The sequence below is a fragment of the Python bivittatus genome, unplaced genomic scaffold, assembly GCF_059951505.1.
Source record: "Python bivittatus isolate LINGU-HERP-01145 unplaced genomic scaffold, Pbiv_v1 ctg000970_np1212, whole genome shotgun sequence".
NCBI classification, from domain to species: domain Eukaryota; kingdom Metazoa; phylum Chordata; class Lepidosauria; order Squamata; family Pythonidae; genus Python; species Python bivittatus.
Genome location: NW_028277121.1, coordinates 3,033,334 through 3,177,512, shown reverse-complemented (window position 1 = coordinate 3,177,512; position 144,179 = coordinate 3,033,334). Strand labels below are relative to the sequence as shown.

Genomic DNA, 144,179 nt, shown 5'->3' with positions numbered 1-144,179 from the left:
ACAAGATATGGCTTGCCATTCCCTTCCTCCTAGGGCTGAGAGAGAGTGACTGGCCCAAGGTCACCCAGCTGGCTTTGTGCCTAAGATGGGATTGCAACTCATGGTCTCCCTGGTGGTTTCTAGCCTGGTGCCTTAGCCACTAGACCAAACTGGCTCTATTACTGGCAGCCTTACTAGGAACATGACCAGGTGAGCTAATTCTACTTCATTGTAAGGTTATATTAACAGAATCTGAAAGCACATCTCTCCTCCCCACATCCCCTTTACGGCCCAAGAAACGAGGGAGGGCCCTTCTGAGCCTCTTGCCCCGTCCACCTTCCTGCTGGGGGCTCAGCTGCCTTTTCTCTGACCGTTGTTCCCTTGGCTGCCTCTCGCTGCCCTGTCTCCCAGGGTCATTCCCACATCCCGTTACAATTATAGACAAAACAAGATAAAATACACAACGCAACGTAATCATGTTATATGCATTGTAACATTATCAATATACAGTGTCTGTTACAAATCTTTTCCCTGACTTTAGGCTGATAAACTGCATGTTTTCAAGACAATATATAGTCACGAGTATGGAGTACATCATAGTAGTTTCTGTAATACCCAATTAGCTATGAAATGTATTGCTTTGTAGAAAAGCCCTTACTGTGTAAAGCAGGATGGATTGGTGGGCCAAGTTAAAATTTCCTAAAACTGACCTCCCAAACCTGTTTTCAGTTGAAGTTACAATAAGTTGTTTTCTCTCTCCAGGACAAACATACTAATAATATGTGCCTTTTGCACAGTAATGCTGTGTTTGAACACTTCCCTTTGTTCCTCCCACCCCAAAGGCCCCGAACATTAAAAAATTAGTTTTCTTTTTTCTTTTTTGGTCTTTCTATTGTTTTATTGTATTACTATAAAACACAATTAGTACATTATATTATTTGGGTATGGTGTTATTTATCCTGTACAGTGTTGACTGGAGATTATTAACACTCTGATGTTTAGATAACTTAAACCTTTAAAGATATAGAAAAAAGAAGTTTATATCGATATTAACCATGATTTCTGAAATGTTACCGTTGATATGCATAAGGCAGTTTAAATTTTGCATCTAAACCAAATGTGGCAATATTTAATAAGCAACTGCAGAATACATTAAATTATTTGTTGTATAATAAAGGTTTCTCTCTTAAGCTTAATACGAAGGCCTCCACTGTATTGTTACTCATTATTGTTTGTGCATATTAAAGAAAAAAGAATCAAAAAGAAAATAAACACAAACAACAGAAAGAAAAAATTAAAAAAAAGCTGTTTGGTTGTTAACTTGCCCCTTTTTGTGCCTCTACCAATTTGTGGTGTTTACGAGCACTGAGTCCCCCTTAGAAGCCATACTGTGTTTATACTGCCAGGCTGCATAATATATTATATATATATGGGAACCATCCTAGCTTGAATTTAGTTAAACTTCTGTTGTGAATATATGCTGTTAATTTTGCCATTGCTGCATTTTCTCCAAGTTTAAGTTCCCAATCAGATATCGTCAGAATTGTATCTTTCTTCCAATGTTAGGCAAAATTTATTCCCGCTGCCATGAGCACGTATGTCAGTAAATTATGATATTTCATGTTGATATATTCTGAGATGATACCTAGTGAAAAAGTTGTGATTTCATTCCAAATTTAATTTCCAAAATTTTCTGCATTGTACTAAGTATATCTTTCCAGTACTTTGGGGTTTTTTTTTATGTGTCTACTACACATTCCTTCTGTTTCATGGCATTTCCAACATTTATTACAGTATGATTTATCTATCTTGGAAATTATTGATGGAGTTCTATACCATCTGTAAAACATTTTGTGCCGATTTTCTTTTAGGTAGCTTGGAGTAAATTTTATGGATTTGGTCCACAATTCTTCCCATTATAGTGTTGTGACTGTTTCTTTAAAATGTTGCATCCATTTTATCATACAGTTTTTTATTTGTTCTGTTTCTGTGTCATAAAAGTTTAGTTTCTGTGCTACATTAGTTTTATCCATGTAAGATGTATATATCTGAAATGTTAAACACAGATAGTCCTTACTTACCGACCACAATTGGGGCCGGCAACTCTGTTGCCAACTTGGTCATAAATTGAAAAATCACATGTCCGCGCCAACTTACGAAGGCAGTTCCAGCAGTTCTGGTTATGGTTGTTAAGTGAATCTTGTGCGGTCGTTAAGCTTGATGTCATGTGACTGCAGCCTGTGACTTCCTGCTGGCTTCCCCACTGACTTTGCTTTTTGGGAGCCAGCAGTGAAGGTCACAAATGGTGATCATGTGACCATGGGATGCTGAGACCATCATAATTGCATGCTGGCGGCCAAGCACCCGAATCACAATCACATGACCACAGGGATGCTGTCATGGCCACAACTTCGAGGACTGGTCATAAGTCCCCTCATTCAGCACCATCGTAACTTTGAACAGTTGCTGAATGAATGGTCGCTAAGCGAGGACTACGTGTAATGGCTCACTAGCAATCATTAGTTCACCCAGTGAATTTCCTGCATTGGCGAAAGTTGGACTAAGTGACCTTGATGTACCTTTCAGCCCTTTGATTGTATGATTCATTCAAACATTCAGTTTCATTCTACTTCCCCACTACAGGGCACTCTCCAAGAAGAACTCTGTCCTACTTCTTGGTCCTGGGTGGGAAGGACGGAATTCTGTTGTGATGTCTGATTTATAAAAAGTTAAAACTTAACTTAAAGTGTTCAAAATTCTCTATAAAACATTTTGAGAAGTTTATGGAAACAGGGAAACTGATATCTTTAAAAAATAACAAAACGAAATAAACAAATGCCTCCTCCAAGATAAATGTGCTTTATTTATGCACTCAGTGACAAGTTGCTAATCATTTATAGAGTCATGTAGGAGAGTTGGCTGCAAAAAACAAGATAAAGCTTGATGTCTTTTGCTTTCAGGCTTTACCTTGGAACAGATTTATTTAATAATACATAATACACAATTCAGAGTTTATTCCAGCCCCTTAGGGTATCTCCCAGCAGAATACTTCTTACGATATTTTCACAGAACTATATCTGAGCAGGTTCCGCATGATAAATCCAGCATTTGTAAGATGCTCAACAGCTCCAAGTTACCGTGCAAGTTTAACATAATTGTTTTAATCCACACATCCATCAATTAGGCAAGCACCATTTTTCTGATTTCTACTCTGACTTCTTGGGCATCCTTGGAAAACTGCTGGGACTCAGCTGAATATACTTTGAGCTCCTCTGTTGTTTTTCTCCAGCCTGGTACTCCAAGCAAATCTATCAAGCATTTACATTTTCTGCAATGGCTTGGAGTGCTGCATTGTGGGAAATTTAAATGGAAGCTAAATGCAGCTCCCGGTCTCATTGCCCTGGCTAAGGATGGACAACATGGCCCACTGTAAGCCACTTGGGTTTGAGGCTCCCTCCAACCTGCAGCTGGCTTAGAATTTCAGAATCTAAAATGACTAGAACAACAATTCTGGGACCAACTCCCAGAATTCCCCAGCCAGCCATGCTGGCTGGGGAATTCTGGAAGTTGAAGTCCACATATCTTCAAGTGGCCACGGTTGAGAAACACTGGACTAGAAGATGCAAAGGGAGCTGGTTTTAAGCATCTTAGAGGATTTACTTTACATTGTGTCCAGTGATGGCTTTACACCATAAAAAGCATTTCTCCCTGTGTGCGGCAAGACATTCAACTGTTATCAGTCCCCTTCAACTACTACGACTTGATTGATTGATTGAATTTGTATCCTGTCACAATCTCACAAATGTTAACAGTATGTAAGATATGCAAAGAAAAAGATTAAAACATCTGCAGTAAGATTGAAACAAAAACAAACTAAAAAAGAAAATCATAAAAGTGACAACCACATACCGTAACATTAAAAAATAAGAAATAAAAGATTTATTTATTTATTAGACAAATTTATATAGCTGACCATCTACCAAAAGGAACTCTGGGCAGTGAACCAAATAAAGGCACAGTACAATAAAGCAACCGTTTAAAACAATAAACCATATTTAGGCCTTGATAAAAACCCACCAACCACCCTATGCCAGCTCTATGAACATACTGGCCCCAGTGGCTGGGGGAAGAGCCAGGTCTTCACCACTTTCCTGAAGGCCAACAGGGTTGGAGCATTAGATAAGCATCATTGGAGCCCTCTCTGGAAAAGCCCAGTTTTTAACAACCTTCTGAAGGCCAACAAGGAGAGGGCTAGTCTTATCTCTGAGAAGGCCACTTCACTTGACTTCACTGACACTTTGCCATATCCTATGCTTTTTCAGGTAACTCTTTGCTGCAGTGGGTAAGGGCAAAAATTGAATGTCTTGTCCTGGAGATTTTGTCATAATGTTGATTTTGGTATGGAAACTCATTTTGGCCGGTAGGAATTGGTGGATGCATTTTCCATTTTGCAAAACATTTTATGTTTAATATTCATACCTATCTCCCCTCAGAAGAGAGTTGGATTTGTAATCCATAATCTGACCTATGATAATCCAAACACTCATGTTCTCTACCTCCTCTACCATGCCTTCCTTCAAAAAGTATGTTCACATGTTCTGGCCTGTTCTTAGTTGAGGTGGGATCCAACATATCTGGCTAACATCACCAGAATCTTCTGCAGTGTTTCATGAAAACAGCGCAGAGATCCCTCTGCAGACAAGTTCATGTGTGGGCATGAAAACCCCCATAATAAAAGGGGCCCTGTAAGAAAACTGCTTTGCAACATGCTAGCTTTCCAATTATGTTTCTAATTAGAAGCATCAGATGTGATGGAGCCCTGAGTCTGATGGACACCAGAGGAGACGTCCACAGACACACTGCCTGAATAATTGCGCCACACTGGAGACCCAGGACTTAGCTTTATACTTAATGCGTCCTTAATTCTCAGGTCCTGCAAGATTTGAGGGGGCGGGAGGGGGGAAAGCTTTTGTCTTTCTAGCACCATCATCCAATGCCTGCAGTTTTTCTAGGCATGGTGGTCCGAATGAGTCAGCCCCTTTATGTGTCACATTTCTAACTCTATGTGGAGATGGTAGCCTGGGGTCTAATTTATTAACCACAGCCCAATTACTGAAGACGGCTTAATTCGTCTTTAATCTGTTTTAGCTCCATGACAGAGCATTTTGGTTCTGAAAGCTTTGCTGGAAATTGTGAACACATTGGAAGATCTGCTCAGACCCGTGCTATATCATTACTTTATGCAACGTTAAATTAACAGCCTGGTGCTTCTTAATTGCATCGGCATGTTATTGGCTTTCTTGGTACACTAAAGATGAAGATGCTCCTTAGGGAATCACAGCTGATTAATGAGAGTGCGCCGAAACTTGTCAAAAACCAGCAATTGAAGTATGTTTCCCCTTTGGGTGAGGGTGATAATGAGCAAGATATGAAAAGATGTGGAGAACAACTTCCATCCTTACTGAAACCTGTTTATTTGAAGGATCTTCCACTAAGCTTAATAGAACTTGTTATCAACAAGAGGTGCATAGTCAGTCCCAAGTCCACTTAGCTGACAGTTCATGCAAATATTCAGGCCAAAGCAGCATTTCTGGGCAAAGATTATTGTGAAAAGATGGCTCTGTTAGATATTGCTGGACGAGTAGCAAGAAAGAGAAGCCAGGTTTTGGGATCACCTAAGATCACAGCCCATGGCACTGGCCACTCCTAAGATCATGAGATCATTGTCACGCATGTCTTAATCTCATTTGGACTATGGCAATGTGCACTACATGGGGCTGCCCTTGAAGACCACCCAAAGGTTTAGCTGGTTTAGTTTGAAGTGGCTCAAACAGGTATAGACACCAATCAGTTTTCCCATGCAATACCACTTCTTTGAGAGCTGCACTGGTTATCAGTTTGCTTCCAGGTACAATTCAACATCCTGGTTGTACCCTCTAAAGGTCTACCTGTGCATCTTTTGGATTGCCTGCTATGGCATCTGTCCATCCCTTAACTTCTGAAGGAGAAGGTTTCCTCTGGTCCTGACCCCTACAGAGTGTCATTCGCAGGGACCATGGAGTCAGGTGTTCCCGGTCATTGCCACCCTTCTCTAGAACAGCATTTCTTTGGAGAATCTTCCCCAACTCCCTTGGCCTCTCAAACAGAGGTGAAGATGTCACACTTGTTTTAAAGAGTTTGGAAGTTGTGTGGAAGCGTTAATTGGTGTTTTAACAGACCCTTCAAATTTGTGATTCCTGCTCCTTATGACTTTTTTTAAGCCAGTTAACTTTTTTAAAGCAAGAGGTAGGATAGCAGCTGGATAACAGATGAGCCAACAGAACCACTTGGTTAAATGTTTGTTTTCAGAATTAAAGTGTGAGACAATGGAGGGTTTCTGCATTTGCAACCCTGACGCCTGTCCCTTTTTCATTTTTTTTTCAGAGGTAGACTCACTGCTACCACTCTCACATGATTTACAACTATTAATGAACCTCACCCTGAATGCATGGAAATCCAGGGCTAAGAGTTGTAGAAAAGGACAGTCCCCTCTCCTTCTCCTTCTCCTTCTCCTTCTCCTTCTCCTTCTCCTTCTCCTTCTCCTTCTCCTTCTCCTTCTCCTTCTCCTTCTCCTTCTCCTTCTCCTCCAGAATCACAATCACAATCAGGAAAGGCTGTACCCCGAACAGATGGTATCCACCACATGAAAAGAACATTGCCCAGTTTAAGCAACCCTCCCTGAATCAACACCAGTTTCTAAAGCAATACAAAACAAATCCCTTTATTTTGATGAATAAGCTGATCACACATACATACTGTAGATGTGTGCTGGCTTAAATTAGCATAAAATTACCCCCAAGCTAAATCAATTTACCTCTGATACACACTTAAAAAGAAAGAAGCTGTCTTATGCCAATTCTTCCCTAATCCTAAACGCAGCTACACCACATTTGGACATTTTTATATGCCTCGCTAGATCCAAACTGGCAAGCAAAAAAAGTGGATCATGACACAAGGCTGGGAAACTATAAAATCAGCATGATGCAAAAACAGAGTATACTTTTTAAATACACAGCTTAACAGGACATGCTCTATTGATTCAATAGATCATCTGCTGGCTTCAGGGAACGGTTGAGTCTATCCAAATTAAAGTGACTGGGAAACAGTGACACATCCAGCTGGTCATCCATATCCCTTATTCTGAACTGAACAATGGGTCTGGCACTCGCTAACCCTACGGTCAAGAGTGCCTCTGGAGAAAAACCATTCAGTAGGAGCCTAACCTCCAAAAGAAAACATCAAGAATATTGATGAGACTCTACGATATTAATATAAGGGAACTCAAACCCAAGGAGATTACATTTAATTTAGCCAACAGTTAAAAATTGTGATCCATATCCTCACCTCTACTTTTTAAAATTCAGCCTAGAGTGCCAAAATGACACTGAAAATACAATTAAGAACTTGAATATTGACTTTAAGAATTTAGCATGGATTAGTTCCTGAAGGTATAAATTGGGGTGTGATCCAAATTGAGTTCCACATAAGATTTGTGTTACTCTTTTGTCTAAAAGTTTAAAACTGCTGGAATAAACTGAGTAACTCTACCCCGTACAATGGAAAATAATCCTCAGGTATGAGGCTTTGGACCTGTAGAATGTTGACTCTGTTAATGGACCAACAAATGTTTTTTGTGGCTCCTGTTTTTGGAAAGACCAAGACTTCTGCTTGCTGGTAATTAATGCTCCATTTGTCAAATGCCTGCAGTGCTTATCTCAGATTATTTGTCCTGGCAGGTAGTGGCTGTAGCTAGCAAATTGTTCAACTAAGTCATTACTGTGGAGATTAATCAGTAATAGGGCCAAAACACACTCTTGTTTTATGCTTCTTGATGGTGGCAAAGGGATGGACTGATCTTATTCTGAGAGAGACGTTGTGATGACGCCGTTTGCTTCCTGCAATCACACAATAGTCAATAGACAAGTTTCCCAATATTTAGGCCTCGGAACTGAATTAAAGGTGGATTTAAAATCAATCACTGCTGCATAAAGGGTGCTTCTGGGGATATTCTATATGACTGTAATAGATGGCAGAGGATTATACAATGATCTACAGTCGGTCTTGGAATCCTAACTATTCTTCAGTGACTAGTTTTTCATTTTCAGACCAGGCCTGCAGTTCTTGTACATCCCATTAGCAGGATAATCCTCTGCCTTCAATCAGGGGTTCCTGGCACAGCGGAATACCAGTTTAGAACCTGAAACGTGGCCCTTCCAACAGCTTGAGCTTTACCAAGATAGCAACGGGGTAGCGCTTTTTCTGGGCTCCTCTCTCTTGCCATCTTGTTTCGTTTGTATATTTTTTCGATCTAGTTTTTCCTGATATCTTGGGCTGTCTAAGCAAGGAGGTGGATGACAGGACAGTTTTACAGGGGGCTGTTTAAGTTTTCTCTAAATAGCTCTCCTGTCTAACAGCCTAGGCAGCAAAAATGAAAATAAATAAAGACACCCAGAACAAGTCCAGAACAAGCTTCTGTCAACTGATCAAAACAGCCAAAAATTGACAAGCCACTATCACTCAAGCACAGCCCAAGTGAAACACAGCTGCTGACTATGTCAATTAATCTGCAATATTTGATACTGACACTAAGAAAAGCTCAGTCAGAGGGAAGATGCAGCTTTGGGAATCAGGACATTAGTACTTGATTTGCTGGATTCTACAATGCTGGAGAAGGAAGATAATTGTGAATCATTTACAAGAAATTCCAAATCTGTTAAAGGAATTACATAAAGAGAGATCTGAGAGCAGGTATCAGACTATATATACTGTAGCTAAGAAGTGATTGCTGAGGGACCCAGATGGTAATATAACTTTAGCCAACCGCTAGCAATCTCCAATAAATTAGATGATCTTCACAAACAAAGTGTTCGAACTGTTCATGCACAGCTATCAGGAGAAGCTGTCAGAGGTTCTCCCCATAGAGTAGGTTAATGGGGGAAGCAAGAAAGAAGATAAAACAAAGGTGGTATTTTCTATTATGGAAGGAGTTAAGCCATAGTATCCCACCATGGGAAGTCCCCAAAAGTCTAACCATCATGTGTACTGATCCATACCTTGAGCACAGAGGTAGTACCACACACGTCAAATTTGCTTACTAAACCAACTTGAGTCCCCCATTGGGGGGAGATGGGCGGGGGAGAAATTTAATAAATAAATAAATAAATTTCTCAGATTCCATATTTATCACACTTGTTGAGAAGAAGTAACCTAGCTATCCAATTTTAAGGGTTTAAGATAATTATTCTAACATTTTGACACAATTCCTTGAATATTAAGTAGCATTAAAAGATCTCTTCTTAAATTCCAAACAATGCCATTATGGGCTTTCAAGGACAATCAAACCCACTCTTTTTTGCAAAGTGCCACATAATAACTTATATAAACAATAGTCCCACTCCTGGCAGAGGAATTAACACAGATAATGTCTATAAAAATACAGAGAGTCCAACCTCTCCTACTGTGTCTCTAAGCTATTCATCTGGCAAACAGAAAGTTGACATCCATTAAAAAAAGTTTCAGAAAAGGAGTGGGAGGAGAGTCTGATAAATTATTATAAATCCCAGACTATTGAAAGCTCAAGCAGAAATTATCTCTGAACTAGAGAAATTGAAATATTTGCTATCAGTAATCTGTACTGCAGCAGTCTAATTTAAACCAACGGTGCCCTCGGCCAAACCAATTAGCGAATTCCCACAGAAGGATATTTTAGTCCCAACGCTGATTAGAGCATTTGATAAGAAAAACAAAATTATTATGTCAGTCCCCCAGACTAACCAAAGAGAAGATTATAGTGGTGTGGTTCCAGTAAGTACAGAAGAACATGTTCAAATTCATGTAAACAAAGAAAACTCAGTGGAAGACGATACTATCATTAAGAGAAATATTCAAACAAAGTGGCCTCATCTGGAACAGAACTTTGTTAATTTTCAGTAAGGCATGACACCAATTATTATCTCACAGTTCCAACAGGTAACTGAAGGCCAACAGGGGTAAACATTTTCATCACTCCCTGATCACAACCCAAGTTTATCAAACGACTGAAATCCATAGTTAGTTGGGGAAATTCACAACTTTACAAGCATGTAACTATTCACAATCCAGGGGAAATTTCTCCAACTGACATAAATGAGGGCCTCCTGGAGAAGATATGCATCTGAGCCAAAGAAATATTGCATGATACAAGCTCCAGACAGAATCCAGTAACATGGCAGACTGACTCTCAACATGTAGTATTTCAGTTTTAAGCTTCAACACTGTGGATTGGCAGGCAAAATACAAGACCTTTCTATTGTTGATTATGTTTCCAGTGTTAATACAGTTATTCTATAGGAAATGTGGCTTCTGGATGGGCCTCAGCAGAAGAGCTTTTGATTTGACAACCTGAGGTGCCAGAGGAATGAGAACTTGTTGAATGCAAGTTTATGTCACTTAAATTACATGTAATTATTGCTAAGCGAGACCCTTTGACCTCTGCATCAATAGCTTTGTTGCTAAAGTTTTTCTTTCTTTCTGCAATATTGGTTAATGTGCATCTACACTCTCAGTGACAATTTAAGTAAAAGTGGAAGTCTTTAGAGCACAGACCTTGTTTTGGGCAACAACCTAAACGCGTGTCTAGGAAAAGAGAACAGGTCTTTAATTGAGGGGTTCTCCTTAGAATACGGTCTCATACTTCTCTATTATCACACTCCTGTAAGGATCAAAACCCAATTTTGGTGACTATTCTACTGTAAGCAGACCGATTTTTAGTTTTCACATTGTAAATGGACAACGTTAAATGATTACCCAGCTGAACTTACCCTTTGGGGTGGAGTTATTTCCTCTGTCATGGATTACATTATTATGTCTTGAAGTTTCCTAGAATAAGGGATTTGAAGGTTGACCTATGGATAGCGACTCTCCTGTGGTCTTGTTACTTCTAATCTATTCGTGGTGGCACTAGAACGGTTGCCTCTCCTATTAAGCCAAGCCCAAATGCTGCCCAGCTCAGGGTCAGACGGAGCGTCACGATGCAGCAAACTATAGAAAAGTTCATCTGTTTGGATCCTGTTTTGCGTTTATTGTCTTTCTTCTGCCAGCTGAAACTTCAACAGTTTTCTAGAGTAGTATCAATTATTCGTTAATAAATCACAGAATGACAAGGATGAAGATGACAAAGGCAACCCATCGTTCCGTCTTCTAGATCTTTGTTGGAGAATTCAGTAGTACATTTATTTTTTAAAAATCCAGCAGAATGATTAAGAGAAGTCCGTTTTTGTTTTAAATAAAGCATTAACTAAAACCAAGACTGTGGTCATGAAGTGTTATCAGACTCATCTATGCAAACGGTATCTGGAATCTTAACTCTTGGGGATATTCACAGAGCCGGAATTTCATCTGTCCTTTACTCTCTGTCAACCCGTGGAAGGCAAAGTGGAGTCACACAAATGTAGATTTTCCAGATGTGTGGGAATAGCTTCCAAGGATGGAAATTCAAATGACCAATCAACGTCTGGGATGAATTCCTTGGATGACCTGATTAGCTCATTTCTACACTGTATCATAAGTAATACAGAAGTCAGTTCTTGGGATGTAGAATTTAATATATATATTGTGGAGTCCTTGGTGCTCTCCGAGCTTGGCTGTTTGCTTGCAGACATTTCATTACCCGACTAGGTAACATCATCAGGGCAAGGGAGGGTGGGGTTTGCTCCCTGTTTATATACAGTAGCTTGCCCTGCCAGGGTTGGTGGGGTTTGGCTTTCTCCTTGGTAGTTCCTTGATTAGGGTATTAGCTTTTTTATTGTCTCTCAAAACACTGGCAGGGCCAGGTACAGTATATAAATAGGGAGCAAGCCCCACACTCACTGGCACTGATGATTTTATCTAGTTGGATAATGAAATGTCTGAAGCAAACAACCAAGCTCAGAGAGCACCAAGGACTCCATAATTCAACCCTGAGCTACATATATTCTCTTCTATTGGAACATATATATTTCCTTCTGGGTATATAGTGGCTCATACATTGCCTTTTCTGTGTGTGTGTGTGTGTGTGTGTGTGTGAGAGAGAGAGAGAGAGAGAGAGAGAATGTCTGTTAAATAAAGGGTGGGACAACTTTCCCCCAAACCAATCTGTTCCCAACTTTAAGATCTGGAATGGAAGTTCTTCTTTCTTTATTATTTATTTATTCAATTTATACAGCACCCAATCTCACATCCATGACTCTGGGTGGCTTACAATTAAAACATAAGCAGTACCAAAATAAAAATAAAATAAAGCAGCCATACAAACAATACAACTGTTAAAAACAGTTAAACAATTAAAAGCCATATAGTACAGTCACCGGGAGAGCAAATATTCAAAAACAGTACAGCCATTTTTTGGGCTCCATGCCACCCTCTGATCCCCAGGCCAGATGGCAAAGCCCTTGCCCTTCTTTGAGAGAGGTTATTAATACTGATTAATATTAATTAAAGCTGATTAATACACGAAAAAGGGCCTTCTCGACAGTAACCCCATACCTAGGTTGCCATCTATGGCCTGTCAGATTTCATCAGCTTTTACTTGCCTTGTTATGGTTTGAAGTATAATTGAATCTGTTTTTCAAACATTTTAAGTGCTGGGGCTTATAAATTTTATTAACATATATTATAGTTTTAGGGGTATTAATGAGTTTAATTTGAGTTTATTATTAATGGTTTTTATTGTGTCCTGGCAGATTATTAACATTTTATAGTTATATTTTTAATGCATGAAATTTATTAGAGTTTGCTGCTTGAGACATGGTCTAACAATGTGTTCAAATATTGTGCTGTGTTGCCCTCCAGGGTTTAGACCCATGTAAAGTGGTGTGTTAGCCTAGTATCTTGGACAGATGATCTCTTTTCCATCAGTTTTGTTACATGGAACCGATACTTCAAGTCCTAATTCATGTAGAGGGAATTCTACTACTGTCCCAGGAGATTTTTCTACTGTTCTCATGTCACTTTAGCAGTGCACATCAAAAGGATGCAAAGAAATGGTTACTTAGCAAATCCTGGAATTTTTGGAGCCTCACCTTGACTGGAGGGAAGAATGGGCATTGTCTTTCTGTCTCCTTAACTTTGTCTTCCAGTAGGAAAGCCTGACTTCCATCATACCTCTTATCTCCCTGTCTACAGATTGCAAATTTCAGTGACCAAACAATGTGCAGGATTCATCCATCCATCCATCCATCCATCCATCCATCCATCCATCCATCCATCCATCACATTATATAAGACCACCTTTGTTCTCCATTGGCGATGACTTGCAAATCTGGAGCACTGTGGTGGGACTAAGGCAAGACTGTCTCATCAAAATGTGGGGTTGATTCATTTGCATCAGTATATGTTTCCTTCGGTTCTTGGTCACTCCATAGTATGATAAAGAAAGCAAACTCATGAATTTGCATTTGTGGGGATTTCAGTATTATCTGTCATTTAAGAGTATGAGTGTTTATGCATCATGTTTGATAATTCCGGATGTTCATCTTTTCCATTTACAATGCCAATATGCCTTAATGTATTGCTCCAGTCTCTCTTCTCTGTTTAATTTTCCTTTTTTATTTGTTTTTGGTCTGAATGGAACTTTAGTTGTATTCAGAAATCAGTATTAAGTGTTTTGTTGTTGTTGTTGTTTTAAAGGTGAACTTATTTTACAAGCTTACTTTATCTGCAGCATTTTCGCAGCCTAACGAGGCTCTGGCAGTGAACAGGGCAGTCATAAATCATGTCCACTTACTATCATATTCAGTCATAAAGTCTTAAATTGGTCCTCATCTGTTCATAAGAGTTGCAAGAGGCTGGCAATCGTTCTAGTCAGACCAAATGTCAAGTCATCTATATTCAGCCTATGCATCTTAAAAGTAAGGCTATTGTCAAACTTGTCTCAGTAATTTTAAGCCAGCCTTAAAACTTCAAATCTTCTGAACTCCTCACCTAGCTGCAGCTGTAGTGAAGCAACCTTGATTTGCTTCAGCTCTCATTAGGAGTCTTCTGCTAGTGGTCACTCTTTATCTGACTAACTTCTCCACCTGTAACCACCAGCATTCTCAGGGATTATAGAGATCTTGCCTCCAGCTCTAACTGTAACTGTGATGGAATGGTTTGATGAAGGCTGCGCTCGGGGAGATAAGCATTCCCTTAGCCTCCAACAGGAGTGTGGGAAGGTTAAGAAGATGAGACTGGCACCACTTCCTTAGGGTGGTGCCAGTCTCATCTTCTTAACCTTCCCACACTCCTGTTGGGGGCTAAGGGAATGCTTATCTCCCCGAGCACGGCCTTCATCAAATCATTCCATCACAGTTACAGGACGGAGAGCAGTAAGCCCTCCCACAAGATCTTCACTGCTAGTTCCATGGTTTCTGGAACACCAGGTTCTTCACCTTGGTCCTGTTCCAGAGAAGGTATGTCCAGCTACTGCCTGACAACAATAGCTATGTAATATTCCAATATGATCATACATCCCACTTCTGCAGATTTACAAAAGTGAAGCTAGTACATCTTTTTAAAGATTATTATAAATGAGCAGATGTCCAATCTCTCTCTCTCTCTCTCTCTCTCTCCACATAATTTTATTAATGATTTTGAGTCCAACAGTAAAAACTAATACCACCTAAACCTAAAGAAAGAAAAAAGAATAGTAAGAAAGAATAAAAAGTGCAAGAAAAAAGAAAGAGAAAGAACATGATAAAATAATAGAAAATAAATATATAAAGAAGTGACTTCCAACCTTTATTACAACAAGTACAGACAAATTTAGTAACTCTTCACCCCCTATAAGGTTACAGACAGATATCTCTTCATCCCATATCTCATCCTTTAACTATAAGCAAATCCACAAAACATCAACTTTTCAATCCTGGTGTCAGCAAAACGTCCATAAAGGGTTACCAGAATTTTGGAAACAAATGTCTTATTTTAACCTTGATCAAATAAACCAACTTTATATTCCTTTCTTTAACTTCTAACAGTCTTAATCTTTAATTCATTCAAATATTATCATAGGATTTGATTTTTCTTCAATTCTTCTTTATCCCATTGCACAAACTTCTTCGAGGGCTTACAAGCCTCTTTTGTAGATCCAATGAGAAAACATTTTCCAGGTCATTCTTGTGGTTTGTCATTTCTATTTCCCCTTTAATTTTAAAAACTTCAGTCCATTTCTTTTGTGTATCCAATAAAGCATCCTTTTCCAAACCATTCTCTTGGCCTGTCATTTGTACTTCCACTTTTGGTACTTTCTCTGTCTTGTCAGATAAAATTTGCTCCACATCTGTCACTCCCTCATTGACATCTTTTGGACATAATCTATCCATAGAATCAGATATCATTACTGGCACTATTAACTTGTAGATACTAACTTCTGGCTCCATTCTTCAAAGATCTCCTTTAGTATTTCCAGCATTATAATGTTTTGTATTATTTTGTAAGTCCTAGTACTAACCAACACCAAAAGCAGCCTTGTATTTTTTTTCCTTCTACTTAGAATCTTTAGTCCCCTCTAGTGTCCAGCTTCTAAAATCATAAAGTCGCTTATCTTTGTTATGAACCACGATAACCAAAATAACTCTGGTTTCCATGAGAAGCTATTTATTTTTATAGTTAATTTCAAAATCTTATAGTAAAAGTCATATTTGAAATTTAACTGGACCCTTAATCCATTTGTAACTTTCTTAGATCAAAATCTTATTTAGCTTTTTGCTGTTTATTTCAAATTCTTTAAGCTCTTAAGCTGTAATGAATTTTTATTTCGTTCAGAGTTGAAGCTAAACTTGCCTGGTGACTTTTCAAACTTGTTGCTCCAAAGGTCTCTAATAGCTTTAAGATGGTTAATAGGCAATTTCCAAAAGTGATTAGAAAGTGAGGTTTACAAACTTAGTGTCCTTTAAAAGGTTCTACCACAGTTGCAAGCGAAATGGCTGATTCCTTCATCTTCTGGCACTCAGACCCATGGAAAACCACTGTTGTGCAGTCTCCTTGCAAGGACCAGCTATTTGGAGTACATGTAGGTGATCTCCTGTCTGGAGAGGTTCTGAAGAGCTGGTCTACTCACAGGTTCTTTGGTCTTTACCACGGTTGTCAACTTCGCTTTCGCAAAGATGTCTTCAGTTCGCCATGCATCCTCCAGAAGTCCAGCAGATGTCCAATTTCAATGATCTCATATCTCATCCCAACATGGCATTTGGGTATTGCTTTTACAATGGTTTAGCTCAGGGTTTCCTAAACATTTTGCCATATACCTCCCTTCAGTGTCACATGAAAGCAGATGAACAAATTGTGTGATTGAAACAAGTTTATGATACCAAATGGTTTTTAATATATTTTTTACATTAAATCCATCTATACCTTTAAACTTTATGCACTGTGATTTTAGAATCCAGTATGCTTGGCAGAACAACAGAAGTGTAACATAAATAAACAAACAAGCAACCCATTTATATTTAAAATGTTTTGTATATTTTAACGGGCCTGGTTTGAGCCGGTTGATATAGCAAGGTCAGGTAGTCCCCAGTTTAAGAACTAGTTCCTTTCCCAAGGTCTGTCCTTAAGTCGAATTTGTATGTAAGCCAGAACAGTATTATTGTATAATACTGTATAAGTAGTATTGTGTAATGAACTTGAACCATTGTGTATTTAACTCAAATCACTGCATTTAACTTGAATTTTGCTGCAACAGGCCCTGTTCTTAACTATGAGTTGTCCATAAACCAGGCGTTTTTAACCTGGGGACTACCTATAACCTTAATGTACAGAGCTCCCTTAAAAATCCAAACACCAAAATGAACACAAAGGAAGAATGAAAACAATACAATGAAACTTTGGGACAGGTGGATTTATTGTAACAATGTACAGCTAAAAGGTTCTTCACACCTCCCCTGAACTCTGTCTGCAGCTGTCCAAGGAAGGTACACCTCACAGTTTGGGAAACCCTGGTTCAGATCATGACAGCATCATTGTTTTGGGGAGGGGGAAAGAGTGCAATGCTTGGCCTAGGACGCTCTAAACACGCTTTAATTTAATTTACAAACCCTTGTATTAAATTGAATACCTTAAATACGTTATTTAATAATACACCATTTCTACACAGTTAAAGATTACGATCTGAAGGTAAGTTTTGAAGGGGCTTGGGAAGCCACACCTGGGCTCCAGATGGGTGGGATGGTGGTTCTGTTCCTGGTTTAGAATTATTAGGTATAGGAAAAACAAGGACTGAATGTAAGATGTAAACCAGTCCCAAGGGACCCACCAGGAGTATCCTGTTCTTGTGTGCTGACCACCATGGCTTAAACAGCTGTTTTGCTTTCAGTTGGGATATCATAATGGAGTTCTTTTTGGAGAGGTCTTTGCCAACATTGCTCTTCGCAGTAACCAGCAGATGGTAATCAAGAGCAGACTGGATGCCTGTCCTTTGGGAACTAAACATACTACTACTACTACTAGGTGTTTGCCAAATGAAGTTACAGTTTACAAGTTCAGATCTAAATGTTGAGTTGCTCATCTTTTTCCGGCTCACAGAAGTGCATAGCAGTCTGATCTGTATGGCCTATTTGGAGCTATGGACATTTTTTCTCCCTAGTATGTTAAATATTTATATCCATTGTCAAAGCATCCGTTCTGTTATGAATTGAACTTCCTGTCTCTTCTGAATGAGTAATGGTGCCATTCCAAACTAAGCTTAATTTGGACAACAAGCAAAGTTCTGTAGGAACAACCACAGATACTGGGAAAGATACTCAGTCAATGAATTCAGGCATTTTTAAAAAAAATAATATATCATTACTTCTCTTTCTTTCAAACAGGTTACATTGTGAAATATAAAAGGGAGAAAGCTGAAATAAAGCAATAGACCCAATGACTCCCCCCACCCCTACATCTCTGGTTCAGTAAATGGTATTTTTTTTCATCTGCTCCAATTCTCTTTTTATAGCTTTGCTGTAAGAATGCTCTAATAAGGAAGCAAATCTTCCCTTTTCCAGATGTTTTTATACATCCAACTCTTGAATATACTTTTAACATATCACTCTTTTAAATGTGACACAGGGGAATATATGCAGACATAAATGCAGCTTGTGCTAACGTCCTGCCTCTCTCGACACTGTCTTCTAGCCTTAAAAGCCATCAGAATTTGCTCATTCAGTAAAATTATCCATTTGATCATCAACAGTATAAATGTTGGTGAACTTCGGGAGGACATCAGGAGATCTGAAAAATCTCCCGTTGCTGGGAGAATTGTATGGTACTGACATTTTTAAATGTGTGTTAGGTTTCTATCCTGCTTTTCCTCCAGGAGTCCAAACGTAGTGCTTCCTCCTCCCGTCTTTCCTTGCAACAACCACCTCCAGGGGTAGGTGGGGTGGAGAGAGAGGCCCAGAGTCACCCAGGGAATTTCCATAGCTGAAATGGACTTGAATGTGGGTCTCTCTGGCTCTGGTCCGACAAAGAGGAGTAGCTCAGTTAGATGTGCATATAATAAGTACTGTACTGGTATGTTTCACAAGCGTATGAAAAAAGGCAATAAGACGTAGTTCCATTGCTGGACATTGATTACGTTGATGAAGTAACCTTCCGCAACTTGAATCCTGTTGTTTGTGGTATGGATGAGTTACATCTAAACACAGTCAAGTTCCTGCTGGTGTGTGTGTGTGTATCTATCTATCTATCTATCTATCTATCTATCTATCTATCTATCTATCTATCTATCTATCTATCTATCTATCATTTATTCATACTGTACATACCTACAATTTATAGGCCACTTGACCCCCGATGACTCTGAGTGGTTTACAATGAAAAGTATAAAATACAAAACAAAAAAGAATCACGAACAGCCTCCCAAACAACCTATAACCGAAGAAAACCTATAACTGTTTCAACCTTCACTCAGCCCCAGAGCCTGGGAAATTTAACAGCTCTTTAAGAGCTTCCTGAACATCATCCGGGTGGGAGCCGTCTGGATCTCTGCGGTGGGGGCATCTCGTTCCAGAGGGCAGGTCTATGGCAGACAAGGCACCTTCCTGGACCCCACAGATGGCAGTGCTTAACTGATGCGACCCAGAGCACGCCCACCCTGCCCGATTACGCTGGATCGGAAGTGCGTTACAAGACCAGCACAGTCCAAAAGTCATTCGGACTGGCAATAATAATAATAATAATAATAATAATACATTTATATGTCACCTGACTCCCAGAGACTCCGGGTGGTGGCGGAAGTCACATTCTCCTGAGGATGGGAAACTACTGTAGCATGGGATAAGCTATAAATTGTACAACTCCATCCTCCTGCAATGTCCCACACATCCACGAGAGCCAGTTTGGTGTAATGGTGAAGGGGCTGGGCTAGAAAGCAGGAGACGGCGAGTTCTAGTCCCACCTTGGGCAGGAAAGCCGCTGGGTGACTTTGGGCCAGTCCCTCTCTCTCAGCCCAACTCATCTCGCAAGGTTGTTGTTGTGGGGAAAGTAAGAGGAGGAAGGAGGATTAGGGATGTTCGCTGCCTTGAGTTATTTATAAAGAAGGCAGAATAAAATAATCATTGTTATAATTATTATTTACATGACGTTGCTCAATAAACAGGCTGACCCTGTTTATTAATGTCACAGAAATGACTGGAGTTCTAGTTTATTGTACCTGTTCATTGCAGTGGGTTAGAAGGGGTTCACTCAATGCTCCCCTGTAACATAGATAAATTTCATTCTGGACCCACGGGGAGAGGAAAGGTAGAGATAAAACATTGGATCATACCTTAATGTCGCAGTGTGGTTTCTTTTCACTAGTCTGGAGTTCAAATGTAAATTCAAGTCGTTATTTTAGGACCCGAAGCTAAGAATATCTCTGATGTAACAGCAACACGCTGAAGCTCCCTCACTTCTAAAGTGGCTACAGATGCAAGATTTTTTTTAATGAAATGGTCATCCAAACAAAAAAGATAAAAAGGAAACCTGAATTTAATTTACAGATGCCAAACGATGTAGACGATATTTGGAAAATACGGAAAGTCATATCACTGTGGGAAATGTTGTGACTGGTTGATTTACATGCCTATCGATCCCATCTCCAGAATTATGCATGGATAACTATGAACTTCTCTTTAGAGCTTTGCTTAAATCTTTAGGGTAGCCATTTGTTGTCTGTGAAATACAACACACAATTTACTTGCCCGCCTTGATAAATGCTGGGAAAGAGACTAAGATATTCCTATTGCTATGATTTCTTTTAATTTTCCACATGCTCATTGCCAAAAGGATGCGATGACAACGTTAAGCGGCCGCTTCACTTGGGGTAGGGATCTCTGAGATCAGTGTGGTCGGTTGAGAGGTTAGACTGCTACGGGGGAGACCCAGGTTCAAATCCACCACCAGCCTCAGAAGATCTCTGGATAACCTGAGGCCAGCCCCCCACCCGTCATCCCAGCCTACCTGACAAGGTGGCGTATGTAAATATCGTCAAACACAGAATCACTGAGATAACGAGGAGGGACACGTACAGGGCAGAAGAGAAGAATGAGAAGGGCGCTCAGGCCTACTGATTCTGCCAAGCAAATACACAGAACTGCAAACTTTGAAGGGACTTTAGAGACCTTCTAGTTCGCCCTGCTCCGTGCAGTCTCCATCGGACCATCTCTGGCAGAGGCAGCCTCTGTGGGAAGATCTCCAGCGAAGGAGAGCTCACCACGTCCGGTGGCGCCTGTTCCACTGGCTGGCAACTCATACAATCGGCCGTGCCATCCGCCTCTTCAGATTCGCGGTAAGATGTCTGGATTCCTTTACAAATGCTCGAGGTTTCATTATGCCTGGACTACAAAACATCGAACAACGGCGGTCACAAAAGCCACAAGAATGATCTGAGTAAGGTTATGAGACTCTTCTCGTGTAATTAAAATGTCCTTAATGGAGGGATTGATGGATTGAAATGAACAAACAGTCAAGAAGGAGAAAAGTACGTGCAGTAGGGGTAAAAATGAATTGAAATTTTAAAAAGGAAGAAGAAAAAGATCCGTAGACCAGGAACACACAGCTAACTCAGTCCTTTAATACAGGTAGTCCTCACCTGTGGGACGCTGCGACCGTCATGAATGTGTGCCGGTTGCCAAGCGCTCAAATTGTAATCATGTGACCATGGGGATGCTGCAACAGCTGCAACTTTGAGGAGTGGTTGTAAGCCTACTTTTTCAGCGCCGTCGTAACTTCGAATGGTTGCTGAATGAGCTGCCAGTAAGCAAAGCCTTTTCCCCTCCTTCCTAGCATTTTCCTGTAGTTGCAGGGTCTGCTTTTTTCAGATCAACTGAATGTTGATCCATTGGTTGCGACGGGAAGTGACTGACTGGCTGGTCGCCCGAGCCTGATGTTGTGGGCCGAGAGAGAGGGACGGGCCCAAAGTCACCCAGCCGGCTTTCCTGCCTAAGGCAGGACTAGAACCCACCGCCTCCGGCTTACTAGCCTGGAGCCTTAACCACCAGACCAAACTGTATATTATTAAAATGAAACCATAGAGGAACATACTGGTATGTTTAGCATTTGGTGTATAAATACAGCATGTATCTTAAATGATATGTGTGAGTCTATTTGTCTAATAGTCTGAATTTTGGCTTGGAAATAAAATTTCTGAGAAACTGGCCGATTGATTCTTCTAGACTCAGATTCTTTTAAACAGGCATCCGTGGTTGCATGACAAGACAATCTTCGGAAGTGGGTCATTCAAAATTTTCCAAGTGGTCAGAAGGGAATGTCCAGGGCATGAATCTTGAGAAGTTGAGCCTCATCTAATGGCCTAAGAGTAGCTTCTTCGTTTCTTTTATTACATTTCTATCCCACCTTTCCTTCAGGAGCCCAGGGTGGCGTACGCAACCCCCCTTCTCCTGTTTTCCCCACAACTCCTTTGCCAGTATACTGCAGCGTGTTATGTATTGTATCTACATAGGTCCCTGAGCCATTGTTGGTCCTCCTCAAGTTGCTCCCTCCTCTGATTTCCCTACCAAAACATTTTATCTGAGGCTAAACTAAGTTGAAAGCGAGGCAAAGCTTCCATAGAAAGTTGGAGATGCCTTGCTATTTTACAGTGGAATAAATTCCTGCTTAAACTCTAGCTTTCTCTGGTATCCAGAGATAAGTAGATATGTACTAAGGCACTGAAATCATCACAGATGGTAAATAATGAGTTGTAATTTCTACAGCACAGGCCCGTTTGCCTGTCCCCAGGGGGTATGCTTCCAAGAAAGTTGCCATGAATCATTTTACTCTGATTCACTACTACGTTAGTAGTACCCTTCCAACACAGTTCACAAGAACAGCTGAGGAGATGACAAAATGGTTCCTGGAATGTACCAGTTCATACTGGGGTGGGGGCAGAGATTGCCAGTCAAGAGCTGCTATATGAAAGGAAAAAAACAGCATATGAAAAAGTAGTCCCGAGGGAGAAAACTCGGCTGGGACTATTATTTCAAATCTAGGTTTCTTCCGGCAGTTTCTCAATATTAGGCAGATCCCCCACTCTTTCGCTGGTTGGTGAAGCCCGATGGCCGGTCTCCGGTTGGATCTGCAGTTGGGGTTGAATGGCTCAGCCGTGAAGCAGGGGATGGACTTGTCTCCTCGCGACCTTTCGTGAGCGGTGGGTGAAGCCGCTTGGGCAAGCAGTGGAAGTGATGGTTTCAGCTCAAAATGGTCTCCCCTTTTGTTCCCGGGGAAGCGGCTTGCGTTCATGAATGAGTTCTTAACGTCGTACCTCAAGCTGTCCTCGATGTTGGGGACAAAAGCCAGGTGGAGGGTGGAACGACTGGAGCTGCTTCTGCTGGTTAGTCGCTTGATCAGACACAGGCCCCGTGGCGTTTGTCTTGGGTCCTCCTCTCACGGATCTGTTTGCTTCCCTGCTTCAGAGCTGCCTGCCAGCCACTTTTCCTCAGCCCTGGAGCAATGTGTGAAAACTGCAAAGGGACTGTTACAGTTGCTCAGGGCAACGGGAATTTATGATCAGCTTTGCATCATAATTTAGATACCTCCAAAGGGGAACATTTTGTGCTGAACAGTTCTCCCCAAGACTTCTCCCAGCAGCCTGGCTGGAGCCTGTGTTGCTGCAGGCTACGGGAGCCGAGAGAAGCATTGTGAGAATTGCTGGGAGCAAGCAAGGAATGAGGAAGATGTAGGCTGTAGGCATCTTTCCATTCATCTGGATCCTTCCATTTTTCATATAGAGCTTCCTTCTCAGAGCCTTCGCATGAACAGAGTCCAGAGCAAACAGCCTTCAGGCTCTGAATTTCTCCTATAGTATGTGGCCCTTCCTTTGGAAGATCCTGAAGGAAATCCAAGATGAAGGTGAAGGTCAGGCTATCTTCAGAGACTTGGACTTGGACCACCAATGGATCTGCGTAAGAGCACAACCCCCAAGGCTGAAAGATGTCCAAGCCCCACGAAAGAGAATCAGAAAGACGGTCCCAAATGCAGCAAGATTTGGCTCCCTGTGGTTTAAAATCAGTGAAGAGTTATAAAGGACCCTCTCAAGAGACTAAACACAGAGAATAAAATGACTAAACTGTGTCACTAATAAAAGCGTCACAGGGGGGTTATACCGCAAAGCAAAGAGCAGAGCAGCATCAGAGCCCATAAGAATCAGTGTCACTCTTTTGGGCCTCCAGAGTTTATTTCTACTTCTGCTTAGGAATTTATAAGGCCACCCAACTCTACATCAGCTCTGGGCAGCATATAGTAAAAACAACTTTTTTTTCTTCCTAGTGTTTTCCTGCAGGTGCAGGGCCCACATTTTTTCTGGATCAACTGAATGTTGATCTGCTGGTTGTGACAGGAATTGACCAACTGGCTTGTCACCCGAGCCTGACGTCGTGGGCCGAGAGAGAGGGACTGGCCCAAAGTCGTCCAGCTGGCTTTCCTGCCTCAGGCGGGACTAGAACTCACCGTCTCCTGCTTTCTAGCCTGGAGCCTTCACCACTAGACCAAACTGGCTCTTAAACAGTTATAACAAACAACACCCCCCTCCCACCAGTGCCATAAGCAAAACAACTATAAACAAACAATCAAACATGCAGGACCCACCATCGCCTCTAACCCAAGGCCCGGGGAAGGACACAGGGTTTCAGTGCTCTTTTGAACATGGCCAGGATGGAGACCAGATGTATCTTGAAGGAATGATGTTCCGGAGAGCAGGTGCAGCGAGAGAGAAGTCATGCTTCCTAGCTCCCATCAGGAGACACTGTTTAACGGATGGGACCCGGAGCGTGCTGGCTCTGCCTGGTAGTACCAGCTGGGCAGAAGCCATGGAAGACAGATGTTCCTTTAAATAACCAGGCCCCCACCATGAAGGGATTCATGGTAGTAACCAATATCGTGAATTGCACCAGTCCTTAAAAAAAGGGATGTGACGTCATTCCAAGAGTTTAGGATGGACTCTACTAAAAAAGTACAATTGCCAATCGGGGATCTCAGCTTCATCATCAAATTTTAGTGAATACTGAAATCCTGGTATAATCCTGGTGAAGGGGATTTCTGATTTTTTTTTTTTAAACCACTGGGTTCTTGAAGCGCTCCCAGCATTTAACCACAGAAACAAAAACATCTATTGGTCAGTTAACAAAGTAGCACTTAAAACACCCACTATAAAAGCACATCAGTATGGTAACAATAAAAATAACAGAGCAAAACCACCACAGATCCACTTGAGTTATTCCCCAAGTGCCTTCAGGAAAACCTCTGCTTTAACCACATTTTGGAAAATTAAAAAAATAAGAAGGTAATCTGGTTTTCAGAGCAAAGTTGTTTCCCTGGATAGGAGCCATCACTCCAGAGCATGATTTATGGGCTCTATCTTCTTCATCTCACAGAAGTGAGGAGCCACAAACAACTTCTTCCAGAATGCACATGCTGGGCAGATCAGTTCTTGTTGGAGAAGGGGGTCTCAAAGGTATCTAAGAGCCAAGCCATATGGGACTTTATAGATTAAAACCAGCACTTTGAATTGAACCCAGAAACCCACTGGAAGCCAATCAAGGCTTGTAATTGTGGTGCTACCTGACTATGGTGGGTCATCCCCACCAACAAATGGACTACTGCATTCTGCATCAACTGCAATTTCTGGAAAAGCCCGCCTGAAACAATGCCATAGCTAACTTGGAGAGCCAACTTAATATCTAGAGGAAAGTTAAACAGAGTTATTGGGAGTTGGGCTGCATTCACTCTTGATGATAGATAGATAGATAGATAGATAGATAGATAGATAGATAGATAGGGATTTATTTGGAGGAAGGGAAGTCATCCTTCAAACTGTTGGTAATGTCAGCCTCCCCCAAACATTAGTGAAACACCTCTCACCTCTCCCCAGTTTGGAGAATTTCATGCATAGCTAGGGATCCAAAGTCCACATGGTTTTGTATTTAATTGATTACTGTTGAAAGATGCAACAATGTTGGTCCCTGTTCTTTACAATCATCCATTCTTAGCCCTGTGCTGATTTCAACCACCGGCGCAGATGAAGAATGTAGCTTCATTCAATATTAACTGAGCCAACCTGTCTCAAAAGAGAATTTTAAAAAATACCTACTTTTTAAAGCCCTGGAAGACTTCTCAAAGCATTTCATCATCTTTTAGAAAATGGTCAATTGCTGGGGATTAAAAAGGGTCAAAGAGGAAGGGGAAGGAATAAGATGGCAATTACGTGATAAAAGAAGATCCGAAGTCACAATTCTATGTTTTCTTTTCGTTCTTTTTTATTTTCTATATACTTTTCCCCCTTATTCACCTTTTAATTTTGTACATTTTTATTGTACCGCACTGAAAAATCCTAATGAAAAAAGAGAAAAAAATAATAGAAAATGCTCAGTTGCATGACACCACGACTTTCTATGTCTGATTTCCTACACGTGTGGTGGGGAGAGTTGGATGTAGACCTCTTCCAGCGGCAGGATCCCACGATCTCAGGGTCTCAATCACGCAAACTCTCTGCAGCGAAGTCCTGTACAGGATGACCAGTCTGGCCCAAGATGCAGTCACTGGCAGGACACCAGTGCCCAGGAGAAGCAAGTTTCTGCTTCTCATACACCAACGGCATCTGGGTCCAGCCCAAGGAAAAGTGATTTGCCAGATCTATTTTTGATGCTCGAGAAGGCATTTGGGGATAATGGGGATAATGCCTATGATTACAATGGCCTTTATCATCTCCTGTACCAGATAGTATGGCTTGAAGTCCAGCAGGGCTTTCAAATTTTCATTCTTAGTCCTGAATTCCAGAGGATGCTAGGACGGCTACAGGACTGTCCAGACAGTATGGTCAAAAAAGTCAAACTGACGGCCACGGAGGTGCAGTTGAAGTTCCACCTGCTTTTTTATGTGCAAGGAGGACACCGCTGAACTGACGAGGTGTGTGACTCTCACGCAAAGCAGCTGACCATCTTCCTCTGAGCTCCGTGAGAACAGAACGGCTGGCTCCAGTCGTTGCACTAGGCCCTGATCCAGTTTAGTTTTAGCTTAGTACGTGTGAATGGGATTTGTGATTAAAGCAGTGGTTGTTTTAGCACAGCCAACCACCGTTTTAAATCAGTTTGTTGTCACCTTATGGCAAGAATGGGTAGCCGGCAGCTGTTTTTCTCAGTGAAGGGTGCCAGATGGGGAAATCAAGTGAAATACAGGACAGCAACACAGAGGTGGGGAGAGTTACCATTCTTCCATTCTTGTGAAGGGAGGGTGATTGGGAGTTATTTCTTTTTCTCTTTTTAACAGTGTTAAGCCTGTTTTAGAATTTAATGTTAGCGTTTTAGAGCATTGGCTGTGTTTTGCTGGCTGTAATGAAAGAATAAAGGCTGGAACATTATTGTGTGATTAAGGACGTAGAATCTGTAAGTTATTCTTCATTTGCTTTTCATTACACCCAAGCCTTTAGCCAATGCATAGACGTTCAAGATAAGTGGAGCTGAAAAAGGAGATAAAACAAACCAGAAAGCAGACAAACTTTGCTGCAAGAATATCTGGCTAACTTTTTATTACAAATCATGAGGAAAACAATGTGGGGCTTTGTGTGATTGTGAAAACAGCCAGTTGCGGGTTCTTATATCCTACTTGAGTCTCCTGATGTAATGGAAAGTAGGAATAACCTTGAGGAACAGGAGGAAGAGCTGCAATGAAGGGGAGGGGAGATGAAAGAAGTTCTGAGTCCAGGGCAGAAATGTCATTGAGCCAGCGCCTCAGACATGATCCTCCCTAGTTCTCACGAAGATAAAGGGAGGAAGGGGGGGAGCGCATTCAGACTTGCAAGATTCTGTCACTATAACCTTACAATAAAGTAGCATTAGCATTCATAACCTGGCATCTTAGTCCTGTCTATCTTGAAGAGACGACACCCACCGTATCATCTCAGTCTGAATGCCCCATCACTGGTGGGGCACTCCAATGATTGCAAGACGCATGAGACGGTGACTGACCCGCTATTCAGAAACAGTAGCAGAGGTAATAGAACAGGAAGTTCTAAAAGAGTGCTCTAATGCAGCGAGCAGGAGAAGATCTGTATTCGTTTCAGGAGCAAGCAGCTGCAAATCGTAGACATTTTCAGAAGAGAAACAATTGACGGGTTGTCGTTAGCAATGAGGTGATAATAAGGTTTCCATGTTTTATGGGAATTGACAAACCACCAGAGAGTAGGCCTACCAGATCGGAGCAGCAAAACTCTCGACAACCAGTAGATGGCAGCAAAGGGCTAGAGGCTTGAGTATTTTTACTCCTATCCACAGCACCTCCAAGAAATGGAGTAAGTGCCCAAGATTGCGGAAAGTGCAATCTTGGGCACTTACTCCATTTCTTTGACTGGGTTTCTGCTTTATAGCAGCAGTTAAAATGCTCTGACTTCCTTGCAGTATTACTTGAATGTCGAACTGCCACGGAAAGGATCCGCTTTAGCCGTCTCAAGATATTTTGTGAAAGTCCAGCATAAACCTGTGCGGTCCAAAGAAAACCCCACTATTTTCATTGGAACTTCTGGCCAAGTGACTCGGTGTTAAATCTGCAGCCACACCCACACGCCCCCACACATGCTTTGCGCAGCAGGTCTGCAGGCCTTGTCGTCATGCACTCCTGCCCTCCCAGATTTACCACTACACTGCTGGGAGTCAGCCCTAAATCCAGACAGCAAGCCAGAAAATTGCTGTTCTTTTTTCGTCGTTGATTTGTATCCTAGATGGGAGAGAGACAGTATGTTGGAGTAAGCAACAGGAAAGAGAACTGGAGCTAGCCATCTGGAATTCAGCAGAGCAAAATGTTTGCTTCGTTTTATGTGATGGGAATGAGGAATGCTGCTAACCAGGATTCTTCTCCTGCCCCTTATACAAATCACTCGGAGCCCCTGCTCTGTAGCAAGTCCTCAGTATGGACCACTTGGAGGGGATGGTGGCAGATGGTCAGCCAACTCAAGGTGTTGGTCATCACCTTTAAAGCCCTTCATGGCACAGGACCAGGTTATCTGAGGAACCGCCTCACCCCGGCTATTTCAGCCCGCCCCACTCGGTCCAGCAGAAGGGGCAGGTTGCAGACCCCACTGGTCAAGGAATTTCGATTGGTGGGGTCTAGGCACAGGGCCTTTTCTGCTGTGGCTCCCGCCCTATGGAACATCTTGCCTCCCGAGGTCCGGGGTGCCCCCTCCCTCAGAAAAGGGGTTAAATCCTGGCTCTGCCAGAAGGCCTGGGGGCCGGAGGGGGGCTCGCACCTGTGGAGATGGCTGGTGGGGTGATGGGTCACCCCCCCCCAGCATCTTGAAGATTTTAGGGCTAAAATTTATAGGGGGGTTTTAGGATATTTTTAATGCATGTTTCTATTTTTAATTATTTATGGATTTTAGCCATTGTTGGAGGGATTGGTGTTTTTTCCTTTTTTGTTATCGTGAGCCCCCCAGAGTCGCCCGTTGGGGGAGATGGGCGGCATACAAGTTTAATAATAAATAAAATAAACTCCTCACCTCAGTCCTTCCCAGAGCGAACCGCCAACCTCTTCTTGCCAGAATGAACACCCTCAGAAGACCTCTCTGCTTATAGCCTGCAACAAGCCAGACGGCGTTCTCCAGATTGCCAAATCTGGCCCTCGTTCATCCAGAAGCTGATCCCAACCAACTGAATATCCAGTTCTGTGGCCCACGAGGCTGGCAGTCTTAGTTTGCAATCATGAATAAATAATACAATTATGCTTATTTTCATGGCACAGTCAGAGAATCCACAAAGAATACTGTAGGGAAGCCATCCAGATCTGAACAGAACTGGTTGGACTGAATTTCAGAAACAGCATCATCAGCTATATGTGTGCTGTCCCAAGGATGCTCAGAAGGCAGAGATGAAGCCCTGAAAGAAAAATTGGAAGCGTTCAAGTATACAGTGAAATGGAAGGCAATCGAATATATCTCATGGTAGAAAGAAATTTAATAACCTATAAGTCGTAGATGAAGTTTCTATGTATACTGGTTAGTAATAGAAGAATTTAGCAATTCAGAATGCAGTCTTATCGATTCATTATCTTAAAGTATGGTTTCCAGATATCTTGGACCTAAAAGTCTATCACTCTAGGGATTATTGTACAAACCAGCATTTTTCAAACTTGGCAACTTTAAGATAGGTGGACTGGTGTAAACCAATATGTTTAGAAGGCCCCAGAATGCAGAAAACTGTTATACAGGTTATTTGAAAATAAGCCCTATTTAACTCAGTGGGTATCGCTTCTGAATGGGCCTGTGTGGGATCGGGCTATGGAAATTCAACCTCTGTATATTAGTTTTAGTGCCCCAGGTAAAATACAGACAGGCCTTCTCACTGGAGGAGCCTTTTCACCAGCTGGGTCAGATGGAATTCTGCCTGAAGAAATCCAGCAAACTCTGACTGAACATAAATATTTCTAAACTCTTGAGAACTAGCTGCCGAAGACCTCGGAGGAACTGCAATACAAATTATTTGGGTCACCGAAATCTGGCTTGATAATGGCGAGCAACGTTCTGAGGGCACCACTGATTGCTTCCGTCTCTGCGCCTTTGACATCTCTGTGTTTAGAGCTCGGTGACAATTAACCCAATTGCACGCATTGGTGGGATGAGAGAGAGTTTTTAACAGAGCAGCTAATTTGAAACCCCTTTTCTTTCTGCAGCTTTCCATGGTCCCCGGGGGGGGGGCAGAACTACCTTATAATGCAGACTGTCAGTTATTTTTGTCTCTGGTTTTACTATCTTCTAGGCCAGGGTTCCTCAACCTTGGCGACTTGAAGATGTGTGGACTTCAACTCCCAGAATTCCCCAGCTAGCAGGGCTGGCTGGGGAATTCTGGGAGTTGAAGTCCACACATCTTCAAGTCGCCAAGGTTGAGGAACCCTGTTCTAGGCAATCTCTCCTCGACCATCAGGATTAATGAAGAGTTCATCACCAGGATCTCAGCCTGGGAAGGAACAGGAGACACACAGACTCTGCAATCCAATCAGGGAGGGGTAGCGACAGCAACTTGGTATATTATGGCCTGTAGAGGCTTTGAAGAAATGAAAGACAGGATGTCACTATGGCTCCCCTCTCTGGACTACGGATGGCAGCAGAATCAGACGCTTCCCTCTCTTTTTGCTGCCATCTGCGGTCACCTGGGCTTTTGCAGGCCAGATCCGGTCACCTGTGGGGCCCCTCCAGGAGGTCTGTAGTATCTGGAGCATTGGGGGGGAGACAAATGAGGTGGGCCAATGTAAAGCCAGACTGTGGAGAGTCTGTGGAGAGTTAATGATTCCTCTCTTTTTATGTTGAAAACAAAAATTACCCTTAACTAGCTGAGCTTGATCCTGGTAAAAGGACTGTTTTCTCCTGGTTCAGGAAAAGATCATTGGGAGTTCTCTGGATTGGTTGGTAATTTTAAAGAAGCCTCCTGATCCCAGATAAATGTGTTGGTGCTGGTGGTTTATTCGGCTACGAGGGGGAAATAAGATGCTCTTTAAAGGCACATTTAATAAATACTTTTTCCTTATTATTTCATATATGGCGGGAATGATTTAATTAGCTTTATATTGTACCTTTGGCTGCAGGGGAAGAGGTGACTGACAGCAGGACCTTTCCCTCGGCCACCCTTATTAACGTGGGAGGGGTACAGGTGGAGGCTAGTCCTCAAGGCACTCTGCATATGCTCGGAGATGCATTTTAACGGCTGGCTGTTCTGTCGAGACTGAATTTGCCGATCAGCCCAGCGGAGTCCAGGAGGTGATTTTAACCCCCGATCTCGCTAAAGCGGAGAAAGACGTTTAAACCGAGGCACAAATGGGGTGGCGGGGAGAGGAGTCGCAGTGATGGGAGTGGGGAGGAGAGAAGGAGGGCCCCCCAGGAAGAGGTGGGCTTTGGAAGCGCGGGGTCCCCCCAAGAGTGGAAGGAGACGACTTGCAGGCGAGGAACTTGCGTGCGCGCTCGGGCGCTAACGTGCCTCGCCTGCGGCTCCGGGGGAAGCCGGCGAGATGTAGGCTGGGGCTGTGCGGGGGCTCGCTCGAGCAGCGGGCCCTGCTTCCTCCTCCTCCTCCTCCTCTCTGCCTGGCCTGCCGGCGTGTGGCCGGCGCGTGGTCCAGGCGGGCGCCCGGCTGGCAGATCGTGCGCGCCGGCGGCGGGATCGCCCGCCCCGCCCCTCCCCTCCCCTCCCCTCCCCTCCTTCCCCCCGCCCCGCCGGCTCCGTCCTCTCCCTCTTCCCTCCCGCCTCTCCTCCTCCGGCGGCTGGGTGCTCTGCTCTCTGGACAAGGCGCTTCGTGACGGGGGAGCGCGCAACCAGGCTTAAAGTATGGCAAGCGAAGATGGTTTCTGCCAGGCAGCCAACGGTCGCTATGCTTGCGGGTCTGCCGATCTCCGTCGCGCACCTCCTGTGCTGGGCGACCTGGTAAGCGCGCGGTGCCCGCTTCGCTTCTCCGCCGCCCCCCGCCCTGCCCCGCTCTCGGGTCCCTCGCGCCTGCACCTGCTGCCCGGGATGGGGCGGGGGCGGGGGCGGGGCGGGGGGCAGGGGAGCTGGCCCCCTCCCCGATGGCGGCGGTCTCGCCTCGCTCCCTGTCTCCGCGTCGCCCGTGTCGCCCCGGCTTCACGCGGTCGTGCCTTCGCCTTCCAGCCTCACCGCGCTGCCGGGACAGCTCCGCAAGGAAGAGAAATTGTGGCCGGAGAATTTCACGCGCATCCTGGACCGTCTCCTGGATGGCTATGACAACAGGCTGCGTCCTGGATTTGGGGGTACGGCTCCTGCGCGCGGTCCCCGCTGTCGGTGATGCGTCTGCCTGTGTGTCTTGTCGGGGGTGGCGGGCGGGGGGGTTGGGATTTGCCTTCAGGAACGCTCTTTGGAAACAGAACCCAAAGTGATTGCGACCTTTGCGTTTCTCCCTCCAGCCCTTGCTGAGATGTGGCAGGCACGGGGTCGAGCCGTTCTCCTCTTGCTCCCGCTCCCCCACAAGTGATGGCTGTGACTGGGGGGTGGTGGGGGTGTAGGGGAAGCGAGGCAGGGGAGGAAGAGGGGGAGAGAAGGAGACAGTCTTAGAGATCCCGCAGGCAGCTCCTTGCTCCAGAACTCCTGGCAGTCTCCGTCCCTGCCCCTCCAGTGCCTGGAAACGCCAGAGACACCCACCTACTGTGGAGAGCACATCTGCTGAGGCCGGCCACCTGGGCGGCTGCTTTCCTCCATCCAACCGGATCCCATACATTTAACACCAGGGAGGAACTTTTCCCTCTTCCAACTCACACCCCCTTGGTGAGCCAACCACAGCCAGCGACTCCCAAGGACCAGACAAAATTGATGCCAGTTGACGTGCCAGACCCCTCCTCCGCTCACGTCTGCCCCATCAGCCTCCCCCCCCCCCCACAGCCCATCCTGTGGGTCTTGTCCGCTGGGAGCTGGGAGAAGTTGGGAGTGGGCTGTCTGGATCCTGCCACTTTGGGGGCAGCACTTGCTTGACATTCTGTCCAAGTCGAGCAAGTGCAGCTGTTGCTTCTCGGTGAAAAACACACCCGCGCACTCGGGTGCTCCAGTAGCGACAGCAGGGAGAAAATAGATAAACAAACCAAGGCTTGAGATCTTGCACCTGCATCTGCTTTTTTGGCAGCCATGTTCATTTTCAGAAACCCCATCTTTTTCAGTGGGTAGCAGAAAGTGTATAGCATCCCCCCCATGCCCTTTTTAGTAACATCCAAGCTCTCCATGAATATCTTGAAAGACTCTCTCTCCGTCTCGCCATCTATCTCCGTTCCTGGTTTCCTCCCAATTTCCTAGCAGATGTTCCTCCTCTGCCACTCTCACTCCCCAGCATCTGTAATTCACAGTTCTGATTTGGTGGCCAGCTCAGAGTCAACCCAAGGCCGGGTTCGTGGATAGGAGAGATGCGACTCAGGGTTATGACCCACGAGAGACTAAGAACCCTGTAGTATCACTCCACCGCCCTTCGGCTTTCATGATTAAGCACTGAGGGGTTGGTTCGAGCATTTCCTTGTCACTAGAGATGGGTATATGTCAGGATGTAGGAGGAGGCCAAGAAAAAGATCTTTCTGGGTAGCTATGTAGCTGACATTGTGAGAAGACTTAGTCTAAGCTTGTTCCCTGAAAAAATGTGTTTCTTTCTCTGAGTGTTTAGTTGAGACACGTGACTCGTCTGTAAAGGCAACTACGCTGCCAATTTCCAGATATCCTGTTATCTACCACGGGCGTAAACTTAATGGGAAGAAACCGTGTGCCACCTGCTTGTTTCAAGATGATTTGAGAGAGCCGGGCTTTCTTTTTCATCCACTTAAGAATGTGAAGGGTGGATAAAGCTAACCTTATCAAAACATCAGAGAGAATCGGTTCCCCAAATGCAGTTTGCCTTTTCTAGTGTCCTCGGTGTATTTTTGTCTTGAATGTGTATGTTCTATGCTTACCAATGTATTTGCTTATCCTAGATGTTTAGATGGTGAATCACTAAGTGATGCCTTTGACTTGCCAGCTTCTATTAAGGCAGGACTGTCTTTTCCAGCCTAATAACTTCTGGATGGATTAAGTCTACAAATCCTCCGGTCAACTCAGAGTTATGGGAACTGTAGTCTGGAGGCCTCTTGGTTGGAGAAGGGAATGCACTTTTTTAAGTTAGGGAGACCTCTTTAGCAGGAAGAACGGAGGGCCACCAGAATTGAAAGATGTCAGTCATTTGTTTCAGGAGCCTAAAAGGAAAGGGGGCTTGCAGTTCCTTGGGATAAATTGGTTTGGAAAATATGAATAGAATTTTAACAGCATTTTGTGATGCACCACAGAAGATACTTCAAAATGTGTGTGTCTGGGGGAAACAAAGAGAGAACAAGCACCCATTGCTGCTAGGTCCAAGTGCATAGGAACAACATCCATTCTCCAGATGGGCTGGAGAAGGATTCCCGCTGACTTCAGTGGAAATTACATTGGGGTGAGGAAGTTTCTGATTCCGAAACTGGTGCCTGTCAGACCTGTAAATTACAGCTCAGTCAGCGGCTATGTAGTATTAATGAGACAAGCTTTATGTCCCCATAACGAGGGCTGGATTGTCTTACAAATGGCTATAAATCACTAGCAAGGAAATGGCCAGTCTGGGAATGTGAGTTGTAATCCAGCCCATATGGAGGTCAGAAAGAGAAGTCCCATCCACAGAGGGGACAACATCAGATATGTAGGCAACTCAGGTTTTAAAATTTAGGTTGGGCAGAGAGAGGTGTGAGCAGAAGGTTGTTTTTTTTTTTTTAATCACTTCAGACATGCACATTTTCTTTAATAATCACAGCCCAAGTTCTTGGAATAATAGTCGTGCTGCTGACCCAATCATTCAAATATTATTTGTCTCCTTCTAATATTTTTTCCTTAAAGATTGACAGATTTTAGAACTATTTTCTCCACTTGGGTACCCTTAAGATGTTTCAGGACTGCTTGGATGACTAATTCCTGCCTAGCTTTGGCATGACTTCAGATGCTGGGTGATGTGGTTTGCTTCCCTGTGCTTCAATGCAGGATACCCAAGGGAAATGTTCAAGAAATAGGAAGTGTAAATCTGGGTCATCTGAATGTACAATAAGCTTTTTTTGCTGGATGCCTGTTGAGTAGGTTGACCTCCCCCTGTTTGATGTGCCCGTGATAAAAGAGGCCAGGCCCACCCACATTCTGAATTGTCCTGCACAATTGTTGCTTGGTGTGGTTGCCAAGGATGGCTCAAGTCCAGGTAACTACTGTGGTTTGATCAGATGAAACTGTGTAGGGTGGCAAAAGGTCTTCATCTATCCAAAGGTCAGATGAGTAGGAAAATATCCACAGGGGCCGTCAAAGGTTCAGAAAAATTGGGATATTGCTAGGCGGGACTGACGCTGACAGGATCTGGCTGGAAAAACTGGATTCTGGATGGTAATGATTATTATTCCATATGCTTCTCTTCATAATTATGGGTGTATATCTTTGTGTGCTTGTTTCATACAGTTAAATAAATCTGAGAGGTGTCAGAGGCTGAATGTATGTATCTGGTGGCAAAATCAAATTAGTGTTTATTTATGTAGCACCATACAGAATTCTTTCTAAAGGACAGATTTCAGAGTCTGCAATCTAAAAACAGATTCAAGGGAAAGAACAGGCAGTAGCAGCTGAGTAAAAATGGAAGCAAATTAAGCAAGAGAAGACAATGCCATCATCTCAGGTACAAATATTCCCAAGTATTTATCTTCTGTCTTCATTACAACAGGCCAGCAGTAGTCAAGCTGGTTACTTCTTGATGTACTTCAAATACAATAATCTCTGGCTGTGATCAGTGGGGTTTGTGGGGGCTGAGCTCCAAAACTTTTGGAAGGTCTCAGATGACCTATATCTCATATGACATTTGACAACTGAGATCAGGGGCTGTTTCAAAGGTTTTGCTAGAAAAGGTGAATTTGGAGGAGACATGTGAAAGGAATAAGCCAGTCTTGTGGAGGAATTTGAGAAATTAACTCCAGGCAGGTGGGACAGCAAGGAAAAATGCACAATAATTTCAGGGTCCATTTGAACAGTTGATGATGATGGTACAGGTTAGGTTAAAGTCACACATTGGGTATGTTGGAATATAAAAATGGAGAAGTAATGTAATGGTATGTGGGAATCACCTTAGGCGACAGGAGGGAGAGCCGCAGACTGGACAACCGGCATATAAAAGAGGTCTCAGCCCACAGAAGGAGGGAGGGCGTGGGAAGCGTTTCAGAAGGACCCTCCTTAGTTTTCCAGAGAGTAAAAGGAAAGGAGGGGACAACTATTTTCAGTCTTGCACGATTCTCTTAATGCAACCTTACGATAAAGATAGAGCTGGTACTCCTGGCTGTGCTTCTTGTCTGGACTACTTCGCAGGGCTAAAAGGTAAAGAGGATGAAGTCACAGAAGCATTTGAAGGTATGGACCAGAAGTTTATACCAGATGTGATAATGAGGATGGTAATGTAGGAATTTAAGGAAAGAGGTTATATGTTCAGAGGAGAACAGGTATGAATACTTTTGATGGCAATGTAATGAATATACCTCCCCCCTCCAAAATCACTGAAAACCTATAGAATAGGCCTGTGACTTCCCACTGATTGCAACTCTAGGGATGTTTGTCATGTAATATGTGAAACAACTTGTCAGCTAAGAACTCTGAAAAACCAAGGTTCACAGAATGTGATTTGATTTATATTCACATTAAGAATTGAAGGTTAATTCCGTGAAAGCCTCATAAAGGAAATCCTTTAAAATCATTTCCCTCTCTCTCAAAACAGTAGGATCAGGGGTTATCCAATTAAGCCAGTTGGAAGGAGATGTAGAAAAGACAACACGAAACATGACTTTACATAGCCCATACTTCATTGGTGGAACTAATTACCACAAGACGTGGTGACAGCCACTAACTGGGATGGCTTTACCGAAGGACTGGATAAATTTATGATGGACAGGTCAGCCAAGAGTGATTAGTCTTCAAGACTCAGTCTTAGCTCTGGGTTGGGGGCAGGACGTCCCCAGTTGCCAGTTGCAGGGTACAATAGTATGTCTTTCCCTCCTGCTTTTGAGTACCCCAGAAGCATTTGGTTAGCTACTATAGGAAATAAAATGCTGGGCAAAGATGGGCCTTGGCTTGATCCAACACAACTCTTCTTAGGTTATGAAATCCTAGTTAGGGCTTAGATGATTAGAATTAGAACTCTTTGAGTTCTGTAGCTCAAACTAAAAGGTGCTTTTCACACTTTATAAAAAAAAGATTAAACTGTATCCCATCAGTTTTGAAGATCATATCTAGCCCCATGTTGGTTTTGTGTGTGTGTGTGTGTGTATGTGTAGTGTAGGTCCTTTTAATTAAACTAGAAAAGATCTTCTTAACCATGCAGCTGTGCATAAGTTTTCTGGAACAAAAATTCAGAGTAATACCAACTGATTAATCATTAAAATATTAACCATTCAAATCAAGGATTTTACCTTCTCTGGTTTGGGTTTTTTTTGGCTGATAAGTCCTCATAATAAAAATAACCCGTTTTCCTCTAGTGAATCATTCATCGATAAAGCACGAAGTAAACAAATAAGAGTGGGAAGGCAAGATACGCCGAGAGTATAAGATGATTATTAAAGTTGCACTGCACGTTTCTGGGTACTGGAACGTTTTATGCGGGAGCTGATTCACTCACTTCGGACACCTGCTTCTGGATAAGTTTTCTTCAGATCAGAGATGCGCAGCTGATATCATAGGTGTCCATTCCTAACTACGATTCCACAAAATAATGAAACATGCACCATGAGCTCAAGATCTAAGTTCTGCCCTTTCATATCTGCATCTGTAAGAGACTGTGGAAAGGAAGCAGAGGAGGCCTGCAGTTTAGGGGAAAAGAGCAACGTGGTCCCGATGTGAGAGCCATGCAAAGGAAATGTTTCAAAGAGCTGTTCTTGTTATGTTCTATCCAGTCATGGCCAACTCCTGATGACCCTCTAGATAAAAGCTCTCCAAGCTGTCCCGTCTTCTGATGCATTGTGCAATTCTTACAGGTGCATTCCTGTAGCCTTCAGGACGCCATCCAGCCACCTCACGTAGTGTTGGCTTCTTCTTCTCCTTCCACCCACCTTGCCCAACATTATTGTCTTTTCCATAGAGGCATCAGCCCACATTGTGTGTCCAGAGTTTTTGTCTCATAATCTTTGCTTCCACTGAACATTCGGGCTTGATTTCCTCTAGTACTGAATGGCTGGTCCTCTTTGATGTGCAAGGAACACGAAACAGTTTCCTCCAACACCATAGTTAAAAGGAGGGAATCTTTTTGCTCTCGCTCTTGAACCGAGTTCATCCCTCACATCCATATAGCATAACAGGGAAGTGAGTGGACCGTTACCAACTTAATTAACTCACTATAAATCTTGCTGGGAATTTACTCTTACAGTTCTCAAGATAACGTTTTTACCCCGGACTAGTATTAATGATGTATTTCTAAAACCTGTGTGATTCTCACTTGTTGGGTTGGCCAACTGTGCGGGAGCTGACGGCATTTCCACATTAAATCCAAATATGTAAGGGTTAGGGTTAGGGTTAGAGTTTGGGTCACAATATTGCAAGACCTGTTTTGTCATGCGCCTTCCTTGCCTCCCACCCTACCTCAGGGTTTGCCTGTGGCAGACAATGCCAACTTGGGTGGACGTTCCTGTGCGCTGCATCAGTGTTATATCTTTCAGGGGAGAATTTTCATTCACTTGGCAATCTCAGCTTTTACTTCATTCTTTCTATCTCTGGTATTTATATCGTGTATTTCTCAGCTGTAAGGCTCCCAAGGTGTGAATAACTTTTAAGAATATAATAGTAACATAAAGCCACAACTGAGAATGTGGGACATATAGTGTAATTACGAGATGCTCAAAGATCTTAACATCATATAGGTTAGCTTAATGGTTGTCAGCCCTGTGAGGTAGTCCAAACAAGAAGCATCAACCGTGAGTACTAATACTACCTTTATTGTAGGGCTACAGTAACAGAATCTTACAACTCTGAAAGTACCTCTCCCCTCCCTTCCTTTTACTCTCCCGAAAACTAGGGAGGGTCCCTTCTGAGATGCTTTCTCCACCCCCACCCCTCCTTGGGACTCAGATTTCATTTATCAGACCTTTGACTAGGCTGAGGCTCTTCCTCCCACATACCATCACATCAGTGCAATTCTGTACTCAGTAAAGCTTGCTCCCTGATAAGTAGAGAATAGCACCCCAAATTTCCATTACCTTCTGATATAATCTCTGCTACTGAATTAAACATCAGGAGTGAGCTACTCAGATGGGGGAAAGTGCTACTATTCAAAAGTATCTAAATTTAGGAGACATAAAAGCAGACATTTTCAAAGCAGCTTCTCAGCCAGAGGAAATCAAGTCTTAAGCAGAAAGAGGAAATAGAGGTTGGTATCGGAATAATTTCCTTCCCCTGTTCCCAGAGTTGATACTGTCAGGTTTTTTTAAAGTATCAGTTTAAAAACAACAATAAGAACAAACTGTGTTAGTAACCAGTAGACTTGTAGCTTATGTTCACCATAAAAATAAAACTGTAAACTCATTTGGGAGGAAAAAATAGAACCTTAAATATCATTTGATCTTGTTTCTGTAAACATGGATGCTTCATTGAACAGGTCTTCTTTTTGGCTCCTTTTCCTGAAAGAACTCTGAGAGTTAGTACCTATACTCACCTACGTGCACAGGGAGGCACGTGGACCCCCACACACATCAGGCTGTGCAGTGATCCAGATTCACAGGGCAAACACGACTTGGAAAGCTTGTGAGTGTTGTAAATGAAATTTAATTTTTTTTAAACATGTAATTACAACGTAGAGACTGCCCAACTCCAAACGATCTCAGGCACCTTACACTTTAAAAAAGCAAGAATAATAAAAAATAAGAAAACAGATCATAGGCATCCAAAAGACAAACTCTCTATAACAAACAAATGTCCTACAGGGGCTTAACCATCACCTTGTCCCAAAGCCTGGGAGAACATCAAGTTTCAGAGACTGTCATCAGGATGGGAGCCATACAGATGTCTGTACAATCCAAATGTCTAAGAGCAGCCCTTCAAGTCCCAAAATGTGTCTCTGATGCCACCCTGAGACTAGAGACAGGCCTCATGAAAGTGGAGGCTAGAGTGCGGGTGACCATACTCAACTGTTGGCTCAGACTCTCTTTTTTTCCCCTTGGTCTTGCCCCATTAACTATGAGTGACGATTTTCAGTCTACGTAGAAACACGCAGTGGCAACTGAAATCTCATCTTTGGGCTTCTCTCCAGCTCTTCTACTCAACATGGGAGATGATCAGGCCAAAGCACTCGTTAAACAGCACGTAGCAGACACAGAACACCAACTGAATCTAGCCAGGTCCCCAACCTTTATTGCTAGTGAATCCAACAGGTGCTCTGCCTCCTCTATGGCATACTTAATTAAACTCAAAGTACCAAAACACTGGAGGGCCTTTACTAGCTGTCCTTGAAGGCCAAACAGGAAGATCCCTTACCCGGAGAGACAAGGCCCCCATGACTCTGGACACACGGAAACACCAGAGCATGTGCTTCTCCAGGGCCTGTATTACAGAGACGTTCGTACTATCCTCATCTCACCATCACTGCACAAATACACAGGGCGCACAGGACAATTCTACACCTCCCTGCTGCTTTCAGATACCAACCCCGCTACAACATATAATGTTGCCAGATTCTGCACAGCAGCGATTAAAAGTTGTCAGGGGATGACCTGTGCCATAAACTAGTCTTAATGAGCTTCTAGTTCGTCATACTAGAGTGCTCTGTAATTTGATAGATATTGTCTGCCATGTGCTAACCTTTATGCTCCCCTATACCCGTCTAATGCTCCTACCCCTCATTTTAGATATATGCTTTCTATAACTTTTAGCTTTTTATTATTTAGACTCTGATGTAACTTCTATGCTTTCTAACTGACTGTACCCCACCCTCCTTATGCTGGTCTTTGACAGTAATAAAGATTTGATTGGACATTCAGGCACTGCAACAGAAAAGGCACACTTCCTAGATCTAAAATATGATATGGGTTAATGAAAGCATCTGTAACATCTGTTGGGGACACTGTAAAGCACCTGTATTTTTTCCTGGGCCCGTACCCAGTAAGATCCAAGATCCGAGTCCTTCTCTTTCCTCCTTAAAACTGCACTAGTAGCTAACATGTGGTTGTCATCTCAGATAACATGTTTCAACTTGCACTGATTACACTTGGAACCATCCTGCCAAATATTCAGACCGAGACAGTCAAACATATGTTTAACTTCCCTGTCAAAAACAATGGACCTTAAAGATATTAAATTTTCTTGGTTGTGCCACTTACGAGTTATAAATTAAGTCTGACTGCTTTATTGCAAGAAATAGTCATGTAACATTTTGTTTTCTAGGTTAGATCAGAGTGAAGTTTGTGATGAAATTTGGATTGTTCCCAGGTTGGGGAAGAGAGAACATCTTGAATGATGCAATCTTTTCTTAATTTATCAACTTTTCCAGGATATCAGGAAAGTGTAACATATTGTCTGAAAAAGTCCTAAAGTTGGGCTACATTCAAATTGTCAAGAATTGTTTTTTGGCCTTTTGACTAATTTCAAGAGTAACGTAGCATACATTTTAAAAAGAGCAACTCCCTTTAATAGAGATGGATTCAATCACAATATTGATTTAGACTCAATATTTGATAAGAGCAGAAGGCAAGTGATGTTCCATGTGACATAATATCATTGAGCAAATTACATACTATTTGTCATTTGGTTTATGACAGGATGACATGACTGACTCCAATTCCATCATTCACGTCATTTGTGCAATGGTGTCACGACAATAGTGACAACGTTGTAGCTTCCCCTGGACACCTACCTAGGAAGTAATTAGGAAATGTTAAATGAGTAGGGGTTCCCCCCCCCCCAAGCCTCTCTTTTAGAGGAATGTGAATTCTGACTTAGGATATTATATGAGATTTATTGCACATGTCGTCTGCCAACAGATTCCTATGATTAATTTCTTAATTCTGTTTCATTTTGGAAAGAGTTCTTACACAAACTCTAGGACAGTCTGAGATCCTTTTAATCTTGGGTTTTCCCAACTGATTCAATATTGATAGCTCTTTACTGGAGAAACTTGAGCGTAAAGGAATACGTTCTTTTTAATTAAACCAGAACATTAAAAAATGGATGTATTAAAAAATGAAGAAAAGAAACTAAACCATAACCTCCATTATGCCTCAGATTCAGCTGAAAGTTCTCAGGATGCACTGTTCTGAGACTTTTATTTTTACGGCTCCTTAGACACTGACAAACCCTTTTCTACCTTTTTTGTTTTCTGGGTTGTTGTGGGTTTGGTTTTTGGTTGTTTGGTTTTTTTGGTAGCAGCCATGGTTCACTCTCTCAAATGGTTTGGAATAGTGCTAAATCCAGGGCTAATGGAGGATGAAACTCAGTTCCCATGAGTTCTCCGTGACCATGACAAAAGCAACAAAACTTTGGAAGTAGGAAAGGAATTATGTGACAAAAGAAATTACCACCGTAGAGAAATTATTGGAGAACTTCTCATTCCATTGGAGAAATGGGGCGAAAGGGATTCCTCAGTGATCCTGCCCAGAAAGAGGCTACAGAATTTTAAGAAACAATTTATAAACACCCCATGCCCATAGTTTGATAAGGGTAGCAGGAGGAAATGGTAGCTAAAGGGTTGGGCTAGTTCGGGATTCTGGGAGTTGTAGTTCCAACACATCTAGAGGTCACCAGCTTGAGGATTAGCTTAGAAATACGACCCCCATTTTTTTTTTTCAGATGCTAATTTCTTACACACATGTCTACTTTTTGGTCTGTTTGATGCATTATGCTAAATCATCATTTTCTTAACCATAATTCATTGAATGAACTGTACTTGGTTAGGCTTCTGCAAACATACTCAGTCATCAAGTCCACTGTTGGGTTGGCTTCTAAGGTTAGAATTCTTCATCAGCCTTCTTGGTCAGTTGGCCTTAGAGTGATCTTTAGGACTTACCCCATAATTTTGCTGCCTGAGGAAGAAGACAAGATCCCCCCCCCCCATTTTAACCAACCATTAGGTAAGTTTGTTGTGAATCTTGCTATTCTGCAAATCTATTATTCATAGCCAAATAAAGCAAGAAAAGAACAGGGGTCTCTTTTAGGATGCAGTCATTCCTTAAGATCGTTATTTAAGTGACTGTAAATTTGTCAAGAAAGAACTGGTATATGAGTGTGATTAAAGGATAATGGGTGGGGTTGTTCTCCAACAGCAGCTGTTTCCCAGAAGGTGACTAATCCATCTGCTTTGAAGAAAAAACTGGAACCAGTGTTTCATTTTATAGATAGTGAAGGTCTCCGATCGCAGCCTGAACAGTTTTTTTCCCCCTAAAGAAAGCAAGATTCATCCTGATGGCGAAATCCTGATTCCAGCAGAGTTAGAGTTACGGATGGAGCCTGAAAGTTTTTTTGTCTCAGCATTAAATCATCAAATGGTTATCTGTGTGTAAGAGAAGTGCTTTCACCTTCCGCTTTTCAATCTGACATTATTATGAAGTGTCACTCATTTATTTAAGCCAAGGATGTGGTCACATGTGTGTATGTCCAGTTGACTTCTATGATCATATGATTAGCCTGGCTAAAATCTGGTTTTCTTTAGCTCAGATGCAGAACAGTATATGGCTTCCATAGCCTGAGCTGCCATTTGTTAACTCAGAGTTGGTTTAACTAACAACTATTGGATTTATACCATATACTGACCCAGAACAACTAAACCACAAAGCACAATGAGCATTTTTGCCTGCGTAGCTCCATCGTATTCTACGGTCGGTTTCTACAGAAATCAGTGAATGCACTAAACCACATTCACCGATTTCTGTAGAAACCGGTGCTTTGGGTTCACTTCATTGCAAAATAAGTTACATACAGGCAGACCACACACGGTTGGAACTGAAAAGAAACATGCAAAGCTGAGTTATGTATCAGCAGCAGCATCTGCAGCAAAACGCAGTGATGCCAGAATGACATCATGCATGTAAAAAGGTTGTTGTGCAAATACCAACCAAGCAGAGCCTGTACCATTAAAAAACAATCTCCCTAACAATAAAGAAAGAATTTTAAAAATCCAGAATTATCATAATAAGAAACATGCATGAAATTATTACTAACTGCAGTTAGCTGATTTTAATCTGAGTACTTAAAGAGGTATAAAAGTTTTTTCAGGGGGACCAATGTAATTACACAACTATTTTTCATACCCAAAGTTGGTGAGTGTTATTACATCTCTTTATACAACAACTTTTCTGTGGCATTTCTGTTAACTTTGAAAGCGTATAATACAATAAAAAGACTCAGTCCTCTTTATAACTTACTTTTCAAAGAAGTTATAAATATTTGGATTTAAATTTCACTTCACTCATTTCAATCATTTTTCAGCTACAGGTAGTCCTTGTTTAGTGACCACGATTGGGACTGGCAACTTGGTCGTTAAGCAAAGTGGTCACTAAATGAAATCGCAACTGTGCTTATGATCTTTCCTTTGCTTTACAGACCTGCAAAGGTCATCAATGCAAGGATTGGTCATAAGGTTATTTTTCATCATCATCGTAACTGTACAGTCGCTAAACAAGGCAGTTGCTAAACAAGGACTACCTGTATATGAAAACTTTAAATTGGGGGGTTATTTTGCAGGTCTAGGAAAGTAATGCTGAAGTATGAAGCACTTTAACCCCTTGAAATTGGATGTTAGAGTTAGGGATGACTACAAATGGCTATTCTACAACTATCATTTGTTCTTCATGACTTATTGCTCAACTTATAACTCATGACTTACGAGTCATTATTTACTTCTTGATTGAATTACTGCAATGCACTCATTATGGGGATGCCCTTGAAGACCACCTGGAAACTACAGCTGGTCCAGGATGCAGCGGCATGGGCATTGGTGGGTGTGTCATGTGTCATCCCTGCTGCATGAGCTGCACTGGTTACCAGTTGGCTTCTGGGTGCAATTCAAGCTGTTAGTTACCCCCTGTAAAGCCCTACATGGCATAGGGCCTGGTTATCTCTGGGATCCTCTATCTCCAGTAGTTTCTACCGATCCAGTCAGATGGAGCAGAGTGGAAGAGCTCCCGGACCCTTCAAACAGTGTCATCTACCAGGACCTAGACAGCGTGCCTTCTCTGTTGTGTCATGCATTCCCTCAGATATTCATATGGCCCCCACCCTACAGCTGTTCTGAAAATAATTAAAAATGCGGCTCTGCTCCCAGGCTTGAGGTTAGGGTGGACGTGAGCCTTTGTTGTTTGTTTCAGGAAGGTTTCGTTGTTTTACTGTTCTGGACACACGTGTGTTTTTATTGTTTGTTTTATCTCTTCGTGTCTTGTGAGTTGCCCCGAGTCTTTTGAGAGTCAGGGAGTCTCCAAATCTAATCATAAATAAAGAAATAATAATAAAATAAATGGACAGAAGTATTCTCAGGTTGGATTTGGTGGCTGTTCCTCACAAATACTGATTGGAAGATGTGGTCTTGATAGGCTTTCAAGTTTATCTCCTCTTCAAGGAGATTTGAAAGTTTTTAAGTCATTCCTAATTAATGCAATACTATATTTTATTAATGTCCACTTAGCACTGGAGTTTGGTGTTCTCTCATTGTATAGTAGAGCTAAGGTGCTTGTGGAGTTTTCTCAGCAATGGAAGTGATCTTCCAGGATGTTTTTCAACTTCCCAATTTAGTCCACGTTCCTGATAATGTCCTAGTAGTTTCCCATTCAAGTACCAACCAGGTCATTTCTGCTTAGGTTTCTGAAGTCAACCAGCATCAGCTAAGTGGTGCCACATACAGTAGCTGAACTTTTGGTCTCTAAAAGGAAAAAATGGAAGGGCTGCAAGAATATGTAAAGTTTTTTGTCATCTCCAAGTGAAGGGTTTGGGATAAAATTGGGAGGTGATTCATTAAAACCATCTTGACCCAAAAAGATGAATCTGTATTCTCAGATACTGGTTTTGGAGGTAACTTTAAGACAAAAGTATATGGACTCAGTCTGTTTCATTGCCAGTGGTCTTAAATATGGTTTAGGCTGACCTGCATGCTGATAAAGCAAAAACAAAAACAATCTAAATAAATAATATACTGTGATCTTTGAGTAATTGGTACATACATGGTTTAGGTGACCTTCATGTTGATCCCTTTTAATAAAGAAAAAAAAATCTAGATAAATAATATACAGTGAAATACTTTGTTCATTTAATGATAAATGTATGTGTTTGGATATACATATATTTAAAATGATAATGTTGATTTCATTATAGTGAATAGAGCTTTTACTTGGACATATATGTAGAGTATAGGCTGCCTTAGGGTGCCATGTTATATTCACTGATCTGGAAGTAAAAGAACTGGGTTTACTTCTCAGCAGACCAGCATAAAGTTACATGGCATATATTGTAACTTCCAAAACACACGATTGCAATTATAATTGGCCGGAGGCCTAAACAGAAATGTTGTGGCCATGAGAGAAGTGCCAGCATCATGAAAACAGATGAACAACTTGTGTGGCTGAAACAAGTTTATGATACCAAATGGCTTTTAGTATCTTTTTTTACATTAAATCCACCTCTAAATTTTATGCACTGTGATTATAGAATCTGGTACGCTTGGCAGAACAACAGAAATGTAACATAAATAAACAAACAAGCTACCCATTTATATTTAAAATGTTTTGTATATTTTAAAGGGCCTGGTTCGAGCTGGTTGATATTTGTAAGGACAGGTAGGCCCCAGTTTAAGAACGAGTTCCGTCCCCAAGGTGTGTCCTTAAGTCATATTTGTATGTAAGCTGGAACAGTATTATTGTATAATTCTGTATAAGTAGTATTGCATAATGAATTCAAACCATTGTGTATTTAACTCAAATCATTGTGCATTTAACTCAAATTTTGCTACACTGGGCTCTGTTCTTAACTATGGGTCATCTGTAACCTGGGGACTCCCTGTAAAAGAGCAAAGGAACTCTGTTCCAAACTTGGCAAAGAAGATATTTAGAAGGCCTTCTTGCCTTCTCCTAAATTCATTCTCACTACCATGTTCTGCTTCTGTACTTCGGATCTATGGATTTTGCAGCTCATATGGATATATAGACAGTGAAGTAGGTGTCACTTCCAGAAATATTTAGAAACATAACTCTGGATTCTCTTAACATTAATAATGTGAAATACTGATACAGCCTTTGATATGAGCCATTGTCAGAACATATTGTAAGGAGAAGCTTCTGCAGTAGACTGACATATGGTCTATTCTAGTGTTTTTCAACTTGGCAACTTTAAGAAGTCTGGATTTCAGCTCCCAGAATTCCCCAGCCAGCAGTTGAAGTCCACACATCTTAAAGTTGCCAAGTTCGAAAAACACTGGTCTATTCCATTATCCTGCTTCTTTTTTGTTTTTGTTTTTATAAGCCAACTGATATGCAAGGGTTGTGGGGTTCTGTGGTTTCACAGATCAAGGATAATGTTTACATAATGCATGGTAAAACTCCATCTATAGATACATTTTTGTACTCTCCTAGACTTGCATGGAAAATAAAATTCTGAGTAGCATGTGAGATATGAAATAAGGTTGATCACTCTTTCAGGCAGCTGTCCAGCTTGCCAAACTGCATGAGTCAGGGGACTGCAAAAACAGTATGGAAGTATTTGCTTGCAAGTTGATTCCTTCCTCAAGTTGATGGTGGCAGAAATTATTACCATCTGTCTCTTGGCCGGCCACCTTTGCAAAATCAGATGCTATCCTTAGCACTGTCCTCCATGGACAGGTGTCCCAGTCATGAATCTGGCCCGTTATCATTTTCCTTGCTATCTTCAGGTGGTAGGCTGAGTATTGAAGAAGAATAGAAAAGCAGATTGCCCTCTAATTTCTATAGATGACCTTTCTAGGTCAGGAGTAAGAAAGATGTCTATGTTCTGGTTACTTTCCAACTTTCTTGTGCTAGTTTATCAAGGAAGTCTCATCACAAGCCTGCTACACATTTACCTGTGGTTTGTGGAAAATGTCATAGTGGGCTGAGTTTGGAGATCTCACTAAGTCTTGCACCATCACTATCTAAAAGTCACAGCAGTTGGGGTCCTCGCTCATGCTAAGCCAAAGCACAATGTCTCAGAGGGAGACTTGGTAGGCATCTGTTGTGGCAATATGTTTCCCTGCAAGAGGAAGGAATTGCTAATGATGGACAAATTATCAGAGGACGTGACCCACCTAAGATATATTTATGCAAAGCAATCCCCGAACATTTCTGAGAAAACTTGGCTTTCCTAGGGAATCACAGTTTGCAAACCATTGTTCTGAAACAGACTGCTGTGTTACTGGAAAGGCTTGTCAAAAGAGGGTTATGTGTCTTCTATGATATTAAAGTTTTAACATATTGGGTAAAGTTGCAGGAGCTGGTGCTGGGCTACGTGTGGGAAGGCTACAGTTTTCTGCAGGAGGGTCCGGGGAAAAAGACGGCATGTGATAGCGAGGAGCAATTGGAGCAACAGGGGCCCAAGAGGAGAATAAGAGGCGACCATGAGCGGTCAGGTTAAAGGGAAAACAAGGCTTGCAACTATAAAGCAAAGAACAGAGGAGCAACAGCCTGGCAGAGCTGGAATTTGCCATCAAGCAGACATAATCCCAGAAGGAACTTGCCAGGAGAGAAGCAGATGGACAGCAAAACATAAGTAGCCAAAGAGATTGTGAGAAAAAGCAGCGTGAATGTGGAAGCTAGTAGAAAACCCAGAGGGAAGCAGAAGCATTTAAAGATGTCGTCCTCCATTTTGCAGAAATTGTGTAACTGCAATAAAGGCGCATTCATCCCTGGGTGGGTAAAAACACGTCCGTGTTCACTTTCCTGCTTGTGTTTGTACCATTCCAAAATAAACCTGTGCCACAGAAGTTTGACTTCCAGCCCTCAAGAAGCTCAGCACCTGCCCTATATGAGCCCTTTGTTTTTCCTACAGCTGGCAGAATTAGAATCAGATATCAGATTAGAATCAAGCTGCAAATAGATGTCTATGTGCACTTCTGAACCTTTTGCTGTTATAATGGTGTGCGTGTGTAATGAATAGCTTAATTCCATTATTGAATATAATAAAAATAAAGCCTCCTGTAAGCTGAATTTGACTCCTGGTTACTCCATGGATTTAATCATGCAGTTTTATTGGCAACACCAGAGGGGTGATTTGCTACTGCCTTATATTTTTTGACCTTCTGTCTGGTTTATATTTCTGCGATTTTCTAGTAATTTTTCAGTGCAGAACTAATCAGGCCTAACCTTGCCTAGCTTCAAAACACAGACACAGGCTACCAAATATTTCCGTCTACTGAATCTTGTTAAATATAAGCTAAGTGAAATGTTCTATCTGTGGGGTCATTAAGAGAACACCAGTCTGATGGCACCTAATCAAAGTGATGACTAGATTTAAACATTTTAAAAAAAATTCAGATTAAACCTAAATGTAGGCATCAAGTATAATGGAATTCTACCTAAAGTAGGAAGCTACATATATTCTCTTAATCCATGATCTTGACTATCCATCTCATCCTATTTCAGGTCCTGCCATTCTCAAAGGTGTAGTAGAAAAATCCATCTCTGAGCTACAATCCATTTTACTGAATTCTCTTTCTCTAGAGCAGCGTTTCTCAACCTCGGTAATTTTCACTTTAAACCTGTTGGCACGGGAATTGTAGACGTTGAAATCTACGCTTCTGAAAGTTGCTGAGGTTGAGAAACACTGTTCTAGAAGAAGGCATCTGATCCCTGATTACATTTTGCTTTGGGCCTTTCTAAATGTGGAGTTAAGGGTGGCTCCACTGTACCTGGATGTATATTTGAGAGCACATGTTTATGTTTCTGATTTTAAATTGCTATTATGAGAGCTATCTTGGAAATGAGTAAAGGGACATTTACTCATTTTTGAGTAAATAAAAAAAGTCAAACTGAACCGTCACTACCTCCCTCTCCCCAAATTCAGCTTTGTGACCTTGTTTGGAAAATGCAAGGCTGAATTCCAACATTATATTTTAAAACTCTGTAAATAAAGCTAAGATTAAAACCTGTAAGTTGCAAGTGGGGATCCTGAGGCTAATGGAAAGTAGCTTTCCTAAGGCTGCCATGGAGTTCATAGCAGGAATACGATTCAAAATGAAGGTTTTCTATATCAGTAGGCAGTACCAGTTCTTAAAACATATATAAAAGTAAAGTCTCCTTAAAATTGAGCTTAGTTCTTGGGGACTACATGGATGCATACATTCTGTTTTCTTAGCAACAATAAAGGAATAATTTCCCATTGCCTTTTTCTAGGAGGCCTTTTCAAATTCCCAATCTAATCCATAGCCATGGAATTCCTGTAGGTGTCCCATCCAAGTGCTAACCAGGCTTGATCCTGCATAGCTTCCCAGTCCAGTCAGGGTTACCCAGCTGCTTCTACCTGCCAAAAGTCTTTAAAAATAAGAAGAAATGTACTTCAAAAGATTATCAGTAAAGTGTACTGATCTTGATCAGCATCCTGAATTGGGGATATTACTCATAATATTGTTACTGTCATGACCATCATCATCATCAACAAAAACTTTGGAGTCTTATCTAAGTAGGCTACATATCCAATTGAAAGAGACAGGTGTAGATACCCTTAGTGGGCTCTTATTTATGATACTGAGTTCTTCTCTGACTGAGATAATAATTGGATTTTTACCCTGGATTGTTCATCACATTGAAATAATGTGATTCATTCATAACAGTACCTACTGCAGTGTGTAATGTTCCCCTACCATTTAGCCATCATTAACAATGCTCATCACTGATTCTATAATGAGTTGCTAAAGCAGTGTTTCTCACCCTTGACAACTTTAAGATATGTAGACTTCAGCTCCCAGAATTCCCCAGCCAGCATGCTGGTTAGGGAATTCTGGGAGTTGAAGTCCACATATCTTAAAATTGCTAAGATTGAGAAACACTGTGCTAGAGTATGGAGTACAGTTGGAGAGCTTCAGAAGGTCCAGCAAAGAACAGTTGTTATCAAATCCAATATTCAGTAGGTCTTTACACACGTATTGTCCAAATATGTAAAATACTATTTTACAAAAAGTGCCTTGAATTCTTGATAACTTTGTGGACGTGTCTGTGCAAGTCTTCTCGGCAACAATACAGAACTGACTTCCCTGTGTTTTATTCCAGGATGGATTTCAGTTTCCCTGTCTACCCTCCAGCTCTGATATGTCCTGCCGCCCCCACATCAAACTACTAATTAGGGTTGAACCTGCTTAGCTTCTCAACATTGGTCAAGATCAGCTCTGTGTTGCTATCTGAAGAGGTAATGGAATCCTCTCCAGTAACAACTCAGAGGTAGACCTGACTGACCTTAATGGAACCTTCTCCCCAGTTAGTAGATGTGTGTTTATCTTAAGCTATATTTTAAAATGAAACCTACAGTATGTATGTAAATGATTTCCCTCCTGAATGAATTACAACACTTGACCATAGATGAATGCCAGCTCTTCAAAGTAGGCCTGCTCAGGAATCAGATGCTGCAAGAACTCTACTCCTGTAGGGTAGAATAACAGGATCTTGAAAGCCTGCCAGAGTTTTCCTCTAGCCCCTCTTCTGCATTACACAGGGGGGGTTATTTGGAGTTTCTTTCTCATGCTCCCTCCTTTCCCTGGCTATATTGTTGTTCACATTCTCTTTTGTTATCTCTGAACGGTTCTGCGAATGATTCTTGCATTCCTTCCTTAACTTCAATCCTGCATTCCTCTACAAGGGAAGTGTGAGTGGGTTGGAAGGAAGAGAAAACTGGAAAAGTCATGATAGAATGGAATTAATGAAATCCTAAAAAAGAGAAAGGTGGGAAATGTATAGAACAAAAGGCAGTGTATGCAGTAGTATATCAAAGTGGTGGAAGTGAGGATGGTTTGCAAGGTCAGAAATATATACAGGTAGTCCTCGTTTAGCGACCACAATCAGGATCAGCAACTTGGTCGTTAAGCAAAGCGGTCAGTAAGTGGAACATCACAATTTTACGATCTTACTTGAGCTTTCCTTTGCTTTACAGACCTGCAAAGGTTGTAAAAACGAGAACTGCAAATAGTTGCTAAACGAGGCAGTCACTAAACGAGGACTAACTGTGGAGGGATATTTTCAATGGTGTTAGTATAAACTAGATTACATTCTTTATCTCATGGTGTTAATTTATTTGGTTTGGTATTTCATACTTTTCTGTGATCTATATAACTTTGCTTACCCCCAAAGGGAAAAGCATTGTGGGTACAAGTGCATGTACACATTAATTTTCTTCCTAGTTGTTCTTTTATCCATAATTTACAGCCTAGAGAGGGATAATTTTACCCACTTCTATTTTGTGTTCTGTTAACAACCAGAAGCCTGCATATTTCATTTTGCTCATCACTTATTGCTTTCGTCGTATGCATTAAGAGAATAATATTTATGAGAAAGTAGGCACAAATGTTCAAATAAGAATTATCTTTTGAACCAGCGTCTTGAGTGCTGTTACAGAACTGCTAAGCCACAGTCCAGTAAAGCCAACAACTTGGAACAGGTTTTGGGGAAAAAAGTGGGTTTGCTAATATAGTAACAATTGGATTCTGGACATTTAGGCAATGAGGCTTGGAGAATGCTCTGCTACCCCATTCTCCAGTTTTATGGCTATTTTTAATTGTAATAACCTATACCTCACTTTCTTTAACCACAAGAAATACCAGAGAGTTTACAATTAGAAGCAAAGTGCTGAAGCTAAGCCAGTCTGGCCCTATAAAACTGCTTAACTGAAAGCATCGCATGGAAGTTATTTTGAGTTCTGTAGATGACAAGCAGGATATACTGTACATTTTGTATTATATGTGTATAATATTCTTAATATTACTATTAAGAATAACTTCACCTTCTAAAACATGGTGACTTCGCAGCTGCCAGCAATCGTGGAGGAAGCAAATTATCCTGACTCGTTTCGTATGGGCTTCAGAGTAGACTGCAAAAGTTGAGCCTGTTCTGGTTGGCCTAGCTTAACAGATGGTTTTGTCTGGGATCAGGAAAAGGACTGGGACTCAGCTGGACCGTGCACTATGTCATCTTTCTAGATCACGTGAGAGACAGTGCTCTGATGGCGTCATTTGAAGGTAGTTGCTCCATGAACAGGAAGCCATTATATTGGTGTTCCTCAGGGCTCCATTCTGTCTCCAGTGACTTTAATATCTATATGAAGTCCCTGGGGAGAACGTCAGGAGATTTGGGGCTGGGGAAAGCAGGAGCATTTGAATGGCTAAATCTAGTTCTCTGTATTGTCTTCAGACAGGGGTGTGGCTCCCTTCCCTGCAGTCAGTAATGGTTTGAATGAATAAATGGAAACTGAATCCAGACAAGATGGACATGCTTGTTATGAAGTGTTACACTCCCTAACAGGTGTTAAATCTCCCTGTTCTGGATGAAGTTACAGTGTCTCACACAGGTACATAACTGGGGAATTTCTGGATCTAGGTACACAGTTTGGATGCAGAGGAATGTCTGGATCCAGTGGTCGCTCTGATGTCCCAGAATGATGGAAGGGCCAAGAAAGCTTGGGTTGATATGCTGATTGTGTCCTTCCTCGAAGACAATGATTTCAGACTCTGATGCCTGTGTTGGTAACTTCCAGGCTTGATTACTGCAACGTGGTCTGTGTAGGGGATATCGTGGCTGGTCTGGAAACTTTGATTAGTAGAGAGCGTGGCAGCTAGGTTGGTTTCTGAAATATCTGCTGAAGGCATTTCACAGGCTTCTAGTTTATTTCTAGATGAAATGCAAAGTGCTTAGTATTATCTTTAAAACTATAAATGGCTTGGGTTCAGTCTATTAGAGAAAACCCCTCCTATTATGTGATTACCCCACCCTGGGATCATCCAAAGATCATCGACAGTTTCTGTAGGTTTCTCTTATAGTGACATGGAGTTGAGTTTCCTCTTAACTTGGGGAGACTACACCTTTTAAAACCTAATTGATAATTATTTTAATTTTATTTTAAATTTCTGCTTTTAACTGGAATTTATGTTGCTACAGAGGAAGTGACATCTGATTTGGAAGAGGATGTTAATGAACATTAATGAATCAAATATATACGATCTCCAGAGCAATACCATTTGGTATATAGAAGGCTTCTGTCAAGAAGGTGACAATAACCATGACAAAAAACATCTTGCATTTCTTGGTCTTATGTCTGGTGGTACCACACCAATGAACTCAAGAAGGACCATACTTTGTTATAGTCACTAACACACTGTGCATTTCTTAGGTAAACCTTCAGATAAGTGAAAGAAAGTTGCAAAAAGGAATGATAGAAAACAGAGCGTAGAGATCTCAGAATTTGAGCCTCTGATTTTACCTACATTAATTTAAAGAATGTAAACATGTTTGGCGTTAGGATATTTTATAACTTGGAAAAGAAGAGAGCATTATTTTAGGATCTTCATGACTACATTGACAGGCCCAAGAAATAGATTCTTAAGAGAAAGGGTGATCTAATTAGCTGCTTAATAATTATTTATCCTAAAGCAACAGCTGAATTCTTCCTGTTATTTATATACTTCACCCAGACCTGGTGCAGGGACATCTGTAGAAAAGTCAAGGTGGTGGCCATGACTGCCTGATCAAGGCCCCATTCCCCTTTTGTTATGAGCAGAGTACCTGATGCATCTTGACTTTTTTTTATTCCCCATTCCCACCCTGTCCTTTGGATGCTCCTTATCTGGTGAACAGTTATTTTTGTAAAATCTTGATGCAAGAATATATTAGTGATTTAATTAAGTGAATGCTGAACTCTGTTACCCTATTTTTGTAAGCTTAAGGCGCTGTTTTTGCCTGTTTTAACCTGTAATATGCTTGCGTTTCACAAAAAGGGAAGGCGGATGATCTTTGTCTCAGAGAAACAAACATTTCTGAGATAGATTCCCCACAGAAGTTTTATGGTATACTTGAAAAACTTCAGATGTTTCTGCTAAATGAGATGCTAATGGAATTCTGTTTTTAAACATAAAGCGAGTGGTAGAATAACTTAGTTAAATAAATAATATGCCCAAGGAGATCTTTTAAAAATAGAGTGGTACATTTTATCATCCCTTGTTTGAAGTAGTGTGGAATTAGATTTTCATGCATATACATTCTCTTACCAACGTCATTGGGAAATGGTGCATTACAAAACCATATATGAATTATACTGGCATAAACAAAGGAAATTATATGAAGGTATATGAAAGTCCACATGATACAGGAATCTGTAAATACAGCTGGCATATGTTATCGTTTCATTTTCCTAAAACGAGGCCAAGGAATTGTTCATGTAAGACTTGGCATTACTTGTCTGCATAATTTTCCCTGGTTTTTGATGTGAAACAATTCAATTCTCCCTGCTCACTTTCTTTTTATACTTTAGGTCCTGTTACTGAAGTCAAAACAGATATCTATGTCACCAGTTTTGGTCCTGTTTCTGATGTAGAAATGGTATGTATTATTATTGTTGATCACACAGTCAGCCAGATGTTTAGACTGGGTTTGGCATTTTTATCCCATTATTAGTATTATTATTATTATTATTATTATTATCATCATCATCATCATCATTATTATTATTATTATTATTATTATTATTATTATTTTGGTAGATTTGAGGAGGAAAAAATTGAAACCCAGTAATGAGTGGGTGACTAAGTAAAGGGCCTTGGGACTCTCCTGTTACTCGTGCAAAAAAGAAGGGATTAACGGCAGCTTACTTTCAGGCTTTATTACATGTAGCCGTGACAGCTTCCATTCTGGTCTTTCCATATTTTTCATAAAAAGGGTAAAACTTCAAAATTTGGCACAGTAGGGCTTGGGTGCTTGACTGAAGAGCTCAGTCAGGATCCGATGAATGCTATAATCTGTATAATGAAGCAAAATGAGCCCACTTGATTTATTTATTTGTGTAATTTATACTGTCCCTGCAGGGAAGGGCAAGAAACTCTCCGGACACCGATCGTGTGTCCCAGTTCCTTGATATTTAGTTCAGAAACGCCTCTGACTTTTCTGACTGCTCCGGGCGTTACTTATAGACCTGTGAACATCATCTTGCAATAGTCGTTTTAAAAGAATAATAAAGGATGAGCTGAGATTTTTAGAAATTGAATTCTACCCTGTGCATTTTTGTTTTTATTTGGTTTTGTCCCTTGTAGGAAGTTGCAGTGATTGTATAACCACGACTGTGGTCTACAAAATGATCTGAATCAATTAGCTGGAGAAAAGTGTTTGTGCTCATTGACGTAGGTTTACTTCTCTGAGGCTTCAGTGCTATGCATATTTACTAGGGACTAAGGCCTGGTTGAACTTTTTTCAATTAACCGATGTTGGACTCTGAAGGGCTTTCCTCAATGAAAGAGATGATTCAATGAGTACACTTATGTGGAGTGAAGGGGCATCCCCAGGTAGAGGTAGAAATGGTGGCCGGAACCATGTGATCAAAGCCCCTTCTGACAGACCTTAAAAAAGGGGAAGGCTTTGATCGTGTGACTGTGGCCACCATCTTGACTTTTTGAGCCCCCTTACAAATGCCCCAATGCAGTAGCCCTTTCTATTGAGCAGTATGCCTAGATCAGTGTTTCTCAACCTTGGCAACTTGAAGATGTGTGGACTTCAACTTCCAGAATTCCCCAGCCAGCTTGCTGGCTGGGGAATTCTGGGAGTTGAAGTCCACACATCTTCAAGTTGCCAAGGTTGAGAAACACTGGCCTAGATGCTTGGGGGCCCAGGGGAAATGATTCTGCAAGATTGATAAACTCCCATGTGTATCTTGTGTATAAGTGGTGGCAAAGTCAGAAGACTTCTCATTTTGTGGAAAATTCGTTCTTTTGCTTTTTGTTTATCCTAGTGATGTGTTTACTGGTTGCAATTCAGTAACATTTCTTCCATTTTGTTTGCTATAAGCAGGCATTCCCAGTGCAAATTTTAAACATTTGTCCCCAAAAAAAAAAAAAATAGCATGGACATAAAATCATGAACATATGTTAGTGAATTAATCGTTTTGTTTCCAGTCCTGAACAAGTTTAATTGCGTGCTTCTTGCCATTCTATTAGATTACAGTAATTATTTTTGATTGATTTAGTATGTTTGGTCGTTTATTTATATAACTAATGTGGAAAATTAAAGTATTAAGGAGTACATAGTTCTGTGAAATTGATAGAAATGTGTTTAGGGAATTTATAGTTTCCTGTCACTGATTTATCCTTGGGGAAATATATGTATAACATCATTTGTTTTGCTTCCCAATTACTGTAGGAATACACGATGGACGTTTTCTTTCGTCAGACATGGGTGGACAAGAGATTAAAATATGATGGTCCTATTGAAATTCTGAGATTAAACAACCTGATGGTTAACAAAGTGTGGACCCCAGATACTTTCTTCCGGAATGGGAAAAAATCTGTGTCTCATAACATGACAGCCCCAAATAAATTATTTAGAATTATGAGAAATGGCACCATTCTCTATACAATGAGGTAGCTGCCTTATCTTTTCTTCTATATTTGTACCTGAGTTGTTAATTGCTGGTGTACTCTACCATGCCAGAACTAACTTTATGTGGTTCCTGTAGGCTCACCATAAGTGCTGAGTGTCCTATGAGGCTGGTGGATTTCCCAATGGATGGCCATGCCTGCCCACTGAAATTTGGAAGCTGTAAGTCCCCGTTGTGGCATTTTACTGATGGTATTAAAGCTCCTTTTTTGGTCTTAACGTAAGAAACAGGTCAGAGAATAGCCAGAGGCTCTTGTCTTTGTCAGATAAGAAAGCCGAGGCCGGCTGTAAGCAATAGGAACGCTTTCGCTGGGCTTTGAGATAAGTTCTGAAGACAAAGGTCCTGTCCATTCATTTTTTTCTAAATATATCTCGTTCAGATGCATATCCAAAGAGCGAAATGATCTACACCTGGACAAAAGGGCCAAAGAATTCAGTGGAAGTCCCCGAAGAGTCTTCCAGTCTGGTTCAATATGATCTGCTTGGACACACAGCATCTACCGACACAATTAAGTCCATCACAGGTAGGGTTCTTCAGCGTTACGGTGGTCCTGCTTTGCTTGGCAAGAAACATGAGAGGCATAAGCAGATAACAAACTTTAGGAGGTTTATCCTGATGTAAGGTTTAGCTAAACCTAGTTGTTCATTGCTGTGTCATTCTTCAGGAAGCGAAGTGAAGATGGTTAAAAACGCAATTAAGAGCATGGGAGGTTGTAGCAAGCGACACGTTTTCACAGCTACGTGCTTGTCGGCGCTGATCATTAGTTGTGAATTACCGTACAACAGAAAGATGCAGATGGTCCAAATAAATTCATATGAAAATGCTGCTAGAGCAAATGTATTAAGCACAACAGCTATTACTGTTCCTGATGGTTTTTAAAATAATGTTAGAAAATAGCAACAGCAAGAGAAATGACAACACTGATGGTCTGTGGGTGTTTTTGTTTCTTTCTTTTTAATTAATGGTCGTTGGGTATGTTGTATGAAGACTTACTAAATTTGCTATTATTGGTGCAGCTGAAATCCTGTAACTCATGACAGAACTGGGCAGCAGGGGGAGCAGAAGTATCTGGCATATTTTTGAATGACATTATTGATAGCAAGAGGAAGCAATATTTTCATAATGTATTGGAAACGATCAGTCAGTGAGATGTCGTCGATCCCTTATGGAATCATTCAGGAAGACGTTCTACAAAGAAGCTATCTTCTTTTTTTAAAAAATAACTTTATTAGAAGTTTAAGATAAAGAGATAAAAATTAACAAGAACTCATAAGATAGAAAGTAGAGGAGAGAAAAAACAAGGAAAGAATGAAAAAGAAAAAAAAGGAAAGAAAAAGAAATACAAAAGAAAAATGACTTCCAAATTTCTTTTACAGCAGATATAAGTATTAATTTGCTTTAAGCTCTTACTCTAAGTTTACAACATAACTCTAATTTTTTTCTATTGTCTACTATTATTTCTAATCATCAGATCCATATATCATGATTTCATTTTTTTCTGTTTCACACAAAAAGTCCAAAAGGGGCTTTCAATCAGCATTAAAATTAATCAATGTCTTTTCTGTTATCAAAGCTGCCAATCTCATCACCTCGGCCATCTCAGAGATGGCAAAGAAGCTATCAAGGGATAACATCTTGGCCAGATCTTAGCATATTTTCTGTTCAGTATTTGAGGCTGTGTTAAAGAACAGCCTTCTCACCCCAGTGCCTTTAAATTTGCATCCTCGTGATTTAAAATTAAGTTTGAATAGCAGCCAATATTGGAAAGATGATTTCATAGAAGATGGTTCACTAGAAGACTCAGGTTCTTTACAACTTTTCTTTAGATGGGTGGAAGTATGACAGATAACTGAATAGTTCTCTGATGATTTAGGGGCAGAGAGGGAAATTTTAACTGTGTAGAATTAAATAAAAAAGTAAATTATATTGTTCATAAATGCACCTTGATAACTGCTGAACTACTTGCTTCCTATCATATCAAATGCTAAACACCAATGGCTCTCTGAAGGTTCAATAAACTTGTTTTTCATTCCTACCAAAGGTGATAGGAATGGATATGAAAAGAGATTGCCAACTGCCCAGTAAGTTACAGTAATATTTTGCTTTGGTAGGCCATGTTATCTTTGGAAAAGCCTGGAAATTCATGTAAACATAGGTACACTTAAGAAATCTTAATTATTTACAGCTGTGCCTTTGAATCTCTTTTTACTTTTCTATGGTGTATTTAATCACTCCTTAAAACAGCCTACAGGGAGGTGAGAGACCATCCCACTTTTTAAAATGTACCTTACCTAGACAGATTCATTTATTCTCTATTGTGAAATAATCTCATTTCTCGTTTGCGACACTGAACCTGAAATACTTGTTGTCTAGCAGGGAGTTCTTGCTGCTACGGGCACTTCCCCAACTTACGTTCTGGCATCAACCAGACAGTGCCCTTCCATCCATGCAGTTCCTTGTATGGACTCTGTGCTGGTGCAAACCAGACTCAGCAGACTTTGCTCCGGGTTTGAGCAGGATCCGTGCAGTTTCTCAGGAGGTCCCTTTACTCTGTCAACAGCCTTGTCAAAGTTTCCTTGATAACAATGGCAAATAGTAGTGATTTGTCAACACTGTACCACAGAAGCAATGTAGAAGCTGAAAAGAGCAGCTAGATCCATCCAGCTACTTGTGAGAGATTATGGGAGACCAGGAAAGGAATAGGAAGGACATAAAATATGAAGTGGTGGTTGGCGAGGCAGTAGACAGCTTCTCTCATAAATGGCAACTCAGCCCAGGTGGGAAGAAATCTGGGCGGAAGCCTTGCAAAGTGTTCAAAAGATTCCCCCTTTATTCACTTGCTATAAATGAGGCTGGGAGATTTTGCTTACACTTTCCAAGGCTCTGCATTTCTTCCAGATTAGCGTTGCATTTGAAATCTGTGTAGTTCTTGCTTCCTTGAACTCGCTCAGTTGCACGGGGCTCAATACTCTCACAGCTTGGTCAGTCAGGCAGGAAAAAAAAAAAAGGTTGGATCCAAATTATACATCAGGGACACACAATCTAATTAGCTGTTTTGGTGGACAAGTCAAAATAAAAACATGTACAGAAGAATTTGGATCGGGGGACTTTTTGAGAGCCAGCAATTGTGCTTTCCTGTTTTCTTCTGGGAGGAGGCATCGGTGGGTGGGGATGTGACACTTGAGATCGTTCCGAGATGTGCAAAATGGCTGCGGGTAGTGATGGTGGTGATGCTCGTAGGCCGTGACCCAGAGAGCGCCGACTCATACGTTACAGGATCAGTGACACTTATTGGCAGGGCTAAGTCTTGTGAAGGTCAAGTGATTTTTGTAAGAGCACATTCTACTTTTAAATTTCATACAAACACTGTCTATTCCTTCTTCTCGTGCATTATGTTGACTCTGATCATTATTACTATAATGATAATAATAATTATTGACTTATGATGGTGATGATAATCACAGCAATGATTATTTTGATGTATCTTGACACATTTGCCATTATGCTTGCCATTTGGGACATTGGAAATGATAACTATAGAACGTCGTTTACATTTCATGCTGAATCCTCTGTTTGCCTGCTAGCGTTATTTATTAAGACAGATGAAAAATACTGCTTTTGGTTTATAAAAATGTCCGTTTGGTATGCTTGCAGGGAAGATAAAGATTGATGGTAGAGTATGAGGCCTGCATGCAGAATGTTCTAGATGATTCAATTTTTGTCTGGGAAAGATTGGAAATGTCACCGCCGCTGCCTCTCAAGAGAGATAATGCTGAGCTAAGTTTTATCTAGACAATACTGAGCTTAGATCTATCTAGACAATACTGAACTAAGATCTGTGTAGACAATACCGAGCTACATGCTCTGACTTGGTTCATGGGACTTCCCACGTTCTTAAACGAGATGAAGATTTTATTAAAATGTGCTTCTGGCTGGTTTTGCTCCTGTTTTAGATAGAACAGCTATATTTGGAAAATGAACCAGTTTGTGATTGCTTCATTCACAATCTGTGTTTTGCTCTGAGTGTTTATGGTAGATGAGAATGGAAATACTTGCAACATAATCCATTCAAAAATTAGACTATGTAAGTTGGATTGTGCCATTTCAGCTCCCACAAATTTGGGGATTTTTAAAAAGTTTTATTTTTTTCCCTGGAATGTATTGGTTAATACAGTGATTACTATTTAAATATCTAATGGAACGAGAAGATATTTGGGGCAATGACAGCCTCTGTGCTGTGAGGCTGTTACTGAAGGCCTATGTTTCAAAATGGGATTGCCAAGGTTTTGTTGGGAATTGCTGAGTTGGATAATATACAACCTTTCCCAGCTTTCGCTGGTTATCAGCAATTTGGTGTGCTGACTTTTATCCCTTTAATTCAGTGGAAGCCCTTGCCATGTCTAATATGGGGAACCGACTTTTAGTCCAAAGATGCTTTTAAGGGCTTGCATGACTATATATTGGTATGGTGGCAATGCTGCTGTGATCTATGTTAAGTCAGTCTATAGAAGATCTAAAGCCCCAAGCAGCCTTTCTGGAGAATTACAAAGCCCCAAGCAGCCTTTCTGAAGCCTTCAACAGTCCAGACCTTCTTCCTTCCTGTTACCCACTGGCATAGATGGGCCTGCCAGAGAGTTTTATTTCAAAGCATTTGGAGGGCACCTCCTTGTGGAAGGCCGACCTGAGGGATATCAAACTGTACTGCTTGGTTCTTATTTATTCTTTGTTTTAAGATCTGTTACCATTCCTTGGGCTTAGCTTGTCATGCCTGGATTACTCTATATCCCTCATTTCCTTCACAGAGATAAAAGTGATTTAGCTGGGGCTTCCAGAAAGCTGCAGTACAAGATATGACCTATTTCACTTTAGCTTCCTGTGATTTTAGGATGTCTACAGATGAAATCACTGGAGATCTTCTTTTCTGATATATTTTTTTCTTTTTATATTGTTTCTTTGGTCAAGGGATACGGGGTGAAAAGTATTGATTTTCTGCTTTTGTTTTACTTTGTTTTTTAAGGTGAATATGTGGTCATGACAGTACACTTTCATCTCCGAAGGAAAATGGGGTATTTTATGATACAGACATATATTCCGTGCATCATGACGGTGATCCTCTCCCAGGTGTCGTTTTGGATTAATAAAGAATCTGTTCCTGCCAGAACTGTTTTTGGTAAGCTCCACCACTGGCTTTGTATGTGCCTGAAACACGCTGTGCCATCTCTTTTTCAAATCAATATTCGTATGGAAAAAGCATTAAGAAACTTTGCAAGGGTTGTTGTGAGAAGAAAAGTTGTGGGTGGTGGTGGTGGAGATTATATATGATACGCCATTGTATACCTCACCGTAATCCTTTGGTGGAAGAGTGATGCTTACAGAAATAGAATAAATAACTTTAACACCTACACTAGGTGAGTTTTGATGGAGAGGATCTGAAAATAGAAGAATCCTCTGGAAGACATATTGTGCCCCAGTCAAATAGTGGTAGGTTTTGTTCCTATTGTCCTTTTCCTCATGTGACAAAGGACCAAGCTTTCTTTACATGAAGATACACTTCATATTCTGAAGTGCTTCAGAAGCATTGAGGTGCAGGATAAGCATGACTGTTCCCAGTTTTCCATGTGGAAAACCCAGCTCCTTGCCAAAGCAGAATATGACATTAGAACGTGACCCAAAAAACCCTAACCGGTGCTGACTATGAAGTGCACAAAAACCTTGTTGAGATCAGTCCAAGTGAAAACTGGTTGAGCTCAGCTGGGTGATGCTGGGACATGTGGACATGGCACAGGTGGGGCAAGGGAGGGTGGGGAAATCAAGGCATAAGTGCCCATTCCTCATGGGTAGACATCCATGTCCACACTAGCATGCTTTTTTCACTCCTCTCTCTTTCTCATGTTCCTGGGAGAGAAAATATTCCCTCCTGACAGCATGGTTGTTGCATGGACTTATTGGAAGGGAGTGTGCTGTGTATGCTCTCTTGAGATGGTGGAGGAAAGGCAGGCTATAAATCTAAGAAACTGAATAAATGTTCTCCACCCAGTTGCAGAGTAAGGCAAAAGCTCGGGTCTGGCAAGAACAGTATAATCAGTGGAGTGTAACTAGTTTTATACGTATAAAAATATGGGAGGGAGGGACATATAGAGGAAGAGAGTCTGGAATATTTGGAGAGTTGGTTTGCTGGTGCTGGGGAAGGTTCTGGACGATCTCCTCTCATCTGGCACCCAAGCCAGCATTTTACTGCTTCTCCTGCCGCCAGGTGTTAAAAATGCAGTGATAATTAATGTATTACCTTCACCATTCATGCCAAGATGTAGCCCCAGGGCAGAGCAAAGTCTTTATCTCCTCTTCTGCTGCCTGCAGGGATCTCTCTGACCCCGCTGCCCTGCCACGTTTTGTCAGCATGATTGCCAAAAATCGGTGGTGATTTCTGCCATTGTGAGAGGGAGGATGAACAAAAAGTGTACTGTGAGCTATTTAATAGGCTTCGTATGTTTGAAAAGCAACAACTTGTGCTCTTCCCAAAGGCGAAAAATCCTAATGCTGCCCGCACACAGAACCGGGGCCTCTTTCTTTATGTATCTATCTATTAAATTTGTGTGCCACTGAATCTTTACAGACCAACAAGAAGAAACATACAGTACGTTGCAATAAAATGTCCGTGGTAAGACATCAGTGCAAAAATAATAGAGATCATTCATTCATTCATTCATTCATTCATTCATTCATTCATTCATTCATTCATTCAATTTATATGGCCATCCCACCTCTGAGTGACTCTGGGTGGTGTATAAGAAATTAAAACCAAACAACAATAAGATTAACCAATAATCCAGTGATAATAAGAAACAATAAATTGCTGACCACAGCATAACTACTAAAGCTAACATAAAACAATAGAAAGATTGACTTGCCAAAAATAGCAGGTGGCAAATTACACGGCTAGTTCTCAGACTGATGACGGTCATATCCCTGCAAGCTCCTGTTTTAGCTGTGAGGGGACCTGCCACTTCACCAGAGTTGGAGAAAAAGCAATGAGAGGAAATTCCTCAATTTCTTTAGCCCATTTTCGACTTACAGGTTTTCCTTCCCTTCTCACATGGCCCTGCAGGGAAAAGCTGAGGTTCGTTTTTCCTACTCCGTCGGGACGACACAGAGTATTTCAATCTCTAAAATTTATTAAGGGTTTGCAAAGCCCAATCAAGCACACGTGGGTATGTTTGGTGACGCTCCAGGGCAAGATGCTGAAAGAGAGGAAGTAGGGTGTCTTTATAATTGAGCAACCAGGAATTACAGGGGTATAAATGCGATTGGTTAGAGATTGAGTATAAAAAATTTTAAAATGTTTAAAATAGGTTCTTTATGCTGCATCACACCTGTTATTTGTGAAACCACCTCTTTCCGCTGATTCTAATTGTCTGACCAACTTCCTCTTGTGGTGGTATAAGGTACTTGTCCCCACACACGTGAGCTTCATCCACCACCAACCTTATAACACAAGGTTTCTCAACCTTAGCAACTTTAAGATGTGCGGACTTCAACTCCCAGAATTCCCCAGCCAGCATGGCTGGCTGGGGAATTCTGGGAGTTGAAGTCCGCACATCTTAAAGTTGCTAAGGTTGAGAAACCCTGCTATAAGATGACCTCCCCCCCCAAATGTATATGTATAAAACATACCCAGTAAGCTGAACTGACCTTGAGTGGTCATATCTCAAGGTAGTATAGCTAGCATGCTGACCTAGTAGGAAGGAATAAATAATAAGAAGGTAACCCAGATGAGTTTATCAAAAATATTCCAACTTTTTGCTGTAATCTACGCTGTGTCGGCCTTTCTCTTTGTAATGTTGTGGGCGAAAGCAATAGAAGCTTTTGCTCAAGGTTGCTCAGCAAGCCGCCAAGGCTTTGCTGGGAGTTCGGGGTACCCTGTAGTTCTTTGCATGCTTAGTACATTTATGTTGTATCTTCAGAGTGATTTGGTTTATTTAAGCGAGCCGGTTTTTGGCCGCAACACTCCTGAAATCCAGCCGCTAATGCAGAGGTAAAGCTATGCTAAAAGCTTGCTAATTAATGGCCGCTATACTTAAACCTGTTGCTCTTCTCAGGAGCTCTCTGCCAAAACGTTGATTAATAATCAGATTGCTTAAATTCCTCCACACCAGTTCCCAGTAGGAAGAAGATAAAAGGAAGTCCCGGCCATTGTACCTGAAGATCCATTATTTTGAGATGGAAAATAGCGCAGTGGCTGGAGTTCTTCTCACGCCATCCCTCTTGGCTCGTGAAATCTTGCTGGAGGGTCTTTGTGAGAATGGGGCATGGAAAAGAGATACCTGTGGTTCAGGCAGATGCCAAAGAGGTCACAATAAAGTGGTGTGTGGCCTTTTAACCCCGTCCCCCAAGGTTGCCTTCCCTGAGAGCCTAACCTTGCTTAGCTTTGGGGGTGATGCAATGTTAAGTTCATTTCTGGGGCAGGCCCAAAGTAGCCCGTAGCTCCCCAGAGACTTGAACAAACAAGGACAGGACCAGATCTTTACTGTAACCCAGGAATGGCAACCGGCACAAACAGTTGAGGGTCACTGAGGAGTTTGAGGCTGATAGAAAACTTATGTGCCCTTCTCCTTTAAATTCCCACTGAATTCAGTTGGGGTTACTTACGAATAGAGAACAGCTCGGCATTTCTGCACTGGAGCAGTCACCCTGATCAGAAATTCAGCTTTGGCCTTCCTCAAGAGGAGTCCAACTCCCCTGAACCAAGATAAGGAGTGTGTTCACAGGCCTCGAATCTAGTACCAGAAACTTCACGAGATACCCTCTTCTTTCTCCTCCTGCCTTGCAAATAGTAAATTGGAAAAGCAATTAGGAAAATCAATGACAGGATATTAGAGTGAAATGCATTCAAATGCAATTTAAAAGAGGGTGTTACAGTGGACACTGCAAAGCCCAGGAGATAAGCCGCGTGAGGGCCAGGCACAAGGGACTGCGGGGGAAATCTGGATTCCTGACAAAGCAGCAGAGCCTACCGAGAGATTGGCTTTCTAAAGCAAAGCTTTATCATAGGGTGGTGAAGGATTAATCAAGAGTGAAAGACCTATTAAATGGTCCCCTTTGAAGAATCTAATAAAGGAGGGAAAGATTAGGCTTAAGTAGAAATTGAAGGGGGGAAAAAGATTCTAATGGAAAGAGAAATATGAATATGAATATGATAATTGAACATATCCACACAACAGTTTCATTTTGCAGAAGTGAGAGCTGGCATGGTGTAGCGGGGAAGGGGTTGGACAAGGACTGCAGAAGCCTAGGAGGCTTAAGTCCACAGTCCACCATCGAAGGTCAGTGGCTCTCTTGGGCCAGTCAATCCCTCTCAGCCCAAACTACCCCACAGGAAGAATTGGGAGTGCTGTGTATGTTGCCTTGAGCTCATCGATGAAAGACAGGATATAAATCTCTAAATTCAAAGGAAATAAACATGCATTAAACACTCCAAGCCTGGATATCTGTCCCTTTTCTTTTTGGTCCGGTTGGAAACAGATAAGATGGAGGCGACAGGGAAACAAGGCTCTATTCGGTTTTGCTTCGGCACAGCCAAAGCCACGTATGCTGTGCAAATGCCCATAACAAGGGCAGGCATGCCTACTCTGAAGTAAGCCCCATTGAATTCCAGGAAACTTACTTCCAGAAGGTGTGGGCCCGCTCTCCTCATCCTGTGTCAAGCAGTTGGTGCAGAATTTTGTTTTGTTTTGAACAAAATACGGGGAAAATAAGCTTAAGCAGGCACGATCATGGGACAGAATTTAGGCACACGCATCTGATTTAATGCCGGTCATTTGAGGGATGAGGGAGGACTACCAAGGCTATGCAGGTTGGGACTACCCTTCCCATCAGGGTTGTCCATGGGGGGAGGTAAAAAAAAAGTCAAGGTGGTGGCTGTGATTGAAGTCCTGCCCCTTATTTTATGTGAGTCGTGCAAATAAAATGGGATGGGTTTGGCTGCCTGGTTGGCCGTGCTCTTGACTTCTGGGCGTCCCCTGCAGATGTTCCTGCTTCCCACAGCAGCTTAACAAGGCATTAGTAGTGTTGCTCAGAAGTAAATCCCAAAGCCACCCAAGATAGCTTCCAATACTTTGCTAACCTCTTGCTGTTCTGCGTTGGCACCACGGATGCCCTATTGTCAGGGTGTTTACCCAACTGGAGTGAAGCATTGACAACAACAAGCATTTTCAAACATGTTCATGAGTCTGCTTTGTGCTCAGAGGTGTAAACACTACAAAAATACCCCAGTTTCTATGGAAATTTTCTAGCAAGAAGCTTGAGCTGAGGTTGGAAAATTCCACTCTTCCCAGGGCTGTTCCTCTGTATTTCTCTCACGGAAGGGAGGCCATGAACGTCTGGCTACGTTTGACCCTGAAGAACGGCTGTTCTGAATCCATTTGCCTTTAAAGAGGTCTTTTAAGGGTTCCTCCTGTCCAGCCCTTGACAGGTTTTCTACAGAAAACACATATATAAAGCAATTAAAAGGACAGGGATGGCCGCTGTGGTTAAAGAAGTATTTCACTCCCCCTCTTGAAACTAGAGAACCGTGAATTTTTTTTTTAAGAGGCCAGTGTGGTGGGTGGGAGATAACATTATACAGGTTGTCCTTGACTTACGACCCCAATTGGGAATGGAATATCCATTGCTAAGCGATGCGGAGGTAAAGCAAGACATCGTGTGACCGCATCGCTTAGTGATCGCAGTCCCGGCAGTCCTGGTTGCCCTCATTAACCAAGAATCATGGGCCATTAAGCGAGTATCCGCCCCGATCCAAGCCGTTCCGGGCTTGGTTCCTCCCAACCTTGAGCCTGAGTAAGGTAAGGGACTGTCTCCAACTGCCCCCACCTGCCTATCTCCCCTTCACCTCTGCTCTTCTGGCCACCCTGCCCCCTGCCGTGTGGGGCGGCAAGCATCCCTGGAACCACATGGCTCTGGGGCTGCTTGCCACGCCCTGGGAAGCGGCAGCCGCCCCAGCCCAGCCCCAGCTGCCCTGGTCTCGCCAAGACCCCTGCTGCCCTGGGCTCTGGCGCCCCGGCTGACCTTCACTGTCTTCTTGCTCCCACTGCTGGTGAGGTGTGCCCAGCCTGCCTGCTGGGCCAGGATGGGCTGGGGTTTGGCTGCCCCCCAGAAAAGAAAAAGAGTCAAAAGCAGCCCCTGAGCTGCTGTGTGCCAAAGCGCCCTTTGCGCCACGCTCCTGGGCTGGGTGGGGCTTTTGACCCCACCCAGCCCAGGAGTGTGGCGCAAAGGGGCGTTTTGGCATGCTGTGCTCCAAGAGCTTTTTGCTAAGGGCCTTTTGGGGTGCTGCAGTTCTGGGGATCCTTTTGACTTTTTCTTTTTTTCGCAGCCAAAGCCCGGCCCAGCCCAGCAGCCAGGCCGGACATGCCTCATCAGCAACTGGAGCAAGAGACAGCCAAGGTCAACTGGGGTGGCAGAGCGCAGGGCGGCAGGGGGCGGAAGGGCATAGATGGGGGGAGATAGGTGGGGGGAGTTTAAATGCTCCTGCAGGCTGCCAAGTGCCTGAATTTTGATCACGTGAATGCGGGGGCACTGCGACGGCCATTATTTCAGGCACCGGTTGTAAGTCACTTTTTCCAGTGTGTTTGTAACTTCGAACAGTCACTAAATGAATGGTTGTAAGTTGAGGACTACCTGTACTCATGCGAGGTCAAGAACTTGTGCTTAATTGTACTTTTATTTCTCCCCTACTTCTTAAGATAGTGATGTTCTGGGGAAAACTCAGGTGTAATATAGCCCTGCAAGTCCCAGGAGACATTTCAGCAGAGAGGGACTTAGGAGAGGAGCAGAGAGACAAAACAGAGGCTGTGAGAATGTGCAGACTAAAACTGTTATGCAAGAAAAGGGTTTTAAGACACGATTTCTCCCTGGGATCTCTGTCAAGAGTCCTCTAAGAAGAAACATCATGCCAGCTTGGATTTTCTTGGAAAGGAGGTCTCATGTACACATATTATGGTTTTATGTATATTTGCAATTATGCAAGTTGATCCTAAGAGGGGAACAGATAAAGCACTCCAATGGATCACCAAAATCCACTGCTCCGTGCCGAGTCTGCTGAATATGGGGCAGCCACCAACCTCAGGTGCTTGGGCTCCTGGTTTGCTTTGTCAAATGGTACCACGTTCTTTAGTCATAAAGACATAATTACCTAATCTTTTTCTGGGAAGTTGAGGGAGTGGGGAAGACTCACCCTTTTTATGATCAGTTTTGCTGTGTTTCTAAATCTTCTAGGGTTTCTAAATCTTGCATCAAGAAGCAACTTCTTACCTGTTCCGTTCCTATGGCAACACATAACTGGGCTTCTAACAGAATCCAGATCTCTGTCCAGACATTAACTCCGAGTAACCTTTCCAAACCAGGCCTCCTCTCAGTGCATTAAATGAAAGTCTCATTACCTCCAATCAACTGGCAGAGGATGATGGGTTTGTGGAGAAGTTATCAGGAAAGGGGAAGACTGGGGAAGACTCATACAGAGGGTGGGGATTTAAGAGGAGGTAGCAACAGGGCCCAGGTTTTGGACTGATATATTAATCGCTGCTTAAATGTTTGCAAACCCAAAACTCATTTTGGTATGCGTGGCTTGCATAGGGAATTCTTTGAAAAAGCAAAATTTATGTTTGTGTGTGACAGATTTTCTTTCTTTTATTCATTATTCACTAGGGAAGGGATTAAACAAAAAGTAAAAAGTAAAAGTGCCAGATATTATATAGGCATAGAGATGTCATTTTGAAATGACTGTGTTGGGCCAAAGCTTAATGACACTTCAATTGATTTCCCACACATCAATAAACCACAGGAGGAACTGGACCCAGCCAATTGTACTTTGTTCAGTAAGTTATGGTTACAACAACTATGTGGTGTATTAACTAGCTTTGGGAAAGAATACAGATAATCCTTGTTTAATGACTGCCCTGTTTAGCATTCGTTTGAAGTTATGACGGCACTGCAAAAGGAACTTTATGACTGGTCCTTGCACTTATGACTGTCGCAGTGTCCCCATGGTCACATGATTGAGATTCAGGTACTTGGCAACCAGTAGGCATTTACAAACGTCACAGCATCCTGTGGTCATGTGATTGCCATTTGCGAGCGTCACTGCTGGCTTCTGACAAGCAGATTCGATGGAGAAGCGAGCAGCAAAATCACAAGTCATAGTGATGTGATGTCTCGCTTAGCAATGGAATTTCAAACTTGGCAACTTTAAGATGTATAGACTTCAATTCCTAGAATTCCCTAGCCAGAAACCCAAGAAAGAGAAGGCAGAAGATGGGAAGGAGGAGGAGCTGGGACAAGAACATGTCATTATCCGTCTAGCTCCTGCTACAATTGCTTCCTTTTTCCTCCCTGCTCTCATATTTCCCCCCTCCCCTGCATATTATTATTCATCTAAAATCCATTTTGTCAGGAAAAAAGCGCCATATTGAATGCTTTATGGCCACAGATAAAATGGTGGATGTGTAATCCAAGGGCCCTTTCTGGATGGACATGCGTGCATGGATGCAGAATTGCAGGCAGCCTCATCTGAGGTGATTTTACTCCATACTAATTCACGTTGCAGTTTCAGTCCAGGTTCTTTGAGTGGGTGGGTCTTTATTACTGTATTAGAACTATATTATTGAACTGCCAGGAGAAATGTTGTATCGTCATGTTCAGTCACATATTGCTGTCTCCTCAGCTGCTTTATTAACATATATAGCCTCTTACGTTAGTTTAAAGCAATATTGAGTTTATTTGTCCTTATTGTAGCTTGGGGGAAAAAATGGGGGAGGTGTAAATAGTTTTTGCAGTGAAACCACTGTCATTTATCTCAACATAAGCATAACATTTAGATGATTCTAAAATCCTTTTTAAGAACCCTCTTAAGTGAGTTTTACCTTCAGTAGCTCCTTGACTGCAGCTGGAGTGAGAGGTGCATTCTACACCTGATCAAGTATCCTTGAATCAATGCAATGACTGCAACTTAATGTCAACATACTTTTATTTATTTATGTTTAACATTTGATTAAATCTGGGCAGTTTACACGTTAAAAAGCAAATAATAATAAAGCATGCACGTCCAGAAGAAACAAACACATCGCACTAAAGTAAAACCAACCAGAAGTCAACAACCACATTACTGCTCATAATGAATGAGAACAGTTGGGTAGAGATTATATCTTGGGTGGGTCCTGATCCTTCAGTGCTAGTTCCCATGGGGTCTCATAGACCTTTGCCATTTTCTAAAGGCATTGATCAAAATAATAAATGGGTAAATTCAGGAGCAGACAATCGTATGGCTGGGAAAGAAACGGGTCCCAGAGAGCCACAGGGAGAATAGTAAGGATACAGTGATGTCAGAAATTTGAAGGGAGTTGGGATTGGGGAGGATTAACACAAGATAAAAGTTTTAAACCTAACTTAGTTGTTCCCACCCTCTATTTTGTTGTTTTCATGATGTGCATGAAATATTGCATAACTAAAACTGAGAGTCATAGGAGGGTCACCAGCAGCCAGAATGGGTCTAGGGGTTACACAGATTGTTGGCCGTGTTCCCTGGATCAGCACATTATTGTAGCCTCCTTAACAATATAAAATAACTGTTGTGCTGTTAAGCTGCAGATGTTACCACCTTCAGGAATATCTCTGGGACATTTGTACTGCAATCTGACTGATACACATTTGTTCAAAAATAAACTCTATTGAATTCCCTGGTATTTCTCCCTGGTAACTGTATAAAGCATTATAACCTGAGACACCAGTGTTTCATTGTCTCTCCACAATTAAATGGGGAATTAATTGGCCTCGATGCTTTTTTAAATAAAATCTTCCAATGTAGGTTTGCTTTTCTAATGAAAAGTAAGCGAAGTCTCCTTCAAGTTGAGTTCAATTCCTGGTGACTACGTGAACACGTTGGTGTGTTTTCTTGCCAACAGTGCAGAAGTGGTTGGCACTGCCTTCTTTAAGAATGTTTTCTTAACTTCTCGGTATATCCTACAGCCCTGGGAAATCCTGGTGGTCTCCCTTCCAGGTAGCCCTGACCCTGCTTAGCTTTTTCATGATCAGCCAAGGTCACGTTTGTATTGCCACTTGCTCTGTTGAAATGCCTCGAAGCATTTGGCTCTCTTCATGGAGGAGAATATGAGCTGACCCACTTCATATTCCGTTTTTCTCACATTTGGGGGTAAGTTAGACTTTTGGGTTCTTTTCATTCCATAAAGACGACAGCCATGTTTATTATATTTTTCTCTTCTTTCCAAGGAATAACCACCGTGTTGACCATGACGACTCTGAGCATCAGCGCCAGGCACTCCTTGCCTAAAGTTTCCTATGCCACCGCCATGGATTGGTTCATCGCGGTGTGCTTTGCCTTTGTGTTCTCTGCACTGATTGAATTTGCAGCTGTCAACTATTTCACGAACATCCAGATGGAAAGAGCCAAGAGGAAGGGGGTGAAATCTGTCCCTGAATGTTCAGCAGCACCTGTGCAGAGGGAAACTCACACAGAGGAGACCTCCACGGTAATACGCGTGATGAAGGATGGTTGGAGAGATGGGTCAGAGCTCAGCTGGGTGGCCGGGTGCCAGGCTCAGTTTGCCACGCGGGGCGGCTTTACCTTAAGTGGACCCCTTTTGGAACATCAGGGGCTACACGGACCAGTTTTTGAGGGTCTGAGAGTTCAGGGTGGCAGGACCTCACATCATTTGTGTAGATGGGGCTTGGTTTGGAAAAGTGTCTTTGCTTTTTAAAGCTGTATAGGCCTATTTGAGGCCTTTAAGACAATTCTCATCTGTTCCCTGGTTAAAAATGGGAGAAAGTTGTGATGTCAGGATCCAGCAGTCATGGTGAGAGGGGTTCTGGGTGACCCAAAAGTGGACTTTGTACTCTTGGGCCCATAGACTGCTGACTCCAGCTTTACCCTCCCTCCTGTCCTGGTTTATTATTTGTATTTCTAAGGATGGTCACCTTTTTGATGACTCTGGACAGCATACAGAATTAAAATCAAAGATACCAAACATCAAAGAGAACAAAAAAGAATAGTGATCCCAGTGGAAAAAAAAAATTCACTGAAAAGCCTGTAAAACCCCTCAGAGAGGGAGTCGCCTGAACTCTGGAGAAAGAGTGAGGTCTTCAAGGCTCACATATTGGGGACCAGGGTTAGGGCCATTTCAATCTTGGGGAGTGGGGAGGACAGAGAAGATCCGCCTCCTGTCAGTGAATGCCATTGCTTAATGGATGGTCTCTGTCTGATCTTACAGGATGGGTAATAACTGCATGAAAGAGACAGTCCCTCAGATAATTAGAGCATTTGCCATATATGGCTTTGTAGGTGATAACCAACATCTTGAATTGCACACAGAGGCCTACTAGTAACCAGTGCAGCTCGTGTAACAAAGGTGTACACTGGCAGCCCCATAACTGCTCAAGCTGCTGCTACATTCTGTTATAATTTTTTTCCAATAATTTTATTAAAGATTATACAGAACAAATAAAACTAATACAAAAAACCTAATACAAAATCACATTAAAAATAATATAAGAACGTGCAGAGAAGAGAGAGAAGAAAATCCCCCCAAATAAAAATGAAAAGAAGAAACTTCCCCCTTCATCCCCAGCAACTATATACAACATTAACAATTTATCACTGTCTCTTAAAATACTACCAAATACATCTTCATTCCATACTTCACCCCATTTTCTATAGACCCATCTCTAAATCTTCAGGTCTCCTTCTAATCAACAAAAGGTGTAAAGATTAAGAGACATTACTAGCAACATAAGCATTTAGTCCCCCTTTCCATTTAAACATAATCCCCTTAATCCTTCTCTTAATAATCAAAATCTAATCCCAATTAACAATTAAACATTACAAAAAGATTAAAAAATTAACAATTAATCACCACAGATAACAACCCATTATTAATCCCAATTAACAATTTAACATTACAGAAAAATAAAAACTATTAAACATTACCAGAAATAATAATCCCTTATTTGAATACCCAAAATAGTAACATGGATATTATAAACTAATCCATTGCACCCAACTGGACATTTCCAAAAAGAGTTATCCAGTCAAAGTAACCATTAAACATCACCAAAAATAACAACCCATTACTTAACCATCATTAAGTAAACCAGTTTCATATTTTTTCTTCTTCCTCCCATCAATCCTTGAATCCCATAGATAAAATTCTAACATCTGCTTTCTTCTCTTATCCTTGTCCCTTCTCTCAAAATCTTTGTCATCTTTATCTAAATTCATAGGTAGTTTCCACATAGCCACTCCTATAAGTCTCTTATATTCCAATTTAAAGAGGTAATCCACACCCTTCTTTTGATGCATCATTTGTATACCTTTTTACATTTTTAAATGATCATCCAATTCCATTTGTAAATCCAGTATGTCCATCTCTTTCTTATAGGTTATACTTTTTAAGTCCGCCTTAAAATCCATTTCATTTATATTCCAAGGAACTTGGTTCTCTTCAATAGCAACTTTTGGTTCCAATATGGGGTTAGTCCAAGCATTTCTTGAGCCAGCTTATAAAACGTTTCCTTTAAAGTAGCCATCTGGTGCTCTCTAGTAATTAACCTTCAAAGCTTTGTTAGCAGGGCAGAGTATAAACATGATTTTTTTTCCCACATGAGAGGATCTTTTTACTTAACTTCAAAGTCTTTCTTTAAATCAATTTCTTCCAAATCCTTAGCGCTCAAACATTTTCCAAAGACAACATTATAGTCCCCCTTTTGTAATATATGGCCAAAAAAGAAAAAAAAATCTTACAAAGCTGGAAAAACTTAAGTTTCTTTCTTTTTAAATGGATTGAAGAGTCACTCACCCAGCAAATACCCAACTTGTGGTTCCAAAGGTTTTTCTATCTTAAAGAAGCAGTAAGAAAAAAAAATAATGTCCAAGGTGATTAAAAAGATGAGGTTTAGATGAACGTTAAGTCCTCAAAAGGCTACATTAACAGCTCAGAGCACTGAGACTTGACTTCCCGGAGACTAGACTTCTGGTGAGGCTAGCGAACTGATGCCCTGTGCTCCTTGGGAGACATTGTGGTCAAAAGGCAGCTGGCTGTGGATTCAGACTGCCAATAATTCTCTCTGGATAAAAAGAGAGAACCTGAAATTACCCTCTTGCATTCCAGACAGCTTTTTTTGTTTTTTGGGAGTCAGCAGCAGAAACTGTTTTTTTGCGGCCACTTGCGATCCGCTGAGAGTCACGGGTTTCACCATGCTGCTGCATTCTGGACCATCTAAAGTTGAAGTAATCTTCAAGGGCTGCCCCATATAGAGTGCATTGCATTAGTCCACCTGCAAGGTGTCCAAGTAATGAGTGACCATGAGAAAGGGCTCCCGGTGCAGTTGGTCCACAAGATAAATCTGTGCAATGGTCTTTATGACTACAGATGCTACCAGCTTCTTGAGCAGGAGCTTAATGTCCAGGTAGACTTTCAAATTATGCACTGGTTCTATCTGGGAAGGGCAACCACATTCAGAACTAAAGATGGAGAGACCAAAAAGGCCCAATTGTGCATCTTTGGTAAATAACTTATAGCAGCATGGTGGGCCCATCAAGCATAAGCTGGAATTTCAGGTATCCTCTGCTGAGTCGATCCAATTTAGCCTCAGATGTAGCTGCTGGGCACCACCTATCTTTCAGTGGGTGCTACCCTGATGTCTTCCATCTAAGCCAATATACGAGAGAGAGAGTACACAATCCCCCTCCCATGAATTTCTATAGCAACCTTCTGCCCTATAGCATAGAGGTGTGTGGCTAGAAATTTTAGCTCTTCCTTCCACGCTTTTGGAGAAAAATCAGTCTCATAACTTTAAAGAAAATAAAACTATATTTTAAAAAAAGAGAACACGAAGCATACGCTATACTATATGAAATGTGATTTGCAAAAATACATGCCATGTTCTCAGCAGACAAGATAGTGCTGATCTGTTATAATTAGTGGGCTAGAACAAAATTTCTACTTACAAATTAATTTTCATTTCCCAAAAATAAATATTCTGGAAAACAGTCTGAAATTATGCAGAATGGCCTACTCGTTCAGAGTGATAGGAACAACAGACAATAATGCTTAACTAACCCACCCTGACAAATAAAGATCAAAACTCTAACCCAATATCCTGGCTAAACTTGGTACCTATTCTTTCCTAAATAGTATCCTTTCAAAACAAAAGTCCTTTGTTTCTTTTCTCTGGGCCTACCCTCAAATCTTGGGGGAATTCCAGCCATTTATCAGAGTTGTTGGGGAGATGGTATTTCCCTTGTCACCTACAGCAGCCGAGTTCTGTCTGCAAGATGTTTTTCTGTCTCCAGCAGAGGCAAGATTGAAGGAATTTCCTTCGAATCTATGCTAAGGCCCATGTCTGAGAGAAGCTGTGTCCTTAAACTCAGATGGTGCCTAGCATTAAGACCCGCAAGGAGGCTGCAGCATTATGAATGCAGCCTGGGAATGCACAACAGAACGCCCTTCTTTTGGAGACACATCTGGCATTTCCAGCAGCGTAATCTGGCCGAATGATCAAGATTCCGTTCTTCATGCAGGCCTTTGCTTTGTGCCAATAGTAGCTTGGCTGCTTGCTATTACTCTTTTGGTTTTAGTAGTTGCTATTTTGTAGTGGTTGCCCCCCAGATGATGTCACTGCAGTCTACAGCAGTCTGTAACAGCAATGGACCTACAAGGTGGTTAACTCAGATTTCTGGTAATAGCTCTGGATTTGTTTCCTGGCCACTTGGGAGAAAAGAGAAGAGCATTTCAGGAACAGAAAAAGAACAGGAGAGAGAAAGAGTGTCAAAAAAAGAGAAAAAAGGAGGTTCAACCTACTTTTAGTTCTGACCCGGCCACTGCTTGCTTCAGCCTCAGACCCCACCTCCATAGGCTTGTCATCCCCAGAGATTAATGCAAAGGGAATGCCTCTGTGACAGAGAACAGGAAATCTATCCTTTTGTAACCAGAACAGAAGCTACTGCTGAATTGTTCCTCTTGTTTGCTTTAGTTTCCCCTGCTGCTTGTTGACCAGTTGCACACTGTTTGGCAAGCCTCTATCAAAGCAAGGCAGATGGTGCCTCAGAAGTCAGAGCTTCCAAGGTGATGGTGGGGCACCTGCCTTCAGCCTCCCAGCTGCTCTTGTTTATCTCTCACTCTCCATGTCTTGCTTCCTAAAACTGCAAATACTGTCTCTTCCAATTTAATTCCCTACATATGGCTCATGTGAGGGAGCAGAAATACGTTTACCTAATGTTTGCCCAAGTCTTGAAGTTCAGTGGATTCTTTGGCCGATGCGGTGTTTATAATTTAATCTGTTTCTCAGCCAACTTTCAAAACCATTCTCTCAGAACAAGAAGCAGAAGCATGCTATATTTATTCGAAAGGAAGAGGATCCTAATTTGAAGACAGCTCTCCCCAAGAAGACTGTAGATAGCAAATAAATAAATCAATAAATCTTCCCCCATTACAATATCTCAGCTAATCTAAGACAAACCTTCCATTTTAAAGATACATTTTGCGTGTGTGTGTGTCTTCAAGTCATCATTGACTCCTGGTGACTGCCTGGACTAGTCCCTGAAGTTTTCTTGGCAAGATTTCAGAAGTGGTTTGCCATTGCCTTCTTCCTTGGGCTGAGAGAGAGTGTCTGGCCAAAGGTCACCCAGCTGGCTCTGTGCCTAAGGTGGGACTAGAAGTCCCAGTCTCCCAGTTTCTAGCCTGGTGCCTTAACCACTACACCAAACTGGCTTATATGTTATTTGGGGGAAAAATTAGTCTTTTATTTCTTGTGAGAGTCCTGATAACCTCCATGCTTGGACTTGAGGTCTGCATGAATAGTAGTTTTTAAAAGGAAAAGCTGTGCAGAAACTCAACACAAAAAGTCACACAACTTCAATCTGTGATCAACAGGCAATCATGGAAGATGGGTAGAGGCTGGTGGGAACTTGGTTCTTGAGACTGATCCTGGATTCACACATTATACTAAACCATGGAGTATTTAATAGAGATCAGTTGAGTGAACTATCATTGGCTGAGTTTGAAGTATCCACTAAACTCATAGTTTATTTAAAACAGTGGCTGGATTCTTACAACATACTAAGTAAAAACAAAATGTATGATAACTGCATGCACTGTGTGATTCAAGGTGTCTTTTATATCTTGAATCACAATTTTCATGACTAAAAGTAGGCTTCTCCCATTTTATTCTGCAAAGCAACAATGGTTGAACAACAGGCTGAAAATCCCCTTTAGGGTCAATTTGACAACAGCATCTTCACAAAGTATGTCAATGAAATAGGGAGGATCTGTTTAAGCTAAGTGAAGGGCTACTGGGGATAAGGTAGAATAGTATGCAATGGCTGTTTGGAATTGGGATTAGGTTTGCATTCCATTTTCATTTGATTGTCACGAGGAAACAGCCCTCTTTTAAACTGGTCTCAAAAACAGAACGAGAAGACATTCTGTGAAATGGAACTTCAGTTCATCCAGGCTGACCTTAACATTAAATTCTACCACACAAATAGGATTGTGTCATCCACCTTGAGGTGTCAAACTGCAGAGTGACTCAAAGATTTCCCTTTGCACTGGATTTTGCGCAGAAGTTACAGCCTAGTATTTAGTTTCAATAACCCATAGGATAATTGGATATCAACAGGGCTGGATTAAGGCCAACTGATGCCCCACAATGGTGCCCCTCAGCCCTTCCATTGCTGAACTGACAAGACCTTCAGACTCAGTATGTGCTGAAGGTGAAATAAGAGATTAAAATTGCAGTTTCCTTCTAGGCCAGATCACAACCATGATAAATACAAACTTAAAAAAAAGTATTTAACACTACATAGCAGTAAGCAATATAAGCAAATTAATTACTGTATTTGTAAGTAAGGCAACAGAAACAATGCAAATTTTCAATACGTTTTAATAAAATTGTTATAAGAGGAAAATGCAAATACAAAAGTTTATTGAAAGCTATTTTTAATAACTCTTCCAACAATTATAAGACAAAATAAGTTAAGGTAGTATGATAGGGGAAAAAACTCTGGGGTGCCCCCCCACCTTGTTGTCCTAAGCATGTGCTTATTTTGCTTAAAGGTTAATCCAGGGCTGGATCCCAAGCTGTTTTGAATTTCCACTAACTTTTGGCTTGGAAAAAAACCAAACTCCTTTAATCTGAAATGCACAGCTTGAATAACAAAACATAGTTTGCTTGACGCTGAGTCAGTTTCTCAAATGTGCTTTCTCAAGGGCACATGATTAGAGCTAAATATCATGCTAATAAAAATCAGGAGTGTAGTAGAAAAGGAAGTGTTTTGCTCTGAGCCTGGTTCACAATGAAGCTCTCTCAGAAGAATTTTCTTACAAAAATGTATACAAAAAGAAAGAAAAAAAAGGTGGGGGGTGTAATTTATTAGAATACAAATTAGAGGAAACTAGTCCAGAAATACAAAGAAGAGAATTAGGGATTCGCTAAAGTTCCTCTAACTTCTCCTATTCTGCATCTTCTTCCCCCTTTGACATTATGCCTTCAGTACTTCCTCGCGTAGGGTTGGTTTATTGTCTGTTGTGTACAGAGATGGGGACACCCTCCTTAAGTAATGTGAAGCTAATGGAAGCCTGTCATTTTAATTATTGTGATAGACCCTTTCCCTGATCCAAGCCAATATTTTATTTGGATTCATTGCAATATGATTCAAGTGAGATTTTAGGAGGAATATAGAAGTCTGCTTATTATTACAGACAGATTTTATATATAAGAGAGAGAGAGAGAGAGAGAGAGAGAGAGAGAGAGAATAGTATATATGTGTGTGTGTGTGTGTGTGTGTGTGTGTGTATAGTATTTTTATATATATTAAAAAATTCCCCTCTCACCCCTATGGGTGGTACGTGTCTTCCTCAATCTCGGGTCCTCTACCAGTCACAGCCTCTTAATCTGAGTTGATGTGGACATATTAGTTGAGAAATTATGGGATTATTTCTTGCCCTCCAATTTTTTCTCTAATGATTCTCTCCACTCTATAATAGTTTTTACTTGTAGCTGCCTTATTTGTAAGGATGATGTGGCTGATTATATTATAATGTTTGGACTCTGGAATCAAGATTATTGACATTGTGCACAGATGATCTCTTCTGAGAAGGCATATCTTGCTCCATCCTTCCCACACACTCTTCTCTCAGTTGTCTCTGGCGTCCTTCCACTTTCTTAAGTCTCCAGTGCTGTTGACTGTTATTTCCTGAAGGTTAACGAAGAAAGTAAAAACTTTCTTTGAACACACCACAGCTGTTTAACCTATATCTGTATTAGTTCTGGAGGCAAGGCTACCGTTATTTGATGAAATACCTTAACATCTCTCCATCCTTAACATGGGCAACTAACTTCCTATCCTTAACTGTGGCTTGTAATTTCACACTCTGCTTTGCAGTTGAGAGAGAGAGAGATGGACAGAAAGACAGACAGGATAAACATTATAAAGGCATTATCCTTGTCTCTTCATGAGGACAGATATTTGTGGGAACTACTATAGATATTTGGGAAAATATTATATTCACGGGCAACCATGGCTGGCTGCTGCGGAAGAAGAAATGAGGGACGGATCATATTCAGCAAATAGATATTATGCTCATATTTGTACTGGATTATACCATATCAAATCAGCAGTAGGACCACGTTTCAGTGCTCCCTTTTATAAAAACAGCCTACCCCCTGTAAGCTGACATTAAAAGAGTATAGACTAACCGTCTGTATGTGTATCGTAAATGGTTGTTTTTTCACTTGTTTTCTTGTTTCTGTTAGCGGGTAAATTATATGTCTCACGTTTATCATTTTAGTAATTCTGATTAATATGTCAGTGTATTGGTCATGTAAATCTCACTTGCTAGGATTCACGTTTCCAGCCCCTATTATATTTGCAATTGGACTCAGTGGAGTGTAAAATTGGTCTGCTAATCATAAACTAGGAATACATGCAAAGCAATCAAATACTTTCTTCTCTGGCTCAAGTGGAAGATTATAGACTCAAAGGACCCCCCCCTCTTTTTTTCTTTTTCAAAAATTTGCACCGCTGAAGAGCAGCTGTTTGTAACAGGCAAAGCCTGTTCGCAGTTGAAGGGCTCTGGAGCATTTTATCACAGGGGCAATCACAACTTAGTGAGTTGCAAGGTGGGATTGGGAACACAGATGGATCACTGAGCTGTTTTTTTTGTGTGTGTGAGAGAGAAATTATGAACTGTTTTAATTTCCTGGAATCAAGGTTTTCTTTCAGGAGGTGAGTTGCACAGCCTTTATTCAACTGAACAGCTCTAATATTGAGCCCAATTTGCAGCCAGTTAGGCCAACAGCATACTTCACTGCATTACATTCGGTCAATTTAATGTGCTTTCATTTACAAAGATATGGCCTTGCCATTAATTCCAGTACTTACACATTTATAACCTACCTTTATGCCAAACAACTGTGATAAGATTTATGTGACCGGGTTGATAAAGCGATATATTGTTTGAGTCTTTTAGATGGACAGAGAAGACGAAACTTTGCCATTTTGCCTGCCAGTGTAGTTCTCTGTAAAAAGTGCCAGGCGCTGTCCCAAAGAATTCAATCTTCTTTTCCTTGTGCTTCTCCTTTTCTTTAAAACTGTGGACAAAGCTTCAGCTGACTGTTATATGACAGACCTCCTCTGAGGAATCTTTCCAGGAAAACAGAACGCTTGAGATTCCATTTCAGAAGTAAAGCACTTGGATTGAAATGTGCTTGCATCAGTTCCTCCAAGGCAGAATATTAAAGAGCTGCCTGTCCATTAGAAGGAGGAGGAGGAGGAGGAGGAGGAGGAGGAGGAGGAGGAGGAGGAGGAGGAGGAGGAGGAGATCCACTTGCATGATCACTATTTCAGTAAACAATTATATATTGGGTAGAAATACCACGACACAAGTTGTATTCTAACACTCTTGTAGGCCTGTCCTCCTGAAGTGGAGGCAGAAATAACTGGGGTCAAACAGCGACTGTGGGCTCACCTCATTCTCACCTTCCACCCTTTATAAATTTCAGCTGGGGCAATGCAGAATCTGAATCTGAACAGGAAAAGGTGTGTCACAGGACATCCACGCAACACCTGTCCGCAAGTTCCTGGAGCAGCTGCATTTTTCCCCAGGACTGTGTGGCCACCCTATGCAACCTTGGGAAAAGATGGGTTTGGTTTGAGGAAGTGCTAAATTCATCTCAAGATGCTTTGAAGCACCTTTTCTGGAATCTGAAGCATTGCACGGCCCTATTTTCAACATTAAGAATGTTAGGTAGCAAAACTCAGTTTCTTACTGTTTGTTTTCAGGATGGGGCAGCTTCAGCATTGATTGGCCTGTTCAGCATGGTTTGGTAGAGTGGGAGTCGCAGTCTGGTGACACCCAGCATGTGTACACATGGCTTCTGATTTAACGTGACCGTGCAACTTATCTCAAAGTCTAGAAGAAAAGATGTACATAGAAATTCATACAGCCTGTTTAAAAAGCATACTTCCAGTTCCTGTGGAATTAATTGGAGCCAGTTTGGTGTCGTGGTCAAGGGCCCAGGCTAGAAGCCAGGAGACTGTGAGTTCTAGTCCTGCCTTAGGCACAAAGCCAACCGCATGACCTTGGGCCAGTCCCTCTCTCTCAGCCTAGGAAGAAGAGAGCCATGGCAAACCACTTCTCAAATCTTGCTAAGAAGGCAACCCCCCAGGCTCCCCCCTAAATGGAATTAATTACTTGTTAAGCCTTCATATTTTAAATATATTGTAGAGTACTTTTTATCATGTCCTTTGCTTCCAAATTGGAAGCAAAGGGCATGATATTCCTTGAAATGGTTCAAGGTGCTGAAATGCCTGGACGTCTTTATGAACTCTCCATTGGTCATAAATAACTGTTGTTTAGGGCTTAATAAATTACGCACCAGTACACCATGGTTGCCTGTGATGGAGTATGACTGAAGTGTTCACAGTCACAGTCGGTCATCTGTGCCATTGTGCTGTTACTGGCTTTTCTTTCCCTCCGTTCTAAGAAGAATGTATTTACTCCTTAAAATGAAGAGAGAAAAGAGCAATTAGCAAGAAGCAGAAATAGTGAATTGAAGAAATATGCCAAAACAAATCACCTCTTGTTTTGCTATCTTTTGGGCATCACTTGTAACTCTTTATGAATAGCCTGGTTTCTCTATACCATGTTTATTTTTATAAACATGGTATATACGTGGTATAAACATCTCTGTCACAGTCCTTTTTTACCCACAAGTTTGCATCTTTCTGTACTGGGAAGTGCTCTTTGCTCTCCTCACATAATTCTGTCTGTATCATTTTGTTTTGAAGTGCAATTGCCAATACTACTATTATTCCAAAAATAGTCGCATCGGAGATTTATCTAAAGGAGTATATCATAGGTATATCATAGGTATATCACAGGAGGATCATGAGGAACTTCTGTGTATGTATACATATATGCATGTGTGTGCATATGTGTGTGCATGTGTGTATTTCTGTTCCTCATGATCCCAGTGTGCTCTTTGCATTTTGCATAGGAGCCTCCCGCAGGACAACAATATTTATTGAACAAATTATATAATAAACAGCCATACAAATAAATAAATATTAAAATAGTTCTAGCACCAACATTTTAAAAAAATCAGTGTGGGCATTCATTCTTTTAGACTTGCTTACATTGACCATACTTTAGGTCCATGACAGACAGATAATATTCAGAAGCAGCTTAGACAGAAACATCTCTAATTCACTGAGGTGTAAGAAGTGGGAGAGGTACAGTACAATCAGACTGGCAAGATCCTGTTATTTTACTCAGTCTCAATAAAAGTCGTTTTAGTCTTCAGGTGGAGTTGATTTCCTGGCCTGATCTACCTAGTGTGGCTGACATTCCCAAGAGGTTCACCCAAGGCATGAAGAGCATCCCAAGTGAAGCAAGCAGGCACTTATGTTGGGCAGGATTGATATTGGAAGATGTTGGAGGCAGATGATCACTTCAGTGAAATGGCAAAGAACTGACCTTGAAGTAGTGGATAGTTCCTGCTTTTTAGGATAAAACTTTGAACAGTGAAGGAACTGGTAGTCAAGAAATAAGCTGCAGGCTAGCACTTGATAAAGTAGCCATGAAGGTCTTGAAAAAGATATTCCGATGTTGTGATGCATCTGTATCTACAAAGATCAGAATTCTGCAAGCCGTGAAATTCCCTGTGACGCTTTATGGAAGCGAAAGATGGACTTTGAAGAAGCAGGATAGGAGGACTATCGATGCTTTTGAACTTTGGTGTGGCAGAAGACTCCTGAGAATACCATGGAGATCCAAGAAAACAAACAAATGGATTACTGAACAAATCAACCCAGAATTCTCACTCAAGGCACAAATGATCAGATTCAAATTATCATACTTCAGACATATTATGTGAAGACCTAACTCTCTGGAGAAGTCTATAATGCTGAGAAAATTGGAAGGAAAGAGAAGAGGACTGCCCCCAGCAAGGTGGATGGATTCGATTACAGTGTCAATTGGTGCAGTGCTGGAAGACCTGAAGGATCAGGTTGGGAACAGATCCTCCTGGAAAAGATCTATCTGTGTGGTTGCTAAGAGTTGACACTGACTTAATGGCACATAATCCCATAGCACATCCCTGATTGTTTTATTATTACCATGCACTGAAGCATGAAGATAACTATCACTAACTTAAGAATTTCTATTTTCATATGTATCTACAACACACTAATTCATACTTTCTGACAAAGATTTTAGATCTTTCATTCATCATTAAACTTACATCTTCACTTTCATCAACTCCACTTCACAGGATCGGACTGCCTTCATTTTGACTATCCTTCTCATTTCTCTTATTTGCACAAACACACAGCACATATTTGATTAGGGGAGGCAGCAATATTGTTGGATAACATAGATTTTCTATACCCATTTCAGTAGTAGTTTAGGCATATATTTTGGTTCTTAAGTTGGGCTGGATCTGGGTTGATCTGTAACTTTTGTTCTGGAATTTCACCCATGGTATTATTTTGGATAGATTGTGTGAGCAGTACATGAAGATTTCTCTTTGCAGTGGTTCTGCCGTACATGGATCATGTCTCTAGAAGATGATATGAGGAGATTTAATTTCATGACAGTTGTACTTTGAGATCCTGTATGATTCCATCTTTTTCCCTGGACTGTTTAATAGCTACACGTAACTCATGAGTGAGGTCAAGCAAAGATTTAGAGTACAGCGCCATTAATATGCTGATGATTGATAGACATGTTTATGCCGCCTTTTTATCAGATTCAGATAAGGAAGTGAAAGCATTTAATCGAAGCCTGGGTGTATAGTAACGGGCTAGACAAGGATCAATAAACTAGAGACAATCAAGATAAAACTGTATTATTCTTAAAGGATAGTTCATCTGTTTGGATGGGTGGTATACAGCGTGTTCTTCAAGGCTCTGCATCAAACTGGCTGTCTGTGAAATTTATCTTTCTTATTAGAGATACAATTTAATGCCCTTTGCTAGAAGCTTACCTTTGGCCAACCTAAGTTTAGATATGAACTACGATCCTACTTGGATGGAGATAACATATCTTTAGTGAACAGTGACCTAGTACCCTGCTGTTGAGATTACCGCAAAGTGTTCCAGCACAGGATTCCTGGTTTAACTGTGGCTTGATTTACATAGATTTTGTATTTTTTATTTTATGTCTCTATTTGTGATAAGGTGACTTATATACATCTTAGAAATAAACGAATTAGCAAAATAAAATAGGTCTGGAAAAAAAAAGAACAGCATTTTTTTTTTGCCCATATAAATTAAAAAGAAAAGATTTAGTGGTAACCAATAGATTTACATCTAACGGCCAAACACCATTCCTAAGTTATCAAAATTATGTTGATTCCTTTGCTGTTAAAGAATATTATCAATGTTACTTTTGGCTTCTGTGTGAATATTGATTTCCACAACCACTGATGTTGTTCTTTTACTACTGCAGTGTACAGACTCAAATTCAAATGTGAGGAAAAGAACGAACACCACGGTGCAGCCAGATCCGGAGACTGCCAAAAGGGTTGACCCAGGAGACAGTTCAATGCCTTCTTCCACAGTAACTCAGGGGCCTTTGGACATCATGCCCCGATCGCCTTCAGCTTCAAGCCCAAACCCGTTCAGCCGAATTAGCATATCAGAAACATTGGCTTCAGCAAGAGCAACCCCTTCAGCTCCGCCATCCACCCCAGTTTTAACGGGTTATATTGCCCAGCAGGGCACCACGGGATCTCCATCCATCCATCATTTACTTGGATCCAGACTGGAGCAGATTCAGACTACCACAAATGCTTTGGGAGCGCCCGCAAAGTCCCCATGCCTCAGTTCTCCTCCTGCTCCATCAGCCTGCAGCTCTGGCACCAGTAAGATAGACAAATATGCACGCATTTTGTTTCCTGTCACTTTTGGAGCATTTAATATGGTCTACTGGGTGGTTTATCTATCCAAGGACACCATGGAAAAGTCAAAAAATCTAATGTAGTCCTGCTGCTATGTAGTAGCTCCTTTCTTCCTTGCAGTTTATTCTAAACATGTATGGATGCAGAGTTTCTTCTTTTAAAAGTATTTTTTAAAAAGGAGTCTTTTAATGCTGATTTTTTAAACAAAAAGCTCTGTGCTCATTTTCCCATGGTGAAGGGCAGATATTCTTAGATTATTTTAACTCAGCAAACGTTGGGGAGGGAGGGAGGCTATAAAGAGTGTCTTCCAGGCCCTCTCCAAAGGCCATTTTGTATGAACAAACTCCATTGGGCCATTGGGAAGAACAGAGATGGGATGTAAATCAACTGCAGATGCCTACAGATGTGCAAGAAAATGGGCTGGTTTTTTCTAAATGTATACACTGATAAGTGGAAACCTGTATTTCCATTACTTAGCTTCACCACTGTATGCTCCAATGCGGGTTGTGGTACCTATTACTTGGATGTTTATCCAGATCTTTGTTGGTACAGGCCTTCCTTTAACAAATATTTGGATAGCACAATCTCAAATGCCTGTCTGTTCAAAGGGAAGCCCCCTGAGGGTCATTGGGCTTATTTCTCAGTAAATAAGCAGAGAATTGCAGTTTTCATCAGGTATTGTGTCTGTCTGATGATTATACGCCATCAAGTCTTTTTCGACTCCTAGTGACCACCTAGATAAATTTTCTATATGAATTGTGTCTGAGAAGAAGCAAAAGAATCTTAAGTGATTGTATAAGCAGAAAGGGTATAAATGTAATTATAAATTAAATAATAACTTTATATTTGGGAATCTTTAGGGATGAAAACAATGATACAAAGGTTGTGGGAGATATGTTTTATTAAGTTGTTTTATCTACTAATATACGGGTTATTATGTCCATGAACAGGTGGTTTTTAAAGAGGTGGTAAACTATGCAAACCATCTTTTGCTAACAGGTGAGGAATATGATCTAGTCAAGGTTAGGTATTTGGAGAATATCTGATAAATAAACATGAGATGTGAAAATGCTTAACTTAGGCTGAAACTAGATCTTCTCTTATTGAAGGGAACCTCCTGGGGTAGGTAGGACATCATTACTACGTTAAGAACGTTCTGAGTGAATAAACTGCCAGCCAGCGGTACAAAATGCCATGATGTGATGAGTTCTCCTTCCTTAAAGTCTTAAAACAGAGTCTGGATGGTCATCTGCCAGAGAAGCTAAGCAATGGCTTGGAGTAGATGATTTGTAACATACATTCCAACCTTATGATTCAACTCCTTCATATATGCCTTGAAATATTTAAATCACACTTCCCCAACCCAGTACTCCTCAGGTCATAGAATCGGAGAATATGAGTTGAAAGTTACTTTGGGAACATCTACTCCAGCCCTCTGTTGAACTGCATGACCTTCCCAGCATTCCCAGTCTGTACACAGGAGGTCACACAGGAGTTGAAAACATCTGGAGGGCAGCAGACTGGGGAGGACTGAATGAAAGTAATGTTCTTAGATTAGATTCAAGATCACTAATTTCCCTTTGTCTTTAGTTTGCAAGTGCCAAAATAATAGATGCTTCTGTTGCTTGCCATGCATATCTTTCTATGTTTCTAATGTGGTTTAGCCTGAATATAAAAATGGTGAAACATGTTGAGATCCTTGTTGCAAACTAGGGGCATTTTAATGTAAAATCGGTTGATACATTAACCAGTGTAGTGTTGGACCTGCTTCTTATAATTCTTTATCTGCAAACATTTATAGTGTTTTCTATGCAAATGTGGTCTGGCAGTAATCTAGACCTGGGACTAATCCATAATATGCGGTTAGCATAAAATGAGCCTGTGGTAGAAGCTCCGTTGTTTTGAGGCATTAAAAAAACACAGGAGTCTTGCTGCCCATTTCTAGCCTGTCAACCAGATGGTGGATAACCAACAAGCTTCTGCCAAATGACATCTGCACAGTTTGTCACAGGATCACTGTCACCACCAAGTGGGAAATAAAAAAATTAAAATCACAAAAGAATTCCAGAAATACTTTCCTACTCCCCCACAAAATAGAAAATCATGAGCCCATCCCAGTCAGCTGTCCTCTTTTCATCACTACCATGTCTGTGTTCAGCATTACTTGTCTACTGCAACTCTCTCTCTCTCTCTCTCCCCCCCTCTGTGTACACACACACACACACACACACACACACACACAATTCAGGGTAGCCTCCAGCCACCAACAGTTTGTCCAGTGGAGAACAGAGCTTATTCAGTAATGTCAGAGGAAAACTGCAACGGTGAAGTCAGGTTGTCTCTGCAAAGACATTATGATAACACACTGACTGGTGCAAAAACATGCTAGACCCAAATGTTAGTAATTCTAAGGAAATGTCTTTGGACTAGCCCTACTGGACTCCTGGGGACATTCAGCATTTTCTTGATTTTTACCTTAAAAAGGAAAAGATAGGAAAAGCAACTGTGCTGTGTTTGGTTTCCAGGGAAAATGTTTCTTCTCCTGTCTCCTGTCGCTGCATCTCTTCTGTCCTTAATGCTTCTCACACCCTGGGCTAGGAGTGTCTGCAAAATAGGGCTAAGTCAAGATGGCATCTGCGATGGTACGATCAGAGCTCCACCTGGTTTTTATATGCTTTCCACGTGTGACACATATGAAACCAGATGGAACTTTGATCACACCATCACATCCCGTTATACCATCACAGATGCCATCTGGCGTTTTATGGCCATACACTGTGGACATTCCTGCCCTGGGCTTAAGGTTTCATCAACCAATTGCCATTGAACATTGTCTCTCTTCTGCTTTCTTCATATTCTGCCATAAGACATGGACCTAATCATAGTGTAATCCCAAGAAAACACGAATAGGAAACAATTGGTAGGTATTCTTCCAAGCAAACACAAGATTGTTATGTGAATCAGACTAGTGTTTATCGTGTTAATAAAACTGGCATCAAAAGGCAGACAGCCACGTGATGCATGAAGCATTATGCATAGGTCAACACAGTAGATGCACACATCTCCTTTTCAAAGAGTTCACCAGCCCATCATTCAACTTTCATACACACAAACACACACACGAAAGTTGAATGATGGGCTGGTGATGTATACAAACACACACATGAGTTTACATATGACAAAGAAGGGACAGTCGTGCTATTTCTGTCTTCCCCTTAATAGGATTCAAGAGATTCTAAAAACAAACAGAAGGATTTTGACCATAATTTTAAAGAGATGTGGGTCCATTGGATATTAATATTAATTAAATGATACTATTAATACATAGTAAAATGAATAACAGTCAGTGTAGTTTAAGGAAACAATTATAACTTCTTCCAAAACCAATTAATTTAGGCAGAGAACAAAACGATTGTCAGGGTAAACGTAAGCTCTTGCTCTAGGTAATTTTCAAAATATATGAAACATAGATGCAGAAAATACCTCCTTGAAATTATGGATGTGAAGATGTCAAGAGCAGATAAACATTTGGATGGATATCTTTTATAATTATAATTAAAACCAGGATGTCAGTTACCACTTTTGTAGAATTGGTTGATCCCCCAAAAAGTCAGAGCTGGAAAATTTTAATGAGCCATCTTCATTTTCTTTTTTCTTTTTTTAAGAGTAGTTCCCAAGTGACCTTCATACGTTGGTGGTCCAGATGGACTTCCAAGCTTAGCGGCTGTGGCCATTATTTCTCATACTGATGAAAGGAATAGAAGCTACCGAAAGAGTGAACAGATGCAGACTGCCTGATCTTCACATTTCCCCTGTGTATCAAAAAGGCAGAATTTTGCCACCACAGATTGGATATATATAGTTAACTTGTGTGAAAGTAAAGTCCTTGCTGGAATTATTGTGTTAATCGGATCCTTGCTCCTTGGATGAACTGCTTACTGTCTAGACCAGCGTTTCTCAACCTTGGCAACTTTAAAATGGGTGGACTTCAACTCCCAGAATTCCCCAGCCAGCATTGCTGGCTGGGGAATTCTGGGAGTTGAAGTCCACCCATTTTAAAGTTGCCAAGGTTGAGAAATGCTGGTCTAGACTCCAAAGAAGGTAATCTGACAGTACTTTGTTGAAATCACCATCGTTAAAAGAAGCTTCTCCTGCTTCTCCTTATATGACTTACAACTGGTAAGGCTGTCATTCTCACAGTCAGGAAATTCTGATTATTTGTGATCTAGTTTAGGATACGTTTCCATTCTTTCCAGATGAAAGAGTATCTATGGCTGTAGGTCACTGAGAGTCCCTTGAGATGGCCCAATTATTCTGAGGTTTGTTTTCACATGAGGACTTCTTGGCTGATTGAATCATTGTGCCATATGAAGGGTTTAATAGCGCATGGGGGGAAGATACGTGTCCGAGCTGGATGTCTGCCTCCACCCTGTGTTCGAGGAACTCCATTCTTGGAAATGTCCAGTTGGACTATTTTGCTTGCATTTTATTTTGGAGAACCTTTATGAAGCAAAGGTCACAAGTTGCCAGCGGATTATGTATAGCAGCAGCAGAACCATTTTTCATGATGTTGCTTTCTAAAGTCCCATTGCAGTGTTTTAAAGACTCCGGAGCCCATGTGTAGCCTGTACCTAAAGCTTCTTTTATGGGCAATCACTTCTCTAAAAACACAGTGCTCACTTTCTCCATAATATCTTGGATGGTGCATGACTGGGCCTGCATAATGGATGGCCAGCCAACTTGCATAATATTAGTGAAACTTACAAGTTGTTTACTGTATGGCAGAGGTTGCCAACTGTTTTGGGCTGGAGAGCATCTTTGGAATGTTGAAAGCATGTTATGGGCACTTTCACAAAATGGCAGAGCCAACCAATTAGAAAACGAGCTTTCAGTAGAAGGTTGCTCGCTGTGATTTTCTAATCTTTCAAGATGTTCTCTAATACTTTGGGTTCTTCTTCCGAACGCATGGATGTATTTCTGCAATCACCCGCTGGTAGAGTCTATGTGCGATCTTACTGGAAATACAATAACATCCATAGGAATGTTTGAAAGAAACGATTATGCTTGAAACTGGTGCTTTGCAACATGATAGCTTCGGATGGATGGATGGATGGATGGATGGGCGCGCATCAGGTGGGGCAGACAACCTGGTGTGTGCCAAGCGAGTACCAGGCATATTGGCACTCTGGGCACCAACTTGGATGCCAGGCTGTAGGTGGCAAAAGCGATGTTTGTTCATATGAAGTGGTCCCCCACCCCTTTTAATTTACCAGATCTCTCATTCTTCCTTACAAGGCCTCTGCATTTTATCTCTGTCTTGCACCATTTCCCACAGATAACCAGGCCTGGACAAGTCAAGAGTTCTCGGTCCTACTCATGAGTATCCTCTGGGGAAGTCGTTGCTTGTTGTTTATCAGTTTATCGTTAGCACCTGGAGCCTCTAGGAATGAGTGGCAGACACGTATAGTAAATAAGGGAGTGAGTGAGCAAATAAATGTGTTCCTTCTCCAAACCTGTGTACCTAATACAATGATGATTAGAGAGCGGGTCTGTATGACTTCAGGATGTAAGTAGGAACCCATATTGGAATGCTCCTTTGGGGTCTTCCAAAACTACCTCTTCTTTGGGAGGGGAGTTGGAAGAGTGTCTGAGGTTCTTTTCAAACCATTTGAGCCTGGCTAGGCTTGGCTTGCTTTCTTTAAAACCAAAAAAAACACAAACCCCTGCCATCTTACAATAAATAAATTTATATTGATCAAGGAATTGCGTAAAGGTCTCCTAACAGCTGTGTGCTTACTCAAAAGCAGTTGGCAGATTGTTGCTATTGTTTGACTTGGAGCAGAATCTTTTTTTGATTGTTATATGGTGGTTTCTGCAGTCCGAACTTAGATCTCTTAAGATGTGAAATACCTTTTTAAAAAATCTATATCTTTTGCCAGCTGAACATGTTTGGTTTCCCCAGGAAAACCTACAAGTGCAACTTACTTGTTTGAAAGATTATTTTCCATTGTGTTACTTTGTGATATATAATTTCACTTGCTTCGGCAGACGTTTTTTATATTCTTGCATCGGAAAAGGTTTTCACAGCAAACCTGCCGGTCAGGAAACAAGATTTGCTAAGGTCTCTTTTGCTCTGAAAGTCAGATTGTGCTCTCAGTCCCTTGAAAAGGATCATATTCCTTCTTTTTAAAGTAGGTGTATAAATTAGCAGACTTTTGGGGACTCTCAGAACCAGTCCTGGGAAGGCAGTCTCTGAAAACATGGAAAACAGAACAGGATTTGCTTGTTCGGGTGCCTGTTTTTCTGTGTGGTCTGCTGGGGATATCCTGATGGTCTCCCATCCGAGTACTAACCAAGTCCTTAACTTTTGGAGGTAGCCAAAGCTGGTTAGGTGCTGTGATGCGTACGCGTTCCCGTCCCCTCCTACGTACATATATCCGACCCTAACGTAAGCTCGCGTATGGAAGAGCACGTGGTTAGAGTTTCTTGGGCCTCTGCCCCCTTCTCTGAATGATTGCAGGACTTCTGAACAAGGTGGGTGTTGTTGGGATAATAGCCCAAATCAGGTTTAGACTGTAAAAGGTTAATGAAATAAAACTCTTCCCTTCTGGGGCCCCTGAAGACCCATCGTGATGGGGATGTTTTCTTTCCAACAGCTTCGATGGGCTTAAGTGCAGTTTGCTTTCTCTGGCGATGGCAGAAGCTGTACCTTTGAGCAATCTCAGCCTCCTTGGGTCGAATTCTTTTTTTGTTTTTAAGTTTCTTCTTGTCATATCAAACATCTTAAGGCTGACATTCATTGGTCCAGCTTTTTTGTTTGCTTTAGACTTCTGCTTAAAGATCTGCTTTCAGCATCTTCGTTGTGCATTTTAACAATAGTTTTGTGTTTTTACCTCGCCTTCGGGAGCGAGTAGCGCAAGCAGCGATCTTATTCTACAGACAGTGCAGAACTGTGATTGTCAGACAGTAAACAAGGTGTTTCTTTTTAAGTGACTGTTGTTTGTAAGTATGTTTATATATATATTTTTAAAAAGTGGCATGGAGGAGAAGCAGAAATTTGTGGGAATTGCTCAGAGGGGCTACTGAACTGGGTTCCCTCATTTCACGTATGGTAACCTAGCTTGCTGTGACTACAACAATGACTCCTAGTAGTCTTATTATGTGAGAATTTAAGAAAAGGAACTTGGGAAATAGGAAGATTTAGCTTTACTCCCATTTCCTGAAGCGGAACTTCATCACGGCCCCAGTTAGCATTAGAATCTGCCACAGTCTGTCCTCTGACAATACTTTCTGCATTTTCAGAAAATTAAAAAAAAAAAAAGTGACTGCGTGTGTTGCTTTTATTATTTAGGTCAACCTGTGTGCTTCCTGTTGGCTTCTCTCTCTTGGTTTAAATCTAGGGTTAAATGGATGCTGATAGAGAAATTGACGTTGCAGCCATTAATTTCCTTTGTTTCGTTGTTCTCCCTGGCTTTGCAAATGCGACAAATCCCTGAAAAGTTGTTTAGCCAGAAGCGTTGTGGGTGAAGGGTGATAGAGAACATTCAAGGATGCTTTTAACACTTTCAGTGTTTTGCAGTGGTTGTAGCCTGACTCATATAACCTTTGCTCAGGGAGCCAAAGATATGGATGCATTTCCTGAAGATGCACTTCTGTTATTCATTTCTTGGAAGGAGATAAGCTAAGGGCCATTTGGGCTCTGTGCAGATCCTCAGACAGGGGAGATGCAGAAATATGAATGATTTCTGTTCACTGCAAGGGATTCATAGAGTGGAACTGCAGTATGAGAGGGGGGCTGCTTGTACAGATCCTTCGCTGCGCAAGTCAACAGTTTTCAGTGATCTGACACTGTGTCAAGAACGCCGAGGCAACAACACGGAAGACTATACACCCAGAAATGCAGACTTTCCTACTCCGCCTGGCCTCCCAACTGTCTTTGCAGGAACAAGGGGGAGGTTCTATTTTTGCATCTGTTGAACAGTAGATTATTCCGCTTTTGCAGGATTTGAGAATCCACAGAAGTTTCACGGGAGGAGAGATTTCTGCTCTCCGAGCATCCCAAGAATAAACCAAAATATATATCCAAGATACTGGCTGTCTTTGGAAACCCAGATCACCCTATGCAACAAGAATTAAACACAGTACGGGAGTCATATGTTTGCAAGACAGATGCCTTTCTGGGGAGGCAGCTGAAAAGAACAGAGTGCTGCATCTTGTCATGTAAATCATCATCATCATCATCATCATCATCATCATCATCATCATCCAGCTTTCTTGCTATTTTCCCCAAAGCTACTGTGTACTGCAAACAGTACCTTTGGAAGAGGGCAAGGAATGAGTGAACAGCTTTTGAAAATGGCACAGAGAAAGAAGGATTGGATCCCTGTGCTGGACACTGTGGTCCTCAACTGGATTAGAGCTTCTGCTCCACGCAGCTGTTTCTTCTGAAAAAAAGAAAGCCCCCACTTCAAGCACTTCTTAAAAAGTGCTTGCTAAACATTTATGGTCTGATGCTGCAGGTCAACCACCTGGAGCTCTTTTATGTTCTGACTCACACTAGTGACATTTTCAGGATTGAATACCCAGCAGCTCTTTGTCAAATTTCTACTTACAGCTGGACATCACAGAATCTAACAAGGAATTGACAGATTGAAAAATCAGTCTTAAAGCTGCATAAAGACTTTGACTCCATCTGCATCCTTAGCCCTGAGAATGAACATTTTCTGAATGTACAATTTTGGATTTAAAGCTTATCTATTTTTCATGAACCTTCAGTGATTGCCTGCAAATTTGTAATGTTCTTTCCTTCAAGTAGTGGCAGAATATTTATATTTATTTACCCTAATACTTTAAGGCTGCCAATGAATGTAATCATTTGGGAAAGGTAGAATAGCTTTATGGATGTTGGACAATTTCATGTAAGGGTTCGACTCTGCTGCTGGATTGCACTGAGTTCCTGTGATGGCCTACGGGGCCTTTGCCACTTCAGCTAGTGTGCCAATCGCAGCCTTACCTGGAGGGTGAGGACCTCGTAAGAGTGGCTTATGCCCTCAACACCATTCACTTGGATTACTACAGAGCCTTTTTCATGAGACTGCCTTTGAAAACCATCCAGAAACTTCAACGAGTGCAGAATATAGTGGTCTGGCTGGCTGTACACCAACATGAGAAGATTAGATCTGTGTTCCTGGCCCTGCATTGGCTTCTTATTGGCTTCCAAGTACACTTCAAAATGCTGGTTTTGACCATGAAATCCCTACATGGTTTGGCTCTGAGGTAGCTCCTGGACCATCTTCTCTAACCTATCTCCACCCACCAATACAGATGTCCAGGGAGATCCCATTTTTGCAAGACAAAGGGGGTAGAAACTCTCAGATGCTGCTTCTCTGTTGCTGCATCTGCTTTGCCATATACCAGTGTTGTCCACACTTGGCCACTTTAAGATGAGTGGACTTCAACTCCCAGAATTCCCCAGCCAGCATGGCTGGCTGGGGAATTCTGGGAGTTGAAGTCCACTCATCTTAAAGTGGCCAAGTGTGGACAACACTGCCATATACCTTCTCCCTGAGATACAATCAACTCCCACTTCATGAATATTTTGTAAATCACTCAAAACAGTCATTTAGAAAAGTGTTGGAATTGTGTTTACTGCAATTTACTTTTTTAGTGGCTTCATTGGTCTGGTTATTTTTATAGTTTTTTAAAATGTATTTTTCTATATGTATATTTTTTCAGATTTTACCTTTATTTAATTACCATTATACCATGGGCATTTTAACTCATTGGATGTTATTAAAACTTGCCAAGAGTCGTCTGTGGTAAGTAACAAATTAGACAAACAAATAAAATGGTCAAGCCAACTTACTTCTGGCTGAGGTTGTCAGCCCCCACTAAGTAGACCAGGCCAGGTCTCCACAGGAAGGTTAAATTACTGTTATTGAGACTGGCTATAATAGCAGGATCTTGCAAGTCTGACTGAGCATGAGAAGCCTCTCCCTTGTACTCCAGTGAATTAGAGAGGTGTCTCCCTGAGCTGCTTCTGAATGTCATCTCGTTGCTCTGGACATAAAAAAAACATGTTCCAGCCCCTTTTGCTTAGATGTCAGTTCTTGTATATTTCCATCAAGTTCATCTTCCTTACTCTCCATAGCGGTGGACTCAATGCAGATCATAAAACGTCTGTTTCCTAAGAGGCAACATGGGAGCTTGGAGCTGAGACATTTTCTCATTGGCAGGAATTCTTGTCAATCTTCTCTACTGTACGGCTGCAAAAACACCATAGCATCACCAGATTCTTGCACTAGTAAAGCAGAAGGATGTAATTGCTGTTGATTATTGGCTTATTATTTCGTGAGGTTTTTTTTTTTTACTATGAAAACAAACTGGTGAGAGAAGGAGCAGGATAAGGTACCCGCTAGATTTTTGCACTCCCACTTTGATGTGAGGAATTAACTACTAGTCACTTCATCCAGAGTACGTGATGACTGTGGTAAGGAGAATTGTCGGCCATTGTGAGAATAGTTTTCAGAGTTCGAGTGCATCATCAAGTGATGATGGTGTCTATCTGAATATGTCCATTGTTGTGTAATATAGAATCACTATTTTCTTAGTTTTAACCTCTAAAGGTCTAAAATGGCTTAAGGACCTGGTTATCTGAGGAACCACCTGTCTCCTTATACATCCATTTAGAACAAAGATCTGCGGGAAAAGCCCTTTTGTAAAAGCCCCCATTTCAGACGCCCATTTGGCAATCATATAGAAAAGAGCCTTCTGTTGAATTGTTCCCAAATTGTGGAACACATTTCCTTGGGAATGGCGTAATTCCCCTCCATCTTCATAAATGGAGTTCAGACACCGCTTCAGTCTAAGTTTCTTTTTAAAAAATTATGTTAGGATTATTTTCGCTTTACCTTTGATTTTCAGCAAATTACCACCTCCCTTTGATCATCCTAATTGGGTAGGAAATCAGGATAGGTTTTATAACAGTGGTGTTGCATTCCCCCCCCCCCCCCTTTCTTTAGGTAGATAAGAAATGATAGGCATGATAGGTTCTCAGTGTATATAAAAAGAAAGAGAACAAGGAGGATAGAAAGGACAGAAATTATACACTGAGCTTAAAAATTATGGTAGATTCTGGATTTTCTTTATTAATTTTTCTGTGTTGTACAATTGGGTTTATGAGGATTTTTTTTTTTTTTTTTGGTGCCTTTGAGTCAATCTTGACTCCTGGTGACTGCCTGGACAAGTCCCTGCAATTTTCTTGCCAACATTTTCAGAAGTAGTTTGCCATTGCCTCCTTCCTAGGGCTGAGAATGAGTGACTGGCCCAAAGTGATCCAGCTGGGTTTGTGCCTAAGGTAGGAGTAGAAATGATGGTCTCCCAGTTTCTAGTCTGACGCCTTAACCACTAAACCCAACTGGCTTTCTCGTTTATGGGCATACACCCCATCAAATACAAAGTGACCTACTGTCTAATGAATGTGTTCAAGCCTCTAGGTTTGACAAGACTGAATAATCATGAACTGACTAAGGCTGCTTCTTAAAAGCATGGAGGAAGTAGGTCTCTGAAGGAGAAAAGGAGAAGCCAGGAAGCCAAGGTCTTTTACTGGCAGGGCAGAAAATACATGTGACAGACGTGCCTTTTTTCCCTTTTAAAATTTTCCCTCTTGTGACTTTGGGTATACTTAGTCCCAGGAAAGTGCAGACAAGAGTTATCCTGGATTTCTGGGGGAATAATGGTGGATTGAGGACAGCTCTGTTTTCATGGAGCCTACCACCACAGCGGCTTAGAGGAGCTGGCAAGAGATCTGGCTCTTCAGAACCATCTCCGGACAAAGGGGATGACTGGATTGCCGACAAGTACTCCTTACAGAGGCTCCCCATGAAGAGATTGCTAAAAGAGATTGATTTTGGGTTGTTATTGAAATCTTTTTTCTGACCAGGACTGTAAGATGATGTAAAGATTTTTTTTTTTTAGTAGGGATGAATCCTTTATTTCCTATTTGTTAGAGGAAGTTAGAGGTTAGTATGTAAAAGGGACCTATTGGAACTAGTTTAAAATATACTGTATAGGCTTTTATTATTGATATTTTTTATGCTTATGGGTATCATTTTTTAATATTTTACTTATTAGAGAAAGTTATAAGTCAAAATGTAAAATAGATTTAGTTGTTTAAGCTTAAAACATATGGGTTATTATTACTGATACTCTTAATGCTTTTGCTGGGTAAGACTGGTGAATTTTTAAAAATAATTTGATTATTGTTTAGGGATGAGGAAATGAGAAAAAGAGTTTCTTTTTCTGTAATATCAGAGAAGGGTTAAGTTACTGTAAATGCTTATACTTGTCTGGAGGGAGGGGGGAGTCACTTTTTAAGATGTCTTTCTTTTCCTTTCCCCTTTTTCTCTTTCTCTATCTTTCCTAATTATGCATTAGCTTTTAATTAATTAATTAATTAATTTATATTTCAAATTTAGATAATTTATATTTCAAATTTAGATGAATTTTAATTATGTAAAACTCTAACAAAAATATTATGAAAAAAAAAGGAAGAAAAAGAGTTATCCTGTGCTCAGAGCTTCCTTTGCATACAGTAGACCAAAATCAATGTTGATTTGTTGATGCATCTTTTAAATAACGGTAAGTAGAACTGAGCCTTGTTAGTACTTGGGTGGTATACCCCATAGAAAATACCAGAATTGTAAGCTAGACTGGGAAGTTGAAAATGGCAAAGGGTTTCATCTGTTATCATCTGACTCAAACCGGCCACTCGTGATGTTACTCAGTTATGCTGACTGGCAGCACTTCCCACATCTCTGACAGAGGTCATCCCCAAGCATGCTATCTGAAGCCTGGTTGCTAGAAACCGTGAGGTGGTAAGACAGACTGCTCAACTTTCAGACTGCAGATGGTAGTGCAGGGGTCACCTTTTTGTGAAAACTAATTTCCTTACAGACATATGTTGTTTGGGGAAGGATTTTCTCCTGCATGCTCTAGTTCCTCCCCATGTGGGACACATTCAGAATGACACCTCTTGCCTGCAGTAGGGCAATCTATCTAGCATCTCAAGAGTCTGTTATCTTATATTAACTAAAAGTAGAATATCTTTATCTGAAATCTAAGAAAGACAGAGAGGTTGAAACACTGGGATGGGAAGAGAGCTGAGGAATGAACATTAAAGACTTACTGTAGGACAAGTGACCAGATATGGAAGATGACAGTTCAGATTTGTAATATGTAAAAGTTTATAGCATCTTCATTGGCCACATTTACGAATCAACTTGCGGCAAGTACAGTGGTACCTCTACTTACGAACTTAATCCGTTCTGTGACTCTGATCGCAAGTCGAGTTGGTCGCAAGTCAAGGTAAATTTTCCCATAAGGTTCAATGTAAATACGGTTAATCTGTTCTGCCCTCTGAATTTGGTCGCATCCCGAAGCAAATTTTCCCATAAGGTTCAATGTAATTACCATTAATCCGTTCTGGCGTCCGCGGACCATGCGTCAGGGGCGGAAAAGTGCCCGCGCGCCGCGCGTCAGGGGCAGAAAAGCGCCCGCGCGCCACGCGGCGGGGTGGCAAAACACCCGCGCACCATGCGTCAGGGGCAGAAAAACGCCCGCGGACCACGTGTCAGGGGCGGAAAAATGGCCGCAGACCACGTGTCAGGGTGGAAAAATGGCCGTACCTCAAGGCGGAGTTCGCACATCGAGGTAAATTTTTGGGGCTGGAGCTGGTTGTATCTCAAAAATTTCGTAAGTAGGGGCGTTCATAAGTAGAGGTACCACTTGTATAAATCCTTTCTTCTCAAGTACTTTCATTTATTTTATACACAAATACACATACATACTCTATGGCTGGTTGGGTTCTTGGATATGAGAGATGCATAGCACGTTTTCCAAAGTTGTGTTCAGAAACTGAGCCACTGGGTTATCTTTAAGTCCCACCACTTCCATCCAATGTGTACAGATCTGGTACATCAATCCTACCTCACCAAATATTGTGTAAATATAACTTAGTCCTCCACCTCATATATTTCTACTGTCCCTATTTTCATCTTAACAAATATTCGGTATCTGGGTTCTAGGCTTAAGACTCAGAATAATCAGGCAAAGAGGCATATTTAATGTTTTTTTTTTAATTTAAGCCATATTAAAACCTTAAATCATATGAAATATGTAACGCTATTACCGTATTTTTCCGACAATAAGACGCCCCCATGTACAAGACGACCCCCACTTTTCCAGCCCAAAATTAAAAAATCAGTATTTTAAAGATAGTGCAGAACACATTTTTATTTAGTAATTAGTTAACATTGACCTGATACATTCGGTGGGAGGAGGTCCAAACCGTCTCTCTGCAGCTCTATTTCCAGGCTCTTTAGCTTAACTGATTACATTCAAGCACGAGTAAAACTGCAGATAGCTTGTCTCTGCAAACAGCCTTCCTCTAATTGGTTTGTTCAGCATCAGCTGACGTCAGTTACATCAGGCTCGTGATTGGAGGAAGTCTGTTTGGGAGACAAGCTATTTCACTCGTGATTGGAAGCTAACAATAGGAGGAAGCCTCTCTGCAGAAACAAAGTATGGGCAGTTTTGCCACTGCGCGGTTCTCTCCTCGGCTGACTTCCTTGAATAAGACGCCCTTCAATTTTTAGGGTAAGGATTTTAGAAAAAAGTATCGTCTTATAGTCGGAAAAATATGGTAATATGCTTCATGTGCTTTCTTTTATTTCTTTTCTTACTTCATTCCCCTAGTCAGCCAGTTAGCTTTTCTTGTATCTCCAAAAAGAAGAGAGAGTTCGGTTTTCCAAGAATGACTCGGACATCTAGATTTGAAGCTGTCCTTTGGGGCAGCAACACACTAGAAGTTTATAGGGATCTTGTTGCATGTCATTAGTGGCCTTCTGCAGACGTTTGGCTAGTAGAGCTACGAGCACTTTGGCTTTGATCTCCAAAAGGGGCTTCACCGCATGGGGGAATGTGAAGGCAGCTTTTGTCTCCAGCTTCTTAAGGAGGCCACACTCTTTCCCAGAGTTGCACACCCAACCCCAAGAAAAGATGCTGCTGTTTTACAATGTTCAGGACAAATGCTCTGTTTGGGCATGGGCCAAAGCACCTTTTAGAGATGGAATATGAACCACTGCACAGGCCTACCACCCAACTGTTGAATTGAAGTAAAGTATTTGCATATTATTGTAGATTAATTTAACTGAGAATGACTGTGGTCCATAATTGCGTCTTTGTTAAAAGAAATACATTATGGTGGGTTGACAGGCTGCTATAATAGGCCTCCAAATTCTTTCCACTCAGATATTGTTTTAGTCTGCCTCTTGATCAACAGGCCCTCAGCATCTTGTAGACCGATACCTAAAACAGCTTTTAAATTCCAAAAGCTGAAAAAGCTCATTTCAGTAAGTGATAATCTTGGTCACATGTTTTAATGAGATTATAATCCATGAGATTTATTGTGTGCTGTATTTTAATAACACGTCTCAAGATTGTATTTCTCCATCAAAAATAGGAAGATTAGGAAATCAGTAGGAAGCAGAAAATTACTGCATGGCAGGAAATCTGATTGTGAAAGTTGCATTTACCGTTTTTTTTAGAACTCTTCCTCACTGGGCAAAAAGATGGACTGCGGCTCTTCACTGAATACTAATTTTATATAATCCACAAATAAAAGATGTGTCGTTTATGAAACGGCAAAGTGAACTTGGGGTCCAAACAAGGCAATCTAAAATTCAGACTAGCATCTCAGTTGGAGACTACTACTTGAAAGTGGCAGAAAGATAATTGCATAACTACTACAGCCCTTTGTATAAACCCCTTCCAAGATAGGTTTGTACAAAGAAAATTAAGGCTGCTCTTTTACTTGGGAGTAAAACTGATAAAAGGCAGTTGGAGATATTTCTAACCGAGAAAGGATAGGCTGAGAAACCGTCATGTTGGCTCTGTTCCCTCATTTAACCCAGTCAGGCACTGACCCAGTCAAATCTCCTTATTGGGCGTTTTGTCAGCACCCACAGCATTGTTGAGGGAGACAACCCCTGCCAAGGTTCTTGAGCAAATCTCCAGTATGCCATGGACCTTTACTTCTGGCAAGGCTTCACAGCATTCTTAGCCCTTCTCTCTTTGGTCTGCCAGGCAGCAGTTGTCATTGCAACCGATCAGCATTTAAGAGATTTGGGGCTCCAAGTTTGGGCAATGAATCTGTAAGGCAGAAGCTTGCTTTTTCAGCTGTTCTTCTTCTCCTGCTCTTCCTTTTGGAGCTCTAGGTAGGCCATCTGGCTGGGTTTCCCACAACACAGCAGGCTGGATGGAGCGGTTTCACCTTGTGCAAGACTGTGTCTGTTTTGGGTTCACCTCCTGATGGCTAGTTGATTGAGTCGATTGATCCCTTTCTGATGTTCTTCCCACACATTAACCCCCTTTGGCTGTCCCAGTTAATTGTGTGGTTGGGACAGGCCCACTTTCCATTTTGGTCTGGCTCATTTGTAAGCAGGATCGGTTCTTGAAATGAAACATTTGGGGGCCTTTTGAAATGGAATCAACAAAATTGGTTATTATAATGAATCATGTCCATTAGCCACATTAAAAGAAGAAGAAGAAGAAGATGATGATGATGATGGAAACTGAATGGGCACATTCAGTGTTGGTCACCTGACCTGAACCACAAACTCTAGAGTGGTGAAAGTACCTGTAAATTTGTTTCAGTATTGTGCAGTTTAATTGTTACCTTAACTGTATTATGAGCATCTGTGTCTTTTGAAAAAAAGAAAAAGAAAAAGAAATTCATCTCCAAAGGGGAAGGTTGTACAAAACTGTTCCTATTATATTCCAAATGTATGCTGCTGATGTCAATAAAACAATATATTGTGAGAGTTCTTAACTATTTGTCATGTGGCTTGATTTACTTTCACCGACAAGAGTATGGTTAGCTTTGTAATGTAGCTAACTCAGCGAGAGTCCTGAAATCTAGACACCATTCCAGATAAGAAAGTGGATAAAAGTGTGCTTTTATACACAGCCATTTTCACTCATTTCAACAAACATTCACTCCTCACAACAGACAATACATTACTAGTTCCTTTCTATCAGCCCTTCTACCTCTTAAACATTCTCTTTCCATTTTCTTGGAAATGGGGTACAAATTCATTTCCTTGCTGTAGTTTTTAGCCACTTACAAATAATTTGCAAAATGTTCACTCCATTATCCCCGTCAAACACCATTCACGTTCATTCTTGAACCTCCAAATAGGCCAATAATCTTCTCGGTATCCTTTTGTTTGGTGGATACCCATCCATTCATGTCAACTAGCAGAATAATTTCCCCCCGGATCACATTAATTCAGAACTTTGCATAAGCCTTTCCAGAGTTCACCTCTAGTTCTTCCATTAACACCATTCACCATCACATGCAACTATCGCCAACTTACAGATTCCTACTTTCATTTGCATCTGTAATATCCTAGACAGTACTTTCTGACATATATTTCAGCCCTTTTATTCATAATTAAATCTACACCTTCACTTTCCTGCTTCAGTTCATCAGCTGCACTCAACAAGTTAAGACCACCTTCAACAAGACCCATTATGTCTTAGTCTCACAGGCAAGGTATCTATTTTACTTCCCTTCATTTCCACTCCTTCATTTATGCTCTTTACTATTTTTTCCTCTTACCTGCCAAGTTACAGATTTCTGCTTGCTTGATTATCACTAGATGGGTTCATAGATATTGACCTCCGTTGCCCATCATGGCTTTGACCAACCAAGGTTTTCTCATTTTAGTAAGATAGAAGAGTTGTAGGCTACGTTATGTGTAGCATTCTTTGCTAACAGTAAAGACAATACTGTTAAGATTTGGTGTATTTTGGCCCTCTTCTTCCCTATGCATATTCATGCTATTCTATGCAAACTAGGATATTTAAACTGGAAACTACCTTGCAAGCCAACGTATCTTTGCTTAAATCCCATCGACTGGGAAAAACGTGGCTGCTTTAAGGAGTTGCAGACCGGCAGTAGATTAATGCCCCCACGTGCTCTGAGGCATCTTTCACTCATTTGGATCACAGGTTCCCTTGCAAAGTAAAAAAAAAGAGAATTACTTGAAAACTTCTGGATAAAAGTTCATGCAGAATATGAGTCTTAATTGGAAAGGCAATGATTGGAAAGTGCTATTACCTTTTCCGTCAACATATTTTTCATGCAAGTGGATTTTTAACCCTCATCGCAACCGAGATCAAAAATCAAATTAGGTGGAATATTTATGCCAGATCTTACTCCAGTCGCTGATGAAATGCGCTGTTATGTTCAGGCTCATGCATCCCAGTGAGATTTGTAATTGATGTATTAAATGTAAGGGAAAATAATCATGATTTAAATCATGTTTTGTTTCACGATGGCTTTTGTTTTTAAATGAAACATCTCCTTGTGTTCTTCACAATAAATTGTTTGCTATTCCATGATCTCAAGAGCCATCTTATATCACACTATTCTCTTGTCCAACACCACAGATCCCTCCCTTTGATGAAAAAGTCATGGAGACAGAAAGTGGGAGGCACGAAGAAAATGGCTTCTTTACTGTCAGGGAACTATGGGGCTTTGGGTATACTACAATACCCTGACAGAAAACATTTCTCTCTATGTCATTTCTGGCCATGTTGGGAAATAGGTCGTCTCCTCTGAATTCCTCTACCCCTGAGAGGTTGTAGTAGAGAAGGACATAGCTAGGCCAGCCCTTTGGGGAAGACCAGGCCAGGAAATAGACTCCACAGGAAGACCAGAACTAGACTTCATCACCCAGGCTATAGGATCAGAAATTTGCAATCCCGCTTGTGCTTTACCTCCCCTCTCTCTTATACCCCAGTGAACCAGGGAGAACCCTTCTGAGTCTCTTCTGAACACTAGCTTGTTTCCTAGGACTTACAGAATATTTCAGCCCTTTTTGCTTATATAACGGTTCTTGCCTATTTCCCTCAAGGTCATCTTCTCGATCCTTTACAAGCTATTGCCCATAGCAGGAATGAAACCATACATCATTTATTGGGAAAAGGGCACCCGATCGATCTTTGGAGGCTCAAACTGTTATCCCAGTCTCCTTTCTCAAGATCCACCAAATCAAAATACAGACCACTAGCCACGTACTGCGGACTCCTAGTCATCTTGGGGAGCTTTTGTTATTTCCAGGGACTCCAGCTCTGTTGGATTATGTTGGGCTTCCGTATAGGATGTTGACTTGTTGTTGTGTCTCCTTTTACGTCTTGTCCTGCAAGAGCTACAGTAGAGAATGCCATACCCCCAACTTGCCCCCAAATACTAGCAAAAAATCAGAAGGAGTCTGATAGCACCTTTTCCAACTAACACTAATTTTATTCCAAGGTATACACTTCTGTGAGCTTATTTATAAGAAATAAAATGTGCTAGTTGGAAAAGGTGTTCCTTCTGATTTTTTTTTTTTTTTTTGCTACCATAGATTAACACAGCTCTCCGACAACTTCTAACTTGTGTCCTTCTAGGGCCCTTCTAGGGGTGCACTATGTGTCCTTTCTCCATACTTATTTTCCTGGCAATTTAGTGCTTGTGTGATCCACCACACCTTTTTGCACTAGTAATAGCACCATGTTAGATTCTGGAACTCACGAAAGCCATCAGAGGGGTATTGTGTAGGGAAAGATCAGAGGATGAGCTTCACCAGTGCAAGGATGAATAGTAAACTGCTGTGGAAGCGGAACAGAAGCCTACAAATATCTCGACGTCATTGTCAAGTCGCATCTCAGTACATTAATCAGCTGAAAGCTAAACCCTTTAACGTAATTCTCCATCTGCAAGTGCGGTCGGCAGATGTGCATTTTCTACACAGTATTAAAAACGTGTTTTCTGTGATTCTTATTCCAGCCGCCTCACTTTATATTGTTTTGAGCCAAAAAAAAAAAAAAAAAAAAATCAGTAGTACGAACACCATGTATTCAGACTATATCTAAGGTTCTGCTGGTTGGGCTGCTGAAGATCTTCCTATAGGCCCATTCAGGGTGGGCTCCAATGGTCATTTGTGCCTTCGCTCCACATTACTCTTTGCATGACGAAATACATGGTGGGTTAGGGCAGGAGTCAGAAGCAGGCGATTTCTGGGGCTGATGATCACGTTGGGAACTTTAAGAGCAGTTGTCAGGTCTCTCCTGCTTATTCCCAAAATAGTGGCCCTGGAGGAGGGGCTCAGTCACAAACACTCATTTTTGCCAAAAGCCAAACCAGATGAAGCTCTTCACCCCCACCCCTTATATCCCTCTATCCCAGCAGTGTCTGCAGGGGGAGGGTGTCAAAAGAATCAGGTGGATAAATGTGGCAGCGTGATCCAAGCCCTGCTCTTTTCTTTGGGTGTTGACCTTGCACATATAGTATGTGCAACGTGGGCTGTTGTGCCTGCCACAGGGGTGTATGGTTGCAAAATCAAGACGGTGGCAGTGAAGATGCGGTTGAAGGTCTGTCATGGCTGTTGTGCTGGCTTTTTAGATCGTACCTTGCAGGCAGCCCTGGCCTACCATCTTGCCTCTTCTGTTGACATTGCTGCCCATCCCCGGAATCAGCTCTTCCATCCCAGCTTAGCTTTGTCATGTTCTTGAAAGCTTATTTGATACCTGGATGCAGTACTGGATGATGTCAGACTTGCTTTGAAATGTCGCCTGACTACTGCTATCTACTTTTTTTTTTTTTAATGAAGGCAATTTAAGGAAATAAAATCAGATGATACAGGGAGCCCTGGCAGGTTTTCATAAGCTCCTTGTTGCTCACCCCTCACTTAACTTATACATGGCAGAGAAGGAAAAAGGAGAGCACGAATTGACAATATAAATGAAACAGAATAATAACTTATATGGCCAGTGAGGTAGCCCCACTAAACACATACACAAGAGGATGCAAGTTGCGATGAGACAAAACAAAGCCTCGGTAGCCACAAATCTATTAAGCAGACAAGGATGGCATCTATAGTGAATCCTAATTGGCATCAGGATGAGAAAGTATTGATCCTAAAGAAAATTACCCAGGCGGCACTCACCCGCATTTCTAATCGGCCCGCTGGCTGTTTCTGAGTCTGGCTTCCAAGTGTTTATGAAAGGCAAGACAAAAATGTCTTAAACAAAGCTAAGTATGAACCCGTGTTTTGGATAAATTGCAATGTTCCTCTTCATTATTCATGATCACATTAAGATGTCCTCTGTTTGGGACACGTGATTCCTTCCCATCATGGCTAATGCTAGAAAAGCAAAAAGACATATAGATAGGACCCTCGGTGAAAAAGCAGTGGTTCTTTTAATATTTGCAGGGAATTCACAAGGGAGAGCGTTTGCTCTTTCTGTGCTTCGCTTCCATGCCCTGTCAGCTTGTATACATTGCATTACGCATCTGGTAAACTGTCAAACCCCAACTTTTAAAATGAAAAATAAAGCTGTTTGGGGGTGTCCAGTACTAGAATTGCTCTGCGTTCCTTTGGAAGAACATGTTCAGAGGGATCCGAGGGAACAAACGAGATCGATATGAAAGCAATAAATCCTATTAATGGAAAACATGTACTCACAGAAAGGCAGAACTAAACCCAGCAAATAATACAGACAGCCCAAAGTTCAGCAGAATCCAAAATGACAGCATGAACATGGTGACTTATGCTCCGCCCTTTATAGGCGCACATGTGATGTCATGATACCCATAAAAGGGGCGGAGCTTGCATCAGGAGAGCACGCTATTTATTTCACCGTTCGTCCAGGTGCTTCTGCTTGTATCAGATGCCTTTGAACCCTGGGAGAGATTAACGGGATTTCATTCCAGCTCTTTTCATTGGAGAAGGCTACGTAACGGGGTTATTCTCTTTGTTCTTCGCTGTCTGAAGTTTAGAATGAGGCAAGTACAATTTAGCTGGTGAGATTTCTTGTTTGGTACATTCAGGAAAAGAGTAATTAATCATGTTCGAAGGCAGTATATTAGTAATTAGGAATAAATGGGAGTCTTCCGTATTAATTGGTGGTTTTGGGGTCCTTTCTTTCATTATTATTATTATATTTGTATTCTATCCATCCATCCATCCATCCATCCATCTATCCATCTATCCATCTATCCATCTATCCATCTATCCATCTATCCATCCATCCATCCATCCATCCATCCATCCATCCATCCATCCATCCATCCATCCATCCATCCATCCATCTATCCATCTATCCATCTATGTCAACTCAAGGCAGCAAATATACCTAATATTTCTGCCTCACAACAACCTGTGAGGTGGGTTGGGCTGAGAGAGAGGGACTGGCCCAAAGTCACCCATCCGGCTGTCATGCCTCAGGCAGGACTAGAACTCACCTTCTCCTGGTTTCTAGGCCACCAACTTGGCACTGTCTTTTGTAGTATTAATTGGTCTAAATCTGAGCAGATTCTTGCAAGGCCTAACAAGTTGGCCATGCCCATTTTTTTTCTGGATAGTTCCAATGTGTCCAGAAGCAGTAACTTCTCTTTGGTTAGGAACACCTAGACCTGATGCAGCTTAGTTTTAAAAAGCTTCTGTTAGAAATAGCAGCAGATTTGGACAGGGGCATTTAACTCAGACGGAGTATTTGGAGGAAAATCTGATACTTTAAAGATGAAGGTTTTGTCATGGTCAATCTACTCAGTTCATGGCTTTCCCATATATATTCCTAAAATATCATTTCCGAAATGTAATGCCCTTCTTTTGGAAAGTTTTTTTTTTTTTTTTTTTGGAGAAATTCTCCCCTCAAGAAACCTCAACTTAAAACCCAATACTAAAAACTTCAGAAGATGAAGTTTCAATTTTCCAGATAAGGCCTGTCTTCATGTTTACTTAGTAGCCAGTTTTGCTTCAAGGGCCGTCTTAGCATATTTGATAGACCTAATCAGGGCGAGTGCTACTTTGACAAGCCTGGGATTCCTTGTCCCTTAGCTGCCACAAGAATGACATTCAGTAACACATTAGCTCTGGGTTGACTGTTACGTTATATTAGCAGTATGGGGGAATCCAAACTTAAAAATAGCAAGACAATCCTTTCCGCTAGGACCTGGGTAAAATGTATTGTGCCTTAGATCAATTCATAGGATTAGAGGATGAATTGACATTGTTTGCAGAGTTGTAACTTGCACAAGTCCAGACGAAGACAAGGAGGATTTCTACGAGGACCTGGACCGGATTATTTGAACAACCCCCACCAGTGACAAACTAGTCATTCTGGATAACTTCAACGCTAGGGTGGGACAGACAATGACAACTGGGATGGAGTCCGTGGGAGACATGGGGTGGGAAAGCTAAATAGTAATGCCTGCTGCTTCTGAGCAAATGTGCTGAGCACAACCTGTGCATCACTAATATGATATTCAGACTTGCAAACAAGTTCAAAACTACCTGGATGCATCCCAGGTCCAAACACTGGCACCTACTTGAGTATATCACAGTATGTCAGTGTGACCTTAAAGACATCACCATCACCCGAGTCATGCAAGATGCTGAGTGTTGGACAGATCACTGCCTGGTCCAGTTGGTCCTCAACCTGCTCTTTTACATCATAAGCAATCAAGGACTGTCAGAAAGTCATTCGGCATCGGTAGACTGCAAGACCCAGGCCAAGTCCAGTGTTTCCAAGATGTACTTAATGAAAAGCTCTCCAGTAATTTACCGCTTGTAGGAACCTGTTCCGAAAAGTGGATGCAGTTTAAAGATATCATGCAGACTGCAACAGCTGTACTGGTACTGAAAACCTGGAAGCGTCAAGACTGGTTTGATGAAAACCATGAGACCATTTCAGCGGCCCTCCAGGCCAAGAACAAGACCCATGCAGACTGGTAGAACGATCCATCATCTGTCTCAAAGAAAGACAAGTTTAAGCACCTGCAGCCCAAAGTACAGTTGGAACTGGGAGAAATGCAGGACGAGTGGTGGCAGAGAAAGGCTGAGCCGGTGGAACTGTGTGCAGACACGCATCCCACCAGAGAGTTCTTCAGCGCCATAAAGTCAGTTTATGGTCCTTCTAAATCAGGATGCTCCCCCTGCTGTCATCTGATGGGTGGAGCCTGATCAAAGACCAGAAAGGACTGAAAAACCACTGGGCTGAACAGTTTTCCAACCTACTCAATAGGCCGTCCACAGTTGATCATGATGTCTTACAGCAGATTCCTCAGCTGCCAGTCTTGGATGCCCTAGGCCTCCCTCGCTCTACTGATGAGACCAAGAAAGCGATCTCACAGATGAACTCAAATAAAGCAACTGTCGGGCAGAGTGATAATCACAAACACTTCTGTTTGTGCAGAGCGCAGCAAAAACTCCAGGAAAATATTAGCCATGACAGCAAACACAATGCAATGTCCATTTCTTGTTTCCCAAAGAAATCCAGTCAGAAAATATATACTAACTGGTGTTTATTGATAAAAATGCAAAATTCCATAAAATGCAAATATCATACAAAATATAAAGAAAAACACATCTTCTCATGTAATGTAGCATCCAAGACTTATTAGCAACACAAGCTTAACAAAATCTCTAGCTACAAACTCTTAGAGAAGAGGTACACTACTTGGTACTTTGTTACAACTACATAGCCCATAAAACCTACATAGTGGCTAACACTAAAACAACTACCAACTACTCAGAGAGACTGAACATTTTCCTCCCCTTGTATTATAGCTCTATGCCACCCCCACTGGGTAACTAGCATACACATGCCAATAGGTGGCAGTAAAGAGCACAATACACAACACACAATAACAGGTGTTTTTCACATGATCTCTGTAGTCAAAATATTATTTGTTATTGTTGTAAAGATAACGGGATGAATCCTTTCCCATGAGAAAGAAAATCCTGACAGCAACAGGACAGGATGGCATTCCTGCTGAGATCTACAGAGCACTAGACCCAAACACCTTACAGACATTCGAAGACATCTTGGAAGACATTTAGTTCACAGAGAAGATGCTTGATGACTTCTGTGATACCCTCATTGTCCACAGATGAACTGCACAACAGTGTGTCTTCTTTGAACCTGAAGGACTACCAACGAGTATTGTTTGCCAGAACTGCAGAGCTTGTATTATAGTGGCTTCCACCTGGGCAGAAACTATTTCATGCTAGACAACCTGTGACCCGTTGGGTCATCCTTTCAGAGTTATTTTCTTACCTAAACAGAGAAACAGAATGACCACGGGCAGGCAAAAAAACAGTGGGAGCAGGAGCAGCTTCTGATTTCCTGCCAGCTTCCCCATTGATTTTGCTTGTGGAAAGCTGGCAGGGAGCATTGAAAATCACTTCTCCTCCTCCTCCTGACTCCTCCTCCTCCTTGGCTGACTCACAGAACTGCCTGCCACTTTGCTGGGGGGAAGGGGAACAAAGGGAGCGGTGGACCACGAGGAAAACTGCACTGTGCTCCCTATCTCGGCATGTCCCCAAGGGTCCTTCCTTCCAAGGAGGAAGAGGGCTCAGCCATCAACCACATGCCCCCCAGCCAGCCCTACCTCACCAGCAGGTATCCAAACTGCTCCCTAATCCTTTCCTCACCACCTACTGCTGCTAAGAAATTTCAGATTTTGGCCTTAGTTCCAAAGCAGCTGATCATCCTCGCCTGTCAGGCCTTGCCACCAGCTGATTGGGCACAGGGGCCAGAAGGAGGGGGGACAGAGGGCAGGGATATGCCCCTCCCATCTTCCCTTGTGCCACGCAACCTATGGGTTTCTGGAAATTGTAGTTGGAAAGTGTGGTGGCCCTGAAGCAGCCACAGCTTAGCCAAATTTCAATCCCACGGGAGTAATGGGTCCCAGATTTTGGGTGCATTCTTAAGTTGGCCCATTTGAGGTAAGTTGATTCAAAAATTGTTGCTCTACAATGCATCGTTTCACCCAATTGAAGGTTACAAACAAACAAACATTGAGAGTTTCAGTAGTGTAGAGATTTAAGTTTTGTTTAGGAGGTTATATATGCTCATGTTCCTTTCAGTTATATACCAATAACATTGAAGCTAACAAAAGGCCAAAGTGATTGCAAAGATCCTACAAGATAATTGAAATACACTTAGTCTCCATCCACTATGGTGATGATGGAGATCTTACCTCTCTTTCTATTTGGTACAAGAACATTTTATCCTTTTGAGTCTCAGCTGGAAGACTGTTTAGAAATATGGACTTCATAAATTGTTGATATGTTTTATTTCTCATTTGTTTCTTATTGTTATATAAATTGGTTTCAGTGTGAACAATTCAATTATACAATAGAATAAGACCAAATAGCAAATTAGTTTAGTCTGCAAGAATCTGTTCCCATATTTCATTTGTATGCCTCAGTATACGTCATGCTTGTGAAGCCAAAGACAATGTGCTGTTAAAAATTGAGTGCAAAATAATAAAAGGAAACTATATAGAATCAGTGCCTGCTTTAATAAATATGAAGGAAAGTGTATGAAAAATACACTTTTCACCCAAAATTATCCAGATTAATTGTTCAGCATTGCTCTATCCAAATCAATTGTACCATCAGATGATATCAAATAAAATCCCAGCTACCATTATGTCCCGTAATTGGCATTTTCTATCCCCAAGGCAGTTTTCCAATTGGCTGCCCACCCAGTTTAACTCTATTGATGTCTAAAATTAGTAAGAGTTGGGTACATTTGTGAATTTCCAGTTTTCTCATCTGCAGCTCAATACAGTATTTCTTTTTTCTTTTCTGCTATTATGGTTCAGAAAATATTCCCAAGAGAGATGCTTCCCTAGGGCTGGTTTTCTTATTCCAAAGTCTATTTAAATAGACTTAAAGCCTATTTAATCCTGATGGAAACCCTGACCCTCACCAGATTTTGATTAATTGATTGAATATGTGCCATCAAGTTGTTTTTGACTCCTAGTGAAAATTGATAGATTTCCTCCATGAGAATCTGTCCCTAACCTGGACTTTCAAGTCTCCCAATGGTGCACTCATTGCCTCTGTAACTGTAACCACATGTTAGCCAACCCATTGTTGGCTTATGTTATGCAAACCTAACTTGTGTTTATGGTTCATTGTGTGGTGCGAACTCAGAAAATTAGATTAATTCAGCCAAATATAGTTAAATTGACCAGGAGTAACTGTGTCATGCAAATGTAACTATGGTTAAATATTGATATGTTACACAATGTTTGCTGATCATATTGCATCCCACTGTCTAGCTTACCTGGGGAGCTAATGGCTTGATATTCCCATCATGGTTTGTCCTATTCCATTATCAGCTTCTTGGAAAGGGGACTCTACATGTGCAGGTGGAGCATGAACAACGGAGTAAAGAAATGGCATCTGTTTTTGAGAATCAGCATTTTTTTAAAAACAGATGAGGGGCATGATAAAGAAAACTACTGGTGAATTAGCTTAACTTTAAAATGTCCTAGATCCATTTTAAATTCAGGGTCTGTTTTTTCAAGGGTAATCTTCAAAAATGCAATGTTTGTGATTCCAGTCCCAGTGTTCATCAGCTTTGGGAACTAAGGAAAAAATTGTAAATCTTTTTTGATATCTTTCTCTCAATTTATTGTGACTTCACAGATACACCCACGAAGTTTATTTTATCTATTTATTAAATACAGTTGCAGTCAATGAGTGGCAATATAAAAGACATAAATAACAAGCAAATAAAACAGAAGCAATGAAACAATAATATAATGCACTTGGCTTGAAAACAGTACGATCATGTTCTTCTTGGTTATGTTTTGACTTCCCATTCTTGACTTCAGCCAGATGTTCCCCAGTAGTCTCCTATCCATGTCCTAACCAGATCTAACTCTAACTTCTAACTTGGGGGTTAGCTTCTAACCCCAAAGTTAGACGGGTGCTACCATCTGCTAGGGTACCTTTAGAACTAAGAAACTAAGAGCATAAAAAATGTGGTTTAAAAGAAGGAAAAAGTCTGTCCTTGAAAAGGGATCCCTTAACTCTAGACCTCTTTTCATCTTGCTTAAAATCACTGAGGGATTAGTGTGGGTTTTTTTGCAATATTTTTTCAGATATGCAGCCATTTTGCCATGAATGTCAGCCAACCAGATCAGAATGGGGATGAAAGATGGAGATGGAAGGCAGAAAATGATTCCCAAAGGAAACTTTCAAGTAGAAGATTTATGGAAGATAAAAGGCAGCCTCATTGTGTCTTAATTGTATGTCTTGAATATGTATCAAAGTCCATATTCAGCCAAATATGGATCAAATTCCGTGAACAATCCTTCGGTCTACTGAGTGAGTAGATTGACAGCTTCAACGGAGATTCATAGTAATTCAAAGTCCTATTGCTCTAATCCTTTTTATTAGAAATACATGGAAAAGGGATAAGATTTGAACCATCAGATGCAACCAGATGAAAACAGTTGCAATTTAGTCCCAAAGCCATATTTATTTATTTAATTTATTTATTAATCATATTTATATAGCTGCCCATCTCACACAAGGTGACTCTGGGCAGCGTAGAACAATTAAAAAAAATAAATACATAAAAACAATTACACATAAAAAACTGTAAAAACACACAAAATAGGAGGGGATAAAATTAATAAGGGAGCCATCATAAAATCTCCCTGGCCCCCCGGGAACCCCAGGCCTGATCACACAGCCAGGTCTTGAGGGACTTGTGGAATGTTAAAATATAAAAATATTTATATTTTTGATTTTGCATGGGTACAATTCATTCCAGTGAAGGAACAAATGGGACAGCTGAGGTCACAAATATGATTCATTTGGTTGCCTAATGGATTAGAAATTGGCCTTTCTAGAAATGAAAAAAGTCCAGTAGAACAGTGGCCCGTGCGACTGAACCACATTCAAGTTTATTAAGATCTGAATGGGTTTGCTCAATGTTCATAATACAGATCTATTTACAAATCATGGCTTCTTAATATGAGCCTGGCCTGCTATCCCTCTTCTAAATTAACATGCCAATCATGAGCATTAAATAGGGCATTTATTTATTTGAGTCATGTTGTTGTATTCTCCCCAACAAGACAGACATTTTAAAACAGCTTTAGAGACAGATTCCTTGTAAAGAGATGGCAGATTTTGAGTGCTACTAATCCTATTGACAAGCAGTGTTAAGCATAGACACTGAGCAAACAGCACAGAGACTTGTCCTTCAAATAGCACCCATTTCCATCAAAACAAAAGCATCTCCTAGCAGTTCTTACCAAACTGTGTTCTTCACATAGGCTATGATCACATAACCCACTTAACCAGATCAAGTACAATCCTAGCGGCTCCATTCACACAACATCCTAAGTTTAGTTTTACCTACATATTTCGTGCCTTGGTGCATTCTGTAAACCCAGCTTTTGCTTTCTGGGTTCAGTCTATTGTGCCAACCCAGAACACAGATTCATGCATAACCACTGAAAAGATGGATTTCAAATCTCATTCTGACCGATTGATGTGACCTGCAGATTCAGTAACTTGGTGTAGCTAATAGCTAGCAGCTATCAACTATTTATATAGCAGGCAATATAAAATCCATACATTGTCATACGTTCAGTAGGTATGATTGTCTACTACTTATATGGCATACATACATAGATATATACAACATACATAAAATGCTTGGGTAAGCAACATTAGGCAAAGCACAGAAAATGAGGATGAAATCAAAAAATTGAAAGGTATAAGAAAAAGAAAAGGAAATGTAGCTAAATGTAGTTCATATCACACAACTCTCTATTCTTGCAAACCATCCTGATTTCCACCACGTCTATACACTAATTCAGGGTTCCTCAACCTCAGCAACTTTAAGATGGGTGGACTTCAACTCCCAGAATTCCCCAAATTCTGGGAGTTGAAGTCCACCCATCTTAAAGTTGCTGAGGTTGAGGAACCCTGCACTAATTCATATGTTGCCTTTTGTTTGTTAAACTTCTCATATCTCTGCTTCTGAGGATCATCCAGCCATGACTTCCTCTGTCTTCTTCATCCTGTTATCCCATTCTTATTTCACCTCTATATGATCCCCTTCACAATTCATTCATTCATTCATTCATTCATTCATTCATTCATTCATTCATTCACACACCCTTCTTCACTTCTCCAAGCCCGCTTATACTCTTCTAGCATAAGATCTATCTTGCCTAGAGACTATCTTGCAAACCAACATCTATCCACCAAGGAGTCGTTGGGAGTTTTTCTCAATTGTTACGAAAAACAGTGTAAATTTTATTGAGGACTGAGGTTTTGATAGAATATATTTATGGGTTTCACTCTCACAGTTTCTTCTGGCAAAAAAAAAAGGCTGTTTATTCAAAACTCAAAACTGTTGTTTTCCTGCTAAAATATTATGCAGGAAAGGCTTGTTGGGCTAATCGGTGTGGGAAGCAGAGGAACTGATTCTGAATGGGTTAGTGTAACAAATGCTTCTTTGCATTTCTCTCTTGTTGGTTGATCAAAAATGTACAAAATGCCACCTTTTGATATACAGATATCCAAACAATTATAGTGCTAAATTTTTTCCTGGAATGTTTCGTAAATCATCTTAATGTTGAACTTTATTTTGTTAACTGAATTGTTTATAGCACCACTGGAGTTTTTTTTAACACTACATTTTGTCATTTATTTGTTTCTCATTTTAAGGTTACATTTTGTTCTATAAGCTGCCAAAGGAAATGTGTGTGTGTGTTTAAAGTATTTCAGGCTTCTATTCTTTTTGCAAAAACACTCTCAGATGTCAGTGATAAATTAATCCCCAGTAATAAATTAAAACACTAACAAATTATAGCATGTGATAGACAAAGCACATGGATGGACAGGAACAGAGGCAGGCTTGGAACCTTCACAAAATTATCTTTCTTATATAAGTAGGTGTGATGGAGGTAGCTCAGCGGGTCCCAGCAGTTTTTCCCCCCTGCTTATGGATTGGTAGATACTTTGAGTAGATGGAGTGTCTCCTGGGCCTTGCTCTGTGCCGACAATGTCCTGCTCGCGGATACCACCAGAGAAGAACTGCAGAGCTGTTTCCAGACATGGAATGACCATCTTAGCTAATTCGGTTTGCGCTTCAATATCAAGAAGACTGAGTATTAGAGACCAGCCTGAGCACCCCCACCATCCAGGTCAATGGCAAAGATCTAGTGAAGACAAACTCCTTCTGTTATTTAGCATCCCATCTGCAAAGCAACAGTGGCATTAATGGGGAAGTGCACGCGAGGGTGAATGCAACATGGCTGTGGTGGAAGGAGATCCCTGGAGTGCTCTGCGGTAGGTGCATGCCAATTCACCTAAAATCCAAAGCGTATAGCATGATGGTCCGCTCAGTAGCGCTGTGTGGCTCTGAGTGCTGGCCAACCACCAAAAGTGCAGAGCACCCTTTACATGCCATGGAAATGCGCATGTTTTCTTGGTCGTTAGGCGTCTCCCTTCTTGACCATGTCAGCAGCACTACAGTCCGGCAGCAGATGGATGTTGCACCAAAACAGAAAATGCGGGAAAAATGCCTACAGTGGCATAGCCACGTCCTACGAGCAGCACCCCACACTGTTGCCTGAACTGCCTACCACTTTACTACCGATGGCAAACACCCACATGGAAGACACAACTGACGTGGACATGAAGATGGCCCAGTTGGACCCAGTTGCTGTGCTCGATCGTGTGAAATGACGTTCGTTGATCCGAAAAGCAAACCCTGCACCTGTGGGATCTGCTGTGATTTTTTAAAAAAAATTAGGTAATGGTTTTTAAAACAAAAATGATCCTTTCTGGGCATTGTCATACCAGGATAGTGCCATGTGGTGCCTGAAGGCCTAAACTTAAAAAAAAAAAATCACATTTATTTGTTGAGAGAGAGAGAGAGAGAAAAGGGGATAAAGAGAGAGAAGAATCAGGGAAACGTCATGAGACAGCTAACTCTTGCAAGAATGGTTTATTCTGAAAGTGCTTGAGATTTTCCCCATTTTATTTATTTATATTTTTAAAAGAATAATGGTTTAAACCATGCAAAATATCTTTTCTTTTCTTGTTACCTGTCTTAAATTAGTAAACCGTAACAAAAAACCAAACAAAAAACCAGACAAAAAACAGCGAAAGAAGAAAAGAAAGAAAAAGCAGGACAAGAAGGACAAAACTTACAGATGTGAAGGCTTCTCATCCCTTTATATATTATAGGATGGTGTGATGGTGTTTGTGGGATATTACTGTTATCTGGAACTTATAAAAGAGTTGCTTTAATAAGACTATCTATAGATGGTTTCATATATTCATATACGAGGACCCTGTGTGTGTGTCTGTCATACATAAAATATCCTTATTTTGCCCTTTTTCCTCTTTTTCTATTGTTTTGCTTTGCTTTGTTTTTTTAAATTCATATTTATTGAGAATTGTTTCCATAAGGTAAAAGAGAAATGGGGAAAAAAGAAAAGAAAGAAAACAATAGAAAAACAAAAAAAGTACAAGAAATGAAAAATGAAAAAGAAAGAAACTAAAGTTGAAGAATATATAAGTGAGGTGTGCTCAGGGGTGGGGCTTTGATTATACTGTCCTAGCTGCCATCTTGACTTTTTTGACCATATCCTTTGATTAAACAGCTGCAAAAGTTTAATCAGTATCTGTTAGATCTGTTTGCTTGCAGTTGTGCTCATAACATCCTCAGTAGGTTACCTGGTTGCGTCTGAGGGGAGGTTCCTTCTTAGAGGGCCAGAAGACCAGTATTCCATCCAAGATAAGAAGAGGTGGTTCCTGAGAAACCTCCCCAAAATATGCCTCTCTGCGCAGACCAAGCCTCTCCAGTAATGGAGGAAGACCTTTCCTTGAGGAATCCTGATGCGCTTCCAGGAGCTCCAAGCTGGCCCTGAACTGGTTTGCACACATCTTCCTCTGCATCTCGTCTTTTTGGGTTCTGTTTGCTGCGATGCCAACAAAACACCTAACAAACATCTCTAATTTTAGAGTGCCTTGAAAGTTGCCAATTCAGGATAAAAATAACTCTTTGTGTGATTTAAATAGCAGCTCTCAGTCGCTAATCACAGAGACGTGTGAGCGGATTTATGCGAAAGGGAAAGAAAAGCATTTGGGGTGAGACCATGGGAAAATCATGCTTGAAGAACCACGTCCTACGAGCAGCACCCCACACCGTTGCCTGAACTGCCTACCACTTTACTACAAGAATAGAATTTCTTTTCCTACATTGAAGGTTTTGAAGAGGCAAGGGGACCATCAAGTTCTCAGATTCTCTTCCTCCACTTGCAGATTGGTAAGTCTGGAGTAAAGTCAAAACAGATTTTTTAAATTTATATATAAGACCCTTTCTCCCATTTTCACATGAAGGGGTGATCACAAAAAACTGCCCACAAAAAAAATTATTTAATATATATTTAAACATGCGTTTTCAAGTGCACTTTTGCACAAAATATGCATTTCTAAAAATATTTTGGCTGAAAATGTGCATTTCTACATAAATTCCCTCCCCCACACATGTTGAAATTATTCATTTTTATACACCCGTTGGCATAGTGTGTCTTGCAGCACATCATGGCTACTCATAGGTAATTCCCACTAAGTTCAGTAGGGTTTGCTTTCCAGCTGGCGATATAGGACTGTGGTCTGTTTTTTGCAGTGTTGACGATGGCTGGGGAATTCTGGGACTTAAAGTCCACACTTCTTAAAGTTGCCAAGTTTGAAGAACACTGCTCTAATAGATTACAATATAACATTGCAACTGTTTGCAGAGCTGATACCAACATTCCTGTTTTGCAAACAGATCTAACAGATACTGATTTTTGAGATACTGAAAAAAAAAAAATCAACTTCCAGGAAAGAAACGTTACCAATACTTCACAGGATAGGTGAAGTGACTTCCAACCTTCATCACAACAAGTATAAACAAATGTAGTGACTCTCCATCCCCTCTAAGGTTACAAATTATCTCCTCATCCCATATCTCATCCCTTATCGATAGACAAATCCATAAAACATATTTTCAGTCCTGTTGTCAGCAGAAAGTCTATAAAAGGTTGCCAGAATTAACAACATACAGTGGTACCTCGGGATACGAACTTAATCCGTTCCGTGACTCTGGGCGTATCCCGAGTTGGTCGTAACCCGAAGGAAATTTCCCCATAGGGTTCAATGTAAATCCGGTTAATCCGTTCCGCCCTCCGAATTTGGTCGCACCCCGAGGCAAATTTCCCCATAGGGTTCAATGTAAATCCGGTTAATCCGTTCCGCCCTCCGAATTTGGTCGCACCCCGAGGCAAATTTCCCCATAGGGTTCAATGTAAATCCGGTTAATCCGTTCCGCCCTCCGCCCGAATTTGGTCGCAACCCGAGGCAATTTCCCATAAGGTTCAATGTAATTACCGTTAATCCGTTCTGGCGTCCACGGACCACGCGTCGGGCGGGAAAGCAGCCGGGCGCGGTGTGGTGCGGCGCGAAAACGGCCGGGTGCGGCACGGTGCGGCGTGAAAACGGCACGGCGCAGCGCGAAAACGGCCCGGTGCGAAAACGGCCTGGCGCGGTGCGGCGCGAAAACAGCCCTGCGCGGCGCGAAAACGGCTGCGGACCACGCGGCAGGGCCGGAAAAACAGCCGCGGACCACGTGGCATGGGCGGAAAAATGGCCGCGGACCACGTGGCACGGGCAGAAAATGGCCATGGACCACGTGTCACGGTGGAAAATGGCCGCCGATCCGGTTCGTACCCCGAGGCGGAGTTCGCAAACCAAGGTAAATTTTTGGGGCCGGAGCTGGTCGTAACCCGAAAAATTCGCACGCAGAGGCGTTCGTATCCCGAGGTATCACTGTATCTTGTTTTAACCTTGATCAAATAAACCAACTTTATATCTCTATTTATAGTTTTAATCTTTAGTTCCTTCAAATATTGTCATAGGATTTGATTTCTCTTCATTTCTTCTTTGTTCCATCGCACAGAGTTCTTCAAGGCTTTAACAAGTCTCTTTTGTAAATCCAATAGGAAAACAACTATCCAGGTCACTTTCTTGGCTTATCATTTGTATTTCCCTTTTGAATTTTAAAACGTCAGCCAATTTCTTTTGTAGATCCAGTGAAGCATCTTTTTCCAAGTCATTCTCTTGGCCTGTTAGTTGTAAATCTACTTTTGATTCCATCTCTATCTTGTCAGATAACATTGTTCCACATCTGTCATTCCTTCATTAACGTCTTTTAGACATAGTCTATCCCTAGAAGCAGACATCATTACTGACATTGTTGATATTGCAACTACTAATTTCTGACTCCATTCTTCAAAAGTCTCCTTCAGTATTTTCATTGTTATAACATTTGCATTTTATAGGCTTGTATTTTTTCCTCTACCTAAAATATTTAGTCCCCTCTACTATCCAGTTTTTAAATCATGAAATTACTCATCTCTGCTATGTCTTCCAAAAAACAAACAAACCCAAAAACAAACCAGGATCTATTTCCCATGATAAGCTGTTTGTCCTTTATAATTAATTCCGAAATCTTATTGTAAAAGTTTCAATATTCCAAATTTATCTGGACTCTTAGTCCATTTATAACTTTCTAAGATCAAAATCTTATCTAGCTTTTTGCTGTCTATTTCAGATTCTTTAATTTCACTCCAACTTATATGGCAGACCCTACGCTCTCTTGAGTATGGGGCAAAAATGCACAGTCTATTTCTATGCCGTCAGCATTTCTGAACTCCTTTTCCTTATCACCATCACGTAATGGCGGCGGCTGTTTCCTCAGTTCTTACTCAGCATCCTCATTCTTTCCATCACAGCTGGCTGCAGGATGTGGCGCAAAAAATCGAGATGGCAGTAATGATGCTGCAATCAAAGATCCACCCAGGAGAGCTTCAGTCACACCATCATGGCCACCATCCTTATTTTTCTGATCCTATCTGTAGACACCCCTGCCTTCCATACTTCTTCCACTCCTACTGTGACACTTTTTTCCACTGCCCGCTGCCAGTCCTATTGTAAATTGGCACGCATTTGTTACTTTTCATCTTCTCTGTACTAAAAATCAGAAAAAGCTTGCCCTGTTTAACAGAGAAGTGTCAAATGGATACAAAATAGATTTGGAAAAACTAAGCGTCCTTGACCTATTAAAACTGCAGCTATTTCAGGTCATGTTGAAAGCTGAAGCCCAAGTCACCTGTGCACTGGATTCTACAAACTCCATCTCTTCGATAACAAGTGGTGGAATCCATGAGCTGACTGGACTCAAAGTATTCTGCTGGTCATCATGGATCCACTCTATTTCTGATATTATATGTCAGAATTTTGATTGTTTAGCCCCTAAAGCAGGCATGGTCCAGACATCAATTTCATCGATTTCAGAGGAATAATAGTGATAGTGCTTGGAATGAAAATCAGTAGAAACACCCAGGTCTGACAATGTTGTTATTATTTTTTCCTGACATGCGCTGAAGATGGTGATCTTCTGAGTGGAAGCAGAGTCTGAAATCTCCATTGCAGGCTTGGACATGAACAGGTGGTTTCCGTAAGTACACATGAACGCATCTGGTCGTCTTTTGCATAATATTGGCTTTGGCAAATCCACTTTTTAATGTCATAGTTTGGCTGCTATTTTTCATGCAGTTGGGTGTATTTTTTGTGGTGTGCGTCTGATTAGTAGCAGTCATATCTTATAACAGAATTGTGGTTGGGTAGCTGAATTATTCCCATCAGAGGAGATGCTGTGTTAAATTATCCCATGTATTACCATGTTCATTATGTCCTCTAGTGGCAGGAGAAACATAAAGCTATTCAAGCAATCTGTTACTGAATAATGAAAGTTTATTGCAGTTTTATCCCCAAATAGACACATATTATGAACAATCTAGGTGGGAGATGATGGTCTTACCATTTTTAAATCCTATGCTGTATTATGAATTATGACTGCATTTGTTTAAATTAGCGGTCCTACTATTTTAGCCGGTTCATGTCAGGTGTCTCTATGGAACAGGACAGATGCTGATGAAATGGGAGAAATAATTATTTCCCCTGATATTGACTGGAATTCGAGCCTCCAATTGGCTTAAAACAAATCTGTATTGGCATCTTGGGACCTTTCAGGTCCAACTCTGTGACAATATTAGAGTAATGACCAAGTCCTCTCCTTGTTCTCTACCAGAAGGAAAGATGTTTGCATCTGAAAATGGAGGATATAGCAAGCACTGAAGTCTTAAAACTCTGTAGCCTTATACTATTATTACAGTATTATAATCACTACTATTATTCTGAGAAGCTAAAAGTCTCTGTAACTCCACATGGAAGCTCAAGATTTATTCAGGTAACTTCAGAAGAGTTCAGCCTATCCATTATGAAAGTTGCCAGCTAAATGATTGTAGTTGTTAAAAAGTTTCATCCCAGGTATTCTTCATTCACTTGTTTTTAGATACTTTGAGTTAACCATTTTGCCCAAGTGGTACATGTGCAAACATATCTTGTTAATTTTCTGTAGAATACTTTGGCATTTTTCGTTTCTAATATAAGTTAACTAATCCATTCTTCCTCCTTCCTTAGAGCCATACTAGTATACTTCTAAATCAGGTGATCACAACTGATCTGTGGTCCACATGGAGGCAAGATTTAACCTTTTCCTTGTGAGGCTTCGATATCTGCTAAATATCTCCTGGATTTTTCTGTTATATGTCCCAATTTTAAATGATTACATTAAAAAATACTGGTGTAAATGGCAGTTTTATTTATATGTTTGATTAATTACTCAGGCTTAGAACCCGCATCAGTCACAAGCAACTCTAAGCAGTGGTAAGCTCCCTCCGTAAGAAGGCTTAAAACACTGCAGTGATGATGCTATTCCAGAGCAGAAGGGTTCAACGGAAGTGGCCCATGATGGTAACATTCTGCTCTGTCTCAGTGGATAGGAAGATACGGTTGGGAGCAGGCAGTCCTGAAGATACCCAGGTCCTTAAGTTATACCAACACCTTGAACTACACCTGGAAGCCCACTGACAACTCTTGAAGTACTGGTGTTAAATGAGTAATCCAAGAGGTACCCATAACTACTTCAGCTGTAGCTTCTGGGTATACCAAGAGCAGCCACTGTGTTCAAAGATGTGCTGGTTGTGATGCTTGTTTCATTTTCTAGAATGTTGTTTGCTTGCTTCTAAGCATGTTGGGGGATGCGGGCTAGGGAATTCTGGGAGTTAAAGTTCACACATCTTAAAGTTGCCAAGTTTGAAAAACACTGATTTAGAGTTGGTACGGAAAAGTAGTAATACTCTACACTGGGTAGGCAATCTTGTACCCTCCAAATAATGGTCAGCAGCTTCTACCATCATTGATTATTGGCATCAAATCAACTGTCCCTGGTATCTCCTTCCTTCCTTCCTTCCTTCCTTCCTTCCTTCCTTCCTTCCTTCCTTCCTTCCTTCCTTCCTTCCTTCCTTCCTTCCTTCCTGGATCCTGGAGGAACATCTGTTTCCAAGTGAATGTTTGCTGGTTTCCACAGGACTCCAACAAAGAAGATCAGGAGTAGGAAGTAGAGAAAGAGTTGTTGTTACATGAATTGTTCATAGAGGGCAATGGCCATTCTGAAAACTTCCTAGTGCAGTCATAAGCGCAAGTTGATGTTCACTTTCCTTTTTCTGTACAGCAAATAGCATATTACCCATAAGGCAGTTTTTATACCCAGTGGGAGCAAAGACGTATATGCAAGATAAAGGAGAATGACAGAAACTGGCAATACAGATAGCAAACCAGTTTATTGTAAATAAACTCAAGTCATGATAACAGGTTTTATCACTTTACTTTATCCAATGGAGTCAATTTTCCCTAAAATGGTCTTGGCAAACACCTCATTTCTCTTAATTTCTTCTTTCCTGTCAGCCCTATTTCTATAGTAGTTATTTGTTTTCTGCAAGAGCGATGATGAAATAATGGGAGTCATTTTTCCTCATAAGCCAGCACTTATTTTCATTTTTCCCCCTTTGACTACCTTTCAAATTCTGGATGGCGTTCACTAATGAGGAGGCCAGATTCTGATTTTCTCAGATGGTTACGAAGGGCGCAAGTCAAGGCCTTCTTGCTTAGAAGGAAGTCTCGTTGAAACGAGCGGAACAGACTTGGGAGAAACCTGGCTGAATCAGACTGAACATGCAATAGCGACAGCAACAAAGATGCTGGCAGGATATAGATTGTGTGGGACTTATTGAATAAATAAATAAAAGCTTCTGAGGGCAAAACGGTTCCTAAACAGCCATCTTTTTCATGGTCACTGTGCTGTAACTCCACTGAAATAAGCAGGGTTTGTTCTTAGAATAAAAGTGCAATTAGTTGTAATGGAAGTGAGCTTCCGATCTGCCTAGAATGACGGTTAAGAATCCATGGACTCCCCCCCCCAAATTGATGAAGTACAGTTCCCATCATCCCCAGCCAACAGTCCTTTAGTAATATTTGGAGGATCATGGATCCTCTTCCCTACTTTATATTACTAACATCCCAATAAATAATCTTCTGATTTACCCAGAAAAACTCAGTACTTTTTTTTTTAGTAATTGGTCTGGATAGGTCTAGATAGAAACAAATTAGACATTTTTGCTCTGGAGACTTTTGAGATGACTGATTTGTGTAAATCATTTGGAAATACTGGTTCTGAGGGAAATAATGATGATGATGATGATGATGATGATGATGATGATGATGATGATGGAAGGACTTGATAGGTGGATAAAAATGCCAAATCCAGTCTAAACATCTGTCTGACTGTGCAAACCACCACCACAACAATATAAACTTGCATGCTGCCTGATTGTCAACGACTCTGGGTGGCTTACAACCAACAAAGAAATTACAATAAAATCAATAAAAATAAAGGTAAAAGATAAACAATGGCAAGTGTGATGAAGTGAGGAGTCTTACTCTCCCTCGCCAAAGGCCTGGGTGAAGAGCCAGATCTTCATGGCTCTTCTAAGCAACAGCAGAGATGGGACCATCTGGAAAATATTTAGTCATCCCTGAATTATTAGGTAGATAAAACCTGTACCTGTTGGTTTTATTCCTATCACGTGGCTATGAAAGACGGAGGCACTGACTCAACCATAGCTGATTGGCAGATAGATAGGTATTCTTCTGGCTACCAGATAAGCATTTATCATGTGTTCATCATATCTTTTTCTGAGTTGTCTGCTAAGCTAATCCCTTCCAGATCTGCTGGGATCCTGGAAATTGGTGGCCAACAAATCTACAGGATATTGGCTCAGGGAAAGACAGAACATTTCTCAACCAGCAATGGCAGCCAGAACGATTGACTGAGTACAATTCTAGGTTACTCTAGCCAACATAAAGTTGGTGTATGCACTACAACTATGCTTGTAGGCTTCTTGAAAAGATAATCCATGAAAAAAAAAATTCCCACACTAGGAAAACAAGGACAGTAATGATCCTGTAGACCAGTGTTTCTCAGCCTTGGTGGCTTATAGATGTGTGGACTTCAACTCCCAATTCCCCAGCCAGCATATAGACACTCAAGGTATCAATTGTTACTTCTTGATAAGTGAAATTGAGCTGTTCCCAATAAACTGATCGAAAATTGAAGAAGAGCTACAAGGAATGGATTACTAAGCCAGTGTGAATCAGCTTTGATTCAGTTCAAATTGGAGATGCATGATTCAAAGAGTGCACAATTGAGTATAAATTGATCTAATTCCAGCTACTCTGACTTTTGACTGAAAAGAAAATGTTCATAGGCTACAACTGAAGTTGTTTCATTTTCTGACCAAATGGGATGACCATAGTTGTGTGACATCACAACACGAGGGGCAGAGCTTGCATCGTAACAGTGCAATGCTACTTTTGTCATTTGCTCCCCCAGCCCTCTTGTAGATGCCAGCACAGGAATGCTAGACACTCTTTAAGATTCTGCCAAATTTCAGCTGGGCTCCATGTAGGATTTTGCCACAATACTCTGAATATCCTCACACCTCTTTTAGGGTACAGAAAGCAGGGTTGAGGACAGGAGCGGAAAGCAGACTTTAAATTGTCTTCTAAGAACCTTCAGAGAACTTGGCTGAGCCAATACATAAGGTTCCAACTTGAATCTATAAAAGATCATTGAAAATTAAGTTCTTACCCTTCTACGTGCTTTTCTGGGAGGTCAGGACAGTTGGCATAGCTGGCTGGTAGGTTTGGCTCCTCTTGGGATCCTGCCATCACTGGCTTCAGTGGGGCAATGCACACTGGCAAAGCTTGGCTTCTTCTGGGCAAAGCTTGTAAAAATGAGCACCGAATTGCCCCTAATGGGTGTTACAACTGATTAACAAAGCTTGGCTCCCTTGGACATAACCCTCTCAATCCTGCCAGGACTCTGTTATCTTTGTTATGGTTTGTTGGTAATACAATATGCTAATTAGATATTAAACGTATGCTGGTCTATGACTGTAATAAAGATCTGATTTGATCTGAGATATTAAACAGTAAAAGCAGAAAGAGGCTGGCACAGAGAGATACAATGCCACGGAGATTGAAAGTCGAGAAAGAAAGAGACTGGCACAGAATAACTGGCATTTGTAGTCTTAAAAAACTCGTCCATATTTTAAGAAGCAGTATTGATCAGGACCTTTTAGTGTTAGCTTGGTACCCATTTTCTCACTGTTGGGAGACTTCAAACTGCCCCCATTGTGTAGAAAATAAAAGTAACGTTTAACCCAAGAGTGCACATTGGACTGGTTAGTCTTAAGCCCAGTGCAAGAACTGAGATGAATTCCCAGTTCTGTTGGCAGGGAGAGAAAGCAAAGTTTGTGGCTGGCCACGTTAAGGAAATTGACAGGCAAGAAAGTGAATTAACCCCAATTTTAGGCAGAGAATTTAATGAGGTAGTCCAGACAAGAAGCACACCCAGAAGTATTAGTTCTAACTTTATTGTAAGGTTACAGTAACAGAATCTTGCAAGTCTGAAAGTACATTTCTCCCCCGTCACCTGTGCTCTGGAAGACAACCAAACCCAACTTGCTGTTCAAAACAGGCCCACACTTCCATTCACAAATCTGCTTTCAAAGTGTGGTTCCACCAAAGCATCTTTGAATCAAAACACTCCTTGAATGCTTTGCACAGTTGATGACTAAGAATGCAACACTTTAAGTAATTAAGCACTGCCACTACTCCAGAATCTAGTCCAGGGCTACATTTCCCCTGATTCCCAAAGCCCATTAAACTATTAATAAATGTTCAGCTTATGCTGAAAATTAAGTTATTTCTATTTGGCACAAAATCCCTTTACTTTGCGGTGTAGAGCAAATTACTTTCATCTGGTTCATAAATGTTCAAACTACAGGGTAAGAAAATGAATAGAGAACAATTGAGCTATATAAATGGTTTTTTGTTCAAAATCCATATAAATCAAATAAATTCGGTTTCTGAATAGTTTTTAAGATTCCAATAATGCTATAAATTGACAATCATCATGAGCTTGATTGGATTACAGTTGTGAAGGTGAAATCATGTACATAGAGAACCTTACACACTTAAAGTGTAAATGATCATTGCCATATGAATAGGGCTTCAAACCTCTGTCAGTTTAATTGGTAGACGAATAAACTAAAGCTTTAGTTGATTGAATAATGAGGAAATCTGTTCCTGCAAAGATACGTAAACCAACCAGAGGCCATTTTTTCCACTGTAAGTTATCTTATATTTTTTTTACAGTCCCCAAAAGTACCTCTATTGTTTAATTCGTAAGTTATATGTGCAATTAAAGATTTGTGGATGAAAGGTTAGATCTAACGAAATAAGAATTAATGTTGGGAAGGATTACAACAGTTGAACTGAAATGTTGAAAAAGTTCTCAGTGCTCATCTTTGACTTTCCCTGGATTCAGAGCCTGAGCAGGTAGAAGAAACAGTGGCTAATCCCTGTTTCTAGCACAATATTTTTTCCTACCTGAAACTATGGCTGCAAACTTGAGGATCCTTAGTGCAGTGTTGTCCAAACTTGGCCACTTTAAGATGAGTGGACTTCAACTCCCAGAATTCCCCAGCCAGCATGGCTGGCTGGGGAATTCTGGGAGTTGAAGTCCACTCATCTTAAAGTGGCCAAGTTTGGACAACACTGCCTTAGAGGGAGGATCTGGGCTGTAGTCTCTAGATAACATGCATAGGGACATCAATGGGAAGACAGCTCACTGTAGGCTACCATCTTGGTTTTTTTTTTTTTTTTTTTACCATGCCCTGAGGAGATCTCCAGAGGCAATGAGCATACCAGTGAGAGAGAGTTAAAAGGACTGATGGAATAAGCAAGGGCGAAGTTCTCAGTTAAGGAAAGTGTTAAAGGAAAATGATCTAGAGCATAAGACGGAATCTTATGACCCTTCTGTTCTCAGAAATGTCTTCTTCTCCTGCTCGGGGAATGATAGCAGATGAACCCCATAAGGCCAGATGGTGTGTGGCACCATCCTTACTGAGCTTCTGTCTCTGAGAAAGTTCCTAAATATTTATAGCATATCTTTCCATAATTCTGATCAGACATTTCTACTGCTTACATTTATTTACCAGCATTCAGAGATGTTTCCCTAGACAATGCCGTTCATCCCTCCTTTCTCCTGGTGTTTGGCTTTGAAATCTGATTTAGAGCATGTCTGGTCTGAATTTGTGCTGAGGAATAGAAAATAACTGGATATGAGAAAATGGGGGCTGTGCAGTTCCTTTAAACAAATCTATGTCTAAACATGGTTTTATGCATAAAGGCACAATGGAATAATTGGTGCACGCTCTTACTGTTCCTCATCGTGACAAATACCTCCCACAATAGCACTACAAGCCCATCACATGACAGTAGCTGTTCATTTAGTATCTTTTGACTAAAAGAAACCACAATAAAATCCTACTTTGAATTCAGGAACCATAATGCATTTAGATGAATTTGCATTTTAATCATCACAACAGCTTACAAGTGAAAAAATAGAATTACATATATGTGTAATTATTTGTTCCATCTACAAAAGATTATCACTATTTTCATGTTTAGGAAAGGAAGCCCCTGGCAACCTACTCAGATGATGGTGACACCATCTCCCCCTTCCCTTCCCTTCCCTTCCCTTCCCTTCCCTTCCCTTCCCTTCCCTTCCCTTCCCTTCCCTTCCCTTCCCTTCCCTTCCCTTCCCTTCCCTTCCCTTCCCTTCCCTTCCCCACTTGTTTGGAAAAGAATAAGCAAATGAATCTAAAGACAACCCAGAAAGATATTTGTATGACAAACTCTCCCTGACCCCCAACATACATTCATCTTCTTTTTTTCTTGTTTGCATCTTTGCGTGGATGCTAGAGAAATACCGATCCCCTCTCTGTTTTTGTCAGCCTTGTTAGGTGGTCCAGACAAGAAGCACCAACCATGAGTACTAACACTTACTTTATTGTACGGTTAAAATAACAGAATCTTGCAAGCCTGAAAGTACATTTCTGCCCTGTCACCTTTATGGCCCAAGAAACCAGGGAGGGTCCCTTCTGAGACTTTTGCCATGCCCCCGTTCCTTCTGTGGACTCAGCTGCCTCTCAGCCAACCATTGCCCTGGCTGCGGCTCTTCCCCCTGTCTCCCAACGTCATTCCCACATATCATTACAGTTTTGCTGCCAGGGGCCGGCAGGCTCTGCTTGCTACAGGCAAGACCAAGGCCCCTTCTCCCTGCCAGCCATTTGGGTAAATGCTAGTCTGGGTCTATGGTGCAACATGGGGAAAAGGGTCTGTGTTGGTGGACCTGCAGTGCTTCCTGAACTTCTGCACGTACCTGCCATCTCTCAGCCCCAGTTAGCAAGGAAAAGAGCTGCAGGGAGCTGTGGGCACACGCTGGGCTCTGCAAGGTGGTCTGCGTGCAGAGCCATGCTGAAATAGCTAGATCATCCTAAGGGGCTGGGAAAGCAGGGCAGGGTCGCCAGTAGAGCAGTGGCGGCGGCTATGGGGTGACAGCACTGATGAACAGCTTATGGGGATCACAGAATAGCCACGTGCACATTGTGTCTGATGGGAGGGAGAGAAATATGGGTTAGGCTAGGAGGAAGAAAGGAAGAACCGTCTTAAAACATCTGGCAATGAAGTATCCTTCACTCAGCATCTGTGCCAGCAAAAGAGCAGGGTTTCTGTTTGCTTGTTTTATTTCTTGCTTGTCATAATTCCAGTTTCCCTGTCCCCACCCTCCAGGATCCGTAGCCCACCCTTTGCAAATCACTATTTTACTCTCCTACTCTGTCCCCATCCTTATAATTTCCAGGGTCAAAACTTGGGGAGAAAAATGCTGTTTGTATATTTGCCTCCAAATATACCTGATTTGTTTCAGGGCAATTTGGAAGAATTTCATATCTAAATTCAGAACAAATTCCAGATGCACCCAAATTTCTCATATTCTACTCAGGAGTTATCCAAATTCAGCACAATCTTCTACTGTTCTGTGATTCTTCTTGTGAACATAATCAGGATCCCCCATGTAAAAAAATTAAAAAGACATTTTGTCCAAGAGAAATGTGGTATTTTGCAGCATGGAGCAAAGCACTTTGCTGCTACCTTACAGTCAAGCCCGCTCCTCTTCTCCGATTAATAAAAGTGGAAGCTCCTGTGTGGCCTTTCCTCAAGAAACATATTACACTCCATCGCCTGAAGCCACGTATCCTCTTATTACAACATCTTGTGCTTGTTTAGTGTACCTTTCTGTGACTAAAGGGGCCAAAGAGACGGAGAGAAAATCATGGTGCAGGATTCATCAGTTACACTCTTGCCTTCCATGATTTACACCGAGACAGAACATCTCACAAAATGCTGCAGGGCCTTTCATTCCTGAGTCGGGAAAGCAGGGTGGGACCAGCTGCTGGAGGGCAGCTGTATAAAATTTGTTGGGAGCCAAGAGCAGCACAGTTCAATATTTGCTATGAAGTAATTTCTGCCTGGTCACTTTGCCAGTCTCTTGCAAAATACCATATAACAGTTGTTTTTAAATTCTATACAATAAGCCTATAACAGTAGGGCTGAGCCTGTAGGGTCAACGGCTGAAGGTTTCAAACCTTCTCTCTCCAAAATCCATTGGATGCACACACTTTAGTCCTTCCTCCTGCACTGGTGTAACTGCTTGGTAGTTACTACTGCCACTGCCTATCTTCCAGGGGGCATCTGACCTGGTGTCCTCCCACATCCCGTTCTGTGACAGAGAGGGTTCCTACAACCTGTTCTGCTCTTCTGGTGTAGAAGAGGGTAAAAAGGAGAAAAAGGATAGAACTTATACCCAGATCCTTCATGCCTTTCTTACAACATTGTCCTTCCTTATCTCAGTTGCCCTTGTGTCATCTGTTGGAGGTGGTTCAAGGGTTGTGAGTTTACTTTCTCTGCATCCCTGTATTGCTGTCAAGAAGATTTGCCACGCCTGCACTTTGGAATAGGATTCCATGCTGTCCTTCAATAGACATCCTGCTCTCCAACAGGCCTATTGAAGGACAGCAGAGTCAGAGCCATACAGAGCTGGAGGGAGGCTTCAAACCTTCAGCCATTGACCCTACAGGCTCAGCCCTGCTGTTATAGGCTTATTGTATAGACTGGGGTGAGTCCTAATCAAGATCCCAGTGGGGAAAGATGACATAATGATGGTTAGATATGAGGCAATGATGGTTCAAGGCTGAAAGGTAACCAAGGATAAACACGACTTCTATCACTGAGCTACTCCTGAGCAGAGAGGAGCTACCCTGCCTCATTCTCATATTACTCATCCGGTGCTAATTAAGTCAGATCTGGCTACAAGTTCATCCAGGCATGCTAATCTACTCCCAGCAGATCTTGGTTCTCAAACAGCTTTTTCTTGCAAGATTTTTGCTTTCTGATATTGGACCTCTCGGCAGCACTATCCACATGGGCTGGGTAGCTATGCTGGGGAGTCTGTATCAGAGTTCTGGGTTGAAAGTCTTGGGGTTGTGGGGACTGGAACCGGTCTCGGGTGAGACCATGGCTCTAAGGATTGTCGCCTCAGGAAACGGAAAACCTCTCTTACTCATTCACTATGGAGGGCAGAGGGAACGGCCTTGAAGGACAGGAGGAAGAGCTGCTACCAAGGCAATGGTCAGATAAGGGGGGCTTTATTGGCCCAGCCAAGAAAATAACTTGAGAAAATGTCTCAGAAAAGCCCCTCCCTAGTTCACATGAAGATAAAGTGAGGGAGGGGGATGCACTTTCAGATTTGCAAGATTCTGTTACTATAGCTGTTACAGTAAAAGTAGTCATGACCTTTATGGCATTAGTTTCTTAGCCTGGCCTACCTTGTAGGGCTGACACTCACTGTTCTCAGTCTTATGCACAATACACCCACCCTTCATGTCTCAATCCTCCTCCTCCTCCTCCTCCTCGCCATTATTTTATACTGAATCATTCTGGAACTTTATGATATGAGGGGGATTCTGACATTGTTGACACATGGTGACAGAGTAATCTGAGCTGAAAATAGTTTTTTCTAAATTGGCATACAACATTCAGGAACAAATATGAATAGCACGGCTATTCTGGGAGCAAACATATTCCAAAGCAATTACTTAAGAAGTATAAAGAAGAAGAAGAAGTGAGGCCCAGTAATGATAGATGTCAACCAACTAATGCTATGGCTTATTTTTGGGATTGTGCCAGAGAACAATGAGGTGCAGGTGTAGCGTGTAGGTAAAACAACAAAAGATTCTGAAAAAGCTTTGCTAGAACATTTACTCAGGGAGCGGAACTGAATAGGGATGGCTAGGAAAAACAAATTTAGAAAATAAGAACTGGCACATAACGAAAAAATATTAACAGGCACTGTCCAATCCAACTAGTGTGTAGAGATTGGCAATCTAGTGCCCTCTAGAGATTTTGGATGTTAGCCCCAAAATTAATAGATCCTCCATCTGCATATATACACAAGAACCATTCTCATCCGTGTGCACACTTAAAATAATCCCTTTGCCTCCTTCCAACAGAGATAGCAAGAGGGGAAGAATGGGAAAGAGATGAAAGGAAGAAGAGCTCTGGGTAAGGAGAGAAAGAGGGAACAAGAGTAGTTGGAAGTGAGGTAAGGGGAAGGTTTAGAACTTTCTAAATAATGCACATCAAGACCAGGGGTGGAGAAGATGCTCTCAGCATCCTCATGTTCAGTCAGGCAGAAACAGCTTTTCCTTTTCAATAGCATCTGCTCCCATCTTTGACCTTCTTTCCATGTTTCAGAGTTAATTATTTCAGATAAATATCTTAATCAGGTATATCTTTGTAACTCACTGGATCACCAAGGTAGTGCTACCGTGTACCTGAACTTAAGACTTGAGCGCTGACCAAATTGTGTGGCTTGTTTTAAGTAATGATGGTTTAAATTGATTGATGTGTAAGCAGTAAAGTGTTGGCCTGGAGCTTTCTGGACTCTTCCTTTCCGTTGTCTAGAATGGGCTCTGTCTAAAGCCAGTGAGAAGAAAAGTTGAGGTCAGGATAGATGCAAGGTAGAGCTTGGTTGTCTGTAAGCCAGCCAGTACAGAAGGGTAGATTTGGAGGGCTTGAGAGGATAGCAAGGAGTTGGGAAGGTGGGTTTGGAGGGAGAGGAAGAGTGGGAGAAGTCATCTACGAAATAAACTAGATGATTTTCATTTTGTGATAAGCCATGGCCCTCAAAGCACTTCATTTGTGTTGATGTTCAAGGCATTTTTCAAAATCCCAGATGTGTCCAAGGTCCCCCCAAAGGTTGGAGGCTCTTTGCTTGTTACTTGTGAGTATCTGAGAAGTGGGACTCTCAAAACTAATGCTTGTTTCAACCTGGTAAATTGATCCTCTGCCCCTGCCCCAAAATTGATGGGGCAGGAAGCTTTGATTGCAGAAGCGGCCGGGAATGGTCCCACTCCACAACTGTGATGGAATGGAATTATGAAGGCCACACTCAGGGAGGCAAGCATCCTCTTTCGTCTCCAGAGGGATGAGGAAGAGATAAGAGGATGAGGCTGGCACCTCCCTGAGGAATTCACTCTGTTTTCATAGCTACTGTGGGAACAGAGTTTCAGTCTGGGAAGATTCTTGATAGAGGTTGTAGCTAATAAACATTGCTGAACTGAATCTGCATGGTCTCCTGGAGTTCCTTGGGCTAGGCCTGACAACCTTGCTAGCTACTAAGATTGCAAAAATTTCCAGCATGAAATAGACAGTCTCAATCTTTACCCCCAGGTAGATGGATTTAGACAGGGTGTTCTACAGGACTCTACAAGAGTGTGTTGCTGTCTTCCCTTGACCTGCTCACCCAAATGTTGGGTGGGAGGTATTCACGTAGAACACGCACAAATCAGGAAGATTGGCTTCAAGGGGCCTCAGCAACTTGCAACAATTGTGCAACACATTTTGGCTGTCTGAGTGCTTTTTCAAGGGCACCATAGTTCAAAGATACTAAAAGAAATGTAAGTTTTAGGCCTCTATTCACTGGCCCTGATTCATTTCAGACTGGTGCTTGGAGATTCAAAGAAGTCATGACTTAAGTCTGTGGTTTGAGACTCAAGACAAAATTGATTCAGTCCGAGCTGCTTATTTATTTATTTTTTTAAAAAAATGTTCGTAGGCTGTTACTGAGAAATTTCAAAACCCTTGAGGCTGCTTATTATTGTTGTTCACACAGCCATCCAGTTGTTTAGACTCAATTTGGCATTTTTATCCACTTACCGAGTCCTTCCCAAGGACCTGGGATAGGCAGATGTTGTTTGATGGGGTTAAAGGGATCGTCGCAGGATGGAAGCTGTTCCAAGCAAAGCTGGCTTTTGCAATGGACTGATGGTGATTTTGTCAATGCGGATGGTCTTCAAGGGATGCTCCAGATGTTTTGGGATTGCACCCAGGGCGCCTATTACTATTGTTACTACCTTTGCTTTTGGGTGCAAATTGTTGTTGTTATTCAGCAGAGTGGAATGAAAATGTAAAGGATGTTGGATAATTTAAAGGATATTAATCCTGCCAAATTTCAGTGGGATTCCTTCAATAGTTTTATCCCACTAAATGTTTGAAATATATTTTAGAGTAAGAGGTAGCAGGAATAAGGAAAGGGCAGCACACCAGTCCCTAAATTATTTAATGACCCCCAATAGACAGAGTTGTTTCTGGAATTGTTGGAAGCTGTTTGGAGCTGGTGTTTCTAGAGCTGCTTCTGAGCAACTCTAATAAAAACTATATGTTAAGAGCCGTTTGGAAAATTATTTCCATTTATTCCTCTGAAGTGCCAGGCTTGGCATGACACTAAAGGATGACCAGTGACTTGCTCATGTTGGACGGTGTGCTTTGATGTGCCTTATCACTGGTTTCCCGGGTAGACGGTTGGCAGGCTTAGGTGAGGTGGCATGTTTTGCTGTCTCTGATCATTGGCTTTTCTGAGATGCCAGGAGAATTGGACAAACTGATAGGCAAGTTTGGACCCCTGTGGGAAGGACTCCTCAACAGTGGTAGGACTCAGTTTCTGACCGTATTAACACGCATGAGAGCGAGGAAGTCAATGAAACCCTCGCGGCGGTAGCCATGTTCCAACCACATGTGCAGCCTTGCTTAGCAATCCACATTTGCAGGAGGGACAAGACCTGGTCTGCCAGTCACAAAAACTATTTGCGAATGCTGCTTACTAATGGCACTTTCCTCCGTAGATGTCCATCCCGAGCCGTAATGATCTCAAAATAACAAAACAGGAATTGTGACATCACCCCACAAGCTCCACGCTTTCACACTTGTGTTGCCATGCTGCACACAGGTACATAAATGATAGAAATCGTATTGCAACATTGTGATGCAGGTTTCACCACTTGCTCCCTCCACCCAACTCTGTGGGTGCCCATAGTTCCCTCCTTTGCAGATAACCTGCCAGCTGATCCCTAATGTTTAGGATTTCGCCACGCCAGGATTTTAATGACTCTACTCTTCCATCTCTTTTCCTGGATGCCAGACTAGGTGGGCCTTGGAAAGCCAAGCTCTTGAAGGGAGTGATGCAGAAGAATCCCCAGGGGCAAGACTCACTCCAGTCTCAACTCTTGCTCGTTGATGTTCTGAGCAATGTTCTGAGAAGACCTCTCCTCCTAGTACTGCAAACTGATGCCAGCTTTTCTGACAGGCTGGCAGGCCTTGATGAGCTGGGTTGTTTGGCCCAGACAGTAAAACTACTACTTTATTAGAGTTGTGAGAGTGGGCCAAGTTGGAGCAGGCTTTGGTAGCCAGCTGGCTGGAAGAGATGGACTGATGAGTGTGAACCAGAGCAAAGTGTCCTGCCGTCATCTTAAAAATACAGACTTAAAAAAACCTCTCTTTTGCTTGATGTTCTGGACTGGACTGAAGAATAATTACTTGTCTTTGTGGGGGTGGGTGCCTTGCTGCCTGTAACTGTGACCACGGGGGATACTGGGATGCCAAGGTTAGCAAGGATGGCGTCTCCTTGGAGAGAGCCCTTCATCAGCACTCCATTGGGTCAGGGTTGTTGCTTCCTGACAATATTCTAGGCCAGTATTTCTCAACCTTGGGAACTTTTAAGATGTGTGGACCAACTCCCAGAATTCCCCAGCCAGCATGGCTGGCTGGAAAATTCTGGGAGTTGAAGTCCACACATCTTAAAAGTTCCCAAGGTTGAGAAACACTGCTTTATGCTCCTTGATTAGTAACTGCAGATACAATATCACAGAGATCAGCAGGTCAAGAGGAAGAGGCTAGCCTAAAGAGGGATTCGTAGCATTGCCATCCCCTCTTTTAAAAACAAAGAAGTAAAAAATTTGGCCAGCATTTGTAAGGCCTGGCCTGGCCTGGCCTGGCCTGCCCACATTCATTTTGGAGTCTTCCCCAGTTATGCAGAACGTACCAGTAAGATTTCACCCAAGGATGCACAGGACTGGTCAACCAGAAGCCTGTATTCAGACTGCTGAGATTAATTTAAACCCTGAGTCCTGCTAGCAGAGCCAGCATAGAACTGTAACAATAAAAGGAAGCAAAATTAAGGTTTGTGGCTGGCCATGTTACAGAAGCTGAGAAAATGATGCAGCCCAAGGAAAGTTGGTTTTCCCACCTCAGAAAGGCTGTAACAGGTGGAAGATTTAATTTATTAGGTGGCTATCCATGTCAGTAGCTGAGAGCCCTTCATACCTGCAACTGCCCTTGGCATGCTCCGTACATGAAAATAAAGAGATAGTTAAACAGACGGACAGTAATAATCCCCAAAGCAGCAGAAAGGCCTTTAAATCTGCAATACCTGTAAGGACCACCCAATGCAATTCTCTGCTATGGATCCAGCACCTTCTTCAATTTACAGACCTGGTTGGATGAGGTGAATCGGCTGAAGCTTCAAGAAATCTCTGCACAGCCCTGTAAGTTACACAGTTGTGAACACTAATTGTTCCTCTTGAATTTATTCAGTAAAAATGGTTTCTGAGCATCATGGGTGTGAGAGGAAAATTTTAGTAGGCTTTTGTATGTTTTAATGTTAGTTTTGATTGCATTTAATAAAGCCAAGTTAGCTGAAATGTGACCTGTAGGGCGATAACAGGAAATAAGTAAAAATGCAAGACTAAGCAAACTTGTTGATGGGAACAGATGTGACAGGGACGAATAGAACAGGAAAGTATGGTAAAATTAGCACCAAGGAAGTTATGGTTCAGTTGCTAAACCTAGAAGTCATGTTTGTGGTTTTTGAGGATAAAAAGGATTGCAACGAGGGGGTCGGCACCCACTTGGTCAAGCTGTCTACCGGCATTGCAATGTGTATCTAAGTAAGTACCTTGTATGCTATTGGTTGAATTTTACTTGCTTATTGAACTAACATTTAATAAAGCTTTTAGAACTTTGAAGTGACTTGTTTTATGGAGTGTCTGCCTCCCGTGTTTAACGTGTTTTTTTCCCTGACATGGGGTAAAAGGAAATATAATGGCTGATTCTTCTTATAAAACTAGAGATCTTTCCAGATAGGCAGACTTTGGTCTATCTCAAAAAGTTTAGTAGAGTCAGATCTGCTTATTACTTGGATGAGGCAAGGTTAAGGTTGTAGGCTGGGTGGGGAGTTTGGGAAGAAAAGGTTTCCATTGGAACCGGAGATTTTTTTTTTTAAACGTACTAAGCCGTATATCCTTCCAAAATATACTGAACTAGCATTGTATATACTAATGGCTGCAAGGATTTTACATACTTTCTATGGAAGCGGATGTCTGATTTTCTGTTTGAAAGAATGGCTGACTTAATTGGGGAAGTATGCTTCAATGTCTAGGATTTATTTCTAACCGGAAACCAGTCTTAGATTATATATGGGGGATCCAGGGTTATCAGCCTTGATGGCTGTGTGACTGCCTCTGGAGGCCATCTGCTGGGAGACTGGTGGCCTTCCTTGTACAGTCGGTTGGCCACTGTGAGAACAGCAGGACACATCTTACGTTCTTATGGTCTAGAACATTATATATGGATTTGTGCCACGTCCAAAATTTGGATTTTCTTACATATTGGGTCTATCTCTCAATCTGATGGATGATAAGACTCTCAGCATCAGGGTAACAGTCAGTGTAAAACTATGGTTAGTGATTTATACTGGGTTAACCAAGCATTTTCAGCTTGAAGCTCAACAGTCCTGGGTTTTGTTTACAAAGTGGTTATGATACATTTTATAATATCATAAGTGTCTAATGATACATTGGAACCTAACAGTCTTTACGATACTTTAGATTCACCGTTTATTCATCTGTATTTTATTACCTGTACCATGACTTTACACCTTTGTATATATTCTGTATTTTTCCTTACTCACATTCATTTTTTTTGAAGCATGCTCAATAAAGATAATTTTTAAACAAGAAAAAAGGCAGCGATACACCACATCCATTTTGTTGCCAAAAGGACTACAAAGATCCGGGCTGCAAAATCCACATGAACTCTGGATGGCAGCAAAAGATTAGAATTTTCTTTACTTCTTTTCTACCGTCTAGTGGTGGTTCATAATTCTGCAGCCCAGACTGATAGCTGTAGAAAAAGTAGAGCCATTTTCCCCATTGTTCTTATAGCACAATGCCTGGAAGTGGTTTCTTCAGAACTCTGCCTGATATCCTACTTATTGGTATATCTTACCAAGGACTTCTTGCATTTTTGTGGACAGTTTAAAACTTGCTTGTTTTATATCAACAACTAAAGAGTTCCTCTTAGGAGCATTTATTCTCAGCTAATACACCTCTAGAGAAATTGCCTGGCTGAGATTCTTAGGAAGTTGAATTCTGCAGGTTTCCTGCATTCCAGCCACTACTGAAGTGCTGGAATGAGTTTACAGTAGTTCAAAGGGGGGGAAAAAAACAGTAAAATATTACAGAACAGAACAGAATAATAAGGAAAGATGGAAAGAAAGAATCACAATTATGTTCTCAACAGAGCATAGGTTCGATGTGTTCCAACAAATGAAAATGAAATCAGCAGGAGGTACAATGACAAATCTGACTTTGGAATTAAAGATTAAAACAGATTCTACCTTTCTGGGAAAAAGTCTCAAAATTCTGAAGCTGAGAAGAAGATATTAAAACTGGGGTGAGGCAGGAGAAGTGTGAGGAGTCAAGCAGGGTAAGCAACCAAGCAAGCCAATAAGAAGAAGCAAAAATCATGTAACATAGCACTAAACACGAGCCATGTAGATGGTGAGGAGGAAGCAGAAATGGAAAAGAAATCCATCATGAAATTCTTTACAGTAACCCTGTGGTTTGCAGTAATGAATTGTCCCGCTTCAGAGTCAGTCAACTTCTGGTTATTCTTTTCTCAGCCTTGAAACTGGAATCCACCTGCTTCGTGTTTACACAACAGTTCTATCTAGTTTGAGTGGTGTTAGTTCCTGCCTTACCAGCTTCAGTCCTTACGCATGGCAAGAATATTTCACCTGCTCCAGTTCCGCATATAATTGCCAGCAATCCAAGGAATAAAGGAAGATTGATCGAAACCAAGGTTGGGACACCTGTTTTTATTTCCCGGGCAATTCTTTAAGAAGTAGAAAAATGCAACTTCTGTCTCCATGGAGAAGCAGTGTTTGCCTGTTGAATGTTTGCCTGTAACAGAAATGATGAAAAGAAAGATTACAGCCATTAGAAACTGAAGGAGAGTTAGTGGATCAGACCAAAGGCCAACTAATAAAGCAGTGGTCAACCACATGCCTTGTTGAGCAAGGAACAATGAGCTTCTATACCAGACTGAATAGGGGATGAAGGGCTGCTTCCATTGAGTATTCAGATGGCTAAGGGTCTAGCCCTGGTCTCCTGTTCCATTTCCATTTTTTAAAAAGTCTTATTTATCTTTCCTTTTTGCAAGACAAATCATAAGCATTTGCAAGTGACTCTACCCAAACTTGTATCTCAAATTCTTTCTCCATTTCTTCTACGTCTGACATAGCATCTTTGTTTCTACCACCTAGCTAATGGGAGGACAAAAACTAAAAAGAATTGCAGCCTTCATCTTTTGGAACAGCATTTCTCCTGAGATCCATATGGCCCCAACCTAACTGAGCTTTAGAAAGGCAATTATAACCTGTTTTTTCCAGGTAGATCTTGGGGACGGAGGTGTTAGAAAGTATCACAATCTGGGAACGTGGTGTTCTGCTTGAATTGAGTTGGCGTATTGTCCCTGGCATAGAATTGGGAATTGTCACTAGTTCAATTTTTATATTTTTAAACCTTATTTTATAGAATAGGTTATGTGGCCACCCAGAGTTGTTTACAACTGAGTGGAGTAGAACTGTGTAGCATTTTGGATTCAATTGCCAAAAGATGGCTTGTAACACATGGGGCACAAATGGAGCATTAGTCCGCAACATCTCAAAGTAGCCACATCCTTTCCCAGGATTGTGCAGCAGCTGTGGAAGGCAGTCATTATATGATCCTGGGGAAAAGACACAGCAGCACTAAAGTACTCCAGACTAATGCAATTATTTGTGCTCCTGCAAGCTCTGGAAAATCTTTTGGAGATCGAATGCAAAATGCTGGCAACTCTAATTTGGAGACACTAGTAAAGAGTTGTGAAAGACTCATTAGCTACACAATTCCTTGCCCAGGTTTTTCAAAGCCTACTGCAATGCGGCTGTTTAGGAAAAGAATGAAGAACAAACAGCCGTATGTCCACAAATCAAAAGCTCAGAAATTATTATTATTTTGCTTTTCACAAACCTATCTAATATCATTTTGATAAGTGGAACCATGTATTCACTGCAAGTTTTGTTTTGCTGTTATACCCAAATGGAATTTCTGGACGCCTCAAACTGACAAGCTACCAGGAAGACGGTGGGCCACTTGGCATCGCCCAGAAGAGGCCAAAATCTGTTTCACCAGCAATGGGTGAAGATGCAGTCTGCGTATATAAAGACGCAAATCATTATTAGAATTTGAACATCAGTGTAATTCAGTAGCAGAGAGGTGCTGTGCTCCCATAATTTCAGAAGCACTTTTTCTCAGTGATGTAACAAACCACAGTGACATCAAAATGACAGCATGTGTGTCATGACACAATCATGCAAAGGGCATAACTTAGTACTCGCATCATATCTGGTGCAATTCCACAAATCACATCATTTCCACTATGACATATTTTATTTATTTATTTATTTTATTTATATGATGTGAATGTTGTCATCTGCTCCTTTTCCTCTTCTCCCCCGTCATGGGCACCCATAACTTTCTCTGAATCATTTCCAAACCATGCATAGCTCTAATGTAAATTACTTATAGAGCCACCCTGGATATTTTTACGTAGACATTGCCTTTCTGCCAAATCATTAAATTTATCACTGACAACAAAAATTGTAGTAGACAAAACAGTTGGGGTAGTATCAGGCCACTCTCAGTAATAGTGGAATAATAATACAAATTGCATTTCAGGTTTTTTTTTTAAAAGGCTTACAAGAAAATAATCAATATAATTGATTATTATTAAAGCATAATCAATAATGTATCATTGTCATCATCTGCATCTTCATCTCCTCAATTTTTTTTATCCCTCCGGCAGAGTCAGGGACACTGTTCGATGTATGCTTATCAATACCCTAGTTAAGGAAGTATAATTTTTGCACCATTTTATTTTTAAATTTACCTGGATTTATTATTGTTGGTTGCACTGTCAGCCAGATGTTTAGACTGGATTTGGCATTTTTATCCACCTATCGAGTCCTTCCCAAGGACCTCGGGTAGGCAGATGTTGTCACTTGATGGTGTTAAAGGGATTGTCGCAGGATGTGAGCTGTTCCAAGCAAAGCTGCCTTTTGCAACTGACTGATGGTGATTTTGTCGATGCCGATGGTCTTCAAGTGGTACTCCAGACG

The 144,179-nt window shown here is 41.4% G+C and overlaps 1 protein-coding gene across 1 annotated transcript; it reads left to right on the top strand.

The window, feature by feature from the left end:
- The first annotated feature begins 31,779 nt into the window (after positions 1 to 31,779).
- GABRA4 (gamma-aminobutyric acid type A receptor subunit alpha4) lies at positions 31,780 to 87,067 on the top strand. The gene is made up of 9 exons (XM_088131095.1): positions 31,780 to 31,862; positions 32,085 to 32,203; positions 55,413 to 55,480; positions 57,287 to 57,507; positions 57,603 to 57,685; positions 57,904 to 58,047; positions 62,542 to 62,694; positions 72,798 to 73,057; positions 86,534 to 87,067. The coding sequence occupies exons 1-9, from the start codon at positions 31,780 to 31,782 to the stop codon at positions 87,065 to 87,067; spliced, it is 1,665 nt and encodes a 554-aa protein (XP_087987221.1).
- The last annotated feature ends 57,112 nt before the right edge of the window (positions 87,068 to 144,179 follow it).

What these genes read in the sequence shown, in the direction of transcription:
- GABRA4 (XM_088131095.1), top strand. Translation starts at nt 31,780, where the DNA reads ATGGTTTCTGCCAGGCAGCCAACGGTCGCTATGCTTGCGGGTCTGCCG. An exon ending in TCCTGCCAGAACTGTTTTTG is followed by an intron (nt 62,695 to 72,797) that starts GTAAGCTCCACC and finishes CTTCTTTCCAAG; the next exon opens with GAATAACCACCGTGTTGACC. An exon ending in ACACAGAGGAGACCTCCACG is followed by an intron (nt 73,058 to 86,533) that starts GTAATACGCGTG and finishes TTACTACTGCAG; the next exon opens with TGTACAGACTCAAATTCAAA.